The sequence below is a fragment of the Rattus norvegicus genome, chromosome 8 (genome assembly GCF_036323735.1).
Source record: "Rattus norvegicus strain BN/NHsdMcwi chromosome 8, GRCr8, whole genome shotgun sequence".
Taxonomy (NCBI): domain Eukaryota; kingdom Metazoa; phylum Chordata; class Mammalia; order Rodentia; family Muridae; genus Rattus; species Rattus norvegicus.
This window is the reverse complement of record NC_086026.1, coordinates 106,409,162-106,530,080: the sequence shown is the minus strand read 5'-3', so window position 1 is coordinate 106,530,080 and position 120,919 is coordinate 106,409,162. Positions and strand designations below refer to the sequence as shown.

At 47.8% G+C, this 120,919-nt stretch overlaps 2 protein-coding genes and 1 long non-coding RNA gene across 3 annotated transcripts; 1 reads left to right on the top strand and 2 right to left on the bottom strand.

The window, feature by feature from the left end:
- Positions 1–3,499: 3,499 nt before the first annotated feature.
- Positions 3,500–4,095, bottom strand: Bax-ps1 (BCL2 associated X, apoptosis regulator, pseudogene 1). Its single transcript, XM_063266263.1, has 2 exons — positions 3,967–4,095; positions 3,500–3,871 (listed from the first exon to the last, which is right to left on the bottom strand). The coding sequence occupies exons 1-2, from the start codon at positions 4,056–4,058 to the stop codon at positions 3,547–3,549; spliced, it is 417 nt and encodes a 138-aa protein (XP_063122333.1). The 5' UTR covers positions 4,059–4,095; the 3' UTR covers positions 3,500–3,546.
- A 34,039-nt stretch (positions 4,096–38,134) lies between these two features.
- Positions 38,135–40,301, bottom strand: LOC134480089 (uncharacterized). Its single transcript, XR_010054248.1, has 3 exons — positions 39,728–40,301; positions 39,194–39,629; positions 38,135–38,452 (listed from the first exon to the last, which is right to left on the bottom strand). It is a non-coding gene; the product is annotated as an uncharacterized LOC134480089 (long non-coding RNA).
- A 508-nt stretch (positions 40,302–40,809) lies between these two features.
- On the top strand, positions 40,810–114,042 carry Spsb4 (splA/ryanodine receptor domain and SOCS box containing 4). Its single transcript, NM_001106849.2, has 3 exons — positions 40,810–41,364; positions 61,250–62,096; positions 112,670–114,042. The coding sequence occupies exons 2-3, from the start codon at positions 61,403–61,405 to the stop codon at positions 112,795–112,797; spliced, it is 822 nt and encodes a 273-aa protein (NP_001100319.1). The 5' UTR covers positions 40,810–41,364; positions 61,250–61,402; the 3' UTR covers positions 112,798–114,042.
- The last annotated feature ends 6,877 nt before the right edge of the window (positions 114,043–120,919 follow it).

The window sequence follows — 120,919 nt, the reverse complement described above, 5'->3', positions numbered from 1 at the left end:
TGTCTTCCATTTTGAGACACTGATATTGTAGGGAGCACAGGCTAGCTCTTGTGTAGAATGACCCACATGTATAGTCTTATTTTGTCCGTATGCTTACATTGACGTTCCAAAGGGAAGAGATACCTCAGGGACAGTATCGTGTTCTTACAGGGTATTTTTAATTTCTAATTTTATTTATCATTTTCACGTGTGCATCTACATGCATATGATGTATGCACGAGCATGTGTGCCACGGCACGCATGTGTGAAGGTCAGACAATGACTTTCCGTTCTCTTTATCTACTATGGGCCCCAAGAATTCAAGTCAGGTTGTCAGAGGTTTTGGGAAGGGCTTTACCCTCTAAGATGTCTGGATGGTATTATTGTAAGGTATGTAAAGAGTTGGTAATTCCTGAAGCAATTAGAAAATAAATACCAGGGCATCTTAGGTTATGAATTTGATGAAAGATGATTCAGAGAAAGCCATTTAGCCTGTACTGGTTGGTTTTATGTGTCAACTTGACCCAAGCTAGAGTTATCGCAGAAAAAGGAGCCTCCCTTGAGGAAATGCCTCCATGAGATCCATCTGTAAAGCATTTTCTCAATTAGTGATCAAGGGGTGGGGGGCTTGTGGGTGGTGCCGACCCTAGGCTGGTGGTCTTGGGTTTTATAAGAAAGCAAGCTGAGCAAGCCAGGGGAGCAAGCCAGTAAGTAACATCCCTCCATGGCCTCTGCATCAGCTCCTGCTTCCTGACCTGCTTGAGTTCCAGTCCTGACTTCCTTTGGTGATAAACAGCAATGTGGAAGTGTAAGCTGAATAAACCCTTTCTTCCCCAACTTGCTTCTTGGTCCTGATGTTTTGTACAGGAATAGTAAAGACCAATTAAATGTAATTTGAATAAAAATGTTTGCCACTAGGTATTTACCCAGTAATACCATTCCATTAGGCTGGTCTGGTATCTCATGCCTGTAACCCCAACACTTATAAAAAAAATTGTCACGGGGTTGGGGATTTAGCTCAGTGGTAGAGCGCTTGCCTAGGAAGCGCAAGGCCCTGGGTTCAGTCCCCAGCTCCAAAAAAAAGAACCAAAAAAAAAATTGTCACAAGTTTGAGTCACAAAAGAAACCAATGAGCAAGACCCCACCCTATTAGTACTGTTGAATATATCCAGACATCGGTGGCATATTCGTTAGTTTATGAATGAAAGCTCTAATTTAGCTAGAATGAGATTGTAGTGTTGGAAATAGCAGCCAAGTATCCCCAGATTTCCCATCTCTCAGAAAAGGGGTCTACAAAACACCAACACTGTATCTTTAAAAGCAATTTAATTCTTATCTAATTGCCACTCAGACAAGTACCCGCTTCATCTCCCTCTTTCCTGGGATGGGATTTCACACCGGCTTGAGCAGCATTAGCCGAATACGGTGCCATGTCACTCAGGAAGCCAAGGATTTCAAGTAATATCATGTTTATTGGTGCAATTTCCTCTTTGTTCCCTGGAGGTTTCAGTTGCAAGCAGGTGAGACAGACGAGAAGAGGCCAGGCCTTCGGTAGCCATCCCAGCCCTTCCCTTCCCCATCACTCCCTGAGACTGTGGTCACAGCCTGGGGAAGCATAGAACACAGTCATCATTTTCTTGTTTATCCCCTTTTTATGATCAGCAAGTATCTGCTAATTAGAGCTGTCCATGAAGGGCTGGCCGCCGGCATTTGGAACTTCCGTTCCAGAACTCTGAGGTGCATATGGTGAAAGGCCACTGAACTGTGTTCATACTATACCCAGGAGAGCCAGCACACCATTTTGTGCTCCTGGAGTTCTGTACTTAGGAAATGAGACAGATGCCAAGGACAGGAAGTCTGGCCCATGGTGCCCAGCACCATATACTCAACAAGGCAGTGAACTCTGTGCCCCCATGTAAAATGTAGAAGGGGATCAAGACATTCAAACAACCATCAACCAATTGATATCTTAGATCATATGATTTTCCAGTTCCAACAGCTCTGCTTCAAACTTGAGGTTATTTTCTGTTTTCCCAACTATAAAACTAGATGATGAGAACCACAGGACTGCTCAGAGCATAAAGCTTGATAACACTATGCAAAGGCTTGATGCACAAAGGGAAAACCAGAGTACAGCATCCTTCATGGTCCCAAGTGGAGGAGAGCACTTGATAACAGCTCCCTTCAAACCCAAACGATCTGTGCTCAGAGAAACTTCTGACCTCAGCCGTTCTTGTTTTGAGAAACAAAATACAACCAGCTTTGGAAAGGGAATAATGGGGGGGGGGGACAGCATTTTTCTTGATTAGAAAATGAAAATTAAATATGAAAACAATGAGAAACTATTTAAGTCAGTTAATTGCATATTCATTTGGCATCTATGGACAAGGGGAGCAAAACCACAATGTATAGTAAGTTCACCTGTCAAAAGTTCTGCATGGCCAAGGCCCTGTTGAAAGATAAGGATGACCTGGGAAGGTGGGGCACACCTTGAATTCTCCAGCACTCTAGCATTGGCTGTGTGTCTCGGGATAAAACCGACATGGAGTTAGTAATTATGGTCTTCATTCTGTGCTAGATCTTTTAGAGATCTGGGGTTTAACTTGTTAAGCAGCTCAAAACACAACTGTTCAAGCACCAGCAAGTTCCCGGCGTCCCCTTCCTCATCTGACAAATGGAGATGCAAGGATGACAGACCCTAGAGCCACGGCTGGGATCCACGTGGCAAGGCATCTGGAAGGAGAAGGCACACCTCTTGTTGTGAGCTTGCTCTACAGGCTTCGGAGATGTGTGACTTCCGAGAGCTGCGGTCCATCAAGGCCATGTCAGTGCTCACCTGCCTCTTACCCGGCGCGAGTTCTCAGTATCCCACCAGAACCCACCTCAGCGGGCAACTCTCTGTTCTCTATATAAATAAACTCTGTTTTGTTTCCGTGACGTGTTTTCTAAAGATGTATCCGTAGCATAAATCACTGCAGTTGGTCTTTTAGACTGAAAGTTTACTGAGGTGCATTTGTGTCGATACGAGTTCTGTACCTGAGTGGAAAAGAACTCACTCCTCCACGGGCTGAGTTTGCCTGAGTCTTGGCATCTGACTGCTGTACTCTGGCAGCTGGTCCAGTTGTCCCCAAACATTCATATACTGAAGTACATATTACTGTGAATTCTGATACTCTCCGGGGAAAAAAAGACTCCACCATTTTGGGCCAAATTTGAAGCAAGCCTTAAGGCACCCTACTTTCCCATGAGGCTTTGCTATTTTCCAATAACTACAACTTCCAGCATTCCAGGAGTTACCTGGTCCTTGGGCAGATGGAGTTTACAGGTTAAATTTGGGCGTTACATTACTACAAATGGCTCTTTTCTATTTCTCCCATATGGTACAATTATAGTTTTGTTTTGTGTTTTTCAAAACCTGAGGTTTATTGGCGCCTCCCCCAGGCCACCATTCCCACCCCTCCCAATAATTACAAAAGTAAGAAAAATGCCTTTCCCCTTCCCCCCCTTCATCCCAGGAAAATGTCATAATTTATGAAGAAAAGACACAGTCCAAGGCAGCAGGAGGCCTCAGCCCATCTTCTTCCAGATGGTGAGTGAGACGGTGAGGACTCCAGCCACAAAGATGGTCACTGTCTGCCATGTGGGGGTCCCGAAGTAGGAGAGGAGGCCATTCCAGCCACCCTGGTCTTGGGTCCAGACAAGCAGCTGCTCCTGGAGGAAGTCCGGTGTCCAGCCCGTGATGGTTCTGACCAGTTCGGGCACTTTAGTGCACAGGGCGGTGAGCACCTGTTTGCTAGCGAAGTAGAAAAAGACGACCACCCGGCCCCAGTTGAAGCTGCCATCTGCAAACATGTCAGCTGCCACACGGGGGGAGGGGGAGGTTTCCGGAAGTCTGTTTCCACGACATTCGTTCAGTTTCTTGGTGGATGCATCCTGGGGCGGCTACTCCAAGGTCAGCTCAGGTGTCTCCCCAGCCATCCTCCCTGCTGGATCCCCTGAAGCAAAAAGGCCCCTGTCTTCATGATCTGTTCAGAGCTGGTGGGCCCGCCGCCTCCGAGCTGCTCCCGGGACCCGTCCATCACTGCCGCTGCCTATCGCCCGGTGCGTCCCGGCGGCTGCGGCTACAATTATAGTATTACAGATGTACCTTGACTTAAAAAATATCATGACCTGGGGCTGGGGATTTAGCTCAGTGGTAGAGCGCTTACCTAGGAAGCGCAAGGCCCTGGGTTCGGTCCCCAGCTCCGAAAAAAAGAACCAAAAAAAAAAAAAAATATATATATATATATATATATATATATATATATATATATATATATATATATATATATATATATCATGACCTAAGATTTCCTTGTTGTTAGTTTTGAGACAAGGTCTGCTGGGTAACACATTTGGTCTAGAACTTAGTATGTGGTTTAGTTGACCTCAAGTCACTATGTAGCCCATGACATCTTCAAACTGTGGTCCTCTTGGTTCAGTCTCCTAGGTGCTAGGACTCCTGATGAGACTTGAGATTTTTGACAATGGTGTACAAGCCACACCTTTTCAATAGAAACAGCCCTGCAGATTTTGCCTTTTGGGTTCTCTCCACGGCTAGGCAGTAAGTGGTGTGAAGGTGTGGTATGGCAGTGCTGGAACCATCAGGGAGCTGAGCCCACAGCCAGCCTCCCATCATGAGAGTAAACTTCTCTGGAGTGTGCTGGGGGGCGTTGATGACTGAAACAATGGGTGTGTTAATGTATTTTCTGCTTATGGAATTGTCTATGTATGGTGGGCTTTTTAGGATATAACCCCATTTTAAGTTGAGGGGCATCCGCATGTAGATTTGGGTATACAGTGTGCGATTTTGAGAACCCTACAAAATATTTTTCGTGAAAGGGGAGGTTTTATATCAGGAAGACTTAAGACCTCGGAAGTTCTAGATTCTCTACTGCTCCTGCTTTTCCTTTCTCCCCCCATCTCTACCCCAGACAGACTTCCCAGGTTGGCCTGAAACTCTATGTAGCCCAGGATGATCTTGAACTTCCGAACTTCCTCCATCCATCTCTGAAGCTCTTGGATTACAGGCATGCATCACCATGCCTGCTTTATGTGGTGCTGGGGATCAAACCAGAGAGCTTCATGCAAAGCTAGGAAGCAATCTGTCTGCTGAGAGTGTCCCCAGCCCTCCTGCTCCTGCTGCTTACCTCCCTGCAACCAAGTACCCCAATAAGTAGTTTAAACAAGACAGAGGTCTGTTTCTCTTTCTCATAAATGAAATCTAAGGAAAAGTGATTGCAGCTGGCATGGCAGTCCCGGCAGTCACCAGAGACCCAGGCTCCTTCTATGCCTCTGTTCCCTTATCTTTAATGTCAAGCTTTCATTTTCAAAACTGAGTTCATGATGACACTGGGCCTCAGGTCGTCACAATCACAGACTAGGCAGGAAGCTCGGAAAGGCAGGGGGGCAATAGGGTAGCTTGCAGCTGTCTGTCCCTTGCTAAGGACCTTACCCAGAAGCCCCATCCAACAGCTGCTGTTCATCCCTTTGCCGCACCTACTGTTAAGGGAGGCTGGGAGAAGCCATCTCTCAGCTGAAGTGCTTTTGTTCTATGGGATGAAATCAGGAGCGATTAAGAAAGGGAAAAGGGACATTGGCGTGGCATTTAGTGATCTCAGTGACCTGCTCAGAGTGTTGATAATGGAGAAATACCTTCCTCCCCAGACTCAGAGAGCTGATGACCTTTCAAAGAACAAAACCTATGTCATTCAAGAGACACCCAGTCTAATTGCGGCCCCTCCACCCACTGTGTGCTGACCCGAGCCAAATGACAGCCTCTGTGCTATCCTTTCCTTATCTGTACACGAAAGACAGAAATAGAACCGACCCTCTGGAGTCACCATGAACTTTAAAGATGAGCCCTGCCAAAGCCCTGAGTAGATTCACCTCCTCCTGCCCCGTTCCACACTTAACAATAAGCGGCGCCGGGCCCTCGGTAAGGAGGAAGCCGGGTGCACGGTTCCACACACAGTTCAGTGAGAAGAGGAAGCGAGTCTCAAGGAAAACACCCGCCTCACACCTGTCGGTTCTTGGCCCCCAGCTCTGAGGGAAGGATGCGGAGACAGCTGGGTTTGGTTTTCCTGGGCTGTTCTCCTCGATCCTTTCCGGCAGGGGCAGCCAGAGGCCAAACTCTTGAACATAGTCTAGTCCCTTGCAGCATCTGCCTCCCGTACACAAAGTAAAGCTCTGAGTGGGGATCCTGTGAGCTTTTCATTCCCTTCTCGTCCACACCACATGCTTTTTAAAGGACTTCTCTCCCTCAAGCACCGTTTACATCCAGAGAAACCAGGTCTCCTGGGAAACATGGCTGATTCCCGGGCCAGGACAGGACCTTCTATATACAAGATAAGTTTGGGATAGCTCACATCCAGAGAGCACAGAAAACCAGAGCCAGTAGACTGGACATAAAGCCCAACTAGAAAGCCAACACTTCTGATGGCCAAAGACAAGGTGGCTTCTGCATCAAAAAACAATAATGATCAAAATATAAGGGGACATATGGTTTTCAAACACTTTTATTTTTTAGCTTGCCTTGTGTGCAGTGTATGCATGTCATGTGTGTATATGGGTTCATACATGTGTATCGGGAGACCAGAAGCCAGCATCAGGTATCTTTCTCTGTTGCTTTCCACCTTACTTTTCTCTCTTTTTTTCTTTATTATTATTTGTCTTTTACTTATTCACTCTACATCCCGCTCACTCCCCACCTCCCAGTCACCCCCTCCCACAATCCTTCCCCTATCCCCTCTTCTTCTCTAAGCCAGGTATCCCCCTACCCTGGTACATCAAGTCTCTGTGAGGCTAGGCACATCCTCTCCCACAGAGGCCAGACAAGACAGTCCAGCTAGAATAACACATCCCACATATAGGCAACAGCTTTTGGGATAGCCTCCGCTCCAGTTGTTCAGGACCCACATGAAGACCAAGCTGTGTATCTGCCACACATGTGTGGGGAGACCTAGGCCTAGCCTGCGTTTGTTCTTTAGTTAGTGGTTCAGTCTCTGAGAGCCCTAAAATTGGGAAAGGATCTTCACCAGCGCTGTATCTGACAGAGGACTAATAGCCAAAATTTATAAAGATCTCCACCTTACTTTTTTGAGGTGGAGTCTTTCACTAAAAACCCAGAGTTCACTGATTCAGCCAGATTGTCTAGCCACAAGCCCAGAGATGCCCCTGTCTGCTTCCCCCACGTGGAGATTCCAGGTGCACGCTGATGAATGTGACTTGTCATGGGTGCTGAAGACTTGAACTTAAGTCCTCATGGCTGTTCAGGAAGCATTTTACTTACTGAGCTGTCCCCTCTGACTTCACTCGGTAGACTATATTCCAAAGTAATCAAGTAATTGGTGGCTATTTTACCATAGCTAATAAACGGTTGAGTCAGAACCCCCTGGGTCCCCACTTTTTGCAAGTCCTAAGGCCATCATGTATCTGAGCCACAGCCATTCATGGTCTGAATCAATGATGCGAATGGCGAGGTCATCAAGCGATGGACAAACCCAGATGATTGAAGCCTTGAGCTTTGATCAGTCTTAACGCTGGAAAAGCACACTGCTGTGGTGCCACATGCTTCTAGGTGAGAGGTCACAGAAATTACCCAACAGCCTGGGGAAATAGTCCTCCAAAAAAGTCCTTTAACCTGACGGAAACCGAGCCTCCCGGTCATCCCTCCACTTTACAGGTGTGAACAAGCATATTAGAAAACAGTGGGGGGGGGGGTTGGGGATTTAGCTCAGTGGTAGAGTGCTTGCCTAGCAAGCGCAAGGCCCTGGGTTTGGTCCCCAGCTCTGAAAAAAAAAAAACAACAAAAAAACCCCCAAAAACAGTGTGGGGCCACACAGTCCTTCAGGTCCTGGGGGCTGGAGCCTCTGCAGGAGAAATGAATCTGTTCCTTCAGTCTATAGATAGGATGGGGTACAATGTAGGAGAGGGTATGGGTGCAGATTCAGATGACTGTGCGAGACGACAAAGACAGGTAAGCCTTATGCAAGAGGATTCTGATTCAGAAAAGCCAACAGCAGAAAGACACTTAAGACAAAGCGGGGAATGTGAAGATGGAGAAGGCAGTAGAAGGCTTTGATCGCCATAACTGGGGGTCCAATAATGATATTTTCTCATGTTCTTCTTAATTTTTAAATAGAGCTTTATCTGAGTTCTACTATGTTATCGAGACCTTCACACAAATGGTGTATCTATACCGCCACCCCCCACCCTGAAATCCTTTGCGTGTCCCCTCCCTTCAACTCCAAATTCATGTTATCTTCTTTATTATGATTATGAACATACTCCCTGCTCATACATTTAGTGTTGCTCATATCCACATGTCCAGGGCTGGCAACGGTGGGAAGCTGCCTGCATGTACTCCTGTGCTTGAGCCCCTCCAAGGCCCTCCTGGGCTTAATGGTCAAGGGCTGTGATTGAAGAATATGATTCCCTCTCACCTGACTTGAAGTTACAAAGAACAGAAGGAGGCTCGGGAAAATAATGGCAAATGGTAGAAAAAGAGAGCCAATGAATTTATCCCAAACTGGATTACGGAAAGGTTCCACATGCAACTGATACATTGATTTCTCCGCCCTAATCTCTGAGGTTATTCATCAGGAAGCCCACTATCCCTCTGTCTTTTTTTTCTTTCAAAAGGGGGGCTCCCCTCTTCCAATATGATCAGTCCCAGAATCCCCTTTTCCTTGTCTGACTTACGTCAAACCATACCTCTGAGCCTATCTCTGTGATCCAGGAATTGAATGCTGTGAGGGGCAGCTTGGTCAGTCTTCTATCTCTAGTGCTACACAGCTTTCCCTAAACCACAGCAGGCTGAGTGGGGCAGGTAATAGCTCGCTATTGCTACCAAAGGGGAGGGACTTGATCCTCGACAAAGAAGACACATGATGTCCCTCTGTCACTTCACCATGACCTGTCTTCCACTTCCTCATCTGTAAATGAAGTTTCTGTGGCCTACCTGAAGTCTCAGTGGGATTTATCAAGTTCCTGTCACTCAAACCTGGGATGAAGGGAGCTGTTCCTCCATTCTCTCTGGTGGGCTTACATCCCTACCCTTTTGTGGGCATGGACCTTAGACCTTCAGAGTCCCCTAAAGCCTGCATATATGTGTATTATAACAGTCATGGTATGTCACCATCTTCTCCCCACACTGGTGTCAGGTAGCCCAGAATTGGTAATAATAATTATAATAATCAAACAATTAGGAGGCTAATGTATTCTGCTACATGGAAATTTCATAGGCCACCATAAGGTGTTTATAGAATGCAGTGGGCCTAGCAGGTTAACTGTGTTTGATCCAAGTGTGCTTGGACAAAGCTCTTTCCAAAATAGTTTTTTAATTATGTAAAAAGTATTTCAGGGCTGGAGAGATGGCTCAGCGGTTAATCTGACTGCTCTTCCAAAGGTCCTGAGTTCAATTCCCAGTAACTGCATGGTGGCTCATCTGTAATGGGATCTGATGCCCTCTCCTGATCTGTCTGAAGAAGTTACAGTGTACATAAACTAAACAAATCTTTTAAACATTTTTTCTATTATTATGTGACTGGGTTTAGTAGTCTGGCATCTGGCTTAACTTGTCCCCACTTTTTTTTTTAAAGATTTATTTATTTAATGTATATATGAGTACACTGTAGCTGTCTTCAGACACACCAGAAGAGGGTATCAGATCTCATCACAGATGGTTGTGAGCCACCATGTGGTTGCTGGAAATCGAACTCAGGACCTCTGGACGAGCAGTCGGTGCTCTTAACCACTGAGCCATCTCTCCAGCCCCTTGTCCCCACTTTTGATACCACAGGGTAAGATACGTTTTGCATTAAGCCGTTCTTCATATTTTCAGTATATACAAGATGCCATGAGCTTAGCACTCACCATCTAGAATAGTCTGGTAAAGTATATCCAGCATGTGGGGTTTGAGAAGCAGACCTGGGTTAAATCCTGAGTCTGCTGAGCATTCCTGTGAGCCCATTTCCACGTCTATAAACAGGTCGGGGCGGGAGTAGATTTGGCTATGGCATTTAAATGAAGAAATTGGATTTTTCCATCAATGACCATTTCCCCTTCCTTCTGTGTACCATTGCTTCCAGGACACCATGTGCCTCTGTGGGCAGTGAAGCAGGGCTCCCCGTGGGAATTGAGCTATGTGACTTGCCTCCTTTGTGTGTGTTCGTTTTGTTCACCATCTGTCTGGTGAGCCAAGGCCAGCTGCCGTATGAGCTTAGCCTGCTCCACCTCTGCCAGCCTGGAGGCCGTGCGGGGCCTCCTTAAAACAGTGTCCAGGATGCTTCTGCTTCGTATGTGCCTGTGGGCCTCTCTCACTCAGAGCCAAGCCCAGATGGGCCCGCTTGGAAAGGGATATGGGAGAGAGAAGGATAGGGTTTGCCACAGTGGCCTGGACTTGTCCTTCCTCGCTGTTGAGCTCAGGCCTTAACAGTGTTTGTTCACAGGCTGGTTCTGACCATATTCGGGGACTGACCAGACAGAGTTGTGCGTGTGTGTGTGTGTGTGTGTGTGTGTGTGTGTGTGTGTGTGTGTGTGTGTGTGTGTCCATGCTTCATATTCAGCTCCTTCTGTCTCCTTTCAGCTGGGCATCAATTATACTTCGTGATTAGGGGTCTTCATTAAGGAAGTTCCTTGACTCTTGCAGGGTTAGGCTCTCTGTACAGGGAGAATTTGTGAAATGGGGTGTGTGGTGATGTTCAGGAACAAGGAAAATGGAGGAACAGAAATGGAGACAAATGAGAGAAAGTGATGGCTTTAAATATTGCAAGCGGCAGTTTTCCATGTGTATTTATGCATATATGCCTTTGAACACTGAGACTTTACAGTTTCGAGTCCAAATGAGTGAAGAAAGACACACAAGAAATCATTAAACAAATTTGCCTTCACCAAGAATGAGTGCTTTTCATCAAATGAGCGCTTTGTAGATTTCTGCAGACGTCATACGTTTGATTGTCATTGGCAGCCCTGTGAGGCAGACAGCTTCATCCACAGCAAAGCACAGGAAATGGGAACTCAGAGAAGGCCAGAGAATTTCCCACAAGCACACAGGTGGCAGGAGGCAGATGCTGATACAGGCCCAGGCTTGTCTGGCTCCAGAGCCTCAGCTCACCTCGCAGGTACCAGTCTCCTGACAGACGACGTGCAGCATGGTGGGTGCCAGTGCTGCCATTGCTTGCTCTTGGATAGGCTGTGTGACTCAGTGTGGCAGCCATGGACTTCGGTCTTCTTCCCTGAAAAGTGGGCCTTCCACCCATTCTGTCAGTCCAGGTGAGCTGGACATTCCCAATGTAAATGCTTCTCCTTCCCCTCCTGTGCTGGGGCTGCTCAGGGATCTCCTGATGGAGAAGGGACAGCTCTGGCCAGAGAGCTGTAGGCCAACTGTGATGGCCCCAGAAGAGAAAAACAAGCCACAGAAAAGAGGAGAAAATGAAGGCAAAGAGGTGAAAGAGGAATGATTGGAGCCCAGGAGACAGAGGCACACACATACACACATATACATGCACACAAACACACACATATACACATATATACACATGCATATACATGCATACACATATACATACATGCATATACATACACACAAACACACATGTATATGTATACACACAAATGCATACACACATACACACATATATATGCACATACATATACACACATATACATGCACACATATACATGTATACAAACATATATATACACACACAAACATATATATACACACAAACATATACATACATACATGCACACAGTCTGACTACACTTACGAGTATCTCTAGTGAGGTGCGGAATGGGTATACAAAAACTGAGCTCTGCTCTTCCCCTTCTCTGGAGGGATCCTTCAGTCTCCCATCAGTGTTGTGAGTGGATTTATAATGTCTTAGTAGGTACCATTTATCAGGTGGAGAATTTTGCTTTTGTTTCCTTTTATTCTTGTTTCTTTCTGAGAGGTTTTCAAAAATCATAAGTGGGAAGTGAATTTTATTAAATGTTTTTCCTTGATAGTCAGAGTTCTTTTTTACTGTGTTGGTATTCTGAGTTACATTGGATGATTTCTAAATCTTGATGTTGACCCAATTTTGCATTTCTGGCATAAATCATTTTGTTGTTGTTAGATTCTCCTGAGACAGTACTTCACTATGTAGCCCTATCTGCCTTCTCACTTAGAGATCCACCTGCCTCTGCCTCCCAGGTGCTATCCTTGGCATAAATCTTGATCTTATAGTATTACTACTTTTTAAAATACACTTTCAAATTAAGTTTGCTAATTAAAAAGATTATTTTCATGTTAAATACATGAATGCTTTGCCTGTGTGTGTGTCTGTGCACCACGTGACACAGAGGCTAGAACAGGGTATCAGAACCCCTGGAGCTGGAGTTACAGATGATTGAGTCCTCGTGTGGGTGCTGGGAACAAAACCTGCATCCTCTACAAGAGGAACAAATGCTCGCAACTGATGAGCCACCCCTACAGCCCTTAATTCGCTGACTTTGAAAAGGATATTTGCATCTGTGTCCACAACTGTCTGTTTTTCTTTTCTTACGGTGTCTCTGGCTTTCAGAGTAAATTGGGAGGTCTTCCTTCTATTTCCTATTTTCCGGAGGAGTCTATGTAGACCAGGCACTATTTTCTCCATAAAGGTTTAGGGAAACACAAGTACAACCATCTGGGACTGGAAACTCTTTGTGGAAATATTTTTAACTCAGAATTTAAAGTTTCTCCCAGACAGTATCTCAGGATGTCTGCTTCCTACTGACAGGGTTGTGCTCACTGGTTATCTTTCAAGGCATCTTCCCATTTCTTCTGCATTATCGAAAGCACGAAGCTGTCCATAAAGCTGTGCACAGGGCCACGTGATAACCTTTCACCACTGCGGTTACCTGAGAAGAGCACTTGGAAGGAGGGGAGATTCATTTTGGCTCACGGTTTCAAAGCCTGCAGCCCCGGTTTCTGTCTTCACTGTTTTTCGAGCCGCGGGGATTGTGGGATATTTCATATTGTTAGAAGGCTATGGTGGAATAGGGGTCTCATAACAACTAAACACAGACAGACAGATGGGCCCAGGGCAGGATATGTCAGTCACACACACACACACACACACACACACACACACACACACACACACACACACACACACAACTAGGCTCCACCTCCCCAAAATTCCAGCTCCTTTCTTAATAGCTCTGCAAGTAGGGGCCAAGCTTTCACCATGAGTCTGTAGGGGTGTTGTGTAACTGTTTTCCCCAAATTAAACATTCTCTCCCAGAGGGAGACTCAGGAGGTTCAGCAAGATAACACAACGTACAAGCCTCGGAAGCTATCAGCTTCACAAGTTGCTTATGTTACAGCTGCTGCAGAGAGAAGCTGGGTGCAGTTGTTCAGGGAGCATGAGGGATGTTATCTACATCATCAGCCATGCTGGGTGGACCTCTCTGTGATGCAGCTACTGGTGACCTCGAGTCCTGTAAACAGCCCCTCGCTATTGTCCTGTATGGAACCCCAAGAAGCTACTGGGACACTGTGCAAGATTAGGGTTCTTTCATGTGTCCGTTGTGGGTTCTTTATCTGGGGTTGATAGCCCTCTGTCCTTGCAGGAAAACACACACACACATTTCATGTTCAGAACATAACAGTGGGATAAAAACGTTTTCTGTTATCATCCTTAAAATGCTTATAGGTCTTATTAATTAACATTTATTCATTTGTTAATGACAGTGAATCTTTCTTGATTAGTTTGGCCAGAATTTAAACAATTTTATTTCTCCTTTTAAGATAACACTAGCATTTAACTGATCTACATACTTACTTTTGTTTCCATGTTCACTTATTTGTGGTACTCTATTTCTTATTTTTATTTTTAGGCTTGCAGTTGAGTTTATCGTTGACCTGGTATCTTGACCACTGAGCTATCTCTCCACCCACTATGTTACCTTTCTTATCATTCCATTTTAATTTTTTAGGAGACTGTCTCTTTAATTTGTGAGTTAGTAAGAGGTTTGTTGAGTAATTTCCAAATAGTACACGCCCCGGGCAACCTTCAGTTCATGATTTCTGGTTTAATATTCTCTCTCTCTCTCTCTCTCTCTCTCTCTGATTTGAATTTGTATCCTGTAGCTTCTTTTAAACAAGATTGGATTAATCTCATGACTCAGTGTATGGCCTACTTTCATTTTCATGTCATTTAGGAAGAGTGTATATTGCTCTTTGGAGGGAGAGTGTGAGTAGGTTGATCCGTGTGGTTTTGATGCGTTTAAGTTTACTGTATGCTCATCATGTGCTCTGTCTTGGTGAACATACTCTGTAAACTTGGAAAGCATGCATTGGACCGGTGACCTTGCTCCGTGGGTAACGGCAGCTGCTGCTAAGCCTGTGACCTAAATCCAATCCCCAGAGCGCGCACGTGCACATGTGCATTGAACACACCACAATGGATGAATAAATGTAAAAAAATTAAAAGGAAAAACATATTCTGCAGGCTGCTCTACAGCTGTCGCCAGATCAACATTGCTAATAGTGAGGACGAGGTCCTCGTTTTCTTTTCCTCAGAAGTTAAATTCCAGACTTGATGAAGTCATTTTTGTCCCAATCATCTTATAAGCCTCCTGGTTCTGACCCAGATCACCAATCCCCCTGGTCTTGCTCCAACAAGACCATACATCATCAGGAACTCTTTAATTAAAAAAAAAAAAAAAAGAGGTGGTGCTGAAATCTCAAATTGTGTCCTTAAAACAGTTGATACTTTCTCTTCATTCATAGTTTTGCTCCATAATTTTTAAAGCCATGCCATGAAGCACATGCTTATTGACTACTGGAATGCCTAACTGGTTAACTTAACCTCGTATATATATATATATGTATATGTATATGTATGTATATGTGTATGTGTATGTGTATATATGTATATGTATGTCTTCAGACACACCAGAAGAGGGCACCAGATCCCATTACAGATAGTTGTGAGCCACCATGTGGTTGCTGGGAATTGAATGAACTCAGGACCTCTGGAAGAGCAGTCAGTGCTCTTAACCACTGAGCCATCTCTCCAGCCCCCAGAACTCCCCCTTTATAATCATCAGGTCACCGTTATTTACCTCCTCACTGTCACTGAGATGGACACGGTGGTTTGATGATATGTGCTATTTGCCTGCTATAGTTTAAAATTTGTCTTTATTCCTATTTATGTCTATATGAAGGACTTGCCCTTGAAAGTTAGGAAAGGATATCAGATCTCCTGAACCCAGTGTCACGAGGCGGCTGACGACGTGGGTGCTGGGAACCAAACCTGGGCCCTGTGCAGGAACAGCAATTGCTCTTAACTGCTGAGTCATCCTCCCCAGCCTCCACAGCTTCATCTTCCTCTGACTCCTGGTTCTCAGTTAAATTATTGTGATTTAATTCAAAGAGTGCTCGTTGGCCTCTCCTGTTTCACCCCACAGAGACGGCTGCTGTGGAGGTTTCCTGGGTATAACTGTAGAACTATTTCACAAACACCAGCACACGGAGCTGCTTTTTAAAACAAAACTGTCCAGTGTGGGAAAAGGGTTTGGGATTCCACACGCAGTGTTTAGTTTCGTTTCTGTCATTTGATATGCATGCTGACTTCTACATCACGGTGGTTAGCGAGACACCACGTTCTCTACCTGACACACAGCACTCCAATACAGGGATTGCCAGGACCACCTTAACACATTTCCTATGAAGGAGTTGTCAATGTTTCATTTATTTTTTTGTTGTTACAATCCACCGTAGGATGACAAACATCTCTTATAAAGACGTGTTCGAGCACCTGCATGAGTACACACAGAGGATAAGTTCATTTTGGTAGAATCTCCCAGTGAGAAATGTCAACATTTAAAACTTTGATAGGCATCGTCCAGTTGCCTCCACGACACGCCCATGCGTGGTCTTTTCAGCAGGAGCTCTTCGGGGGCAGCTGTTGTCGGGAGTCCATGAGCTCAGTCACTGAACAGTACTAGCTTTCCCCTCACACAGAACCCGAGCATCTGAGATCAATAAATGCGTAATTAAGTGTCTCTACACCAGGCTACTTCAATGTCCTTAGTCATAGAAAATTTATTATATTAAGAAACAATTTGTTTGGTTATATTTTGTTCATTGTATGAGAATTCACCAGTGCATATGGCTGCTCAGAAGTGGCCCATCATAAATCAAGCAGACTATTATAAATTAAATAGCTTATGATAAATTAAATAGCCTATCATGAGAATTACTGACTGCCATTTCTAAGAGCGAAACTGGAAAAACCCTTTCAATATTTCAATATCAGCAAAAATTATACTGACTATGAATAGATATATATATATTTTATAGCCTATAGGAGCTTCATTTCCAAATGTAAGGAGGCCTGGGTCTCAGAAGGTCTTAGGATAGCCTTCAGTGTACCAGCCATGTAGGAAGTGGTTGTGCTCTTTAGATTCTCATCATGGTGCATATTCTCTACGTTTAAACCTATGCCTGTACGGTAGGCAAAGGCTTTGCCTTGTTCTTAGTTTCATATTTAACTATGAGGGCAATTGAGTACTTCTGTGTTACTAACACACCGTGTTTCTCTATTGTGAGTGGAATTTGTGACTCGATGTTGATCATTTTGTTGACCGATGAGGACTTTGGTGTGATAAATAGTACAGTCCTCCATCACGTGGAGTCACAAATATGTCCCTCCAATTTCTTTGTTTTCAGCCTTCCAGAGTTTTACACACTTTTTCTAATTTAAAATTTCCTTCGTGGCATCCTAAGAGAAGTCAAGAACAAAACAGAAGTTGTGGACGCTTCCAGCAAGGATGTGATGTGGTCTGGTGTAAGCTTTAAATATGGAGCCCACCTCTCGGGAGGCAAAGACGTGATGGCGGAGAGCATCCGTCACCATGCCAGGTTCCCAGGGCCATACCTGTTCTGGATCTGCAACTAGGATGATAGCAAGTGTGGCTTCACTAATAGCATGCGCTCATCGGCTGGTGTTCTACAGTAAGAAAGAGTGCAGTGGAGGTTATGTGCACATGAAGTGCCTGCAGAGGTCTGAGACGTTGGGTCCCCTGGAGCAAAAGTTGCAGGAGTTGTGAGCTACCTGACGTGGGTCCTGGATACCAAACTTGGCTCTTCTGGAGGAGCAGTGGACTCCCCTAACCACCGAGCCATCTCTCCAGCCCCTACAGGGGAATTCTTAATGAGCTCAGACGGCTTTAATCCATTATTTCACATACTGCAGTGCTCCTTGCCTTCAGGGGTCCCCTTTGGCATATGGCACGCATGTTGCTAATATTTCCTGACAACATTGGTGTTCAGTGTTATCTTGCATCTGCCTGGTCCCCATCCTTGAGGCAGCCACTTCTGAAGTCCCAGGTTCCTCAGAGTAGAGAAGAATGGCTTTTAGAAACCAGGAGTCCCGCACTGGCTAGTGCTCATTACCACCAGGACATCAGTTGTTTGGGGGCCCTTCTGCTGGACAAATTCAGAAACACTGCTGTCCACACTCCCACGACACACCCTTGGGTCTGGTTGCTTTGTCCAGTCACAGTTATGTCTCTCTCGACCACAGGGACAGCTGCTTACCAACCTTGTAAGATTCCTTAAGTTGGTAGGAAAAGACCATAAAGTAGGTAGAAAAAAGATTTTAATGAGCTCGCCATGGATCTTCTAGGAACCGCCCTTAAAGACTTCAATTTTTGCTCAGAAAGATTCACAATGGAAACTGGAAGTAGGTTCGCTGCCCAATAGAAATGAATATATGGATACAAAGAACATGATGGCCAGAGACAGCAAACCTGACAGCACCGAGAATCTCTGTAATGCGTTATTTCTTATAGACTTTGCTTTGGCCGAAGAGTGCAGGGATGACAAGACTAGACAATGTGTATGGTACAGAGAACATAAACACCTCGTGGTCACTGCTGGATATGCCAGTATCGGTGTACAGCCTGATCCCGAGCAGAGTGGCTGAGACGACATTAAACATCAGCCTGTGCTTTGTTAGAACCATCCTGCCTTGCAAAAAGCACGACCAGGGTGCAATGAGAGAGACAAACAGAGGGAAAAAAGCAGTGGAAAGATTCCCACTCCCATTGCATAAGGGCTTTCCCACAGAGGTCTCCATGTTCCAAGCTGTTATTTAGGATGGACTCTGGTCCAAGGCAGCCTGGTTCCATGTATACGATGCAGCTATTCCACATGCTTTACAGGAGGACCCTGAGCCACTAAGATGATCAAACATTGGGCTAGACAGTGTAAAAGCAGAAAGTACTACAGACAGCCTCTTCCACTGCATAGGGTCAGCAGGTACAGATGCCCGCAGGCAAGCAAAGTAACAAAACCAAGAGGAACGCGTGTTTCCACGTATGGATAGAGGGACCTAAGGAACAGGACCGAGGATCAGAGTGGCGTTTGTGGCCATCCAAATCTAGAGACTTTAGTTCACATGTGTACATGCCAGTGGGTGCCGGCAGCCTTTAGCTGATGTGAGGAGTCTTATCTGCTCCGGGCAACACAGAGTCATAGTGAATACTGAGAGGGTGAAATACATCCAGGTTTTTACTGTATTTTTTTCAAGTAGAAAAGTTCTCTCTGTGCCTCTCTGTCTCTGTCCGTCTCTCTGTCTGTCTCTGTCTCTGTCTCTGTCTTTCTCTCAGACACACACACATTCTCTCTCTCTGTCTCTCTGTCTGTCTGTCTGTCTCTCTCTCTCTCTCTCTTCTCTCTCTCTCTCATCAGTGAAGAAACTGCACCTACCATGGCTCTTAGTTAAAATGGTTCATACTGTCTTGCGTTCTCACTTCAGAAGAGTGGAAAGACCAGCCTTCAGCCACAGGGTTTGGTTGTGAGCACTCACTCACGGGTGAGCCTTCTTTTAGCTTCTTTTCCTCCCTGGAGTTTGCTATTTGTTCGGGTAAAACATTCTTTAAATATTTGGGTTCTTGTCCGTAAGCCAGCAGGTGTAGAGGCTGCCAACGGTTCCAGTATTCAAGTATATGACAGGCTCTGCTCACTTCCCTCAAGAGGATATCTAAGGCGGAGGCCTAAGAAAGCCTGAGTAAGAAGTAGACACTCTGAGGATTCTGTGTTAACACTCTAGAATGTTCCCGGTATTTTTTAAAAGGCATATTTGAAGTTGGGTATTGTAGGATACCTCCATAATGCTAGCACTGGGGAGGCTGGGTAAAAGGCTCACTACAAGTTTACTGTATTATATATATTGTATATATAGTATTACATAAAAATATAGTCGGGGCTGGGGATTTAGCTTGGGGCTGGGGATTTAGCTCAGTGGTAGAGCGCTTACCTAGGAAGCGCAAGGCCCTGGGTTCGGTCCCCAGCTCCGAAAAAAAAAAAAAGAACCAAAAAAGAAATATAGTCATACAATGCTTTATTGCATGGGTGTGTTTCTGTTTATTCAACCAAAGTCTTAGCATTTTTGTAGTGTCTCAAAGTTCACAGTAACAAAGCCTGCCACAGCAATGATCTTGTACAGATACATCTTCATATCAGTAGGGGATACATTATCTCTGGGGTAAGTTTTTATTATATATGAATACACTGGAGCTGTCTTCAGACACACCAGAAGAGGGTGCCAGCTCCCATTACAGATGGTTGTGAGCCACCATGTGGTTGCTGGGAATTGAACTCAGGACCTCTGGAAGAGCAGTCAGTGCTCTTAACCACTGAGTCATCTCTCCAGCCCTGGAGTAAGTTTTTAAAAAATGATTATCTGCTTTGAAGGGTGAGTGCTTATGTAATTTTGTCACATGTTGTAAAATTCTCAATATTGCCATTGTTTGCTATAGTGGTATCCCAGCCAGCAATGTCTGAGACAGATGGCAATACCCCTTGACCTCAGAATCCTATTTAAAATAAACACACCAAGCTTTCTTCATAGCCAAATTCTGTCAGTGTATGGGCAGGACAGTCTCTCGACTTAGGACTTAAGAAAATTGAGAATTAAGTCAGGGTGGTAATTTATCCATTCATGAAGTATCGTTATGTTGAGTCGGGAAGTTTGTATTTTATTCAGTAAGAAGCCAGTCAAGGAGGTTTATGGCTTGTTTGACTTTTGATCATGGTCATAACTAGGAACCTTCTGGCAGCACCCAGCAGACCAGCTTCCTGTTAATGGCTGAGGCAGAAAAGTGGAGGAATTGCCCCTCGTGTTATGAGAACTCACAGTAACAGAAATATCAACTACAGCAGCACGGCTTTGCTTCGTTCTCGCTCGGTGGTTCAGCACTTCAGTGGAAGGCTCAGCCACGCTGGTCTCCTCACAGCCAAACCACCGCAACTCCCAAAGCAGGGCCTCCCCTAGCTACCAGGAACCCGTCCCATGCTCCAGCTACCCAGCAGCTCACTCCCAACCACTTTTAGAATTTTGTTTCGGGCTGGAGAGATGGCTCAGAGGTTAAGAGCACTGTCTGCTCCTCCAGAGGTCCTGAGTTCAATTCCCAGCAACCACATGGTGGCTCACAACCATCTGTAATCAGGTCTGGTGCCCTCTTCTGGCCTGCAGGCGTACATGCAGGGCAGAAAGCTGTATGATGTATACACAATAAATAAATAAAGTTTAAAAAAAAAACTTAGAATTTTGTTTCAATATTGCCTTCTGCAGGACCCCCCAGTATTTACAGTCTCCCTCACTTTCCTCTGTCCTTATAATGCCTGCCACCCTCTCATGATTTCCCCTTATGTTGTGCTGAGTGTCTAACTCTCCCTCCCAGTGTCTAAACTCTATAAAATTGAAAGCCACTGATGTCCCTTGACATTGTCCTTACTGTCACAAGAAGTTCTGAGCATGTGTGGAGGCAACATAGCCATGCTTGACTTTGGTCCAGCGCGATGAGGGTACTAAATCGGCATCTCCGAGTTCCCCAGGCTTGTCTTCATAGTTGAGAGAGGTCTGTGACTTCAGTCACACTATTGCAAGGAAAAGTCTCACACTGGAATGACATGAATCAGTGGAGTTTTCCTCTCTCCAGTCTGTCATGAGAGAAAAATCTTCCTTGGGAGGCTCCAGGAGAATTCTTTTCAACTGCACTGATCAATTTTCCTACCATTTGTCTGCTCCTAGATCAATCCCTGAGTGAAGAGAGATGTGGTCAGGGATGGCCAATGCCTATCAGGAATCATCTCCTGAGCCTTAGTAGATCACTACTGAACACTGATTGTTCTATTAATGTAAGAGATGGGGGAGGCTCTTTGGTGGCTAGCCAGGAGTACTTGACACTCTACACAGGATAGTATTTAAAGAACACTTGAGGAAGGATTGAGGAAGGAGGGAGGAGATAGAGAGAAGACAAGGAGAAGACAGGGACAGGGAGAAGGACCTTTCAAGGTTCAGGGGAAATATCTGGCCCAGGAGAGCCAACCTCAGACATGTACCAGCTAAGTCCTTTCTGAATCTTGTAAACTCACCCACTCCAGTTTCATAGATAATGTGCTTCAAATGCACATCTTTGAGTATTTGAAGAGCACTGGATGTGTGGCCGTGGACAGATTTTTCACTTCTCGGAGCCTCACATGAGCCACAGTGATGCCAGGAAAGACCTTATGAACCTGTCTATGTGTTGCTCAAATGATTCTTCCAAATTTACCACGAATGAGTGGTTTTGGCCAATACAGCATGTGTTTCCTTAACTGACACACATCCGAAGATCCCTTTAAGAGATGACATTGCACAGGTTTTACCTTAGGTCACCTTGGTTTTTTTGTTTGTTTGTTTGTTTTGTTTGTTGTTTTGTATGTTTTGTTTTAGAGAGAATGGATGATAAAGTCAAGGACATAAAAGATAATTCAATGAAATAGACAAAATGCTTGACTGCCTTACAGGTAATAGTGAGCAAAAAGAGGTCACGGTTAGCAATAGATCAGATAGTGTAGTGTGGGTGACTCTTGGTAGGCGGGTGGAACACATTCCCTGTTATGCCTCACGTTCTCAACACAAGCCTCCCTCACTGACGGCCTGGCCTAACTTCTTCCCATCAAAGCAGTGTTATCAGGATATAACAGCTGCAGCCAAGCCTTTTAGAGTCAGCTATATTCTGAACTGAAATCCAAATTCAGTTCCTGTTTCTTTGTGATGCTCTTAAATGTGAGAAAGACACTCTGACTCCCGAAGACAAAGCATGCCTTGGAGGATCGGTAGATGGTGAAAGCCAGGCCCACAGGCGCCATTAGCGTGACTCCCTTCTCCCCTTGTGACTTCATGGGTTTCCCAACCAAACCCAGTCTGCCTATGTATTTCTTCACCCCACGGTGACCTCAGCCTAATATCCCATCAGCCAGCCGAGGATTACATCAGCAGAGAACAGGAGCCAAGAAGAACTATACTTTTTCCCAACTTCATGCTCAGCATACTCTTTAGGACTCAAGGAACATTGAACCACCTGCTTCCCTTGTCATAAAGAAGAATTAATATGTATTTTTTAGACACCCACCCAGTTCGAAGTCTCCTTATTGGGTTCTGGTGAGGGATATTTGAAAAAAAGGATGAATATCTTTGGTTCTTGCTTTCCAAGAACTAAAAATGCCCTCCATCACAAGGCCAAGCCAACGAACTGTGTTAAGTTCCAGCGCTGCCATGCACGATCCTGAGCCCTTAAACAACTACTTCGCGTCTCTCTCCAAGCCTATGCAGAAATAGAACCACTGGTACACTGGTACCCCTGCCATCATGAGTTTTAAATTGCTACTCATGTTAGAGACCTGGCACAGAGCAAACACTTGGAAAATCTGAGTCTCTTCATCATCAAGCCACACGGCAGTTAAATAATATAACAGGAGACCTATTACAAGACAGCCTATAATTCCCTGCCAAATGAAATACCATCCAAAACAAGGTTCTTAGAATTTAGTGTAGGGCAGAGCCATTCACACTGGAGGAGGTGGAGGGATTACGGACGACAGAGGACGTGCCTGGCACTCTCCTGGGATGGGCTGATTTTCTCAGGTGTAGCACAAGAGCCTTGGCCGCAAGCCCTTTCCCTACGCCCATGATAAGGAGTAAAGCTTCAGGCTTCAGGATGAAAGTGTCACAGTGAAAACGGAATAGCATAGCTCTGTCTTCACGCCATGCTAAGACTACAGACGCTGTCTTCCTCAAGCAGTGTTCCCATCGCCCACCTGTCTGGGTGGCCTTTCAGCCCATTGAAGGAGAATCATCTTCTCACGGATGCAGAGCTCCGCAGAGACCCCTTTGCAACAACAGGCCTGGCACAGACTTGACTCATGCTTGGGATTAAGGGAAGCCTAACGCACAAAGCTGTGCCTGCCCCGGTACTCATAACGAAGGACTGCGATTTCCAAGAATGTGGAGAGAAACCTACTCATAGAGGCATCTGTCAACGGCTATCATTAGTTGTGATAGATGATACTAGTCACCCAAGTCTTTTGTGTGTACGTCCTTTTTCTGCCAGGACTCTTTCCGGGTGGAGTACAGCAGATTCTCCAGATTTGCTTGACTATGTGTAACCTACTTTGGAGTGTGGCATATGAGAAGATGCAACAAATGCCCCACCAGGGCAAAAACATTACGTGAATTTTCATGGCTTATTTTGCTTCACGCCCTGTCTTGTACCACAGGAACAGTGTATTTTGGATGAGACTACTATCAGCTTGAATCCTAGAATGAGAAATCTTGGCGCTTGGGGAAAACAATATAGAGGTTTACAGAGTTTGGCAGACCAGTAGGCTGGCACATGCAGCAACTAGGAATATTTGTTATGTAAGCCCTGGGACGCGGAGGTTGTCTGTTACCACAGCAAAAGCTGTCTAATACATCGCCAACATTCATCAAACGTTTGCCCAGTCTTGGGACCATCCCAAGCTTTCTACGGATGTTCTGCGATTTGTTCTCTTCACATTAGTCATGAAAGTTGTGTTTTAGCCAGTCTTCTCCATGGTAATCAACTGAAAGTACTCAGGCTGTGTGGTGCAAAAGGAAGTCCAAAACAAAGGCTTCTGTCTCCAACCAAAATAGAGTAGTAGAATCTGGATGTGCCCCCACTATGGGAAAAAAAAACCATTGGAAAGTCAGTAAAATACATGAAGTCCTTGGGCTATTAGACAATTAGTGGTAAGACAGATCTCTGAGGTGCAAAATAACCATGGTGAGTCCTACACTGACACAGCCGCTGTGAAGAGAGCATCTTCCAGTCATAGGGGAAGCCAGATGAAGCTCAGCTATGTCCTTGACTTGAGAAGACAGAACAGAGAGCAAGAAGGCCACAGTGATTTCATTTGCTAAGGAGAATACCAGGAAGGAAAAAGCCACTCAGAGGGCCGTGGGGATTTACAAGGGGCCTCCAGGAGGATTCAACTGAGTATAGACCAGCAGTACCAAAGGCCTGGAGAGTAGTGACCAAGAACCTCAGATCAGTCTGGAAGTCAAATAGGACTAAAGACAGAAAAGCTCTTACCAATGGAGATGGGTCTTGGGTAAAATGAGTAATCAAGAAATCTTCTCAGTGGAAAAAAAAACATGTATACATAGCCCCAAATGAAGAGAAAGTACAACCACTTGAGCTGATTTCCAAATGACATGGAGAGTAGAACTGGCAGATAATGAAATCAAACATTATAAAACAAAACCTACTACGACTATACACCAGGCACTCAAGAAACTAGAGGGGAAACTGAGTACATGTTAAATAAAGAGTTACTAGATGTAATAATGACCTAAGTTGTTTTGAGCCAAGACCATGAGATAAAAAACACAGTAGGCAGGATTGATGACAGATTGGACTTGCAGAAGGAAGACGTGAACTTGAAGACACAGACAGAAACAACAGAAAATGCAGTACTCACAGAAAAGGATGAAAAGGGACAGATTAACAGCTGTGAGCAGCTTCGGGCAGCCTACGAGGGTAAGCAGAGTCCTTTGAAATTAATAGAGTAGACGGAAAAATTCAGAAAAAACTACGTCCTCCACAAAAATTTCCATGGGAGCCAGGCATGGTGGCACACACTTTTAATCCCAGCAGAGGCAGAGGCAGGTAGATCTTCGTGGGTTTGAGGCCAGCCTGGTCTACATAGCGAGTTCCAGAGCAGCCAGGGATACAGTAGAACCCTGTCTAAAAAAGGAAGAGGAAGAGGAGAAGGGGGAGGGAAAGAAGGAGGGGGAGGGAAAGGAGGAGGAGGAAGAGGAGGAAGAGGGCAGCAGCAGGAGGAGGAGGAAGAGGAGGGGAAAATTCCCATTGAAATAAAAACTGTTTTCCCGGAGAGCCAAAATGCTCAATGAAACCCAAGAAAAAGAACACATACACGAGACACATTGCACATATCTGAGACACATTGCACATACATGAGACATGTTGCATGTACATGAGACACATTAAAGCCACTGTGAGTAGAATCAATGATGAAGAAAATATACATCTGGGGTCGGGGCCAGGAGAAGTGGGCCTGTTGTTAAGAGCATTTGCTGCATTGGAAGATCAGGGTTTATTTCCCAGCACCCACATGGCAGCTCACAACTGTCAAACTCCAGTTCCAGGGGATCCAATGCCCTCTTCCAGACTTGGGAACCAGGCCAGACAAATATAGTTCACAGGCATATATTCAGGTAAAACACTCGTAAAGATAAATAGAACAGTTAAAAAATCGAATGCCAATCCTGGCGATGCATGCGGGTGTCAACACTTAGGAAGAGCTGGAAGCAGGAGACGGGTCATCCTCGGCTAAGTAGCAAATCTAAGGACATCCTGGACTACACGAAACTGTCTCAAAGAGTGATAGAGGAAGTTGAGGAAAGGGGAATATTACAAAGAACAAATGTATAGACACTAAACCAATAGCAAGATGGGACATTAAACCCTATAATTGATAAGCTCCCTAACTGCAATCATCTAAAAACCATTGACAAAGCAGATACGACGCAACAGTAAAAAACAAGTCATATCTATAAGCTATTAAATTAAACTTATTTTAAATATAAGAAGCCATTTAAATCCCCAGTCAATATATTGGGAAAGATGTGCCATGTTAATCTAATTTCAAAAATGACCTAGAGTGGATATATTAATATTAAACTGAGTCGATTTCAGAGTGATGAGTAATATCTGGCAGAAGAGGATCACATTTTAAAGGCACGTGTTGGGGTTTGAATAAAATGGTCCCCAAAGGCCCATAGGGAGTGGCACTATTAGGAGGTGTAGCCTTGTTGGAGTAGGTGTGGCATCGTTGGAGGAGGTGTGTCACTGGGGGTGAGCTTTGAGATCTCAGAAACTCAGCTAGGCTTAGTAGCTCACTGTCTCTCCCTGCTGCCTGCGGATCCAGAGGTAGCACTCTCAGTCCCCTCCCTAGCACCAATCTCCCCGCATGGGGATGCTTCCCGCTATGATGACAATGGACTAAGCCTCTGAAATGTTTTCCTTTATAAAGAGTTGCCTTGGTCATGGTGTCTCGTCACAGTAATAAAATCCTAACACAGAACACAACATACCGAGAGTGTATGCCCCTAAGACTGCTGCCAGGAGATAGGGACAAACTGCTAGTCTCAGACTTCAGCATCTCTCCGTAATGGACGAGCAGCTGACAGTGGGGGCTCTGAAGGGCTGGGCCACAGCCCATTGCCAAAGCAAACAGCGGAGGACACCATCTTTTCGGGTGCTCCCAAACATTCACAAAGGTCAACTACATTCTGAGGCAAAAAGCAAACTCAGGTCAATTCTTGTCAATGAAGAAAGTCTTCTGACTACAACAAAGTTAAATTAGAAAGACGTTGGAGCGATCTCTGGAAAAAAATCTCCCAAAACAACCCAACAGCGAGGAGCCGAAAGATACATTTGTTAAGATCGGAATATTTTCAATGCAAGAAAAATGAAAACACAACATAAAATTTGTGGGATGCAGCTAACATCACACTTAGAGGGAAATCTGTCTAGCTAAGTGCCTGTATTAGACAAGAAAAAGTCTCAAGTCAGTGATCTCTGCTTCAAAGTTAATGAAATAGAAACCAGGAAAATAGAAAACACATCGTAGCAAAAACTGATTCTTTGAAAAGGTCAATAAAACTGATGAGCTTTTAATGAGACTGGAGGTGGGGGAGAAGGGGGAAAGAACTGGAGAGGAGGAGGGATAGGGAGGAAGGGTAGGAGAGGGTTGGGGAGGAGGGATGGGAGAGGAGGAGGAATGTGGGAGGAGGGGTGGGGAGGAGAAGGAATGGGGAGGGGGAGAAAGAGAAGACAGCAGCAACCTTGAGGAGGGAGTCAAATTACCAAAACCAGAAATGAGAGAAATGTCATTGCTACTGATACCACATTGATTAAAAAAGATAATAAGGGAATCCTAAGCCTGGCTTGATGTTAATATTTTTTACAATTACATGAAATGGGGCAATTTCTTGAAAAGTATAAATGACCCCAGTTTGCCCCCAAAACAAATGGAAACTAGAATAGCTATATATCTTTAAAAAATAATTACGGGTTGGGGATTTAGCTCAGTGGTAGAGCACTTGCCTAGGAAGCGCAAGGCCCTGGGTTCGGTCCCCAGCTCCGAAAAAAAGAACCAAAAAAAAAAAAAAATTACTTTCTATTTTAAAAGAAAGAAGGTCCTGCAGTGCCAGGGAAGAGACAGTGATCCCTAAAAAAACAGACAGGTGAGGGCTGGGGATTTAGCTCAGTGGTAGAGCGCTTGCCTAGCAAGCGCAAGGCCCTGGGTTCTGTCCCCAGCTCTGAAAAAAAGAAAAAAAAAAAATAGGTTGAACCAGAAAAAACAGACAGGAGCCGATCTGAAGCAACTCACAGCAGGGTCTTTATTCTATTCAAGCTAATTCGCCTCCCATCCCCAACATATTGCCATCAAGCAGGATGGTTTTGATGGTGGACAAGCCCCAAATGTCTATGGGGCAAGGCTTTACAGTAAACAGCAAGCAGGGTGTGAGTGTGCAAGCATCTGATTGGAGAGCTACTGTGGCCTTTAACATAATTGGCTTGTGCTGGGGGTCATAGCATAAACTTAACTTCTGTTCTCCTCTGCACTGGTGGTCTTTAGGCAGGGGAAGGCTTGTAACGTAGGGGTGCAGGTTTGTTGGGGGATAGGCCTAGAGACTAGAGCTAGGCTAAGGTCTTGTTGGGGGGCAACTTGGAAACTAATGACAGGTACCAGCCTGTTAGTTTAAACTGAGGTCGGGTTCTCTAAAATGGAGTCTGAAGTTAAAAGATTTGACCTCTCAGTCCCAAGGTCAAATGATTTCACTAGTAAATCCTATGAAACGTTTTCTTTTCTGGCCATAGTTTCATTATGAAGCCATGATCATGATAGCCTAGAACTGGCTGTGCAGACTAGGCTGGTCTCTTGAACTTGTAGAGGTCGGCAGGCCTTGGCCTCCTGAGTGCCAGAGTTCAAGGAGTGTGCCACCATGCCCAGCCATGGAACGGAACATTTAAGGAGCAAGTAACATCAATTCTAGGCGAACTTTCCCAAACAATAAAAGAAATGTTCATTCTTTAAAATCATATTGGGCTGGGGCTATCTCTGGACAAGATGTTACCAGAAAAGCACAGTTTAAACCAACAAATAAAACCTCGTGAGCATAAAGACTGAACCCAACAGCACAGTAAATGAACTCCATAATTGTATATACATACATATAAATGGACAATAATAACACAGGAGACGTCAGGAATCCGAGAGGGAATGTGCCCGGGGAGCAGAGGAAACATTGAATGGGGAGCTGAGAGGAAGAGACGAAAACGATGTCAATACGCTACTCCTGCATGAAAATTCTCAAATAAATAAATAAGTAAGTAAATAAATAAATATAACAAAAAAAAAAACCAAAAAAACAAAAACCCAAAAAGACACCGTGGCTATGTGGGATTTATAGCAGGAATTGGAGACTCCTTCCACATTCAAAACTCAATCAGTGTGATTCACTCTGCGGTGAGCAGACTCAGAAAGAAAGGAAATTGGGAAAATCATGGACTGCTTGAGAAAGCTGGAGGGACAGATGAGGGAGGGGAGACAGAAACAGCCATTCAGAGCACAGAACCAGAGACTAACTTGTTAAAGAGCCTTGCCCCTGGTCGTGGAAGGCAGATATCGCTGCTAAAGGAAGTGGCCATTGCCAAGACTACCAATCCATCAGAATGGGCTCCTTCAAATCCTGGGTTCTTAGGATAGCTAGTTCTAGCCTGAAAGACCCAAAAGGGAAGTTCTGGCTGGTCAGGCTGAAGAAGGCTGAAGTGTGTGGGACCAGCAGGGAAGCCTACAAGTCCAGGAAGGTAGCTGCCATAGTTAGGGTTTCAATTGCTGTGAAGAGACACCATGTGGCAACTAGTATAAAGGACAATGTTTATTCGTGGTTGGCTTATAGTTTCAGAGATTTGTCCCATTATCACCATGGTAGAAACATGGCGGCACGCAGGCAGACATGGTACTGGACAGGCAGCTGAGAGTTCTACATCTTGATCCTCAGATAACAGAAGGAGACTATGTGCTATACTGGACATAGCTTGAGCATGTAAGACCTCAAAACCCACCTCCACAGTGACACATTTTCTCCAAGACCAAATCTATTCCAACAAGGCCACACCTCCTAAGAGTACCTTCACTTCTTCTGGTTAAGCATTCAAACATGAGTCTATGGAGGTCATTCCTATTCAAACCACCACAGTGGTTCAGTTGCTCTGTGGGCAAAAGTGACAAATGTCACAGGGAAGAAACATCTCTTAGTTTCATTCTATGGCTTTGGAAGCTTAACTTCCTGGCTTTTGCTAACATGCAAGATCACAGCTTGAAGAAGAAACACTAGGCAAGCTGTTATTTATGTACATTACCTTTAATCCCCACAACTCCATGCAGTGGATACCATTACCTGTGTTATGTAAAAGAAAAATGAAGGTGATAATAAATTTAGAGCTAGATATCCTGTGCCACCCTCTCTGACCTCTCATACCACATCCCCAGGCCTCTATGCATGTGAGTGCTGTCTTGTACATATACACATTTGGCACACATCCTGCACCAAGTTCATGGATGAACTTGGATGCCTCTGCCATGAACCCCACCCGTCTTTCTTTTGGTAGACCCACTCAGGCATTTCCAAAGTCCTTCTTAGATGCCGAGACCCGTGGACCTTTCATGAACTCTCTTTGGATTGCCTCAAGGCAATCTCTTCCTACCTGGGAGATTGTGTAATGCAACGGACCAGAATCAACCTTCCCATTTTGGCATGGAGGAATGGGGTAATAGCAACGGAAGATCCAACAAGAAGACTGAAACCAAGCAGGGAAAAATGCCAACTCTCTTAGTTCTATGTCCAGTGTCTAGGGCTCCTGGTGCAATCCTACGGGATTAATAGGCTTGGCTAGCTCCAATCTTCCAGCTCAGCTGCCTATGGTACACATAGCCTCTCTTGGCTGGGTTTCTTAGGAGTGATTTCACAGTCCTGGCATCAATATCTTGGGGGTGTCTACTGTTAGTTTAGGCTTTATCTTATCAGCTTCATATGTAATATCCCAGGGCCTCATCAAAAGGACTGCAACCCTGCCACGAATTCCTTGGCTTGCCCAGCTTCTAGGGATGTTGACGCAAGTTTCCATAATCTTTTCCTTCTTTTCTTTCTTTCTTTTCTTTTTTTTTTTTTTTTTGGTTCATTTTTCCAGAGCTGGGGACCGAACCCAGGGCCTTGCGCTTCCCAGGCAAGCGCTCTACCACTAAGCTAAATCCCCAACCCCCAATCTTTTCCTTTTTTCATCCTTCTAAAGCCAGTACCACTTGAACAACACTGCTAAGTGCTTCCGGTAGCTTAAAATATGGACCATGGGTGCAACAGCCTCTGGTCTTCCCCGGGGTATTGCTTTCTAGTAAGGAAATCAATCTAGGGCATTCTCAGCTTCTGCTTTCAAATGATCCTGCATTTTCCCAAGTTTGAGATCTCAAGGTGGGGCCTTGCCCTTGGCGCACCTTTTCTGCTGTCCCTAAAACAAGACATCCCCAGTTGTTTTCAACTCTCTGCTCTTTCTCAAACCAACATAAGAGCGGTGAGCACTTGCCAGCCTGAAAGCCCGCCATCCTTCCTTGTAGGCCAAACACAACAGGCCTTCACTTTTAGGTTCACTCTTAGTCACAACTCAGGACACTGGTAAGATGGAAACCAGAGTCTTAGCAAAATATAACTCACATGGCTTCTAGACCAAGTCTAGATTGAGACCTTGTTCCCCTCAGAAACCTCACGTTCAATTTTTTTTCTTCACCGTAGTTTTCCAGACGCCCACCTAAATGACCTAGTGACCTTTGTTTACAGCATTGTTATGCCACTGTTAGATTCCTGCAGGACGGCCTACAGGACGGCCATCCTACAGGACGGCCCCTTAAATCCAAAGGGAAACAATACCTTCGGCAAATCCCTCAACCTGATCACGTTCAGCAAGCCCCTTGCCAACAGTAAGCAGTACACTCTGAGCTTCCTTTTCAGATTAATGAGCCCTAGCTACAAGGAAGAAACACAGAAGAGCAAAAGTGGTAAAAAGACTCTGAGGGGAAGACCAGCTGCCTGGAAGAAGCAGAAACCAGCCAAGTGACTGAGCCACTTGTAAAGGACACTCTCCAGCCTATTCTGCCTGCAGGATGTGCTGTGAGCTCCAGGTTATCAGGTTTTGAGCTGTCACCATGCTGAGGTGGACTTTGGTGATGCGGCTGTCTTTAAGTCATTTCTGCTCCTGCAACCCCTCACCCATACCCCTCTAAGTAACTCTAACAAAACTCATAGTTTCACCAAGCTCGACTTCTATGGGGTCCTGAAGGACCCTAGGGGCTATCACCAGCCTTACACCCACCGCCTTAGGTTAAGATTAGGCCAAGTACCAGCTTCCTGCCTCCGGTCAAGGCAAGGTCGAGTTCCATTCTCCACCCACAGCTTTTGGGAGGATCAGGGACATTCTTGAAAAACTGCTGAGTGTACTGACTGATAGTCATCTGACCCTCTGGTCCCAGATAGAGTTTGAACACATGTCACATGCTTGCTAGCCAATAGATATAAAGGTCAATGTGCTTAGCCAGTAAGTTTGAACTGTAACCTTGCTGATGTAACCTGTGCCCGTAAAAAGTACAAAACTGCTTGTAATAGCCAGTCGGGGTCACCTTCTAGTCACTCGCCACGAGGGACTGATTGAGGGTCGACCTAAAAATAAACCTCTTGCACTTGCATCGAACTCTGGTCTCATGTCTTACTTGGAGGGTCTTCCCAAGACTCACTTTGAGACTTAAAACTCTCTGGGGTAAGTAGATGTGTGTGTGTGTGTGTGTGTGTGTGTGTGTGTGTGTGTGTGTGTGTGTGTGTGTTGTATCTCTCCAGGAAAGAAAAAAATGTCACACAATAAACATTCTTGATTTTTGTAATCCAAAGTTCCAACTCTTTCACATTCCTCCTAAAAACAAGTTCCCAAGGCTTAAGAAGCATCATGCCTCACAACCGTCTGTGATGGGATCCAATGCTCTCTTCTGGTGTGTCTGAAGACAGCCACAGTGTACTCACATACATAAAATAAATATAAAAAGTAAAGAAACATGATCGCTTTTATCACCACCCCACTTCCTCACTTTCTGCCTTAGTTACTCTTCCTGCTTATGTGTAACACATCAAGCAACGAGCAACTGCAGGAAGGAAGGGCTTGATTGGCTCACAGTTTAAAGACACAGTCCATCCCTACAGAGCATAAGGCATCTGCAGTTCAGGAGGCAGAGAACCATACATGCTGGGTGCTCAGCTTGCGTTCAGGACCACAGTCAGGGTCAGGGAGGATGGGAGATGGTTAATTCTTTTTTTTTTTTTTTTTTTTTTTCTATTTTTCAGAGCTGGGGACTGAACCCAGGGCCTTGCGCTTGCTAGGCAAGCGCTCTACCACTGAGCTAAATCCCCAACCCCAAGATGGTTAATTCTTAAGTAAGTATATAGTTAAGGAAAGTGGTCCGGGATTGAATCCTGGTTGGTTGGTTGGTTGGTTGGTTGGTTGGTTGGTTGGTTGGTTTCCTTATCTAAAGGAATCCCTCTTTTGGAAGGCTCATTCTTTTCCTTACCCCAGGGTAACTTCATGATAATTCCAAAAGTCCCCTCCCTTGTCTTATCTGTTTTCTGCTGTTATTTAAAGCAACTCCACCCACAAAGTGCGTCCTGCAATGCGGACCCAATTCAAGGAGGACAAGAGATCTCACTATAAAAAAATCTGAAGGGCCAAACTTGGAAGGAAGATGACAAATGGTGCTTTAGCCCTCATCTCCCATCCTGTGCTCAGTGTGTGTGTGTGTGTGTGTGTGTGTGTGTGTGTGTGTGTGTGTGTGTGTGTGTGTGGTGTTGTTGTTGTTGTTGTTGCTATTGTTGTTGTTGTTATTGTTGTTGCAATGAATTTTAGCCATCCACTATGGACTGCAACCTTGTTTTATAATTCTTTACCTGCTTCTTGTGTTTATAGTGGGCCCCTCCCCCATCAGTCCAATCGTGAGACTCTCTCACAGGCATACCTACAGATTTGTCTTCCAGGTAAATTTAGAGCCTTTTAATTGACTATCAGTAATAACATCAAAATCACCAACGAACAAAAGGACCACACCGCGATGGGACATCTCCAGCTCTCCTGATGTGTGTTGAGCTCACAAATGTTCAAGTTTAAATAAGGGTTGTGGTAGTCTGAATGAGAATAGCCCTCACAGGCTTGTATATTAGAATGCTTGTCCCTAGTTTGTGGAATTGTTTGGAAAGGATTAGTGAAAGGGTAATACAAATCCCATTTGTCTCCATTTTGAGGACCAGGCCTGATTTCACAAAAGCCTGTAAAGCACCAGCTTCAGGAATAGGCCATAAGTCCAGAAACTAAGTTATAAGACACCAGTTTCAGGAACAGACCATAAAATCCAGAACGAGATCATAAAACCCTCTCCCAAAGAACAGCCTGGGGATAATTACAAAAATGGGGAAATGTCTTATCTCAGAGTGGGCCATCTGTGCTGGGCAACCCGTTTCATCACATGATTGAACATTCATGACATAGGAATATAGATCACTGATCACCTGGGACCCCCTAGCACCCACCAACGCAATTTTAATCACCTAATCCTTCTAGAGAGTTCCCCATTCCCTAAAAGAAGTCCTGCATGCCTTTGGGGTCACCATTTCAAAGAATGGTTGACCCCCGCATGCTGGTTGTTTCTGCAGGATAAAGGCTGTTTGTATCGCACACGACCTGAGTCTAGGGTCTTCCTTCAGTGAGTTTCAGACTCTTACACGAGGAAGTGTGGCCTTGTTGAGGGAGTTGTGGTCACTGGGGCTGGAGACTGAGATTTTCAAAGCCAGTCTCATAGCTTTCCCAGTTTCCTCTTCCTCCTCTACACCTCATGCTTACTTTTATTTTTTTAAAGATTTATTTATTTATTATATATAAGTACACTGTAGCTGTCTTCAGACACACCAGAAAAGGGCATCAGATCCCATTACAGATGGTTGTGAGCCACCATGTGGTTGCTGGGATTTGAACTCAGGACCTCTGGAAGAGCAGTCAGTGTTCTTAACCACTGAGCCATCTCTCCTGCCCCACCTCATGCTTACTGATGAAAACTCTGCAGTATCACGCCTGACTGCCTGCTGCCTTCCCCTGATCATGATGGTCAATGGACTGATTCTCTGAAACTATAACTTTGCAAAACCCACAAATCCCTGAGCCCCAAAACCCACCAATTCCTAAAACTTCACCGATCCCTGAGCACAAAAATCCCCTAATCCCTGAGCTCTAAACTCCACCAATCCCTGTGTTTGGCCTGAAATTTCACCAATCCCCACTCAAGAAATCTCCACCCTGGAAAGCTCCTCCCCCAACAAACCCTACACAAGCTTTGTCTCCAGCTCAGTTCCCTGCTCCCGAGCAGAGGCAGCTACACTCTGAGTCTCTCCCAATGCATCTTATGTGTGAGGTTTGTTGTGTGGTGTGACTTTGTGGTACTCCTTGGCTCCCAACTGCCAGAATATCTTTCTCTTGGGAGCTGTTAACACTTGCATTGGGGAAGACCTTCCCCCTCAGAACTGTAACACCTCCTTTGAAGAAGCCTCCCCCCAACCCTCAGAACTATAACACTTTTATTGGGGAAATTTTTTTCCCTCAGACTGTTTTGTCATGGCAGTAGCAAAGCACTTACCACAAAGGACATTGTATAATGATCTGATGGTGGTGACATACCATGAACCACAGACAATGGTTAATCCAACTCTGGTTATCTGGTAGCTCACCGAAGAAAGAAACAAGAGAAGAGTGAAGCTGGACAAGGGAGCTTGCCTTTTTCTTCTTCTACCCACTGTCTTTAGCTGCCTCTGTCTGATCATTCATCCTTAAAAACCTCCTTGGTTATCTACTTCGTACCAGGCTTTAAGCGAATGTCAGAAGCACTGGGGTGAATCAGATGGTTCTAAAGCTTCACTGTCCTAACGGTACGACATAAATATTTACAAATATTCCAGCTGATTTGACTTTTTGTTTTGTTTTGTTTTAAAGAAGGGAGCCACTACCAGTTGCAAGAAATCCCAGAGGATTCGCAAGACATCATAACCAAGTGCTGTGGGATTTTCAAAGAAGAGCCAGGGTGACTAAGAGAAAAATATAGACCGTTGTACCTTTCGAGATTAACAAGAAAATGTAGGCTCGTTAGAAAAGCTATGAAGAGGGGTAAGAAACTTTGCCCTTGAAGTGCTCCTATCTTGGAGTGGGGGACAGGAAAAGCAGGGTCAAGGGTGGGAAAGACAGAAGACACACCGTGCAGAACATCTGTCAAGCCTGGGGTAAAGAAAGCTTCCCGAAAATGTGGTACACACAGGCTGAAATACAAGCTAGAGGTTCCTGGGGCAAATCAGCTTCAGGGAAAAGAGTTGGCAGGTGTCAAACCTAGTGTTGGGGAGAATGAGCTGGACACACTTCAGGGGTTCTGCGGCTGATTATGTCCTGCCCCAGGGCCAGATGGAAAGAGGTAAAATAAGAGGTGAATGGGCAGACCCAGACCCCACTAAGAAGTGTAAAAACCACCCAGTGAGTCATGGTAGTAGCCTTGAAGGATGTGTCGGATTAGTTTTCTTTTTCTGAAGACCTTCCAGACATCTGGTAGAGATGATGGCACCCAGGCTGACGAGAACAAGATCTAAATGTTGACACCCCCTCTCAGCCCGCCCTGAGTCATACTGTGCTGTAGGTCAGGTTGTGCAGTCTATTCCTGTTGAAGACAGGCAGCCCCAAATGCCCTTTCTCCTACCCTGCCACAAACCTCCTTCCAGCAAACTCTGCACTCTAAAATGCCACAGGACTCACGGATTTTCCTCAGCTGCCATAAAACCATGCTAAGTGCTTCTGCAAGACCAAGGAAACCATGTTGAATGTGTGATACCAAGGAAGACTCCAGAGTTTGACAGCTGACACCTAGGCAGTAGACAGCAAACCAAGACCTGAAGAAGCAGAGGCTGAAGAAGGCCAGTTCATGGTTCTCATGTGTCCACTTATCGCACTGTGCTGCATAAATCTGTGTGGATGAAACACCTAAAAGAGAGATTTAGACACAATCTTAAAGACCTTTGTGATGGTTTGTATATGCTTGGCCCGGGGAGTGGCACGATTAGGAGGTGCGACCTGGTTGGAGTAGATGTATCACTGTGGGTATGGGGTTAAGATCCTCACCGTAGCTGCTTGGAAGTCAGTCTTCCACTAGCAGCCTTCAAATGAAGATGAAGAACTCTCAGCTCCTCCTGTACCATGACTGCCTGGATGCTTCCTTGTTCAAGCCTTGATGATACTGGACTGAACCTCTGAACCTGTAAGCCAGCCCCAATTAAATGTTGCCCTTTATAAGACTTGCCTTGGTCATGGTGTCTGTTCACAGCAGTAAAACCCTAACTAAGACAACCTTCTACTTCAGGCATGAATCTTCCTTATTCCAAAATTCTAATGTTGTAGATTTTGGTCTCCTGATAAGCAGCATAAGAAAAAGACCGAATATCAACTTTGTGATATGCTACGACATAAAAACCACTCTCAGAAGAATATATTCTTTCCCATTGTGGTGGTTTGATTGAAAATGGTCCCAATAGGTTCATAGGGAGTGGCACTATTAGGAGATAAGGCCTTGTTGGAGTAGGTGTGGCTTTGTTGGAGGAAGTGGATTGCTAAGGGGTGGGCTTTGAGGTCTCAGATGCTCAAGCCAGGTCTAGTGTGCCGTTCACCTCCCACTGTCTGCTGATCTGCATGTAGCTGTCTCTCCAAATCATGTGGACCTGCATGTTGCCATGTTTCCCGCCATGACAATAATGGACTGAACTGTAAGCAAGCTGTAGTTAAATATTTCCCTTGATAAGAGTTGTTCTAGCATGGCATCTCTTCATAGTAATAGACATCAAATTAAGACACCCTGTTTTTCAAATGAGGAGGCTAAAAGCACACATGTCTAAACTGAGATTTTTAAACCTATAGCCAAGCAACAGCTATATGTCCATAAAATAGTGTGTGTTCTTTGGAGTGAGACCATACTGAGTTTATCAAGGATTTACTTTAGATCCACTCCTTGGCAGTTAAGAATATCTTGTATTAGTTATATGATGCTGATTAGCAAACAATCCCAAGATTCATAATTGTTTTCTCAGCATTTCCAGTCAAGAATCAGTGTGGCTTAGTTTGTGCCTCTGATTCAGTTGTCTTGAGTATAGTCAAGGCACCGAAAGGACCTCAGCCAGATAGGAAGGCTCAGTCAAGGAGGGATGTGCTACCTAGTTCAGTCCCATGGTGGCAGACCTCAGTCCCTCACCAAGTTTCCCCACACTACCTGGCTTCCTTTGTGGGGGCAAAAGCCAAAAGAGCAAAAGAGATGACATGTGCCCAGAGTTGCTGGCCTTTTCCTTATCCAATCGCAGAAGGAACAGCGTGTCTGTCCTACCGTGTTCTATTTGTGAACATCGAGACAGGGAGTCCAGCCTGCACTTCAGTGAAAGGAAGTCAGAATGTGGCAATCCAGGGACAAGGGTTATCAGAGATCAGTTTATAGGCTTCCAACTTCAGTTTAAAGATCAGGTTATCCAGGCTATTCCTCAAGTGGCAATTGTTTCTTCCTGTGTGGTTGTTTCCTCTGAATTGAAACATGCTCTCAGAGCGGGAGGAGAGAGGTTTACTAAGACTTTTTATTTTTTTAAACTAATACTCAGGAAGCTAATAAAACATAGAAGGCTTTCATAGAAGCTCATGAAAGTTACAAGATTCACAAGGCTCCTTCTCAAGCTTGTAAAAGCTGGGGTGTGGCGACTCCTCTGATTGCTAGCTGTGCAGGCACACAGATCAACTTGCCGTCCATGCTGGGGTGGGCTTTTTAGTGATGACTTTGTGCCTCCGACGCCAGTAAGTAACACCAATACATTTACTGGATCACCAAAGTAGGCTTGGGTGGGATAATTTCCCTGATCTGCCGTGGATACCTTATCTGGAATGAACAGACATTTGTCCACATTTCAAACATGGAGACATATCACACGCTATTCAGGGGGTGGAGGACTTGGGGAACTTTAGTGATACTTAGGGGTACTGTTGTACACATTTCTTGATACCTAAGGCAAGTCACATTTGTAAAGGCCTGTGGAGTGAACCTATCTGGCACACAGGTGTGTGTTTGGGGAAGTAGTTTCTCAAATTGTTGCGCCTGATCCTTCCTTGCCTTGTTCTTAAGCTATTGTGAGGTCCTTCCAGAAAGAAAGAAGAAATGCCCGTTGGCAGTTGTATTGGGATCCAGGTGGAGAAACCATCAGCTGCAGAGTCTTGGGTATTTATTTTAAGGTTTATTTTAAGTGTATGAGTGTTTTGCCTGCATGAATGTACGTGCACCATATACATGTCCGGGGCCAATGGACGTCAGAAGAAGGAGTCTGATCCCCTGGAACTGATTGATATTCTGGATAACTGTGAACTACCATGTGAGTGCTGGGAACTGAACCCTGGTCCTCTGCAGGAGCAGAAAGTACTGTTTGTTTGTTTGTTTGTTTGTTTGTTTGTTTGTTTGAGACAGGTTTTCTCTGGGTAGCCACGGCTGTATTGGAACTCACTCTGTAGACTAGGCTGGCCTTGAACTCAGAGATCTGACTGCCACTGCCTTCTGAGGGCTGGGGTTTAAAGGCGTGCATCACCACTACCCAGTTGAACTGAAAGTACTCTTAACCATCTGAGTCACCTCTCCAGTCCTTGCAAAGTCTTGCTTAAGTTCCCCTTTGCTCTGAGTTTTCCTCCGTCCTCATTTCTTGCTGTCCAGCTCTGTCAGCACCACAGCCGAGGTCAGAGCACGTACTCCAGAAGCGTCCTGAGGAGGGAGGGGACTCGAGGGGAACAAGGAAATATGTGCATGGGTCACATCACATTCTTTTAACTGTGCAGTCCCAAGGACAGAGACACACAGGTACAAAGAGACAGACATGCAGACACAGATGAAGTAGCACAAATCGCGAGCGCTGTAAATACTTGCTCAGGATACCCCTTTGCCACACCACTGAGCTGTCCTAATTGGCAAAGCATCGTTTACGTCTTGGACTTCTGAGGCAGCTTCCAAGCTGTCCTGTGCTATTCATCCATCTATCCACACCGCCACCGGATTATCTTTCTGGACAGCAAATCTGTGAAGGTCAAGAGGCCTGCCAAACTGATCTTGGGGAAAAGCCAAGCCTTTGGAGGCTCTCCAAGACCCTAAGTACCCACTCTCGTTTCATCTTACCTCTTGTTTTGACTCCAGTCGTACCACAGGCTGTTACCATGAGACTATGATGCCTCTGCGTCTAGCAGCTACTTCATGCAGACACTTCCAAATCGCCCTCCACAGTCTGGGAGAGGAACTCCGGAACCTGGGTCAACACATTTCCCTCACAGGGTTGAATTACAGGTGCTTGTCTTCTGTGTCCATGAAAAAAAAAAAGGACATTTTCTGAGAAGTGAGGTCAGTTAAGACTATGGAATGGACCTAATGTCAACTCTGGCATCGAAAGCAAGATGCACTGACCTGGAAACTTCGTTTTCCCCAAGGAAGCCTAAGTGGAGAGATACAGAGCATCCCTCGCTCTGGCCACACCCTCTTATCTCTATGTTCTGGCTAACGAGGGAGCCGCCCACCATCAGCGCCAGTAGCCCTCTGAGCAATGAATCTTCTCTCTGGCCTCAGGTGGGCGGGGAAAGGCACTGTGGAGCAGGTGCTGCGTGAAATTGGATTCTGAAAGATGAGTTGGAGTCTGGTCTCAGAAATAAAGTGCGGACATGTGTGTGCCTAAGGCAAGGGGTTATATTAAAGCATTCTCTTTCCCAGTCGCTGTTTCCCGCAGGCCTTGAATACAGGCACCAAAGCTATCTGGCAACCGTGATGTCTGCTCTCTTCATCCCCGCCCCCAGGGACACCCACCATGGCTCTCCAGGCACGCTTGAATGAATGGGGGAGGACCCGTGCGCATGAATGAGCGCGTGTGTGAGCGAGTGTCTAGGCCAGCCAGCCGGCAGATGAGTGAATGGCGTCCGCGCCACTTCGGCCCAGGGGCCCGGGCGCGGGTTCCACTTCCCTTTCCCGCCAGCTGGTGGCCTCCTGAAGGTGGCAGAGCCGAGAGCCGCCCGAGCTGGGACGGCCCGGGCGCGGGATGGTGGGGGAAGGGGCGTTCCCGGCGGCCGCGCCTTCCGCGGCTATTGGATTAGTGGCCTTCAGGGATGAGCTCAGCCGGATCGGCTTTCAGCTGCAGCCTCCGGGCCGGCCGGGAAGGCGGGGAGCGAGCGGCCGTGTAGGAGGTGGGGGAGGCGGCGGCTGCAGCATCCAGAGCTGGCCCTGGCGGTCGGCGCGCCCCGCGCACAAAGGCGCCCAGCCCCTGGGGAAGGCAATGAGCGCACAGCAGCCCGGGCCCTGGCCACCGCTGCAGCCCTCCAGGCGTGTGCTCGGTGCTCTGGGGAAGAAACCGGGTGCTCCGGGGACGAGCGGCCGAGGTGAGGCCCGAGTGCCCTGAGTGCGAGATTCGTCGCCCTCCAGGTCAGGCGCCAAGCTTTAGGGCCACCAGGGCAAGGGCTTCCGCGCCCCTCTGAGATCAGCGTAGTCGGGCACTTCACCACTCGGGACTGGACCTCGGCGGCCACTCGCCTCTCCTGAGCGTCAACTTCTCCAAGAACGTCCCTAACTCCAGGGCACCCTGCGGAGAGAGAGGGCGCTGCCGCCGGGTACAACTGAGAGGACGCGTCGCTGACTGAGAAGCAGCAGCCAGCATCCGCGGGGTCGCTCGGGCGCCCCTGAGTGGGCGGCAGTGGCAGCAGACCTCTCTCCCGGGAGTCCCGGACCTGCCAGCGCTGGGGATTCCTCCCAGGCGGGCGCTCGTCTTCTCTTTTATGGTAAGTGCTCTCCAGCTCCTGCTAAGGGGTGATCACACGCCGGTACGGGTCACACCGGTGCTCTTGGGGACTCAATGGTCCGGGTCGGTGGAAATGTCTCCGCGAATTGTGGCAATCCTAGCTGGTTGGTTTGCGCCTAGCTTCGGGCGTTGCACTGAGCCCAGCCTCTGGTACTGTAGGTTTGAAATCGCTGCTCTCGGTGTAGTGGAGACCACACACACACACACACACACACACACACACACACACACACACTGAGCGCAGACTCACCGGATTATGTTCCGGTCGTACATCCGTCACTCTCCGGGGTGACCTTAGGCCAGGCACCGCAACCTCGGTTTCCTCATCCGTAGGATGGGGATGATAATTGAATCCTTTATACTAGAGTGTTGGAGGGAACTGCTGGGTTGGTGCGGAGACCTGCGCCTGGCATTCAGAAAGCACTTAGGCACTAACTAGCGTTAATCTTAGCTTTTTGAGTCTAAGCACATCACCCAGTTTCCCAGAGCTGCCTCATCTGTGTGGCGAGGACAGTAATTTCTAGGGGTCTGCTGGTCTGTGGCTTTTGGAGCGTTGGGAGTAAAGCGCCGAGCAATCAGCAGGCGCTGGTGATGATTGTTATGGTTCACCTCCGACGCTGGAGTAGGGAAGACTGATTGCCCAGTCCGGGAGCCGCTCGCGGACGGTCCCCAGCCTGGCTGCGGGACAAACTTGGAAAGAATGGGTGGCTCAGGGGCTCTGGGAAACAGGAAGGAAGCCAAAGCCCTAAGTGCGGCAAATAAGTCCACTTCTGTTGAGCCGGGAAAAACAAGGGACCCCAAACCCCTGGCTGGAAAGGCCCAGGAAGTGTGATTCCCACCGCCCGGTGGCCAAGCGAGGGCTGCTGAGTCAAGAAGAGAGAAGAGGGCACGTTTGTGTGGCTCTCTCTCTGGAACTTTCAGTCCTGCAGTTCCGGGCTTGGATTCGAATTCGGCTTTCAGCACTATCCCGCGGTGTGACCTTGAGCAGTTCTTCTAAGGTCTGCTGCTCTTCTGTGCTTCCCCTCCCCCTCCCCCTTCTTCCCCCTCTCCTCGCTCCTCTCCCTCCCCCTACTCCGCGATTTGGGTGTGAACGCCTCTTATCCTTCCATTCATCTGTCTCAAACAGTTTAGAGTCTATCTAGATCTAGAAGAGATGCCACGGATTATGGGAAGGTTCACTCTCCCACTGTGCCCTGTGGAAAGCGACTAGCGCCTGAGGCTTCAGATCTGTTTCCTCGCTTTGACACCTCGGTCTTTAAACTACAAGTTTCTATTACTCAGGATGATGGAGGATCCTTCAAACTCTCCCCTCCGCTAGCTCTCCCAAACCATTCAATATTGGTTTAGGGTTTATTGGTTTAAACCCTCCTTGTAGAACAGCAAAATGTCACAAGTGTGGTATAGACATCCTTTACACGGGCAGCCGCAGTTTTTGAGACACACGCACGCACACACCCTGATTCCATGTTTCAGATTTCCACAGCAAAGGTGGTAAAGAGAATTTAAGCCACTTTTGGCAAGCTGCGACCAAAATAGACTCACCAGCCATGCCATGCAAATATCTCTTCAGTTTTCATTTCTCTTCGATTTTAAAGAATCAGTGCCATAGCAATACAATCTGCAAGGAAAAAAAAAACTTGCCAGAAGCAGTCAGGTAAATCTGGGGGGGGATGCTGCCATGGTTTCATAGCTTCCAATTTGGAACAGATTGGGGGGGGGGGTGCCGGGAGTGGAACCCAGGACTTTGTGCATGCTAGACAGGCACTCCACCCCCGAGCTCTAGCCTCAGTCTAAACTGTGTAAAGAATCAAGACAAGGAGGAGCCCCTAAGGACAAAGACTACAGACAATTCACACAGAGAGAGTGGAACAGAGATAACACGAAAACCTAGTGCCTTACCACACTCAATAAGAAAAATGTGTGTTGAAGCCGTAAGTAAGATTCCATTTTTCAGACATCAGATCAGCAATAGTAATAGCCAGTTCACCAGCAAGGAGCGCTTATCCTCAAAACTGTAAATAGACCAAATTCCTCTCTAGCTAGAACTTCCTCAAGACCTCTAGGAGTAAAGGCAGGGTATGCCCTCTAGGCCTGGCTACCACCGATACCATCTTCTCTGTCACTTTTCCCTTCCCCACCCCTGAAACCCTGGCCTAAGATCTTGGTTTTGCTCCAACACTCCAGGGCTTGTTCCTTTCCTGATTTCCACTCCTACCCCCAGTTGGTTATAGGACGGCAGCCTTGTCATCCTTCAGGGATGTCCCAGGATGTGGCTAGGCTCAGGCCCCAGGCAAGGTCTTTGCCCTTTGAGGGAAAGGCCCAGTGCAGCACCCCATGCCCCGGTTTGTTAATTTTTTGCTAAGCCAACTGGCTCACTGCCACACATCGGTGCTCCTGAGAGGGCCCTCCTCTGTTGGCACGGTAACAAAAGATCTCCAGGAGCTCCCTAGATAGAACAAGAAACTGGATGTGGAAAATCAGGAGGTTCGAGGGACTTAGCTGGCTAGGTCCATTAGAAGTCTTTCCTGGTAATCATTTTTTTTTAAAGTACTTATGTGTGCACTTAACTTGTGTGAACACGATCACTCATACTTGGCAAAAAGATCAATAAGAAAAAATTAAAAATCTAGCAGCGCATTTAAATAAAACATGGCCCCTCCGTGAGGGGCTGGCTTTCTTTCCTGCTGCTGCTCAGACAGACCCAGGGATCTGCTCAGAAGCTGCAGAACGCAGCAGTGTGGCCCATCCTTTGGGAAAGACCCCAGCTGAGCCGTCGTAAACTTTGTGGAGTGTTGATTGCTCAGGATTCTTGCTTCACACGTTGAATTTGGAACTTAATCCATGCTTCAAATGTGCACTTCAGTTGTGGGGGGAAAAAAAACACTTGATGGTAAAAACACAAATTATTCAGTCCAACAAGCATTTTTTTTTTGAGATGGCTCTCAACTTGCAGCCCATGCTGAACTAGAACTCACAGTGTAGCCCAGGCTGGCCCTAAACTCTGAATCCTCCAGGCCCTCTTCCCAAGTGTTAGGATTGGAGTACCTGGTTCTGGCAAATACCTTGCTGCAGACAGGTAGTGTGTACATGGCTTAGAAGATGGGGGCAATTAGCTGGGCACTGGCTCGCCTTCTAGGAATAGCACATGATGCAGGGGGTGTCAGCGGGACTAGACGTTTAGGATAACATCTTGGGATGGAGAGATGGAGGAGGATGCTGTGGTGGGCACAGGAGTGAGGGAATGTAGGCAGTGAAGGTCAGCAGGTTCCAGATGCTTGTGGTAGGAAGCGGTACGCTGACTTGAGAGTTTGGCATCCTGGTTAGAGAAAGGCTACAAGGAGAGGTTGACTGTGACACCCTTGGGTGTCAGCTCAAAGGGTGCATGCTTGAATGAGCAGGTGACAGGCGGCTTGATGGGGTTTAGCCTTTTGGTGGCAAGGCGGGGTGGGTTAGAGAATCACAGGCCCTCACTCAGAGCCTGCTTTAGTAATCCTGTCAGGTAGTGGTTCTCAACCTTCCTAATTCTGCTTTAGGATCTTAAATACAGCTCCTCGTATTGTGGTGACTTCCAACCATACAGTTATTTGAGTTGCTACCTCATTACTGTAATTTTTCGACTGTTATGAATCATAATGATATCTGATAGGAAGGATTGAGAGGTCATGATGCACAGGTTGAGAACCACCGTGCTAAGGTGTAAACCGAGAGGAAGTAAAAAAGTTATTGGTTCGGAGCCATAGATGGGAACCTGGGTTATGGGCAATGGAAGAAGCAGAGCCCATCCCCAAGACACACGATTCTCAAGTTCTAGTGGACCCCAGATGTGCCAATGTGCAGCACTGAGAAGGTAGACAAGAGCTCAGGAGGAAGCTCAGGATGGAAAGGAAACACTACAAAGTCATTTAAGGAGCATCTAGAGTGACCAGAGTCTACTTGAGGGAGGGCAGGCCGGACTGGAGACGTCCTTAGAGCGCTGGAAGGGCAAATTTTAAGAAAGGATACACAGAGAGGAAGAGGCAGAGCCCAGGCAGAGCTGCCTTGTGGGGCTGTACTTGTAGTGCCGGCAGGAAAGTTGGTGTAGACACTCCACTTCCCGAGTGCAGAGTGGCGCCCGCAGCGTCTATCTGGGTTGTGATCTGGAGAACTGAGTTTATGGTGAGCCACAATCTCTGCCTTTTCCAGACATGAGTGAGCTTGGCCCAGTTCGCTGGCCTATAAAGACATCCCACTGTGAGCCACGGTCTGTAAATGAGGGAGTGATTGAGCCCTCAGGATGAAAACACTTCTCCTCGAATGTGGGGCCCCCTCCCCACTCTGCCTGCATCTTCCTTTCTTCTCTTCCCTCTTTCCAAATCTAGTATTCAACACACACCCGCAAAGATGCCTCAAGTTTACCAGAGGTGTTCATGAGTCCCCATTGCAGTCCTCTGGATTAGCCATGTGCTTTTCTTCCAGGAAACCTGTTTTCAAACAAGCCGTTACATCCAGGGAGTTACACTCATCTTGGGAGATAAAGGACAGATTGGACATGCAGACTAGTGGGTTCTTTTAGTAGACATTTTCTTCGAGGGTCTCACTGGCAGTACCCTCCTCAGATTGTTTTGCCATACTTTTTTGCCTCAGCTTGAACCAATGCTGGGCCTCACAGGGGACAGCTATCCTACAAAGAAACAAGCCACAGGCACCTGGGGCAACCACACCTTGACCAGGACTGCTCCTTGCCCCACTGGATCTCTGCTATGTCTCTTTCAAATGACCTTGGAGAGCATGCAGGCCTGGTTACCACCCAGCAAGCCTCCTCCCTCCCAGCTCCTGTTCTTGCTGGCTGACAGCTGAGCTTTTATCCCAGGAGCCTTGGACTCTGTGTGGGAGGAGGATTCCCATGGAAACCCCAGGAGGAGACAAGGCCGGGGAAGCCTCATTGATTGAGCTCTAGGAAGATGGGACCGGCAGGAGGCAGGAGTGGGCCCCATCTGGGCTGGACAGATGGTTGCTTTTATGAGTGCTGGGCGAGAAAGGCCGACCTAGCCAGTTGTAGCCTGAGCTCTCTGTGGGCATTATGGGAAAAATCTAATGGACATCTATGATTAAAGCCCTGGGGGTTCCATAGTTTATTCGCTGTTGGTTGTTTCATTCTGAGTGATCATCTTTTAATGAAATACCCATCTGATTTAGTGTTCTTAGCAAGAAAAGCTTCCAAATGATCCATCGGCTTCCAGACCAGGCAGTCAGGTCTCATTCACCCTGAGGTGGCATCTGGAAGAACCAGAGATAGCATGGGACTTTACTCATGAATTCATACTGCAGTTCCCAAGACCTTCACCCACCATTGTCTCTCTATCAGGCCCTAGGGATGAGGTCCTGGGAATTCAACCAGGGAAGCTCAGCTCCTGTTCTGCAGGAGTCCCCAGTCTGGCTCTTCATGATAGGTGCTGTGGGGAGGACAAGCACAGGCCTCTGAGACTTTGGAGCCAGGCAGGGGAGGTGTTTGATGTCCAAGCCAAGTGGAATTACACAGATAGCACATGCGGGAAGGTGTGCAGGGACAGGAGGGGGAGGGCGGCCAGTGGCAGCCCATTGGGGAGATAGAGAGGAGGTTCACTGAGGGTAGTGACCTGAGGAAGCATTGTTGAACATCCTGGGAGGGTTAGAGTTTGGCTCAGAAGTGAACCTGGCACACGCATTTGATACCAGCACTTGGAAGGCAGAGGCAAGCAGATCTCTGAGTTTGAAGCCAGCTTGGTCTATGGAGTGATTTTTCAGGACAGCCAGGTTTATACCAAAACACCATGTTTTGAAAACCCAAGGGTTGGAGAGAGATGGCTCAGTGGTTAAGAACACTGACTGCTCTTCCAGAGGTCCTAAGTTCAAATCTCAGCAACCACCTGGTGGCTCACAACCATCGGTCATGAGACCTGATGCCCTCTTCTGGTGTGTCTGAAGACAGCTACAGTGTATGAATATATTAAATAAATAAAATCTTTTTTTTAAAAAAGGAAAACCAAAAACCGAAACAACAACAACAAAACCCAAACAAACAAATCCTTAGGTGGGTGCAAGCAGAGAGCATGGTCTGGCCAGGTTTGTGTTCTTATAAAAGGACCTTCCCATCCCCTAAGGGAAATTCACTGGTGTCAAACCCCTTGCCTTTTGCAGTCCTTGTCATCATTCACAGCTATCGCCAGTTCTGACCCCTCTGCGGTACACTTCCCTAGAGGGGAGTAATTGGATTTCATACTTTTCCTGTAGTTGTGGATTCCCAGTGGGGACATCATTACCGATAGTTTAAAAAGGTAGGAAACTTGCCCTGGTCCCTGACCCCAGCAAGGCTAAACCCTGAGGCCACACTGAAGGAAGGCACGTCACTCAGCCATCACCAAATGTCTACAGACATCAGGCCGGTGGCAGACAGACCCCCCCTCCCCTGTTGAGCCCAGTCAGCCAGACCTCTGAGACTGCCTGACTGTGGACTGTGTGCTCAAATCTGCAAAGAAAGCACTGAGGCTTTTTAAACTGCGGTGACACTGTTTTATGCTGCCTCCTTGCCCTGCTGAGTAGTCCCAGGAAGGGCCACCAACCATTGGAGTTTCTGCCCTCCTGTTCGGTGGTGATTGAAGCCTCAGAACAAAGTGGGTGCTTCAGGATAATGTCATTTAGCATCCCCATCGGAGCATGGCGTGAACATCCAGTTTGGTTTGGGAAGTGGATTTGGAACTCTTTGGTGTGTGACTGCTGCTTTTTGGGTTTATTCCCATCTGGAAGTTAGATTCCATTGTGCGTCCTTGTGTGCCTGGCCATGTGCCTCACGCTGCAGTAGAAATAAGAGAAGAAATGTGGCTAGTTAGAGGGAGGGAGGGGGTAGGGACTAAGGCTGGTAGTGTCATTGCTGTGTCCTTAGCTCTCACCCACGTATTTTGGTTGGCACACAACGGGCATTTCCTAAGTGTTTGTTGAATGAATAAATGAGGCAGAGGTGGTGCAGAGCAGTCCGAGTGGAAGAGACCAGCAAGTTAGTCAACGGCCAGCGGCTGGGAGCATGGCATGTGCAGTGCTCTGTGTTCTCCCTGCCTCACAAAAGTTCTGGTTCCTTCCTTTCTCTGAAAGAGCCCGCTGAGAGCCTCCCTGAGCTGGGTGCCTCCTTTCTACAGCCTACCTGTATGCTTGCCTTATGTGCAGTCCTTGTGGGCATTCCTGAAGACAGGAAGTACTTTCTGGGGGGGCACACGGAAGTGTAGAGTTTTTGGGGTAGGAGGCCTCAGCAAAGAGCTGGTGATCAGGTCCAGAAAGATGTCCCTCCTGACTACTCTGGGGTGCACTGAAGTTGGGAGTAGGCCTCTAGAGATTCAGGGGACCAGGGCAGGTTTCCTGAAAGAGGTGGAAGAAGTCGCCACCCAAGGGACCCTGCCTCCAAACACCCCCACACGGTGAGCTCTAGACTTTCAGCACAGATATTCACTCTGTGCTACAGTAATGGCAGAAGATACACCTACCTCAAAGGGATGTCCTTCCCTGGATGCCCAGTGAGAATGCTACTGATAACCACTCCACCTATTGTGAAGGCAGGAAAGGCAAGGAGGTAATCGACAGCACCTTAGTGCTGAGTCTCGGGAACTAAGTCCTCACCCAGGGCCCAGCAGACCAACCTCTCCCCCTGGCTTGTGTGATGTAGTACCGATGCTGGTTTTCTTTAGTGTCTCAGCAGTAACGCACATTCAGACCCTGCACTGGAGCAGTGAAAGGACAGAGTATTTATATGCCCACCTTGTCACATGCCAAACATCCTGAACGCCCTTCAGGAGCCCTTCCTGCCTCTTACAGGGATAAAGACTGGGAGGAAGACTGTCAGGATGACCCAGCATGAGACAATCAAGAGTTGGTCAGGATCTGCCCCAGGCAATCCCCAAACCACAGCACCTGCAAAGTTGCCCTGCTGTGTAAATGGATAAAGTAGGTAGTGTGGGGAAGGGGAGCTGTGCAGAGTGGTGACAATGCCCTGGAGGGACCTGTTCTAAACACTATGGAGGGAGATGTGAGAGTTCAGGATTGCCCATCCAGCCACCCTCAGTCTGCTATTTAGCTAGTTGTGCGACTGGATCACATTATGCAGTGTCTCTGAAGCTGTGTCTTGAATGAAGGATCATGCAGTCTGCCTCAAAGTGCCTGGGGGAGAGCTGGCAGGTTGACTGGCATCTTGAGCATCCTGGGTCTTTTGCTGCATTCATAGGCTTTACCTTCCTGGCTTCATTCAGTGGCTTCTCAGGGTCTCATTGTGGGGACTCTGATCCTGCTACTCATTGCCTGGTTTCGGTGGCTCTCTGGGGTCATGCAGCAAGCTTTTGTGACCCACTTAACCTGTCTTTCATGCCTGGAATCTAGTACCTCCTAGGCATTGTTGCCAGCTTGAGAAAAGGCCTTGGACACAGCTGTAGTGGCCTCTGTCTGCCATGGTGGTTGGGTCTGGAATGGCTTTCCTAGTGCTGATATTTGAAGTTAGTGATGGAGAAGCTAGAGAGACCAGAATCGGAAGAGCCTTTGAGTTTAGGACAGGACCAGCTCTGCCATCCTTGAGGACAGCACCCTCCCCACTTCTGTTTCCTAGATATGACAGGAGCATAAGGTATCTTCTCATGAATGGCAAAAATGCCGGGTTGTAGCTCTCCTGCCTCCCAGCTTACACCCTTGGGCAGTCTATATAGACTCACAGGTGTGTCCTGAACCCATGTCCGGTTCAGCAATTGTTTCCCCTATCCAGGTGCTGTGCTTCATACACAAACATCTGTGTATCTTTTCCAACATGATTGAGGCTCAAGGGCTGGGTGAGATCAATAGGAAGAGCAGGAGGACAGAACCAAGCCATCTTCTAAAACTGTACTAGGACATCAACTTTTGCTACTTTGGGGTCACAGCCTTTATCCCACCCTCCCTTCTTGAACTCTTCCCTCCACAGTAATAGCAGCGTAACACACAGGCCACTCTGCTCCTTGTTTGTTAGATTTAGTCAGCCTCTTGAGTCTTCCATTATCAGTACATTCTCTACCTCATAGTTTTCTGTAAAATGTATATTGGGTACATTTTCTTTTCAGTGCTCTGATAGAATACTTGACAAGAAGAAACTTAGAGTTTATGTGAGGTTATAGTTCAAGAGGACATAGTATATGGCGGTGGGAAAGAATAGGTTGCAGGAGTGGAAAGGGACTGGTTACTATGTATCAGCAGGGGCAGGAAGCAGAGACAACAGAGAGACATCAAGGAAAGAGCAAGGAACACATCAGATCCTGGAGCTCCATATCCAGCACCTGGGACTCGTGATAGAATCGTCTGGGCTCCAAAGAGCTTAGGTAGCCCAGCCCTCCAGATCTTCCACCTTCAAGACATATAGCCTCTGTCTTAGGCTATTTCTAGTCTATACATATAGCTTTCCTCAGTACACGTCCTATAGTTTTGATATGTCTAGCATCCTAATTTCTCCATTGCAGCATAGATTTTCACCTTCAAAGCTTCATAGCAATGGCCTCCTCTCAGGGCCTCTTTGTGGGAACTCTGACCTTGCCATGCATTGCCTGGTTTCATTGGCTCTCTAGAATGACGGAGGAAGCCTCTATCATCTTTAATGTCTATAAAACTAGTACCAATACTTCCAAGCCTGCTTACCTTGGTCGCAGCTGCAGTGTTCTCTGTAATGTTTTGTTGTTAGTTCTGAAATTTCTTTTCTAAGAAGTTGTTTTGGATCAATCACTTTACATGCTTTCTTGGTTCAGGTTCTCTCCTTTCAATTAAAGTCAGGGTGTTTGATGAGTGGTGTCTTGTCTGCATGGACCTTTTCTATTGTCCTAGTATAGAGCAGGAGATTTCTCTCTAATGGTGAGTCATAAACAATTAGAGACTCTTCTTCTGTATCTTCCTGGTCTGCAACTTTAAACTTACTCATTGTCTTAGTTTCTTTTCTATTGCAATGACCAAACACCATGACCGAAGCAACTTATAAGAGAAAGTATTTAATGTGGGGGTTCGTGTTGCAGTTTATTGAAAAAGGGCATGACCATTCCCGCTCATCACCACTCACACTGGGCCCCTGGTACTCTCAGAACTAGCATTAGTTCTGGCACCGTAGGAACATATAGAACTAACCTTCATTTATCTCAGCAGTGGCTGGCTTCAGTGAGGCACCATGCCATGCTAGCCTAGCTATCTTCTGGCCCCAACAATCTCTCCGCTCCCATTGCTAGCCACCCTGGCCAGCCCTGGCCAGTGGGGAACTCTGGTTCCAGCTACCCAGAAATATCAAGACTCGACAAACTGTAACCCAACAACTAGATTTATATGTCAAATACACCATGTACAATACATCCACACAATAAACTTACAATCAGTTGATAAGGATATAATCTGCCCACCTAGATAAGATAGATTTGTCTACAGAAATCCATCCCAGCTACCTTGGCAATTCAGGACCACCGGGTCTGGGTCATCCTCAGTCTCCATTTTTGATTCTCCCTCCTTCTCCTTCTCTCCCCGCCTACAAAAACTTTGTCCCCACCTTATCCTTTTACTGTCCAATCATGACCTTAATTTAATTTGTGCCAGCCCTCACCTGATAATAACATCAACCCATAGGTTCATGGTTCTAGGTTAGAGCCCATGCTAACTATGTCAGGGAACATAGCAACAAGCAGGCAGGCAGGCAGGCAGGCAGGCAGGCAGGCATGGCACTGGAGTAGTAGATGAAAGCTTACATCTGATCCATAAGCAGCAGGCAGAGGGTAGGGGAGACTGGGAATGGCGTGGGCCTTTGAAACCTTAAAGCCCTCCCCCAGTGACACACCTCCTCTAACAAGGCCACACTTCCTAATCCTTCCTAAAGAGTTCCACCAACTGGGAGGCAAAGCATTCCCATATATGGGCCTGTGGGAGCCATTCTCATTCAAACCAGCATACTCATTTACTTTCTTGCCAAATTACACATTTAAAAAGTATCTTTCTGCCCCATTATTGCTGATTTTCACTGTAGACCTGGGTAAGACAGGTTGGTAGTGATGGTTCCAGAACCCAAATGTTACCTCTGTTAAACATGTTAGTTTGTTACTTTTCAATTCAGCCAAAGTTCAATTTGGCTCAGAGTCCAAAAGGATACACTCCGTCACTCCGTCACCGCGGAGAAGGCATGGTGGCGGAACAGGAAGCCAGCAGGTAACACTGCATCTGCAGTCAGGAAGGAGAGTGACTAGGAAGAGGAACCAGACTGTAAAACCTCAAGACCCACCCCCCATTTCCTCCAAAGGGTTCTTCCTCCTAAAGATTCCACAGCCTTCCCAAACAGTGCTACCACCTGGGGACCAAGCATTCACACACATGACCTACGGGGGAACCTATGGGGGACGGTTCACATTCAAACCACAGCACAAAAGTTGATCATTACTATAATCAGTCTCCTATTTGCCTTCCCTCAACATTTTACTGTTGAAACAAGGCCGAGTATGCACAGTATGTAAAATGTTATGCACAACTGAGAATGCAGGTAAGTAAATGGGGAAAGTGGAATTGCTAGATTAAGTACATTTCTCATTTTGAAAGATGGAGTTAATTTACTGAGTTAATCAGAATACATTCACTTACATTCAGTTTCATGATGTTCAAGGCTGGCAGCTTTTCTATACCTTCTGGAAAAAACAAAACAACAAACAACAAAAACAAAAAACCACTCAACTTTTAGATCTTTATTGACCTGAAAGACAAAGAGAAAAGAAAAGAAAAGAAAAGAAAAGAAAAAAGAAAAGAAAAGAAAAGAAAGGAGTATTCCACTGAAGTTACAAGTTGTTTCTTCTCCACCATGTCTTTCACAAAGACATTTCTATTTGTTTATTTTTAGTTAGAATTCAGAATAGTATGTTTCATAAACATCTTCATACATATGTATCTTTGTATGTTTCTCCTAGTTCCCTCCCTCCTACACTCCCCCACTCCCCCAACCCCGCCACTGATCCATTCTGGTCTCAGACCTGCTTCTGGTTTCAGATCAGTTTGTGTCATGAACATTCGTGTGTGTGTGTGTGTGTGTGTGTGTGTGTGTGTGCGCGCTCGAGTATGAAGGAAAAAGCGGGAGGGTGGGGGAGAGGAACATATAGAGAAGACTCATTTATTGGCCCCACATACATACCCCTCCTCTACAGTTAACTCTTATACTAATATTACATATTTGTGACAATTAACCATTCGATGTTGCTACATTATTGTTCAACTGTTTTTGCCTACAGTCCCTTTTTTTGTTCCAGTGTCTCAGCCAGGGAACCCATGTTCTCTGTGGTCCTTATGCCTCCTTGGGTTCCTTTGAACTGTCACAGTCTCTTGACCCTTTCTTGTTGTTAGTGACCTTGACAGTCGGAGGGAGTGCTGTTGGGTATTTCTGGGCCTCCAACCTCCCAACTGTTTTTTGCTCCGTTATCCTTATGATTAGAATGTGCTTCTGTGTCTAGGGAAGAGGGAACCACAGAGAAAGTGCCACTTCACTATGTACATCGAGGCCACTGTGGTAGGCGTGTGTAATAGGTCATAATGGTTGCTAGAAAGTGTGGCATGATTAAGTTGGGTTAGTTATCTGTTACTGCCTTACTTCTAATTTTGTGACAGCTAGTCACCCTCTTCACAAAAAAGAACCAGTGCTTGGATTTTTCTTTTATTTATGCTGTTTTTCTACCTAATTGTGCTTAGTTTATGAATTTTCATTTTAAGAAGTTGATCAATGTGGGGTCCAGTGAGATGGCTCATCCAGGAGGTAGAGGTACATTGCCACCATGCCTGATGACCCGAGTCCAATCCCGGGGTCCATGTGGTACAAGGAGAGAATTGATCCCCTTAAGTTGCCCTCTGATCTCTACATGTGCACCTTGGTGTGCACGCCCCTCACCCCAAAATAAAGGAGCAAATGTTTAGAAATATTGTCAACGTGAGCACATTACCTATGGTTTCCTCTCAGCCCGCAGATTTAATACGTGGACTTTTGTTACTTTCTCGATATCAGGGATCTGTCTGCAGACATTTAAAATCCGAATTGTTTAAAGAAAATGTAAAGACTGCTCAGTGATCAGATTTCGTGATGTCTGTTTTAGTGATTTGCCCCCTCCTCCCCCATTGCCAGCTCCTGTGTTATATTCACTCTTTACTTGTAGCCTAATATGCAGGGAAGGTTCTTGATGGTTCCGTGAACGCCAGAAAGAACAACCGCGTTTTTGCCGCTGAGGCGCAGGCCCCGGAACGCACACCGGTTGAATCTAGCATATTCATTGCGTGCACATTGCCTTTTCATCGTCTGCGTTCTACTCGGTTAGCTGATCCCGGCGTGAGCGGGAGTTGAGACTTACAGTCACCTGTCCCGCAGCCCCTCCAGCTTTCGCCCTGAATTATGGGCTCCATCGGACGCGTTTGATCTTCAGCCGTGGACCACGGTTTTTATTACTGCCAAGTACTCTCCTTCGCTTCATTCAAGATTTCGGCCTTGAAATCCGCTTTGCTCGCCACACGCTAAGGTTCTTAGGTGTGAATTTGCACTCGGCTTTGGCTATGTGTCTCTGTCCTTCATTGTTCCCCGGCGCTGGCTCACTTTGCTTTGGGCCGGCCCTCGTGTGGTTGGGAATTTTGTCTTGTTCCCGGTTTTTAGTCTTTGCTTACAAGCACATTGTTATGGCTACTACTGCAGTCTCTGTTTTACTATCCTGTCTTAGGTCTTAACGTCTTCTTGCTCCAATCGCTTCTTAAAACAAAGCCCTCGGGGACCGGGTCTGTTTTACTTTGTGCTGCCTTCCTTCTGACAGTTTAGAAGGTTTGTGTTTTATTGTTAGCTGTGGAAGTTATCTTTAGAATAACTATGTAGAATGAATTTAATCTTTTGTTTAGACTGTCTGCCTTCTAAAATGAGTAACTGCAAAGATAGTTTGCCGATTCCATCGCGGTTTCTATCTGCCTCACGGCAGCTGTTTTAAACGGCAGCTTTTCTTGATTTGCCCTTTTTCCTTCTTCTTTCTCCTTTGTTTCTCTGACAGCATCTTAAACTTTTAAAAATGGCATTTACTTACTTTGTGTTTGTGGGGTGGGCGGAAGGGTGAGTGCGGGGTGCCGGAGGGGTGTGGTGCGCGTGTAGAGGTCAGAGAACAACTTGGGAATTGGTTCCCTCCTTCCACCTCATGCATCTTGGGATCAAACTCAGGTCTGCAGACCAGCACCTGACTAGCTGAGCTGTCCCCTCAGCCTTGCAGCAGCAGCACCTTAACTCCAGTCAGTAATGGTTCCTTCTGATAGGTGCGTAGTCTCAGATCAGGATTTTGCAGACAGTATGTGCGAGGGGTGCTGGAAATCACGCAAGGAGCACAGGGTCGCTCTGTGGCTCACGGAACGAGTTTCCGGGGCCATGATTTCTTTTAGCAGTTGCTTCTTTTCAGTCAACAGAGAGCTGTGGCTGTAGGCTTCTCTCGGCTGTGTGCTTTCCCCCTTCCTAGCCTCCTGGACACTCGGCTGCCTGTGAAGAGGGCCGGTTTTGCTTTCCTATTACCCTGCCTTCGAATTCCCTGAGAAGCCAAAGGCAGGTCCTGACTCCAGGCTGCGTATCCTCTTCCCAATGCCCTTGACTAGACCATTGGACCTTCCTTCAGGAATCCCAGCTGCTGGCCTGCTCTGCAGGCTTTCCCCAAGCCCTGACCTGTGAGGTGCCTTCTGGAGGTGTTTTTTGGACTGGCTTTGATCTTTGCTGCTCTGGGCTGCCTCTGGCTGTGTTTGGCAGCCTTCCCCCATAAGCTGTGGTTTGGGTTACAAATGTGTCCAGTTTTGCTGAAGAGGGCGCTTGCATTTCTAGTTCTCTTTCTCCTTGATTTTTTGGGTGATTTTCAAGTAAAAACTTTATTCTGCCACTTTTAAACTGTCTAATGTGGGTTTTTTGTTTTGTTTTGTTTTTTTGTTTTTTTTGTTTGTTTGTTTTTTTGTGATCTAATATTCTCTCAGATCAAACATCATCCAGAACATTCCAGCTGAAACAGAGTCTTGACAACAGAAAGTGGAGAACAGGGGAGTTGAGGACTGGAGGGCAAAGAAGAATGTATCCATGCTGTGTGTCAGCGGGGGTCCTTCCTTGCCTTTTAGACTTTGGTTGGGGTGTACTCCTGTCAGGGTGGTGTATTGCTAGACTTTCCTGTCTGACAAAACACCTGAGAAAACAACCCAAGGAGAGAAGGATTTGTTTTGGCTCATAGTCTCGGAGTTTCAGTTCATGGTGGCAGAGAGGATGTGCCCGAGGAGGGCCAATCAGAACTGAGGCCAGAGGCACGTGGAGAATGCCTGCAGTAGCACCGGATATGCACCTGACAATCTCCCTGGCTTTCCTCAATCCAATTAAATGGGTACTCAAGATTATCATGGGGCTGGGGAGATGGTTCAGGTAGTGTTTGCAGTGCAAATAAGGACCTGGGCTTGATCCCCTGAAGCTACGTTGGAAAAAGCCATGGTTTGCACTTCTAATGCCCGCCCTGGAAAGGTGAAAATAGATGATGGATGCCTGGGGTTTTGCTGGTCAGCTAGCTTAGCCTAATCAGTGAGTTCCAGGTCAGTGAGAGGCCCTTATTAAAAAGAAAAAGGCAGACAGCATCTGAGGAGCATAGTCCAGGTTGACCTCTGGCTTACTTACACACATAGATGCACCTGTACCTGCGCACGGACCCGAAAGAGTTAATTTAACTATCAAAACTTCACCTCTTACCAATAATATGGCAAGCCACAACATTTCACCTCTGGTGCCCAAAAGGTTCAGCTCTCTCTTGTAATGTCTTAAAATGTGTAGAGTCCATCTTGTGTATCCCCAAAGTCCCCGCAGTGGCTTCACTGTTTAAATCCAAATTATTCTCTGAATAATTATTCTCCATCCTCACATTCGGACCAGAGCCTCGGCAAAATCAGAAACAAGTCACATACTTCGAAGATAAGATGAGACTAAACATCCCCCATTTCAACAGACGGCGTGGGGGGAGTAGAAAGAATGGAGGAACCAAATCGAGACTGAAACCTCTTAGGGCAAACACGGGGCACAAGGCGTCGGCTCTGAAAGGCCCCAGCAGCCTTGGTCCTCTGTCCTTGTAGCCTGCAGATCACCTGGCCTCTCTGTTGCAGGCATCTTGCCTTCCTGTCGTCTTTGACTTCACCTTCCCAGTTTTACGCATCACCCGTTGGGAGGAATCACTTGGCTTCTCCTGGGATTCCCTTGCCTGCAGGGAAACCACATCTGTCGCAGGCTGTCTGGCCACCTAGGCCTTCCTTTGTAATCTAGGTTTAAGCCTTCGTGATGCAATAGTTCTTGTGTTCCTCATGCCAGCAAAACCAGCATAATGGATAATGCTGGCATTTGCCACCTCCTTCAGCAATGGCTGAGCATCTTGGACCGTGGATGAAATGGTTCCTGAGTGCTTTGATGGTTGAAAGCAAGGACTATTTCCTGGGTACCTGATGCAGGCAGGGTATCCTGGAGTTATCCTCTTGGGGCAGAGTCTTTCAAACAAATGAAAACCTTCACACTCTTGAGTCAATACCCGGGATACTCTTGAAGCGTCTCTTCTGTCGTGCTGATATCCTTCTGTGATGACTCTAATCTGACGCTTCTCACCTTGGGTGGTGGTCGAATGACCCTTTCGCAGAGGCCGTATATCTGATATCCTGCATATCAGATATTTACAGTATGATTCATAACGGTAGCAAAGTTACAGTTATGGAGTAGCAGTGATAATAATTTTATGGTTGGGCGTCAGCACCACATGAGGAGCTGTATTAAAAGGTGGCAGCCTTAGGAAGGTTGGGAACCACTGCTCTAATGTCTTTAGAGGCCCTACTTTTTTTTTTTTTTTTTGTTCTTTTTTTTTTCGGAGCTGGGGACCGAACCCAGGGCCTTGCGCTTCCTAGGCAAGCGCTCTACCACTGAGCTAAGTCCCCAACCCGAGGCCCTACTTTTATTGTGTCTGTATTTGTTACTTTTCTTGTTGCTGTGGCAACCCTGACAAATGCAACTTAAGGAAGGAAAGGCTTTGGTTCAACTGGGTGGAGAAAGTCAAAGTTAGGACTGTTAGGCAGGTGGCCGCATTGCAGCCACTGTGAGAGACGGGTGAGGGATGAGTGTGACCCAGCTCATCTTCTCCTCAGTCAGCCCAGGGTCCAGCTCATGAAATAGCACTGCCCACATTTTAGAGTGAATCTTCCTACGTAGGCCAGGCCGGAAACTGCCCCCTACAGCATAAACAGAGGTTGATCTCCTAGGCAATTATAGATCTTGCTAAGTTGACAATCAGTATTAACCATAGAAGCATCTTTTAATTAATTCATTAATTAATTAACATCCCCAAATGCTGCCCACAGAGTCTCTACCCCACCCCCCTTTTCTTTGACTTTGAGAGGGTGATGCCCTCCTGGGTATCCTCCAACCCTGGCACATCAGGTCTCTACAGGATTAGGAACATCTTTTCCTACTGAGTCAGGAAAAGGCAGTCCTCTGTTACATATGTGCTGGGGGTCTTGGTTCAACCCATGTATGCTCTCTGGTTGGTGGCTCAGTCTCTGGAAGCTCCAGGGGTCTGTCCAGGTTAGTTGACACTGTTGGTCTTCCTGTTGGGTTGTTTCCCCCTTCCCGGCCTTCAGTCCTCCCCCCAACTCTTCCATAAGGGTCCCCGACCTCCGTCCAATGTTTGGCTGTAAGTATCTGCATCTGTTTCAGTCAGCTGCTGGATGGAGCCTCTCAGAGGACAGTCATGCGAGGCTTCTGTCTGTAGACACAGCAGGGTATGGTTAATAGTGTTAGGCATGGGTCTCAAGTCGGGCCGGTTACTGGTTGGCCAATCCTTCAGTCTCTGCTCCATCTCTGTCCCTGCATTCCTTTTAGGACAAATTTTGGATCACAAGTTTTGTGGGTGGGTTGATCCTTATCCTTCCATTGGGGGTTCTGCCTGGCTACAGGAGGTAACCTCTGGTACTTTCTTTTATGGACAAACCTGAAGTGTTTGAATCATCCCATTGTGTATTTTGCCCCTAGAACTCACTGTAAATATGGCTGAAAGATCCAAACACAGCCGCAGCCTGAACACTGGACCGCTCTAAGAAGCCCTCCCTCAAAATAGTTCTTTCTTTAAATTCAGCTTCTGTGAGGTCTCGGACACAGACAAATGTGTACACCTTCTTTTCCAGAAGTTAACACAAATGGCCTTGGTCCAGTTCCCATGAGACATTGCTTCTGCCTGGACTGACTGTTGGTTGGCATTCCTATGAGAATCCTAGTCTCCTGTGGTCGTCTCAGAATCACCCATTAAAGCTGTGCTTACAGCATTCTAGATTTTCTCTAGCTGGCTTCTCCGAGCTTTTCTGAATTCTCCCTCCAAATCAGTTCTGTTGTTCTATACCCTGTGGTCATGTATAGTCACGGCACCAACTGCATCAGTTCCTGGTTTATTTGGACCTTTTGTGCCGTGACAAAATGCCTGACAAAAATGACCTGAAGGAAAAAGGATTTATTTTCCTCGCAATTGCAGAGATTTCTGATCATCACAACGAAGAGAGCGTGGCCCAGCATAGTAGCCCACATCATGACAATGGTGGCCAGGGGAGTCTTGGGGAAAGAAAACATGCCTACAGTGGGAGGTCTCTCCCTCTCTGTCCTAGCAGATATACTTAGAGGTGAGCCATATTGGTCTCATAGGCGCTTCTTAAGTTGACAAGATTAGCTAACAGGAAGTCGTGGATTGGCAAGACAGCATCCTGATTCATTTGTCTTGAGGAAGTTGTTCTGAGCCAAGCAGCTCTCAGACTAAGGAAGAGGAAGGCACACACCTGTCCTCTGCCAGCAGTGGGTGTCAAATGGGGCAAGCTCAACCTCTTTCCCCCTACTGAGGGCCATCTAAGCACCCATGCTCCCTGGAGTCTGGCTGGCCTTCCGGTGGTTCCTCCCCCTCCTGGAAAACCGTCATCCTGCATTAAGGGATGCTCACTGGGATAAATGTTTTCAGTGATGTGTGTATACCCAGGGAAAGCGCTGGTGCAGCCGAGGGAAATAATTCCATGTGGGATGCCCAGAGAACAAAGCCAAGAGGACACCTGCCTCCAGCGTCCTCCATCTCAGTTTGACAGCATCTTTTCATCTTGCAGCATCATTATCTTATACCACCGGAGGGAGCTGGTTTATCCCATCTTACAGAGAAGGAGAGTGGAGTCCAAGAGAGGCCTAAAGTAACGAGGGATTTGGAACAGGGCTGTCTGGCTCCCCAGTTTGGAATGGCCAATTCTTGTTTCCCCTTTGTCATTTATTTTCCTGGGGCAGCAACACAGGAAAGGATGTTGGCATCTTTGTCCCTGGGTGACCCTGCTGGATACTTGCTCTGTGTCTTGTTTCCCAAACCTGGTTCCATTTTAAGATTTTATTTTTTTTAAAGCTCAAGGCAACTGGAGCGCCAGACCCATGAGCCACACCCTAATGCGTTTGGCATCTTGCCTCAGCACTGCCACTGCTTGGGGTCAGCTCTTTTTGTAACAGTGATTTCCAGTGGTTGCTCTGGTGCCAAGAACAGGCCGGGAGTGGAGGACCTTGGTTTGACGGCGTCTCAGTCATTTATTACCTGTGAGACTAGCTAATCACTGGCCTCTGTGAGATTTAGGTGAACGGGGAAACCTTAATCATTGAGGACAGTGCCTGCCGTATCTCATATACTTGGAAAGTACGAGATCTGAAGTATCATTAATTATTATGTGCATTAATTATCATATTTGCAAAAGGACCCTACCAAGGCCTGGGCATAAATGCAGGAATGAATAGTTGGCTGTTGATCCTTCTATCATAACCTGTGCCCTTTGCTTCCTTCTAGGAGCTTGGGCCCTTGCCACAGCCCAGCAGAGGCTGTAGAGAACAACCGTCAGAAAGTCTGGTTCCCAGCCCCAGGGTCCATCCCTGGATACCAGGAGTGGAAGCTTCTGCGAGGTAGCAGTGGCCAGCAGCGGTCCCCTCCCCATAGTGAACCATGGGTCAGAAGCTCTCTGGGAGCCTCAAGTCTGTGGAGGTGCGAGAGCCAGCGCTTCGGCCAGCCAAGCGGGAGCTCCGAGGCTTAGAGCCTGGGCGGCCAGCACGGCTAGACCAGCTGCTAGACATGCCTGCAGCGGGCTTGGCTGTACAGCTGAGACACGCGTGGAACCCTGAGGACCGATCCCTCAATGTCTTCGTAAAGGATGACGACCGCCTCACCTTCCACCGACACCCGGTAGCCCAGAGCACAGATGGCATCCGAGGCAAGGTTGGCCATGCCCGGGGTCTGCATGCATGGCAGATCCATTGGCCAGCTAGGCAGCGGGGTACCCACGCTGTGGTGGGCGTGGCCACAGCCCGTGCCCCTTTGCACTCTGTGGGTTACACCGCACTGGTAGGCAGTGACTCCGAGTCGTGGGGCTGGGACCTGGGTCGTAGCCGCCTCTACCACGACGGCAAGAACCGGCCTGGGGTGGCATACCCTGCCTTCCTGGGGCCAGATGAGGCCTTTGCTCTGCCGGATTCCTTATTGGTTGTATTGGACATGGATGAGGGCACGCTCAGCTTCATCGTGGATGGCCAGTACTTGGGCGTGGCATTCCGTGGCCTCAAGGGCAAGAAACTATACCCGGTGGTGAGTGCTGTATGGGGTCACTGCGAAGTCACCATGCGCTACATCAATGGCCTTGACCGTAAGTGTCCTAGCCTAGGTGGCAAGGGGTGCAGAGGTGTCCTGCCTGGGGAAAGCTGGGATGAGGGGAAGCAGAACAGGCAAAACAATTAACAGTTGGGAAGTCCTGGAGTTTACTGCAGGGGTGAGGGCGTGGTTTTGAATTCTGACTTCTTAGAAGGCTTGAAGTTTGGGGACTGTACCTCAATTTTCCCATCTACTAGTGGCACGGTGGTCATAATCTAACTCAGGGCACTCAGGAGGGTCACGTAGGATGTGTGTGCTTAGAACAGTAAGGGCACTTGATAATGACCGTGAGTGCTGAAGACTTTTTTTATGAAAGGACCCAACCTGGTCAGGGCTGGAGAGTGTCGCCATTGTCCCAGTCCCTGGGTGGGAGACCAGCTATCAAAGAAGATGTAGTGTTAGCAACTGTGTCATTTATTGCCACCTACTGTATGCAGGTCTGACCACCCAAATGCCAGCTCCTTCCAGAAGCTGTGAAATGAGGTAAACTGACTGTAGCTGGATGGAAGTAAAGCCCTGGGTGATAGAATCTTGCCATCTTTCCAGACAACCAGAAATCTAGATTGCAAGAGCTGTCCCAGCAGCTCTACTGTGTAGTTGAAGTCAGTCCTCTGGTGGTGTGTTGGGTTTCACCCCGGCCACATGAAGTCCTTCTTTCCTCAAAATGCATGACCTCCGAGGCAGTTTAAAAGTCACAGTAACAAACTTGCTGGAGGAGGACCGGCAGCCCCCGGGAAAGGCACGAATGACCGCATGGTCCAACTTGAATCCCAACCCGATGTCTGGCTCGCTCACTCATACATACTAGCTATTGTGGTTTGAACGGGAAACATCCCCCACGGGTTCCATGTCTGAACACTCAGTACCCAGCTGATATGGGGGGTTATAGAACCTTCAGGAAGCAGAGCCTTGTAGGGGGAAGTGGGTTATTGGCTGGATGGATCCTGAGTTCTGATAGCCTAGCTTCACCTTAGGTCAGCTTTTTCTCTGCTTTCTGACTGCAGCTATCATGTGACCGGCTGCTTCCCACTCCCACTGTTAATTATACTTACCTTAGCATGGGGACAATATCCCTCTTATCCCTTCTCAAACCCAAGCCAAGGTGAGCCCATTGTTACCGGTTCCTTTTAACTGACCAGGTGCTTTGTCACAGCAGTGAGAAAAGTCACGAATGTCCTTGTCCTCCAACCCCCATCTTCAGACTTCTCCCACACACCTTCCAACACGTACAGAGTCGAGAGTTTGGAGCCCCAATTCCAGGGTTCGTTTTAAATGGGAGATACAATTGCCAGCCAGTGTGGCTGATTCCAGACCCCTTTCTCTTTTTGAGAGAGAGAAAACAGAAACAAACAGACAGACCATAAAAAGCAAAAACAAACAAACAAAAACCAAACAAACAAGAAAAAAAAACCAACTGGAAGCGTAGAGCTCTAGAACCATAAGCACCACCACCACCCCTTCCCCCTCCGGGCCGCTTGCCTCTGAGACTGAGCATTTCCCCATGCTTCCAACTGAAGTTGAGAACCCCAGAGGAACACTCCAGAAAAAAGAAGCGGCAGGCAAGGTTCGACTCGTGTAAAATTTGTGTTTGCCTGAGCAAAATGTGCACTGACGGTTTTCAAGGGTGGCAGGCAAACACAAAAATGGCTGGAGCTCCCAACAGGAGTATAATCGGCGGCATTTTTACCAGTGCTTGTTTCTGGGGTTGTTGGTGGAATGGTGCTCCATTTTCTGTTTAACTGTTATACCCTGGAGCAGAGGAGTCTGCCCTGCAGGGTGATTCTATCATCATGGTGCCTTGTGGCAAATGTCCGAATCCTCTTAGACGTGGTGAGGCAAACAAAGGCAGCAGTGAGCACTCTGGTCCAGCCCGGAAGTCTACTGCTGGGGTTCATTCCGGCTTGCACCGTAGCTTGGGAGACTGTGTCCTGCACCTCTGTACATCCCCCACACACAGCAGTTCTGGGTCTCGGGAGAGTCACTCTAATTCCCCAAGACCCACACTATTCATCTGTAAAGTGGGACATCAGTTTCCTTTCTTAGTTTGAATGTTAGCCTCCATGTGGTGATGTGGTAGACAGGACTAAATGACATTGACAGCCAGGGCTGGGGGAAGGGGGAGGGACGCAAAAGCCTAAAGAAAGAACACTTCCTTTTGGTTATTGATCCGCTCCAATCTAACTGCTTGGTCTTCAACAACTAAGGCCCTATCATGCTGTCCCTGTGGCTGTTAGAGTCCGAGATCTCCGGCACTGCTGAAGGAGGCTGGGTGGGAAAGGCAGTTGTGTTTGATGCGTTTCGACCTCATGGGTGGGTCCTGTGGATGGTTTCTTCCTCCTCGAATGGATTGGCTGGGCTTGGCAGAATCTGGAGCAGGATTCAGGAGGTGGAGGAGAGTGGGAGTAGTGACTGTGTTAGTGGAGTAAGATGTCACAATGCAAGCCTGTGGCATCTCCTATTTGATGACAGGGTCAGTTTGTCTGATCTGGTGCTGGGCTGCTCTCCAGACAAGAGTGGTATCATGTAGGGTAGGCAGAGGTACGATGGCAGAGAGGGGTAGCTCAGCTTGGGACCAGCTCTGACTACGGTAGGACGTAGCCATACAGGACATAGAGGACTGGGTGGTGATTGCAAAAGGGCTATGCAGTATATGTAGAGGGTGACCTGAGACAAATTCCACTGTGGATTCCAGGGAGGGAAATAACTTGGCCCTGGAAAGTCCCTGGGTAGGATATACAGCCCAAGGTGAAGATCTGTGGGTTGAAAGAATTCTGAGCCTTTGTTGATTGTGGACATGATAACCTGACTGGGGTTAAGGAATTGGATTGTAAGCATCATCAGGAATTAAAAAATGGCCCCATGGGGTTATGTCCCTAAAAGGTCTCCTTCCTCAAAGCCTCAGTGTCCCCTCTTCAGCTTGGGGTAATCCGGCACCCCAGCATTGAGCAGATGTTCAGTAGTTAAAACCTATCCCAGTAATTACCCAGTTGAGCTGAGGGAGGTTCTCAGGGTCTTGAATAGAACAAAGAGTGGCCTTTGTACAGCGTTTTCCTTTAATGCAGTGGATGTTGTTAATAGATTACTGTTTTTCAATTTATGATTTTTTATGACTGTAAAAGCAAGCCATAAAAGGTCTTACCACACCGAACTCTGCAGCACACGCTTGATAGGACAAGAGCGTCCTGGCCAGGCAATTTCCTCTTGCAAATGCTTGATGCCCTGGTACCCCTTGTGAATGGAATTGATCTTTTGCTACACCGTGGAGTATATAGCCTAGTGTGTGGGAGTTTACAGCAAAGACCTGCAGGATGCCTAAGGGGTGTAGCTGATGAGATAAATACAGCCAATTCAGTAACGTCACCAGGCTGTGTGTCTCAGTTGTCTAGGGCCAGCCTAATATTAGCAATAACAATAGCTATTATATATGTTTAAATGTTTATTTAATTTAAATATATATAATATTCAAGTATATTTATATTTATATAAGTATATTTATATTTATAGTATTAATAATACTAGTTAGAAATACCTCATTATTCTGGGCTCTTTTCTAATCCCTTTATAAAATTAATCATCAGACTTAAAAGAGCTTAAGCATGTTGCTCAAAGTCTCACAACTCATTGCCGAGGAGCCTGGATGCAGGCTGAGACGAATCGTACGAGATGCTTGTGGGGAGCCTAGCAAAGAAGGCAGCGGAAGACAGCTCAGGGGAGTCGGGGCCACCTGACTGTGTGGCCCTCTGGTGAACTTAGCTGAGATCCTGCCATCCTGTCTGGTGCTTTCTCTCCTTCGACTGCTTCTTTCCCAGCCTTCAAGGAACTCGGCAGAAGACGCTGGAAAGCTAGGCCGAGTGCAGAGTACAGCTCTGCCGCTGGCTGCTGGAATCAGGCACTTCTCACGGCGCAGGCCGTGTCACGGAAGCTGCCCCGTGATGCTCACCCTTGGGGTATGCCCTGGCTACTGTCTGGGATTGCTCCCTAGCCTGAAGCCTCCTCTTTCCACATGCTGGTGGCCGGTTGCTGACAGAAGAGTGTTTTACTCGGATGTTTGGTTTGTGCTGTTTCAGGGGTGTTCTGCACAGAGGGCCCCTTGATGCTCAGGACCGACGTTTGGTTGGAGGATAGGAGCTCAGGTGTGATATCCTGGGACTAGCTGGCTGTGAGGCCTCGTCCACCTGTGCCAAGCAGAAGGAGCTATATTTCCAGACACCATTCCTAGATGGTTTAATCGATCTGCCAACAAGAATTTATTGGTGCAGCGGTGCAGTGGAGGAGGCTGGCAGCTGGCCAGGGCTTCTGGTATGGAGGGGGGGGGCCAGAGAGGTTTTCCACAGGATGACTGCAAGGACACCCTCCCCTTGTCAGATGGTGTTCCTGCTCCGTGTCGAGCCTACCGCCTTCCTGCTCGACACTCACGAGTATTGTGTGGGCAGTGAGGTCCTCCCAACTTCCTTAATGACTGGATGCGGCTCCTCCAGCAAGGTCCGTGTCTGACCTCTCCATCCTCTATCAGTTGGCCATCCCAGCTCATTGCCAACCAGAGAGACCCTGTCTCTGCACCAGCGGCGAGGATCCCAGACCTCACTCAGTGGGGTCGTTCTCTTGGCTCACTCAGGCAGGGAGACCTTTGTGACAAGTGGAAAAAGTCAGGAGTGAACACATGCATGGCCCCTTTTAGTAGATAAAGATGGAGATTGGTTAACTGCTGTTCACCATGCAGAGTGCATCCAAGCACCCCCACCGCCTTCCCCGGTCCCCAGCCCCCTCCCATCCTTGTCACCAGCCACCATCAGCAGTTTCTGGTGTATCCTTCCAGAAATATTTGCGACAGGGAATTTTTAGATCACACTGTAAGCAGAGCTCTGCTTCAGGCTTCCTCCCCCACCTTAATGGATCTTGGCAATTGTTTAAGTATCGGTTACGGTAGAGTGGGCTCATTTCTTATTAACAGTTGTGTGTATTTTCATAGTATGGTTGTCTCATAATTTAATTATTCAAATCCCTATTTTGGTACAGCCAGGCAGTTTCCTGTAAGAATAAACCTTTAATCTTCATTTGAACTTCATTTATTTCCCCTTCCCACTGTTTAAGGTTCCCCAAGCCTCAGTTTTGCCATCTGTGCAGTGGGATAGTTAGAAGACTGTGCCAAGGGCTGTTGAAGTGATGCAAACATGAAGTCCAGCCCGGCACATGGGTGGCCCACTGCAGGTATCCCCATGGCAACTGCCACCACACTTTCAAATTTCCCATCATCCCACTGAGCTCATCTCAGGCACCCAGTGAGCCCTGTAGATGACTCAGTTTCCAGTTGACAGTACAGTAGAGTTGCATGGCTGTGATGCTGAGAAGGCCGTCGACATCTTTTTGCACTGAGATAACCGTAGCCGTCCAGTCCAGCCAATCCAGACGTAGGATGTACCATAAGAAGCTGGCTTCCTTGCCTACGCGGAATAGACCACGGTTTGCGTGTTTTGTGGTAGTGCTGCTGCAGAAGGAGCTGACTCTGAAATGGAGACTAATCTAGCCTTCCTGTCTACCCGTCCTAAAAGCACCCTGTGGAAAAGCACACAGTAGGTGCTCCATAGTAGGACCTGCACCTTAGTCTTCATGGTCGCACCCATGCATAGGCTACACAGTAGGTGCACAGTAAACACCCATGAAGGCATTGGCCTCTCACTGCCTGAATAGTTTTTCTTTTTTTCTTTCGCAGCAGGGACTGTGAAAGTCACAGTTGGCCAGAGAGCTGCCAGAGATCACTGCCCACCCTCTTGCAGTGTGACCCGAGCATGACCCGTCTCTTGCTTTTCATTGTGTGCTTTGCCTAGCACATCTGTCCCCACATTCAGACCAGCTGGGGGCTGTGTGATAGGCCAGGCAGCTCCATTCAGGACCCTGCCATTCAGAAACTGGACCCCTACCTTTTATTCTGCATAAAAAGGGACAGATTTTCAGCTGAGAAAGAGCCTTACACAGCTGTCACAGCCCTGCTTTGAGGGAATTGCCACATTTAATCGTCATGAACGGTCCCACACAGCCCTGTCATCACCAAGGGCTTTGACATGTAGATTCCAGTATCTGAAATCAGGGAGGGACTGATGTCACTCTAAATGTCACTCTGGGCGAGTATGAGTATAGTCTGGAGATAGAGCTGGCCTCAGGATCCCCTGGCACCCTGGGGTCTGGGTCTCTCTACCTAGCTGTCACCTGAGGAAGTCATTTTAACTCTGAGCTCAGTTTGTTCATCTGAGGAGAAATTTATTCTGCCGTGAGGTGTTGGAACCATTAATGATGTATCAAAAGTGACCTGTCTAGTTCCAGGCACACAGCAGGGACTCACAAAATAGACACAAAACTAGTTCGGCCTATTAGTGTTCCATAGATTGGAAGAGTGCTGTGTGGACAATTGCTGTTGGTAAAGTTTGGTCCACACTGAAATCAGAGGGATTTCACACAAGGGACGATGCTGGCATTTGGAGGTTTTAGGATATGCAGTGGAAGTTCCACCAGCGGGGTTCAGAGGCCATTTCATCACAGATGAGCTGGATGTGTTCGACCTTCTCCGGGAGCCATTTCAAAGGTCTCCCTGCGAGCCTTGTCAAGTGTTTCTCTGGCAGGTATAGCTCCTGGTGGTGACTTGCCTGGGGAACATGTACTCAGCAAGGGCATGCCGACAAATGGCGCCTCTCCTGCTGTGGGCCATGTGTGTACCTATCAGGAGGAGGTGATAGGCGGACAGACCAGCTACTGTTGGACATCTGTGGGGGAAAAGGGAGGAGGCATAGTGTCTCCAAGCATTAGGGTGAGAAGACGAGGGTTCCTGTAGCCACACTGTACAGGCAGTTATGGGATGATCCAGAGAGTGGGAGGACTTGCCAAGGTCGCTTACCAGTGAGCAGTGAGCCACAGTCGAAGCCCAGGCTCCAGAGCCTTTGAAGATGTTCCTGGCAAGAAACGAGAGACTGAATCACCAATGTGGTTCACGGCTCTGTACTGGGAAGTCGGTGTACTATGCAGGATATGGATATGGCAGGCTGGAATGCCAAGATCGGTGAGGACTAGAAGGACCAGGAAGGCTTTGGGGGGAAGCCTTTAGCACAGGGATTTGACGTGCGTCTCCCTTCCTGCTCTTCTGACCACAAATACACACAGGGAGAGATCTTGCTGGATTCCTGGTGAGTCTTCCAGCCAGAGATGCTGCCTAGAGCCTCTGCAGATGCTGGAGCCAGATACTTGGACATGGAACCAACATCCAAACAGTAGGGGAAAGAACCTACTGTATGGGCCACATAGGTATAGCTTTTTTGACTTCAGTGTTTCTCAGAGCCCTCACCAGGGGAGTGACTGTAGGGGTGGCATTTGTCCTGGGGGATCCTTCTACAGAACAGATTATGTGTGACCCTGTAGGTCTGTAGAAGTTCAAGATTCTGCATTTCTAAACAAACTCTGGGCTGATGACAGCGATACTGTATGTTGAAGGTATGGAAAAGAGCAGGAGTCCTCACGATCACATTGTGGCTAGGAAACCCTCACCTCCCATCTACCCCTTCCATGACAGATCCCTGGCTACTCAGGGCTCTGCTTGAGGGCTCATTGAATCTCCATGAAAGCCCCCTTGCCCATCCATGAACGTATTTTGTGCATGGGATGTTGGAGCTCAGGAGATTGAAAAGCCAGCTCAGGGAGGCTGTCTAGTACTTCCTTGGTAATTCACAGACTCGATCCCTGAGGGTCATGTCCAGTCTTCTGTGGCGACAGCTAGGCCGATGCTATAATATGCTCTGATGATACTGAGGTTGGGGTTAGTAGCCTGCACTGCCACAGTCTCCTGTGTTCTCTTAAACCAGGGCCAACCCACTCCACCCATTCTCATGCCATGGCGCTGGTGGCCAATCCGAGTAGGAGGTGCACAGAAAGCAAGGAATGAGCGAGCCTATTTACAGGGGCTGTTTCAGTAAGTGGGGAGAGCTGCAGCCTGCAAGGCTGGCAGCAGCATTTATCTGCCTTCCATTGGGGAGCCAGCTGATTCGTCCTGGCTTGTCCTTTGGTTAAGGCAAGGGGGTGGTTAGCATGAGTTACAGTCTGGCCCAGACACTAATAAGGCTGCTGTCTGAGGCCTTCCATAATTCAAGGGAAGGCTGTGCTGTGTAATGGCCTTCTTCGTCAGATCTTCCGGGACTCGGGGCCTCCTTAATGATTTATTTGCCTAGGATGAAATTAAGCCAAGGCAGTGTGAGCTTGGAAAATACTGCCTTGCTGGCTTTCCCAGTCTATCCTGTTCAGGGGCCATCTTCTATAAATAGAGCTGTGAGAACCCTGCTTTGTGACCTGCCTGCTGGGAGCCCTGACAGGCAAGGGCTGCCCTACCACGGGCCCCCTGAGACCACACCTGGCTAGCACGTGGTCCCCGTCTTCCACCAACTCAGCCTAGAACTCCACTGGGTTACAGTGGGGCATAGAGGTACTAGCAAAGACTTATCTTTGTCCCAGTTTCAATGCTTTAAAAAAAAGGCTATTTTTATGTGTGTGTTTTGCCCACACATATACACATGCATCATTTTCGTGTCTAGTGCCTCCAGAGTTCAGAGGAGTATGTCTGAGCCCATGGAACTGGCGCTGCAGAAGCCTGTGAGCTGCCATGTGGGTACTGGGACCTCTGCAAAAGTAACAAATGCTCCTAGCCTCTGAGCCATCTCTCCAGCACCCAGTACGTGCTTTTGAGTATCTCCATTTGGACCCGGCCTGAGTTTCAGTCCTTGCCCTCTGTTGATGCCTCATCCCATAGTTTCAGAGGGGTGCCCCAGAGCAGAAGCAGATTTGCTTCTGGTGTTTAGTGAGGTGGTGAGGCAGTCCTTAGCCTGAGGCTGGGGCCTTCCTAGCAGGGCTTTGTGGATGGCTGCCACCAGAAGTGAAAGGCTAGAGTCTAAGTTAGGCCATGTGCTAAGAGTCAGATGGAATGTTTGTTTTAAGGCTTGTTTGGAAATCTAGAACCCAGAAGAAGAGCCCAGTTACCTTAGCGGGGATGTGAGTGTAAGAGCATGTTAGAATTGCAGGTGCTGGTGGTGGGCACAGGATTGGAGGAGACTCTGCCATTCTATCAGTGCCTCAGCTACACATTGGCCTCAGACTCTCCCCCAAACCATCGCCAAGTTTTCGAGTGTCTCTCCTCATCGTTTTGGGTGCCACTTGGCTGCTCATTGCCCTGCCCCTTCCTTTGTATATCGAGAGCTTTAATCTGTCCTAGGTGACACCCTATTTCTCTGGTCTTGATCTTAAGTTCTTGGTCCTGGCTCAGTAGCCCTCTGGTTGTCTCCCTCTGGGAGGATCTCTCGGCTGGTCTGTCCACTGTGGACATCCTCAATTTGCGCACTTGGTACCCATGTCTCTTGGAGCAGTTGAAATACTGTGCTACATATCACCTGCTCAATCGGGAATGCCCAATGGCCCTGAAACGTTCCAAGCTTCCCAGTCAGTTTGGGTCAGAAGCCTGGCACTGGCTAGAAGCTAGCCATCCGGGATGCCCTGCTGGGAAGAGTGTGGACAGAGCAGAGCAAAGAGTGGTACCCTGAGTTTCTAGAAACAGGTGGGGGAATGTTGTCCAAGGCCTGTCTAGTTTCCAAAGCCTTTTCCTTGGCTCTGAGACCAAAGGTATGCCTTAGCAGAGTTCAACTGCTTTCCTTTCTGAAGGGAGAAGGGGTCTGGGCTACTTAAGTGAAGTGTTGGCACCACTGTTTGGAAAGGTGTCCATACCCTACCCATGTCTCCTCAGGACATTCGCAAGGCTTCTAGGTCAATGGGAGGTGTGTGGAAGCATTGCCCAAAGCCAGGTCCCCAGAGACAGTCCCATTCTTGTGTGTCCTTCTGTTCCCTCCAGGTCAGTTAGGATATTCTCAGGCCCTCAGGGTATCTGCATCTCTTTGCCATCCCATTGCCCTGTGTCCCAGCTTCTGGCCCTTGGTGGGTTTTCAGTAAGTGCTAATTGCATGAATGGCTACCTAGTTGAGAGTTGGGACAGTGGTATGAGAAGCAGCCATGACCAGATCATGGGAAAACGCTCCCTTTCCACAGCATCTGCAGGAAGCAGGAATGCGCACAGACTCCTCACCGATGCTTCCCAGTCATTGATGCCCAGTAGTCTGTGCTGGTGTTTGTACTGACACAAGCCTGAGCCAGGCGGCTGCAGTGAGGCCTGGTTTCCACCGCTGTCCAGCCTGCCCTCAAGATCAGGACGGGTTTTGTTCCTATCGTTTTTTTTTTTGTTTTTGTTTTTGTTTTTTTCTTCTTTATCAGCAGACCACTCCATGACTCTATTCTCCACTACTGGTTGTGTGTTCAGCGTTGGGAACACTGTGAGGACAGTTTGAGCAAGAAACTGACTGAACAGCACTTAAGTAAATAAACGAGCGTTTATGGTCAATCTGGATATTGAGAAGTGTAATTAAGAGAATGGAGCGAGAAGGGGTGGCTGGCAACTGTTATCTGGGAACTCCGTGGGGATAGGGACCGAGAGGAGCCCATATGATGAGGTGGAGGAGGCCAGTGAAGGTTATAGGGAGAGCAGCTCGGTGGGGATGAGCCTCTTGCCAACAGCCCTGGACACACTGGCAAGGGAGTGACATGGGACTTGGGGTCAACACTGTCTGTCCTTCTAGTCTGCTGTCTGAAGAAAGGGTATTCAGAACCTCATTTGAGGACAGGGCCGCCCTTCTCTCTTCCAGCATTTGCCTCCTGATCCTACAGAGTGGCTCATGGTAAAGCTGTTGAAGAAGCGCCTTGGTGAAAGTCCTTACCATTTTTTGTTCTACCCATAAGTTGGTTGAGAAATCAGTGCCTGGGAGACCTGTCTGGGTTATGGTGAAACTCGGAGTAGAGCTGGAACCCTGTTGGTCGTTCTTCTCATCTTGCTTCTGTTCCGAGCCACATTCAGGGTTCAGTTTGGTTTGAACAGAGTTCATTAGGTTTGCTCAGAACCATCTGGAGGTCCAGCCCACAGACGCCTCTGTGGAGTGAGGGTCTTTTATATGAGCTGATCTCTGGCTAGGTGTTTGCATTTCAGTTCCTCCCTTCCTGAGGAGTGGGCAAGTAATGCAGGGTATAAGCCAACTAGGTCTACACTGCTTCTAATTCTTTATATTTTCGGGGTGTTCCAGGGGAGGCAGTGCCAGTTCAAGGCTCTGTTAGATAGGTTCTCCCTATACTTTGTGTCTCCCAAGATGAGGAAGCCCCGCGGATAGCCTGAGTGTCTTTCACCTCAAACTACCCAGAGTGGTATGGTGGATCGAGAGCTTCTGTTTCCTTTTTGGCTGACACAGGCAACCTTCCTCAACTGCCGAAGATACTGAGCCAGAAATGGATTGTTCAGCTGTGTGAAAGGGAAGTTAAAATGCGCTCTTGCGTTGAACTAAACTTGGCGTCCCCTGAGTCTGTGCTGGATGTGAAGAGAAGTGAGGGAAGCATCCTGGATGGGGATCCAGGAGACTGGAAAGCTGATTCCAGCTAGGGCAAAGGTCTCTGTGTGCCTTGGTTTCCCCATCACGGGAAAGACATTTGGACACGATAATCCCAAGGGTCTCTACCCTTCCGTTATCTCTGCTGTTGATTGTCTGCACTGTCTGACTTGTTCAATAAATAGTTTTCAAGCCCATGCTGTGACCAGGTGGCCACAGGTGGCTTCTACAATGAAACAAAGCAGCTCTTCAGTTCCCGGACCGCCCTGCCCACATTCAGGTGTCCTCCAACCTGCACAGAGAGTAGCCACCCCATTAGACAGTGGAGCATCGGACCATTCCCACCATCCAGGAGTTGAGGCTTTCAGGACTCTGGGGACAACTGTGGGGGCTCATGGACAGAGCAAGGATATGGTTTCCCTCAGGACTACTAGGCATAGTGTGGACTTCAGATGTGCTCCTTAGGAGTTCTTTCAGAGCTTGAGAGCCAGTCAGGGAGGCTGGGAGTAAGAAGCTTGTTCAGTCAGGACAGGAAACCTTAGAAAGCCTACTAGGTAGGGAGGAGGCTGACAGGAGGAATGCCAGGAATTCCAAGGCAGCCCAGGGTGGTGAGGCCCCAGCTGCAATGTAGCGGCCACTGCCCAGAAGCCAGGATGAGTGTGTCAGCACCTAGCTCTGCCATTTCCTCAAATCCATAAGCCCACTGAGCCTCTTGGTAGGCGAGAGGTGAAGAGTAGACATGACGGGTTCTGGGGATAAAGTAAAACAAGACCAAAGAGTAATGCATACACAGGTAGGCCACCCACCGAGCAGCATACTTAGTTCTGTGATCATACATTCTGGCTCACGTGTGTGTGTGTGTGAGTGTGTGTGTGTGTGTGTGTATGTGTGTGTGTGTGTGTGTGTGTGTGGTGCGTGTCTGTGTGTCACATATACACCGATATACACTCCTCTGTGACTTTAGGGTAACACACACACACACACACACACACACACACACACACACACACAGAGGATACACAGAGGAGTGACTTTAGGGTATCTGTCCTGACTTTTTGTAGGGCCAAAGAGTATTTGGAGAAGGAGACAGTGCGTTCCTCCTTTGTCTCCTGAACACCCAGCAGCCTCTCACAGTCCATGCGGTCCCTCCATAACAGATGGCACTGTTGGCTGCTGCTCAAGGAGGTGAATATTGTCCTTATTCTTCCACTCTGACCCCTGTGGCCTTTGAGCCTCGGATTCATGCTCGATCGAGACTTGCTGAACACTTTCCTTGTCTGCGACACATTTGAGCATCTGGCCGGGTCTGGATGTCATTCTCTGAACCCCTGGCTCACCTCAGCTCTGATCCCTACCCCAACCCTTCCGTGTATAAACAAATCCAGGTCAGAGGGCAGAGGCCAGAGCTGGGCCTCGACAGCATTTCCCCCTGGGACGTCTTGGTGAATAGCAGTCTGGAATCAGGTTTCACTGTTGCCCTCTGAGGCTGAGGCAACTGCTGAAGGTGGCCGTCCTTGATTTGTTGCAGTGCTGGCTACGCCTCAGCCCTAGGCTCAGTTTATTGCTTAGGTCCAAAGCTGGTTTTCCCAGAGTCCCTGCCACTGGCAGGCAAAACACAGAGAGAGTTAAACTCTTGCCAGGGAAAATTATAGGTAAGTTAGAGTCACCAGCTCCTCCCCAACCAGTGTCTTCCACAGTATCTGTCCCTGCTTTGGCCTCAGAATGGTATTTGGGGCTTCTCCAAATTTGGCTTTAAAGCTGGGTTTAGCAACCTGTATGTCCAGAGCTAGGCTTGGGACCCTAGACCTCTCTGGACAATGGATTATTTTGCATATCCAGGGTGCTTGAAAGGTACATGGCCTCTCAAGGCTGGCTTAGAGGTTCATGAAGACCTCTGCTGTCTCCATGCTTCCTACTCTCCCGTCCCAGAAGACGAGGGGGTAGTCCTCATGGTTCCTGGGCATGTCCAGCAGGGTACATGGTAAAGACTAGAAGGCTGTAGCTAGGGGCTGAGGCCATTGCCCAAGCTCTCTGTCTTCCTCCAAGAAGACCTAGGAAGATGGGTGCTCTTGAGTGGTCTGCCTTACCAGGACCAACTTGCCTAGCTCTTTCTGCCATTACAAGAGCTTGACCTCCCAGACCTCTTCCTGCCTTGGCTTCCACACCTGCTGTTTCTCTACTCCCTGCCTGGATGTCACCCCTGGTCAAAACCACCCTCCCCCGAGGCTCTGAGATGATAGCATAACGTTTAAAATTCTCTTTCATGACCTAGTCCATACTGTCTGGCCGCTGGACCGCATTTGCAGCTGACAGAAGGGGGTTGACACTCTCCTTGTGGGACTAGGCCATAGCCAATGTCCCTTTCCGATGAGTGCCAGGACCTAGGGAAGGTCTATAGCTAGGTAGGAAATCTGGGCCAGGCATGCAGCTCTGCTGGTGCAAGCTGTAGATACTACCTGTCAAACACAGTAATCGTGGCTGAGAAGCTGAGCCACTCTGAGGAAAAAAAGATCAAGCGTCGCCATCTCAAACCCGCGTGGCTTGTCTCTCCCCAGAGGCCATACTATAGTACCCACCAAGGTAGACAGCAGACACATAGTAAATGCCTCTGCTTTTCCAGTCCCACGCTTTCTTTTACCATAGTCCGGATTGAAAACATCTAGACGCTGTGCTCAGAAGCAGGTGGCTGCTCAGCTCAGAGCTTATGTCTCCCCCACCTCCACCCCCTACAGTCCCTTTTCTCTCCCTCCCTCTCCCCTTCCAGGCTCTCTCCACACACCCCCTCATGCCGCCTAGGTGGCTGCCCCAGCCTATAAATCAAAACAGTCCCCCGGAGACCTTTGACCTAAACCAGATGGCAATCCTTTAAGCTGAGTTCAGTAGCCCACGGTGCTTGCCGCTACCCCCCTCCTTGCTTGGGGCTCTTGTAGGCAGCTGCCCTGTCAATCACTGATAGTAGCTGGGGACTGTGACCATTCTTAGGTCCTCCAAGGCTTTGTGGCTATGCTTCATTAAGTCACACAAAGATCCCCTGAGGGTTTGCAATGTGTGCTTCCTATGTCATAGTTAGCAGAGTGGCTCATTGCCCAAACTGGCATGGTCCAGGTTCAGGCCACCTTCTCTTTCTAGAAGCCCTGCTTGGCCACACACCCTCCTGCTCCCTTTGTGTGTCTTCATTTGTGCTTCATTCTTTCTATAAACATTTTCTCTCTACTTTCTGCCACAGGGCCCGGCAGTGTCCTTGTTACTAGGATTCTCACAAAAAGCTCCTCATTGGATAACCATAGGAACGGGGCTAAGGGTACCTGATGGTGACCCAGAGAACACTGAAGATGGAATACATTCTTTGTCTCCAGGGCAGTTTCCCTGAGGCTGGATGAATCTCGTTTTGTTTTGTGACAGGATGGAAACCTATATCCCAGGCAGTCCAAGCTAGCTACCCTGGAACTCTGAGCAGTCCTTCTACTTCATTCTCCCTAGGGTGTGCATAACAGGGCTGACCACCGGATCTGCAGCAGCTGGCCTAGGTGGACAAGCTGGTATTTGCAAAGGAGATGTGGCATTCTGATAGCAGGAACAGCACATGGTGGGGGGCAGGGAGGGGGAGCGGAGGCACAGGCACAGGGGAGGCAGCTTGGTGGGGTTCAGGATCACCTAGTCGGGAAACACATCCCACGGTGAGAGTTTTGAAGAGTGCCAGTGGATGTTGAGTCTGGTTGCTGGTGATCCAAACCACTAATCCGTAGGTTTAAACAAAACTGGATGTTTGCTTTTCTTTCATGGAAGAGAAGTCTGGAGGAAGGCAGTCTCAAGCACCTGCTTAGACTAACTGACTGGGAGATGGTGCTGGCGGTGTCTGTGGCTGGCCCGGGGCAGGACACTTTTGTACTTACAACCCTGAATGATGGGTTTTTCTTTAGAAGCAAAAGTTTGGTTCTGCTCAGTGAGCAGGAAAATGGAAGTGACCCCAGAGCTGAGATTTAAAACTGTGTCATCTGCTGAGAGAGTGTCAGAACTACAGCGGGGTGGGGGGTGGGGGGAGCGCAGGGAAGGGAGGAGTGGGGGGGCGGGGGAGGGAGGGGTGGGGTGGGAAATGGAGGAGTGGGGGGTGGGGCGGGGGAGGGTGCTGAATCTGCTTTCTGCTGTGGGGACAGGAGTGGCCCAGTGGTGTCCCACCTCTGCAGGCCCTCTGAACCCAAACCCCTCCCCGAGGCCTCTCTTGGAAATGGACGGGCGGGCGCTCACACTGATCTGACCTGTTGTTAGAGCTGCCTTCCAGGAAAGCTCCCATCAGGTCACTAGGGGACTCAAAAGAGCCCAGAGTGACAGGCACCACAAAAGCACACATCATGGAAAATCCTGCCACTGGGCCGTCTATGAACCCCCTTATTTATGGGGTGCTGAACCCCACGATTGATGAACCTGAACACCTGCAGACCACGCCAGGCCCCGTGTGCCCTGTGCTCTTTCCCAGGCAGACAAGCTCATGACAGAATTTAATTTATAACACAGTCACCATGAGAAGTTAACACCACCAGAGACCCAGGCGCGCGCGGAGGTCCACACCTGTTAATTCCAACCCTCGGAGACGGAGGCAGTGGGATTACCGCAGAGTTCCAGGCTGGCTTGGGTTATAGTTTAAAGTCTAAAGATGACAAAAACAACCACGAGATGTGACCAAAGTAAGGGGTGGTGAAGGGAGAAACCATAGCAAATGTTGGAAATGCATGAGCTAGTGAGAAGGTACGAATGGTTTACTGCTGGAATTTTCCATCGAATGTTTTCACCCGAAGAGGACATGGGCCTGAAGGAGAAACCCTGAGGAAGGAGGTCTATTTGACTTCAGCCAGTTTAGCCAAGGTTGTCTCTGGCAGCCTGACTTTTCCTGCTTTTTCCTCCCTTTTGTGTGTGTGTGTGTGTGTGTGTGTGTGTGTGTGTGTGTGTGCGCGCGCGCATGCGTGTGTGTGTGACTGTGCACACACACACACACATATATATGGAAGCTGAATGGCTGACCCATCTTAATGCTTTCCAAATCCATGTGTACGAAGGAATATAAAGGCAAGAACTCTGATGTCCCCAGCATGCTCAGTGTGCCCTCACCCCTGTGGCCGCAGCTCTGCTGTGCCCCCCTTCTACAGACAGTACCTAGCCAACAAGGTAAAGCCTAGATTTGTAGAAGTTAACACTCTATGTTCCCCTGACGCAGGACACAAGGGAGCTTGTACGACAGCTCTGAGGGGCATTCTATATCAGGGCTCAAAGGGAGTCTAAGGGAGGACCCGCCGCCCATTGAGGGCCCACTCATTCATCCCTCCCTTGCCTGCCTTCCTGACCGCCACAACTCGGTTTTATTTCCTACAGTTCTCTCCCAAAACTACCTTTTCCTAGATCCTCGCTGATGTAGTCCGAGCTAAGATTGGCCCGGTGGAGCAGTGTCCCATGGAGCTGCACAGAGGCAGTCCCCATACACATGCTTGGTATTCAGGGCACCCATAGGGCTGGACTCACCCATCAGCCACCTGCTTCCCTGGTGGCTGAATGAGACTCTGGAGGAGTTTGGAAGATTGGCGCTCAAGCCTTTCTGACAGCCTCAGACTCCCGTATCACAGTTGAGTCTAGTCCAGCTAGATGGTGACCCTCAAGGGGGGAAAAATCTGAGAAATCCTTTTCCCTTCTGACAGGTCAGTGTCTGTTCCCAGCATTGATCAAGTTTCCCCCACCTTTATGAAGGTCGGACAGAGCACACCACCCCTCAGCCTCCAGATATGGTCCAACCCACACGCCCAGCAAAACAGTCCAGAGGGATCCACCAACCTTAGAAAGGGGAGAAGGCCTTGGGTGGGCAGAGGTGGTGGTGCTGTCCGTCCTACCAAGTGGGGCAGAGTCGGGAGAGCCTTGGCTGGCAGGAGGATGAGGCAGCCCCAGAAAGCGGAGTCTAGGGTGGGACCTGAGTGAGTCTGAGCGGGTCTGAAGGCTCCTTTGCCTATCATTTCCTGGACCACAGCGATATCAGCCTTCCTTTTCCCAATGCTAGGAATGGTGGGATGGAACTTACATGCTAGCCAGGTAATCTGCCAATGACCCGGGCCACGGCCTCTCCAACATCCCAGCCTTGTAGTAAAGTCTCATAGTCAATATCTCAGCTGAGGCTGATGGCTGCCGGTAGCCTCGGGGTCAGGGCCCAGATGAGGGAGGGATGTGCTTGGACCACGCTCTCCCTTGTTTTCTGGGGACTTTGTCAAAAGCTCGTTATCTCTGAAAAACCAATTTTCAGGGATTTCATGGGAATCGGTCCAAAATCTGTGGGCGTTGACAGCTCTGCTGTTAATCAGCTCCTCGACCTTGGGAGAGTCCCTTCAGGGCCTGTGGTGGGATCGCTCTTCTTGCTTCTTACAAAGCAACAGGCTGGTCAGAGCATGCGCCCTGCCTGCAGGAGTGCGTGATACTGATCAAAAGCATGCGATCTGTGGCTGTGAGTGATACTGATAGAGCATGCGCCCTGCCTGCAGGAATGAGTGATACTGGTCAGAGCATGCGCCCTGTGGCTGTCTGTGAGCGATACTGGCCACTGGACCTGCCCCGAAGCCAAGTGCTTCTAATTGAAGAAGCTGAGGTGGAATTCCCATCCTACCCTGATGCCTTGCCTCTCACAGAGCGCGCGGAGGCCTTCCAGAATTTACCACCCAGCTCTGCTCCCCCAGCATCTGGTCATCTGGTTCCGTTGTGTGGTTGGGTTTTACCCGTTTTTTTTTTTTAATTTTACAAACTTTCTTATGTATTGAAAAAAATCGCAAGTAAACATCATCTACCAAAACGATTCACTTTATGTCCCCTTTCACACTGGTTTCCAATACCTATGCTCTGTCTTTGCTCGTCCCTTTACAGTTAGCCTTGCTCTCTTTCCACTTGTACTGTGCTCATGGTACATCTGTTTACGTCTCTCCAGGTAGCATTGGCTACATTCCACAAAATGAGGGAGAACAAGAGGGTGTTTTTTTTTTTTTTTCTCTTTCTGAGATTGTGTGACCTCTCTCAATATTATACATTATACGCCCATCAGTTTTTCTGCAACTTTTGTGATTTTGTTTTTCTTTAGCCCTAACTAGTACTCCACTTATATATGTGCCAATTTTTCATCAGTCATTCATCTATTGGTGAACAACTAAGTTGACCAATTCCTCGCTCCAGTAAATAAAGCAGCAGGAATCATGGGAGGGCAAACGGCTCTGTGGTAGAGTGCAGTGTTCTTGGGGTAGATGCCCAGGAGTCAAATAGCTGGGACATATCCTATTTCTAGTTTGATTTCTTTTAAATCTCCAAACTGATTTCCACAGTGATTATATTAATTTTTAACCCCCACCAACAGTGGGCTCCTTTTCCCTCCACATCCTCTCCAACGTTTGTTGTCAGACTTGTTGATGAAAGCCATCTGACTGAAGCATCTCCACGCAGTTTTCATTTGCATGTCCCCTGATGGCTAGGGATATTGAGTGCTTGTAAAAAACAGTTATTGGCCATTTGTGTTTCTTTGTTTCTGAAAACGGTATTATTTGCTTCATTTGCCCATTTGTTGACTGGCAGTTTTATTTCTTTGGTGTTTAATGTCTGCAGTTCTCTGTAAATTCTATTTACCCCTTGTCTGGTGTGTAGCTGGTAGGGATTTTCTCCCATCCTGTGGGCTGTCTGTATGCTGATAGTCTGCTGCTTTGCAAAAACTTGTTATCTTCACATGCCCCATCTGTTAATTGCTCCGGGCTGTCACTGTGCTGCTAATGTTCTTGCCTACCCCAGTATCTTGGGAGGGTAGCCCCATGTTTTCTACGACTCAGTATTTCCAGTTTCAAATTAAGGCCTTTCCCATTTTGAATGGACTTTTGCACAGGGTGAAAGATATGAATCTAATTTCATTCTTCTGTAGGTTGAAATGCCGTTTTGCAAGCACCATTGTTTTTTTTTATTTTTTTATTTTTTTATTTTTTATGCTATTTTCTTTAATTTAGAGAATACTTTATTAGTTTTTGTAATCAAACCCACGTATATAAGACCTTACATATTTAATACAGTGTGTTACCCCTGTACAAATGGAAAAAACTTAAGTTCAACATTTCTAGACCAATATGGCTGTTAATTTCTGTACAGTGCCAACTCAACACAGTAAACGGGGATACTTTTTTCGAAAGTTGACAGCACAGGTAAAGTTTCAAAAAATTCAAATTATATATCTGTATATATATATTTATATTTATATAAAAAGACCAATAATAGCAGTGTGTTATGCATCAACAGCAGCAACAGCTTTTCCAGGTTCTGCAGTCATCTGAACAAAACTGTAGAGACATCCAGCACACTCCATTAAAAAAAAAAAAAAAAGTAAAAAAACAAAACCCGAGAAAACAGCACAGTTCTGTTACTCTTGTGGTACCTGGCACCATTTTTTTTTTTTAAATTAGCTTCTCAATCATTATCTGGAAAGAAAACATTCTGAGCAACATCATTAAAAACAGCTCTGATAAAGCACGGTCACTACTACGCATCATAAAGCAGGTACAAGCTATTTTACATCCACAGAGGTATGATACAGTACTGTCGTACATCTATAATACTAGAGGATACAATTTAAAAGGCATTATTTGAGACTTCATTCTACTTTTCCAGCAGAGGGCCCAAAGGATGGTGTGACACAGCTTTGTAAAGAAACATACTCTAGACAGGATTTCCTTTCACTAGTGGCACAGTTCTAAGGATTCATTCTCTCCATGAATGTCAGCTAAAACCGTTATTAAAAAAATGAAATATCCCTAGAACAAAACCGTATAACCACCGGATTCACATGAAGATGACCTAGTGGAGACAAGCTGGACCTCACCTTACCAACAAGCTATCAAATCTGTTATGTTTAAACAGTGAGACCTCCAAGGAAGGAGATGCCAAGTAGTGCTTCAAAGCTTCGGACCACAATCAAACACAGCATCCTTTTCAACAGAAGCAGAAGCTCATCTGAATATGCTCATGGATGCTGACATCAACATTTAATCATCTCCTCACTCATCCAGGAAGAGGGGGAGATCAGTTACTACTGTACTTTATTGTGTTCAACCAAATCACCATGTTACAAAAATAGCAAGCTGCCATAATAAAAAATAAGGCTCCTCTATCCAGCACCAGATAGCATCATTTTACTTTCAAGCCTAGAAATTGCACACTTGTATATAAACCAATCGAAGATGAGGATTGAGAGTTCATCTTGGTGGATTTTTCCTTTGATGAATATGAAGTGTCCTTCCTTATCTTTTTTGATGACTTTTAATTGAAAATTGATTTTATTTGATATTAGAATGGCTACTCCAGCTTGCTTCTTCTGACCATTTGCTTGGAAAGTTGTTTTCCAGCCTTTCACTCTGAGGTAGTGTCTGTCTTTGTCTCTGAGGTGTGTTTCCTGTAGGCAGCAGAATGCAGGGTCCTCATTGCGTATCCAGTTTGTTAATCTATGTCTTTTTATTGGGGAGTTGAGGCCATTGATGTTGAGAGATATTAAGGAATAGTAATTATTGCTTCCTGTTATATTCATATTTGGATGTGAGGTTATGTTTGTGTGCTTTCATTCTCTTTGTTTTGTTGCCAAGACGATTAGTTTCTTGCTTCTTCTAGGGTATAGCTTGCCTCCTTATGTTGGGCTTTACCCTTTATTATCCTTTGTAGTGCTGGATTTGTAGAAAGATATTGTGTAAATTTGGTTTTGTCATGGAATATCTTGGTTTCTCCATCTATGTTAATTGAGAGTTTTGCAGGATACAGTAACCTGGGCTGGCATTTGTGTTCTCTTAGGGTCTGTATGACATCTGTCCAGGATCTTCTGGCCTTCATAGTTTCTGGCGAAAAGTCTGGTGTGATTCTGATAGGTCTGCCTTTATATGTTACTTGACCTTTTTCCCTTACTGCTTTTAATATTCTTTCTTTATTTTGTGCGTTTGGTGTTTTGACAATTATGTGACGGGAGGTGTTTCTTTTCTGGTCCAATCTATTTGGAGTTCTGTAGGCTTCTTGTATGCCTATGGGTATCTCTTTTTTTAGGTTAGGGAAGTTTTCTTCTATGATTTTGTTGAAGATATTTACTGGTCCTTTGAGCTGGGAGTCTTCACTCTCTTCTATACCTATTATCCTTAGGTTTGATCTTCTCATTGAGTCCTGGATTTCCTGTATGTTTTGGACCAGTAGCTTTTTCCGCTTTACATTATCTTTGACAGTTGAGTCAATGATTTCTATGGAATCTTCTGCTCCCGAGATTCTCTCTTCCATCTCTTGTATTCTGTTGGTGAAGCTTGTATCTACAGCTCCTTGTCTTTTCTTTTGATTTTCTATGTCCAGGGTTGTTTCCATGTGTTCTTTCTTGATTGCTTCTATTTCCATTTTTAATTCCTTCAACTGTTTGATTGTGTTTTCCTGGAATTCTTTCAGGGATTTTTGCGATTCCTCTCTGTAGGCTTCTACTTGTTCTCTAAGGGAGTTCTTTATGTCTTTCTTGAAGTCCTCCAGCATCATGATCAAATATGATTTTGAAACTAGATCTTGCTTTTCTGGTGTGTTTGGATATTCCGTGTTTGCTTTGGTGGGAGAATTGGGCTCTGATGATGCCATGTAGTCTTGGTTTCTGTTGCTTGGGTTCCTGCGCTTGCCTCTCGCCATCAGATTATCTCTAGTGTTACTTTGTTCTGCTATTTCTGACCGTGGCTAGACTGTCCTATAAGCCTGTGTGTCAGGAGTGCTGTAGACCTGTTTTCCTGTTTTCTTTCAGCCAGTTATGGGGACAGAGTGTTCTGCTTTCGGGCGTGTAGTTTTTCCTCTCTACAGGTCTTCAGCTGTTCCTGTGGGCCTGTGTCTTGAGTTCACCCGGCAGGTTTCTTGCAGGGGAAAAGTTGGTCCTACCTGCGGTTCCAAGGCTCAAGTTTGCTCGTGGGGTACTGCCTAAGTCCTCTCCGCGGCGGCAGCAACCGGGAAGATCTGCGCCGCTCTTTCCGGGAGCCTCCGTGCACCAGGGTTCCAGATGGCGTTTGGTGTTTTCCTCTGGCATCTGGATGTGCACAGAGTGCAGTCTCTTCTGGTTTCCCAGGCGTGTCTGCCTCTCTGAAGGTTTAGCTCTCCCTCCCACGGGATTTGGGTGCAGAGAACTGTTTATCCGGTCTGTTTCCTTCAGGTTCCGGCGGTGTCTCAGGCGCAGGGGTCCTGCCGCTCCTGGGCCCTCCCCTACGGGAACCCAGAGGCCTTATACAGTTGCCTCTTGGGCCAGGGATGTGGGCAGGGGTGGGCAGTGTTGGTGGTCTCCTCCGCTCTGCAGCCTCAGGAGTGCCCACCTGATCAGGCGGTGAGGTCTCTCTCCCACGGGGTTTGGGAGCAGAGAGCTGCTTCGGGCCGGGATCCGCGGGTCAGCACCATTGTTGAATAAGCTCCTTTCTCCAGTGTCCGTTTGTGCCTCCTTTGTTGACAGTTAAGTTGGCATAGCTTTGCTTACTATGCTATTTATGGTCCTGTATTGTGTCCCATTGGTCTATTTGTCCGCCAATGCCAGAGTGTCTTTATCACCATAGCTCTGCTGTGTAATTTGATGTCGGGCATTGTAACACCTAGGGCAGTGTTCCTACTCCTTAGGACTCTTCTGGCTACCCCTGGTCTCTTGCGATTCCACATGAATCCTTGTTTTGTCTAAATCAGTAAAAGGCAATATTGTAATTTTGATAGGTATTACATTAACTCTGTAAATTAAGACAGAATTAGTGCCTGCTTGTTCTGCAGTTATTTGCTGGGTGCTTCCTGTATAGGAAGGGCACTGAGAATGTGGACCAGCAGGGACAAACAAATCAGCCAGTCACCTGTCTTCGGGAAGCCTCTGTGTCACCTGTAGAGATAAGCAGTCGGTGTAAACCTGAAACAAAATTTTACCTAATGATAAGCCTTCTAGACAAAAGGTCAGGAGAAGGACGGAGCATTGGAGGCTGCCAGAGCTGACAGTGTAAGTGGTTAGGGAGGGCAACACTGAGAAAGGAACAGAGCGAAGAACCCAAGTCAAAGAGGAAAAGGGTCATTTGGTTTTCTCAGAAAGAGGCTGTCATGGCAGAGCTGCCAGCGTAGAGGATCTGAGGCACGTGACTAGATGTGGACGAGATGGAGTATGGTGCCAGAGAGGAGCCAGGCACAGAGATGGGAAGGTCAAGTACAGTGTCTCTGAGTAGGATTCGAGGTCTCCACACACTTTGGGGATAAGAAGTGACATAATGTGCTTTAAATTTATAGAGGTGGGGAGCAGGAAATCTGGATTTGATATGAAAATGGGGCCATTAGGATTGACCGTGAGGAGAGAAGATGACCACAAGACCTGGTGTCCAAGCAACCCACACAGTGGAGTTGCACTGGAGGACTGGGGTGAGGAGCTGGTCAGGCACACAGAAGGGTCAGGAGGTAATCAGGCATCCCAAACAGAGCAGTTTAAGCACAGGGTCTAAAGACCTTCCCAGCTCTACAGAAATCCCTAGGTAGGAGTGAAGGTGCTATAATGCTTAAAACCCAAGCCTCAGTTTCTCCTTCTGCAAAACTAGCACCCCGTCTCAGTGTCACTGTCACCCAATGCATGAGTTTTAGTGAGTGCTTGGAGCTGATTAGGAGCGGAATTACCATCTCAAAAGCACCCTGCCTCCTTTCAGTTCTCCATCTTTGAGATCCACTTACCATACTGGTAACCATCAAAATGGCTGGAGCAATAAGACTTAATGGTCTCCCACGTCAAATCAGCAAGAAAGTTAGGTTCAGAGGGGCAGAGGGAGGTGCACAGTCCCCTCTGTAATAGTATCTATCAGTGGGGGCTTCTACCGCTCTGGCCCCTGTCCTTCCTAACACTGACCGATGGCTTCATTAAAGAATAACAAGTATCCCTTAGCAGCTGAAAGGCGGATTTGAGCTTTTGGATAATTCGTTTACAGTTATGCCCAATGGCAATACCATAGGTGGCACAGGAGCTGGGGTCATTCTCCATGGCTGAGGGACTCGGTCTGAGACTCAGGGAGAAGGTGACAGCGCATCACTTGGGACTTCTGCATCACTTTCCCCTTCCAACAGAGACCGGCAGACTGTTCCACCCCACACTGCTGCTCAGTCCATGGAGCACCAAACGTTAAGTTCCATGAACTCAGGAATTCGTGATGGAGCCAGAGCTAGCTGCTTGGGGTTTGGTGAAGCCTGGGATTGCAGGAAGCTGAGCATTGGTTTTGAACTAGATGGAATTGTGTTCAGTCCTCAGCGTCCCTTGTCCCCAGTCCAGGGACCTGGTCCAAGTTATTGTATCCCTACGCACTTTGGCATCCTCTTGGGCAAGTGCCAGAGTGACACTGTGTTCTTTTGCACAGCTTGAGAACTGGAGGTGACACGTGTAAAGAAAAGTGACAGGACCTGATACACAGTGGCCATCACCAGTGCTATCAGTGTTTGCATCGGTAGCACGAGGAAGAGATTCTTCCAGGGAGAAATCAGTCTGAGTTCAGCCATAGCCTTTTTCCTTCACTCACCTGTCTTACTGTCTACCAATGACAGGTGACCAGCCAAGAAGGACTGGTCAGAACATGCTATGTGGAAGCCTTCACTAGTGACAGAGCCAGTGTCTCCTCCTACCTAAGTGTAGCTTTATGAGAAGAGGAGCAAACCAGAAGCCAGGACGTCCTGTCAATCGACACAGAGAGCTTATACCCATTTCCCCTGCCACCCAGAGCCCAAGCCACGCCTTGCTGAACCTGGGCTACACGATTGTTTCCTGGCAGCCTCTCTTTCTGGTCACAGCCCTGTTCTCTATCTTGGTTTCTTCTCTAGGCAGTAGAGGTGAGCAGGACCACCGTGGGGTGTCAGTAAAAGATACAAGCAGAACTAGCAGGCACTTGAAAGTGACCCCTGTTATCCTGGCTTGTCCAGTCTTGGCCGGAAGCTGGATGTCCTCTGTACTTCCACAGCAGTGCCCGGCAGCTGGCATGGTCACCCTTGGAGGCTGGCACTGCTGGTATCCTCTTCCTCCTTGCCTGCCATGTGCTGCCGCTATTGTTACTACCCTGCCTTGACCGTGAGCCTTGCTGAGCTGCCCCTGTGATCCCCAGCACTAGGTAAGCAGAGCAAACACATGGGAAGCTGGGAATGAATGCATCGTTGACTATGAACTTGGCTGTGTCCGTCTCTGGGCTGGCTCCCATGAGCTCCTTGGGAGAGTCATCCCTGTTCAGAGGGCAGCTGGTGAGCGGGAGGCTGCTGGAAGGCAATTCTTGAGAGGGCCTTGATGAGGACAGGTTTTAGCTTGTGCTTGCTACAAGGCCTTTTTGATTTTTAATTACCCTCGAAGGGATGTAAGGAAAGGCTTTTAGTAGAAACCATTTGATTGTACTCCAGGAAGAAACTAGTTACCTGCCAAGCTGGGGTACAGGCTAGTTGAGGGAGGCCCTTTTATCCTTGGGATCCCTGATACTGACTTTGCTGTCCCCTCCTTAGCCAGTGGCCAGACTCTAGATGGCTGTACGTCTCAGACTAGGGTTTTCCAGTTTTTCCCATATCACCAATTGTCCCTGAGAGCAGCCTTTGCTCACTGTCAGGGCTAAACATCCCCCAGATCCTTCTCCTCAGGGCATCACCCTAAGTGGTTTCTAGCCCAGGCCTTGTACTCTTTGAATGAACTAGCCTGAGAGTGTTCCTGCCTGGGCTTGTCTGTCTGTCTTTCTGCCTTCATACGAGGCCCTGTTGTTCTATAGAAAACATGGAGCTTTTGAAGGGTCTCACCTTGATCTGGGAAGACAAGGAAGTGTTTAGTCACAAGGAAGGGTTGGTATGGACCCGAGGCCTGGCCAGCTAGCATGGGATTCTATCTCCTGGGAGGTTGAACTCTACATGGTTTCTATTTGATTTTGAGGCAGGGAAAGAGTTGAAGGCAGATGGGGGACAGGGCGAGGAATTAGGTAGGTTGATCCAGGGCCAGAGCCAGGACCGAGGTATGAGATGACAGAATGAGGAATAGATCTGTTGAAGGGCAAAGCTGAGACCCTCCCAGCACCGCAGGGCACTTGTCTGGTGCTAGTCACGAGGATGCCATCAGACCTGCACTGCATCCTGGGAGGGAGTCACACTGGCATGTTCAGGAAGGGATTTCCGGGCTGCTCTGAGGGGGAAAATGTGAGGCTCTAAGCTCCTCAACAGCTGTGTCCTCTGTATTGTTTGGACCTCTGCCTGGAGTGCCATGGCTACGGCGAATACAAACGTATCGTGTCTGAGCCCGACTGGGGGCTCAGTGAACTCACGCAGGCCCGTCTGCCCACCTGCTCCCTGGCTGGCCCCCAGCTCCGCTCGAGTGCGTACCATCAACCGCTGTGTTGCTCCTGCGTCTGCTGGCTCTGTTGCCAGTTGGAACAGACCCTGGGAGGGTAGGCTGCTTGTTGGTGGTTGATGAACAGTACAGGGGGGAAGGGGGAGTGTCTCCCCCAGTTTCCCGAGAGTGGCTTGGACCTGGAATGCAAGGGAGAGTCTCTCTAGGAGGTCCAAGGAGTATAAAGGCTGGACGGTCCTAAGGGCAGAACGCCATTCTTCCATAATAAAGGAGGAACCAGGATGTGACCCTAGTGTAAACCTGGGGTCCATTTGGCTGAAAGCCAAGGGACTGCTCTAATCTACTCTCAGAGTCCAGGCCTGGAAATCCATAATAGATTTTATCCAGGGTCAGATTTCTTAGAGTTTGGAGAACACTGGGTTTCTGGCCCCTATGTTCCTATGCTCTCTGAATATTCTAGCTTGCAATGAATTCATATGTTGATGCCCTAATAGCCAGTATCTCAAAAAAATGACCTTACTTAAAAATGAAATCATTGTAGTTCTATGGTGAGTTAAGATGAGGTCACTTGGGTGGGCCTTAATCTCTCTGACTGATGTCACTAAGAGATGGGGAAACTTGGACAAACATGTAGACTGCATGTGAGCATGAAGGCGGAGGCCAGACAGACCAACACTTCATCACCTGTCACCCATTTGGGGACAGCCTAATAAGTGTGTTACAATATATAAATCTAGTCACAGTGGGTGTGAGCTCAATGGATCCAGTCATGTGGAGTCGTGCCGAACTGTCCAACACAAGCTCTTTGGGGGCAGATAATTGCATTAAATGTGTATTCATTTTAACTTTGCGACTTTCTCTCTATTGAGCCCACCAGTTCTCCCCAGGTCTCATTGTGTTCTAAGGTCCTGGGAAAGTGTCCCTTAGGGCTTGTGTCTTCGTGGGGTGTTTTGTAGCTAAAGTGGACAGCACTTTCCCCTGACTCCTGATCAGCTAACTGCACCTCACTGGTCCTTCTGTGACTGTTTCTCCCATGCTTATTTAGCCTTTTGACTTTTGTAAGTGGCTTCCCTGAAATACCATTTCTCTCTGTTCCTGCCTCCCTTGATGTCTGTGGTGGTGACAGGAGCCAGGAGCCACAGGGTTCTTTCCATGCCAGCTCTCAGTTCCTGTGTGCGTCCGTGTCCTTCTGTTCTCACATAGGCGATCACTGCAGTCAGCCTTGGCCTCTGTTGACCTGGGATCCGTCATGCAAGGGTTTCCGTTCTCATTGTTGGTGCATTCATTAAGTAGCCTGACTAAAAGGAACTGAACTGTAGACTAGACAACTACCACCTTAGATGCTCGTTGATGGCCGAGAAACTTCTGTAGATGACGTTTCTCACCAAAGGCTCAAGCTCCCTAGCTTCTTATCCTCTCTCCCCTCTGCCTTTGGGCATAGAAAACAGATTGACTTCCTCCTGTTACACGAGGGACAGTGGATTCTGCCGTTTGTCCTTAGGAGACAGACTGACTTCCCCCTGACACATGAGGGATCTGCAGGTTTACTGCACCTGAGAGGAAGGACCAGACAAGCAGCTGACACTCGACTAGTATCATAGAGAGGGTCAGTAAGCTTCCAACCAAGAGGCAACAAGATTGTGTTCTGTAGAGAGAATATCTTATGTATTGTATGGATGCATCACCTGTCAATTAAAAAGCCTATGGCCTATGGCTTAGGCAGGAACTGGAAGGCGGGACATCCGGGAGGAGAAAGAATGCTAGGATAGAGCCAGGCATGGAAAGATCTGCCCAGAAGACTAAGAAGACAAGATGGATACACAGGCAATCAGTCACATGGCAAAATACAGATTAAAATAAATGGGTTATCTTAGGCTGCAATTCTAGCCAGAGAAGAGCCTAGCTTTATGGCCAAGGTATTTGTAAATGTATTTTGAGTCTTGGGAAGATGGGGTGGGAGGAAGAACCAGACCCTAACTTCTACAAAGTCCAATAATTAAAATAATTATATGAGAAACAACAACAACAACAAAAAAAAAACCCCACGGTGCCTAAGTGATTAATGCAAAATTCAAGAAGTAAATTATTCATAAGCTTTAAATCTCATGCCATTCTGCATAACGTGATGACAACTCTCACAGTCCACTCTAGCCTACCCAGGACCTGAGGTAGCCCCTTGTCTGGTATCTCCCTGCTGCGTACCTCCCTGCCTGCTAGTCTCTCAGAAACTTAAATCATTAGGTCACCTGTTACACACCATAGTGCATGCTCAAGGAATGCTTACTTTCCAGAATAGTGGCTCCAACGTGGCAGGAAAATGATGCTAGCAATTTGGATTCCCTAAAGAGAATGTGTTAAGTAGTTCATTTGAGCAAATGGGCCCAGTTTACTAAGGGAAGGAAAACAAATGACGTAGGTGAGGTTGCTGAGGTATATGAATGAATCTGTAGGACTGTGAGAGAGAAGAAAGCACTTGCTGCGAGCATGGCTGCCTCACCTCAGACCCTAGAAGTTAGAACCACAGTGCATTGGACAGTTGGGGTGGAAAAGGTATTCATTAAATCATTGGGTTCTGTGATAGCTGATCAGAATTGCCAACTCGACAAGATTTAGAATCACCTAAAGTGGTAGAGCACTTACCTAGGAAGCGCAAGGCCCTGGGTTCGGTCCCCAGCTCCGAAAAAAAGAACCAAAAAAAAACTCTGGTCTGGTCTAGAGTAAGATTGTTCCCGGAGATGTTCAACCAAGGAAGAGATATGAGTGACATCATCCCATGGGTGGGGTCCTGTACTGAATGAAAAGGTTTAAAGACAGACATGACATTCCTCTCTCTGTGTCTCCTTTTTTGTGTCTCTGTGTGTGTCTCTGTGTCTCTCTCTATCTCTGTCTGTGTCTCTCTTTCTGTCTCCCTTCCCCCCTACCTCTTCCTCTGTCTCTATGACGACAAATATACCATGACCAACTGCCTCGAATTCCTTCCATCACAGCTAGAGCCCCACACCTTCTCACCATGTACCCTCAACTGCAAGACAGAAACAAGCCCTCCTTCCTCCACAGCAACAATGTGACTTTCCCTTCCTATTTCTCTCCTATTGTGGCTTCAGGCATGTACTGGGGGTCTTAGTACACTGATGCTAACAGTGACTGTCAGTGAATGTCCACTCCTGAGCACGTCACATAACATCACCCTTATGAAATCCTCATAATATATAAAACAGAAACAGACTCAGGGCAGATACCAAAGATGTCAGGTCATGGGAGCTGGCCTCAAGTCCATTCTTCCTCATTAGACTATTTTCTTACCAGCCCTCTTAGTTACTATTGCTAGGAAGAGTCACTATGACCAAGGCAACGTTTAAAAAGATGCATTTAATTGGAAACTGGCTTAGAGTTTCAGAGAACTAATCTATGGTCATCATGGTGGGGAGCACGACAGCTGGCAGGCATGGCACTGGAGAGGTAGCTGAGGGCTTATATCTGATTCACAAACAGCAGACCAAGTCTGGACTGGGCTTTTGAAACCTCAGAGCCCACCCCCAGTGACACACCTCCTCTAACAAAGCCAACATCCTACCCCTTCCTAAACAGTCTGCCAACTGGGAACCAAACATTCAAATATAGGAGCCCATGGGGGCTATTTTCACGTAAACTACCATGTCAGCCAATAGATGTTTACTAATTTCTGTAGAAAGGCCAAGTTTTTATTAGTGGGTCTGTCCATGTCCAGTCAGCACTCAGGAGTAAATGGCTTTAATTATTGTAATGCCATGGTTGTATGATTCAAGAGCTGGCAGGACTGTGCCCCCTCATTTCTCAGAGAATTGTTTTCTGTTCCTTCTTTTACTTCTGTTTCTTCTGAGTTTACTTTTCCAGATAAACTCGAATCAGTTATGGTTAAAGTCCTATTGGTATTCTGAGATCGCACTGTGTTTAGACATTGTTCGGGGGTGGGGGGGGGGGTAGTTGACTATCCAGTCAGTGAGCATGCCCATCCAGACATAAAATGCACCTCCTTTTTCAAGCTCTCAGTTACAGCCTTCAGTCTGTTTACATCGTTACTCCTAGGAGTATTAGGCAATCCCTGTCCTGTTTATCCCTAGGTGGTTCATCTTTGTGTTTTTATTGCGAAAGGATTCCTACTTTCTGTTATATTTCCTAAAGCGTTGTTTATCTCAGAAGGAAGCAGACCCAACCAGTCTAATGAACTGCCTCTCTCAATTCTCATTCCCTCAGTAAAGCTGTCTTGGGGCTCTCTAGGGTGGTCCAGGCATGATGTTGTATTGTCTATAGATAATGACAGTTTGTCTCCCTCCTCTTACCTAACTGCCTAGATAGACTAGAACTAGATAAAGGTAGCGTTTATGGAAATCGTCGTATTGGTCTTTGATGACCAAATAATACATCACTATTTGGTTATACTGTAATTTCAGTGCCCTGTACTTTGTACACCGAGGTCGTTACTAACTTCCCTTTTTATAAATAGTATTGTCCAGAATGCTTTTCTAGTACCTGTTCTGTCCACTGAATTCATTTCAGCATGGTAAGTTCCCTAGAAGTAAAAAATACTAAGCCAAAGACGGTGAACCGTTTTGAGATCGTCAGTACTGAACGCTACCTGATGTTCCAGAAGAGTTTTCTGTACTCTGATTTAAAGCATTCACTTCAGAGCATCTGAGGGTAGCTAGTCTGCTGCAGAAACTCAGGACTGGGGAGCATTTCCGTAGAGGGAATTTATAACCCATGAGGTTCACTTACTTGTTTTGTCGGAACAGGGTATTGTCGTGAACTTACGGTTAGTGAAGAACAAGGCCTGGCATCAGAACCCGTTCAAGTCCTGCTCCCTGGTTTTACTTGAGCTAAGGTCTAAAACACATCACCTCAGTCAGCCTCCTTCCAAGGGTCTCCTTCTGTCAGGGACAGGTATGAAGTACACAGTGGTCAGACATGTACCCAGCAATGTCTCTCTCAGATGTGCTGTCTACATGCAGTGGCTCCTGTGGCTACCTCTGAGCTGTACTCCCTCTTCATGATTTGCTGAAGATGTCTCATGAACTTAGCCACATGCTCCCAGGATGTGGAAGCTCCCTCACAACCCTCATCTGCTCTTGCTTCACAGAAGCAGAGAGGCTGTGAGTTTAATTGAAGTCCCTCTGAATTCACATGACCAGTAACCGCCCCCCCAACACACACACACACACACACACACACACACACACACACACACACACACACACTAAAAAGACCTTACTTAGAAATGAAGTCATTGTAGTTGTAGTGAATTAAGATGAGATCACTTGGGAGGACCTTAATTTCTGGACTGGTATTCTCAGGAGACAGGGAAACACACATGGGTAATGAAGACAGAGGCCAGAGACCAGGAAGTTGAATACACCAGCTACACTCAACACATACAGTTGGTGAGTGACTAGAAGCTAGGGACTAGGCACAGCCTCAGAAGATGGTGATCTTGGCCAGGCCTTGACCTTAGACTTTGGGTCTCCAGAGCTGTGACCACACATCTCTGTTGTTTAATGTTTAATGTCTCTGTGCACCAGCCTGTGACACTCTTTTGACATCATCAGGAAATCAGCCTGTGGGGTTTATATGTAATCTCTCTGAGCAAGGGGGTTAGATGAATAAGCAAGATGGCCAGAAGAGGTGAGACCCGGGGTCGGTCGGGTATAGGTGGAGAGAGAGGAGAGTGTGGACTGAGTCTCTCAAGTTCCTGGTAACCCTCCGTGTGGCTAGTGCCTAGGAGAAAGGGGAAAGAACCCTGGGTACTCATGGTACTTGGAAAGCAACCACATTGTAGTCTGCTCCTGACTACTATGGTGTAACCCCAACGGAAGTCCCTATGAAGTGGTCAGGACCCACACAGGAGCTGCTCCTCCTCCTCCTCCAAGGCCTGTACCTATAATAGCTTGCCGTAGGTCAAGGGCACCAACTTAGAGCAATACTACCCAGAAGTATATGACAGTGCAGGTGAACCTGATAGCCCAGTTCTTGTCCTTTGGAGATGGCTATATCCCCTACTGGCTGCCCCTGATATTCTATAATTCCCAGGGCCAAATAGCCCAAGGGACCACCCTTCCTTGTTTCTCCTCAGCACTCTAGACCCTTAGTCTAGGAGATTGGGGAAAATTTGACCAAGAAAATCCAAGGAACCCTGATAGCAGGACCAGAGACTGGCCTCTTGGTTTCTATGGCAACACATACACTTTTAGATTTGGGGATACCAGCCTGACCTCATTCATTCTGTAGCTGCGACAGAGGCTTAAGAGTCCAACTGTCTATCTGGGCCATGTTAGTTCTGGAACCTCAGTCAAATTCCTCAGCCATCCCAGACCCCCGTCTCAGTTCTAAAGTAGAAATAACAACTCACACCGATATAGTTCTCCTGAGGCGTAAACATCGTAACAGTCATAGACTGCCAGCACCGGGCCAGCAACCTTAGGAGGTGATCCCTACTAAGGACGCTTGGAGTAACTCACTTGCTATTTTCCCCCAAGTGATGGACATGTCAGCCCTTCCCACCATTATGAATATAAATAAAGCTATATTAAGAAAAAGCTAGACAGCTAGCCTCTTGCTGAACACAAACTGTGTCAGTAGTACACATCTTAAGTCTTAAGTCAGCCTTCATGGCCTCACACTGTTCATTTCCACTCCCTGCTGTGGCTCACTGGAGACACCTCAGGGTCTCCCTCATGCTTAGAAGGATGCTTGCCAATTCACCCCCCCCCTGAGCCCTGTGATCCATGGATACTCCTCTAGACATGTCTTGGGGCCTTGTCAGCTAGGCATTGGAGCGCCTGGGCTCTCAGGTGACTTATCTGACCGTCTAACTCCTGCTTCCTCGTGATTCATTCATTCCCTCATCAAATGGCAGGAGTTGGGCAAGGCATGTGTAGTAGTTTGAATGAAATGTCATTTGCCCTACCCCACCCCGCACCCCCACCCCAGTCCCAGGCATTCGAATACTTGGTCTTCAGTTACCGGCTCTGTTTGGAGAGGCTTAGGAGGCATGGCCTTGTTGGAGGAAGTATGGCCACTGGAGGTGGACTTTGTCCAGTATCTCTGCTTCCTGCTTGCAGTTCAGGATGTGAGCTCTGGTGGTTAAGAGCACTTGCTGCTCTTCCAGGGGTCCTGGGTTCAGTTCCCAACACCCACATGGTGACTCATGACCACCTTTCTATAAAGGGATCTGGTGCCCTCTGCTGGCATGCAGGTGTAGCTGCAGCAGAGGACTCCTATACATAAAATAATTTTTTTTTCCTCAAAATTTGTGAGCTCTAAGCTTACTGTTCAAATCGCCACACCTGCCTCCTGCCGTGCTTCCCCACCATGACGGTGATGGACTCACCCTGTCCCTCTGGGACTGTAAGCCCCAAATAAACCCTCCCTTCCCCGAGTTGTCTTGGTCACGGTGCTTTTTCATACAAACAGGAAGGTAGCTAGTACAAAGGCGTGTCTGGGTAGAAAGACCAAGGGATCAGGGTTAGGACAGAGCTTGAGAACAGGTGACAGCTTGAAGTGGCCCACACAAGTGAAAAGCACAGTCACTGCCTAACAGAGTGCGCGTCACTGAGTGTATGCTTCACGCCAGGCACCGTTGGCACCCAAGGAAGAAACTTAGCAGGGAGTTACTTCTGTGGTGGGTAGCATGTGGGAGAAATGGTGGTGGTGGTGGTGGTGGGGTGACGGGAGTCTGGTCTGTCCTGAGACACCGAGGAGGTTTAGCTAGTAAGAGACTGTTGAATGGGAGGGGGAGAGACAAGTTCTTCACAGTAGAAAGACGAGCTTTGGCAAAGGCCCTGAGGTGAGATGACAGGACTGAGGCTGTGGCGGTGGGTGGCATGCAGGGAACATGGCGGGAAGCAGTGCTTCCCAAATGCCAAAGCCAGCCTGCCAGAAGTAAAACCTTCAACTCGGAAGAGTTTTCACGAGGATACGTTAGGGGAGGAGTGGGACTGTATGCATTAATACTGCTCAGGACCAGGCACGGCACCTCTGAATGCCTGTGGTCACAGTGGCTGCCCAAGGAGAGCTCCGGTTGGCACAGCTGTTGTCCAGGTTGTCCCTGTCCACGGGACTCCAAGGTTCCCCACACCCTCCTGCCCAAAGCCCCTGTATCCTGTCAGCCTGTGCTCAGTGCCGTTGGCCCCACTCTTGGTCTAGCTCCTCAACTGTGACACAAAAGAAGGATTCCATCTTCCATCTCAGCCTCTATCAGATGTGGTCATGTCCAAAAGGAAGCCAAACCAGAAATGTCCCCAAGTGGTTGTGCATGCCTGTCCTGCGTGTTACTTAAATCTCTTTGACATCTCTGTCTTCCCATGATCAAAGACCACAACCACTGTTTGCTACAAGGTTTTAGAGTCCCCACAGGTGTCAAAGAGCATCGTCTGAAAGACAGCACGTGGCAGAGGGTACCAGCATACATGCTTTGAGCCCATCCAGTCTTAGTCCAGCCTGCTCTTCCAAAATGCAGTTAATCCTGAGCAGGATGCCACCGTGGAGGAAACCACACCCCTGGAGCAAGTCACTAAGGACAGATTTCTCTGAGCTGTTCAGGTCAGGCACGAGTGGCCATAGCGGGGCCCTAACTAAGGAAGCGTGGACACAGCTACAGATTTATTTACTCATGCCTGCTAGAGTGGCTGGGAAAGTTCGCCCGGCCTTGGAAGGAGCTTGCAGTCTACTCTGCAGTCTGTTAAGTCTTCCCAGAGGCTCTCTGAAGTTCAAGATGAGCGGCTCACGTAGATCCTTGTGGTTACCTGCCTCCTGTTTCAGTCAGAGTAGAAGCACCAAGAACATGAGAAGATGAAGCCAGAGGGGGGCCCAGCCCACCGTTGCCCCACAGTCTGACTACCTGCCTCCAGGGAGAGAGCAAGGACCTTTTAGGATAGTCGTGGGAGGCCCTCTGGAGAAGTAGGACGCAGCCCCCTCAGAAGTCACGCAGAGCAAGGCGCGGCACCAAAAGTGACCTTTTCCCCTTGTAATGCTGAGCCGTCCAAAATGGATTCAGTTATGTAGGGGGGTTGTTTTTAAGATGAGGGCACAGGCATCTTAGAAAATCCCCACCCAAAGAGATCAAGCTAAAAATACACTGGTCACTCAAGATGAGAGCTGATCAGGAAAATCCAGTGGTGGTTGAAAGGACCTTTTCTCCTGCAGCTCCAAGTAACTGTGGTGTCGGTGAAATAAATAACCCTGGCGTTAAGTAGTAAGCCTCACCCAGAAGGGAATGATTAGCTACTGAGTGAGGGGTACAGGCAGTGAGGGCCGTCGGCTTGTTGATAGAACCAGTCTCTGTGGACGCAGGGTTACGGGGTGGCCCTTGTGCAGGCAAACATGGTCCTGGGGTAAAAGATGCTCCAGGCACACCAGACAGGAGCAATGGCTAGAAGGCCAGACAGCCTTCACTTCTTGGGGGAGGGGAAGGAATAGAGTCTGGGAGGACGGAACTTGTGGGTAGATTCCATGAGGGGAGTCTGCTGGAGCCAGCCAGTGACCCGGACACTGCCACTCTGTGGACAGCTCCTGGGTGGTTCCCTCTGACTGGTCGAAGAAGCTTCTTTGAGGCCTCCCAGGCACAGCCCAAGTCTGCATGGCCCTGGTGTCTATTGCTTTTGGCAGCTGAGGGTCTGCAGGTCCGTTAGAGGTGATGGCGTGGCAAGGCTGAAACGCTGCCAGGTCCCGTGGCCCACACGCCGGTGGCCGGTGTCAGGCGGGCCATGCTGTCTGTGGACCTCACTGCCCAGCCCTGGGCAGGCTCGTGAGGCATCGTTGGTGCCTACACAGGCTGCATGGCTGGCCCAGCACAAGCGAGCCTTTGTAGCCCTGGTTTATGAAACCAGCCGCATATTTCTCCGTCGCTTTATGAGGTGCTAGCTCTCCCCATGCAAGCTGGGGAAAATAAAGCGTCACATAATTTGTATGGCTACAGTTGAGGAGGTCTGAAGTGAACCAATGCTCTCCTTGCACAAGTTCCTTGCCCCTGAAAAGGCCTTGTGGCTCTGGGGGGAGGGGCAGACTCAGGATTTCACCCCTGGAGGGGACACCACAGAGGCAGCGATGACTGGGGGCAGAACTTGAGATGTTGTTAGCATCCGTGTTGCCAAAGCCAACTTCCCCACAGGTGACGCCCTTTTACCTTTTAAGAGGTCCACAGGGAACCGGGTAGGGATGCTCCCACAAAGTTTAGCACAAGGTAGAGAGTATTCTAGAAGGGCTGTGGCACTAAAATACCTGGCAGGGAGGGCTTTGGCCTGCAATTGAAAAGGATTCGTCTCCTGAGGTGAGTCTGTGGACTGCCACAGTGAATACTGGCCTCCCAGAGAATCCTCTCATCTCCTGTCTTTACCTGTCATTTGTTGGGTGCTTCCTGTGTTACATCGAGTATTTCACTAGGCACCCACTTGCGTTAATCCATCTGAGGTTTACTGAACACTTCCCATGTTCCTCATGAGAGCCTGTGTATGGGGCCTGCCGTGCAGAGGTATGCTTTGAGCTCAGAAAAGAGCAGACACAGAGCTAGTATCTGGCAGAGCTTCCCCACTCGTTGACAGGATTAGAAAGAGGGCCACAGGGCAGGGACTGAAGATGCAGTGTGGGGCCCTGGGTTCAATCCCCAGCATGGAAATGGGAGAGGAAGGTTAGTGAAGAATCGATACGGGAATCTTGTATAAAATTCCAATTACAATTCAGTCTTTTGATACTAAAGTCATACTCAAATTGATCGTAGTTGTAGATTCTTACTACCCTTTGAGCTAAAATCAAAGTACATTTGCATGAGAGCAAATCCAAAATGTCCACTTGGATAACATTCCATGGGAGGTAACTCCTCACTGCCACCTGGTGGCATTGCTTTTGCATAGCAGGGGATGTAAGCAAAGACTGCTAGACTTCAGCCTGGGGCCAATAGAAGAAGAGACTCTAGTTTGAAGCTGGAGCCCAAAGTCCCTGTCAGTGTTGTGCCCTGGCCACAGTAGCAGAGGCAGGCAACCCCTTCAGTTTCCTAGGTGGCAGATTCTTAGTTATGCAGCTCTTTGTAGACTGATCTCTCTGGAGTCTTCCTTCAAGCTTGGAGCTCCCTTGATTTTTCATTTCCTTCCTATGTCACAGTGAACATGAAGGAAAATGTTCAGATGGGCTTTGAGGCTCAGGTGATGAAGGCTTAGAACGTTTTCACAAGTTCCTAACCCCTTCCTGAAAGTCACACTAACTCTTCCAATGAACGGTGCCCTGGGGCTGGTCCTCCTCTGCTGTCCTCTGATCCCAGACCCTTACCTCACTTTGCATCCCACGCCCATTGTGATGGTTGGTCTAGACAGTCAACCTGACCAGATGGAAAGATACCTAGAATTCACAGAGCTCTGTGAATTCCAAACAGGACTGGTAGAGCAAGTGGAAGGGAAGGCCATCTAAGCAGATCACTATTCAATAGGCCCAAGGCTAGGCTGGAACAAAAGGGGTAGAGAAAGCTAATAGACAGCCCCACCCTTCTTGAGCCATTCATTGTGTCTATTGCTGGTTCACCTCAGACTCTGGTCTTATAACACAGACACATAGGCAATGAGTATGCCCGCCTGTAGAGGGCAGAGAGGAGATGCTACCATACTAGATCAGACTCACTGTGATTGTAGAGTTCAATGTCAGGGTCTAGAGCAGCCTGGCACAGTGGGGGATGTTTCTTTCTCTTATAAGGAACAGAACACCTAACCTGGAGAGCCACGGTTAAGAAAGGAAATGGTTGTGTTTTCTTGAAGACTCGTGCTACGCTAAACCTTGTTCCGGCCCCTGTGTCTGACTTCAGTGTCTCTGCTGGTGTATTTTTTTCTCTCTGCTGTATCTCCAGATGGTTCTGGTCTCTCCTCCCTTCTGGTTCATGGAGGCGGCTTACTGAGCTTTAAGCTACCATGTTCTCAAACTACATAAAATAGCATGTCCCAAGCAAATATGGTGTTTCCATATTGACCTTAGGCCTCCTGCCCCAGAAGCCTGTTCAGCATGGTTGGGATCAAATCCCCAAACAACTCTGAGCCCTAAGGAACCTCAAGTTTGCATCAGCATTGTCCAATGTAAGTTCTATAGTGCACGCTGATTGGGTCCCTTCAGTCACATGGCCACCCTGAACCAACCCCTGTGGTCGTGGCATTGGAATGTGCTGGTTTGCTCAGCTCCATCCAGAGCTGAGAGGAAGTCGAACCCAAGTCATCCTTGAAGGCATCTGCAGGTGTTTTACTCAAAGAGAGGAAGCAGCAGGCAAAACTCACAGAAAACCATCAGTAACCGACATAAGAGTTAGCAGGATAGGAGTTTGTAAGTGGTTTACATTTTATATAAACCACAGTGAAAATCTAGGCTGTCCTTGGCAGTGTCATTCATTCATCAGGAAGGTGGCTTCTGTGGTAGAGTTCGTCTGTGTTCTGTAGCCTGCCTCCGGCTCTCCTGGCTGTCAATTTGAACAGTCTAGTTGAAGACACATCCCACTGGTATCCTCACTTAGACACCTAGGAGGGAGGGATTTCCTGAGGCTTGTGAGTTCCCCCCAGAACACCAGAACCCCATCCTAGAGCTCATGGTCATCCTTCCACTCCCTCTCTTGGTCCCCTGATGGGAAGTGAAGGTTCGTGTTCATGAATAGTGGCCTCTCCTACTGCTCTACCCCAGTGTCGAAGAGTCCAGATAGAGTGGAGTCTGCTGATTCAACCCTAGCTACTCAGGAGGCTGAGGCAAGAGGATCACATGGATCAGGGCCACCACAGATACAGACAGAGTGCCAGACTGGCCTGTATAACTTAGTGAGACCACATCTCAAAATAAAAACTAAGAAAGAAGTCTGGGGGTGTAGCTCAGAGATAGAGCACTTGCCTAGCACTGAAAGAACCATGAGTCCGATTTCCACTACTAGAAAAAGAAAAATCCCTACACAGGGTCTAGGTGACTAGGTTCTTAGAGACTCTGGGTTGAGGGACTTGTCCTAAAGGTGGGGACTACAAACGATCCGGGTCTTAGTTGAGTCACGTAACCGATTAGGTTATAGAAACCAGGAACCTCGGCTTGGTGGTTCTTTCCCAGGGATGGCTGGTTACCACAGGCAGCAAGCCAGGAGGCAGCTGAAGCGAAGACCCACCACCTTCCCATGGGCGTTCTACTAATGAATCAGCACCAGCCGGCAGACCAGTGAGAAACCCACAAGCCCACATCTACCAGGTTTAATTTCTGCTGGGGGCTGGGGGCTGGGGCCTGGATCGCTTCTTCCCCATGCTTTGCTCTGGATGTTAATAATCAACTAGCCTGGCATGCCAGTGAGGCCAGAGGTGGGGTGAGAGCAGGAGCCCTGGGGTTTGGGTGGATGATCAACCAGAGAAGCAACGGAACCAGTGAATGTGCTATCTGAACAGAGGATTGTCTCTCCAACTAGCTCTCGGTTCAAAGGCCACCAGTGCTCATACAGAGGCCCTGCCTCAAAGAGTCCCCCGCTTACTGGGGCAGCCACCAAGTTATCACTGGTCAGATGAGCACTGATAAAGGGTAGGCAGTGCGGTGGAGAGAGAATGGCCTTTTGGGCCCCCGAGAGAGAATTGCGGAGGGACCCACGGCAGGAATACTGGGAGGAGCATTGAAGAGATTGTTAGGTAGAGAAAGCCTTGAAAGGCCTGTCAGAGGAGGGGTCACGGTGTATGGAGGCACAAAAGCCTACAGAGGCTTTAAAGAGTCCCTGCCGAGTGCCAGAGATCTGAGCTAGGGTTCAGGGAAGCTGAACTCCTGATGTAACTGTAACTGGCTCTTTACTCATCAAAACCTAGGAATCTGGACCTGGGTGAGTGTGTGTGTGTGTGTGTGTGTGTGTGTGTGTGTGTGTGTGTTAATTTCTTTTTTCCTTATTTAAATGCATCCATAAGGTTTAATTTAAACATCACAATCGTAAGTCTGCCCACTCCTGTCTTCAGCCACCTCCCCAGAGGCCACTGAAGCAATTGGATTTTTGTCTCTTCCTCTCAGGTATTTTCCACAGACACAGGCAACAGAGTACCGCACACCCTGAGTTGCACACCTCGGGGATGACTCAGCAGACAGAGAATCTCTGCCTTCCCTTTGCTCGACATCTGCAACGGTTTCCATTTAGAGCCCCAGGCTATGCATCAGGACCACCCCTCAGCCTCGGTTCTGTACCGGGAAAGGCAGCTCTTACACAGTAATAGGTGCAGAGCCAAGGTCACCTGGGTGTTTGAGGACTGAGCTAGGACTCAAGCTCAGACCTCTGCCTCTTATGTCCGCTCCAGGCCTGGCAGGTTTGTTCTCCGCCTCCTTGATCACAGTGTGTCAAACCATGAGCCAGAAAGGTGAGGGGTAAGACTGCTATTTTTTTTTTTTTAAGCATTGCAGGCAATAGGCTGATGTCACAACAACCTTCAGTGTAGAATTGTGATTTCAGGCAGCCTTGGTGGTTGTTTTGTTAACAACCATTTCTCCCTCTCTCCTCCTTCCTTCTTCTTCCTCTTCTCCCCACCTCCCCAGCAGCCCTGCTTCAAGCCTCAGCTCATCTTGGTCCCCATGTCTGGTCACTATGACAACAAGGGTCTTCCGTCAGAAAGAGGCCTTCCAGGTATTTTATTTTGGGCTTCAATTAAGCTGGCTGAAGGCTACGAGCAATGCAGGGAAGTGTGTTTTACTTACGGCCTTCGAGAGAAGCCAGGTGCTATTTCTAGCTCCTTAATCGGCGTTGCTAAATGGGGTCTTAATGCTAGTTCCCATGGTATCACGAGTTTTCATCACAGTGACTCCCTCTCCAACCTCACTCTCTCATCTCCCTCCTTAATGGGAAACACCTCTCTCTCTCTCTCTCTCTCTCTCTCTCTCTCTCTCTCTCTCTCTCTCTCTCTCTCTCTCTCTCGTGCTGGCAGCTGTCAGTAGGCCCCCAGCCTTTCTGGCCTGACATTCACTGGCCCTCTGCAGCCCAGCCTTTGGGAATATTTGTTCTGCTCTATCACACATCTATCAGGAATCTGAGTTCTCAGGAGGTCTATCCAAGGGTCGAAATTCTATCTCCAGACTCCGCCATCCTCTCCAGCTGCCCCATTAAAGCCAGAGGGAGGGACGGATACATGATTGACTATATTGAAGAAACATTAGCACTTTTGTGAGTGTCTAAAATCCTCCTCAATCGTACTTCATAAGTCAAGACAGATCACTCATTAAATCAAGGCAAGTTAAATGTTTTCCTATGCCTCGAGAAACTGAGGTTGGGACCAGGAAGTCAGTAAACATCCATTGTCATGTGCTGTTGTGAAACATGTGCTGTTCAGTTCAGTCCCTACACAACTCTTCTTTAAAGGAAAGATTAAGAAAAATGCTGTGTCAGAATTTCTGACCGTAGCATCCATTGTACAGTGAGTGCTTGAGACATGGTTCTCCTTGGGCCCTAGGTGTTGTGAGGAAGGAGCGTGGACTGCACGAACTGCAGCCAAAGCACAAAGGCATGGAAATGTTTCAGTTTGCCTGTACGAAACCAAGTCAGCAGTTCTCCCTGTTTCCTGCATGTTCCGTCCTCAGGGGTTCTTTGGGGCCTCGTTAGTCCTTGAGCAAGTTTTTGGAGTGATTCACACTCCTACAGTAAACGGGGCATTTGTAAAGGTCCTTGGAAAAGACAGGGCTTTCTAAGGAAACGAGGCTGCGTGCTCGCCCTGATTACCTCTAAAGAGTCTGCAAGTCGTCAGTGCTACCTTCATTCACATCCCACACCACGGAGCTGACGAGACAGATCCAAAGTCCTGTTCCTTGGAGGACCTTAGTGTCTTTCCTCACAGTGGGAACCTAGGACTCTACTGTCCAAAGCTGCTCCCCCATTAGATGCTACACTGCTCTGGATTCTCTTTAAATGCCATTGACAAAAGGCCCTGGCCCCCTTGGTGGAAGAGGCTCGACAACATTTCCACTGGTGGGGAGCCATGGTTCAGGACATTACAGGGCATGGCCACCGGGCTAAGACTTTCTCCTGGATGGTCATCCCCAGGGACTCCTCCCAGCCCAGAGGCTCCTTGGGTGTGGAGGCAGGACAGAACCTTCCTTACCTGAAAGTGAAGATGCTGAAGTGTGTAAAGAGTAGATGAGTTGGTTTGTCACGGGTTAAAGTAGCACCTGCCACAGGAGACGTGCCACGGGAGTGGGCTGCTGTTGTTGCCCTCACTGTTGTAGTGAGTCTGTGATGCGGCTGGTACACCTATCTCCAGGACTGTAACTAAACTCTCAGATGTGTCCTCTGCCACTCTCCTGAGCATCCTGTCAGTGACCCTGCATGGGTGTGTGGGGGGGGTGCCAGATTCTGTTCCCCTCAGTCCTCTGGAGTGGTCAATCGGGGCCGTGGTACTGGATCTGGCACAGCAGTAGGAGTTTGAACCAAGTCAGGCCAGAGGATACGCTGGCAGGATTCATCCAGGGCAGCTGCTGCAGGCCCTGGGCAATGTCTAACAAGATCAACAGGATTCTCAGTCTGGGCCACTTTGGGAAACTGGTTTTGCCACCACTTAATTAGAACATATGAAAAAAAGTTAATTTTCCCTGTCAATGTCCTTCCTGCCAAATACGTTTTGGCTCATAAACCATTAATGTCTGCCACACCTTCTCTGTAGTAAAATAAGAATAAGACGTCTTGGTCCGTGGGAAAACAGATGTTGCAGGCATTTTATAGCTAATATATTAGTTTTCTCGTCATTGAGTGGTGTCTTGTAGAGTTCAGGTCCTGGAGCCCTAAAAGTCCTGTCAGCACTTACTAAGTCTAGGTAAGCCAGGAGGTCGCACAGTCTCTCTGCTGGCATTTCCTCAGGGACCTGGTAACGGGGGCTCACAGTCCTGCTTGGAACCAAACGCTGGTGCCCTAGAATGTGCTCTTTGGTTGGCCGGGCCTTGCTGCCATTCTCCACAGCTGCTTTTCAGGATATACGTAGGAGATTCCCGGTCCTGTTGGGTTGAGATTTGCAGCTTCTGGCCTGTAATGGATGTGCCACTCGGGCTTATTTTCATTCATGCATCGGGCATTAACATTTTTGAAACTTAGCTAACACAAGGCATCACGAACTGGATGTTGTCAGAAGTAGAAACAGTCAGCGCCTCTGAAGCTGCTGATCCTTATTCTGCATCGTGGTCCTGGCGCACTGCACATCCTAATGAACAGAGCTCCTTGTTTGGTCCTGAACAGACACACGCCATTTTCCTCTTCTGGAGCTATCCCTCCCCAAAAGACTGGTTCTTCCTCAGCCTAATTGAATCTTTTGGCTGAAGGCGGGGAGGGGCAGGAGAACCAGCAGACCATATTGAAGAATCCAATTTACTCATCACTTTTGCAGAACTTAAGAAAAGCAAGCTTCCCCGTTTCCTCTGGGCCCGTTTCTGAGTTCACACTCGGAAAGGTCAAGTAAACACAGTAAATCCATTAGAAAGCCTTCATATTAAGGCCCTGGGGCTTATGTTCATTAGCAAGAGGCTAACATGGTAACATTTGCTAAATGGAAGGAAGTGTGTCTGACCTTGGCTGTTTGAACACAGAAAGCTAGCAGTTGTGAGCAGCACACCCCAGGCTGCTTCAAGAAGGACGAAAGACCCTTGTCGCTGGGCCTTCAGGGGAAAATGCCTCCGGTGGGGTCTAGATCCCACTTGGAACCTAGCAAATTGGACCCATTTGCTAACTATCTGACAGTGGGCAAAATCCTTTACTCTGAGTCAGTTGCTCTCTTGCCAGCCTGAGGCTAGGCTTGCCTGGGTTAGGTCCACCTTCCGTGCTTTCAAGGGTCTCTAATGCACAACCCACTAGATGACATCACCACATGAAGCAGTGTTGAATAGACAAGGCAAGGGGGCCTCTTGAGACTAGCTAGCCACTCTTCAGGGCTGGAAGGCAGATTGCTTTTACACACACACACAGAATCTCAAGTCAGATACTGAGCACTACTCAACTGTGGCCTTGAGCTAGCTGCATGACCCCTCTCGGCCTCAGTTTCTTCATCTGTAACTGGGCCCACAGAAAGCACGGCCTCATTGGGTTGTTGTGAGAATTAAATACAATGAGGGATATAAAGCACAAAGACGTCCCGTGACCTGGGAGGTGACCTGGGAGGTGCTGTGCGAGCCTCACTATAGCTCTTTGTATTATAACTGTTGCCAGAAATTGAGTTCAAGAGCCCAGCCAACGGACTTGAGGATGTCAACAGTCGTGGGCTTCTCCAGGCGTCATCTGGCTCCTAAAACCACAGCAGGCTGGTAGATAGGGTTGGTGACTCCAGTCACAGAGCTGCTGAGTTCTGGTTCTCCCACACATTGTCCGTTCTAGCCTGCTCGGACGTGTTTAGATCAGTGTTTCTCAACCCGGGGCTCCCACCCCCTTTGTGGATGGACCGTCTTTTCCACAGGGGTGGCCTAGTAGATGTCTACAGTACAATTCATAACAGTAGCCAAGTTACTGTTAGGAAGAAGCAACGAAAATGATTTTATGGTTGGGGCCCTCACAACTGTATCGGAGGGTCACATGCAGCATTTGGAAGGATGAGAACCGCTGGTTTAGATAAACAATCTGTGGTTTTCAGCACAGGCATTACGCTACCAGACATTCCCTACCTTCTACACCAGCTGCCTCATTTTCTGCTTTGGTCCCAAGGACACTGGCTGCCCTGAAATATTAATAGCTGTCATTGATCGAGTGCCACAAAGTCCAGGACCTTCAGTAAGTACCTGGACTCTCTGCCCCTTACCTGGTCCTTCCACCGCTCCCCGTGAAGCAGGGAATTACACTGTTTTACCAAAAAAAAAAAAAAAAAAAAAAAAGGCGGCCAGTTGTTTCAGGCCTGAACTCAACTTAGGTTTGAACTCCGGGTCAGAGCCGTTCCTCCATTGTAGTAATGCCTCTCCCAGGCAGTGCCGAGCTCTGTTCTGGCAGGAGTGACTTCATTATTACTCATTAGCTAGAATTAGCTGCAATTCATCTTCTGGCCAAGCTCTTGTTTGAGTTAGAGCAGGACTCTAATTCTCTTGTACGGTTTTGCTCTCTCCTCATTGCTATTTTTAACTGAACTTCTGATAGCGACAGAGCACATCTCATACGTGCCGAGTCCCCCGGGTCGTTTCCCTCACTCAGCCGTGACCTTACTCATAACCACTGTCACTGCCAGTCCCCTGCCCTGCTCTCTTTTGTCCTAACTTCCTTATTTATTTGCTTATCAACTCGTTTGAGATTTAATGTGCATGCCCGAATTCACCACCCATACTCAGAACTCTGACAACCAAGTGCCTCTGTATCTATTTCTGTTCCTTCCTTCCCACACTCCCCTGCTGCATGGTGGTGGCTGCCTTTTCTGTTTACTCTTTCTTTGGCCCTTTCCTTACTGATTTTCAGCATCCCTGTGTACAGCTACAAGATTCTCTGTTTAGTTTGTCTGTTTGTCTCTTCCTGCATCAGGACCACTCTGGATTCATGGCTACAGCATTGACTAACCTCCCATTTAGTAGACCGGTCTGGCTGCCCCAACATGCCTCATCCTTCTAGTACGAAAACAGATGCACCCTGGGAATGGGAACCCCATTCCTGAGCCCCACCCCCACCCGTAGCACCAGCTGTCTCTGAGAGCACAGCCCCTGCCCCTTTCCCAGGGTGGGCATATTTATCTTAGTATCTGCTGGGTAGCAAATAGCCCCCAGGATGTATCAGAAGAAGAAACCTGGAGGGCAGTTTCCCTCTCCCCGTGTGATTAGGGATGTCCTTGCCCAAGGCCAGCACATCCAGCTACCCAGCAGCTCCCTGCAACAGGACCCAAGCGTAACTATTTCATCTGAGTCAAAAATCACCCCTGTATGGGTTTGTAAAATTGGCACAGTACAGTACAGCTGTTTGCCAGAAGGAAGGTAGGAAGGTTCTGCCAGACACCCCCCCTCCCCGTGTGTGTGTGTGTGTGTGTGTGTGTGTGTGTGTGTGTGTGTGTTCCTCTTCCACCTTGTTTGCAACAGATCTGACTGGCCTGTGAGTTCCCAGCCGTCTTCGTCTCCCCTTCCCACTAGGTGTGTTGGGATTATAGATGAAAGCTACCACAACCAGCGTACACAGGCTCTAAGCATCTGGCCCTAACGCTTGTGCAGTGATCACCGAGCATCAACAAAGGACAAAGTCCTGTCGTCCTGTCGTCGTTAGTATTCATTGCCTGCCCTGAAGTGCTTCAGTGCCTTTTATAGATAGGAAGGCTCACTTAAGCTGCTTCTGCCTCCCAGAACCTAGGCTTCTCCATCTTACTGACCTTGTAGTTTCCAATAAGACTAGGCAGCAGGGTTCCTGCCTGTAGGAGCCACAGTTCATCAAGGAGGAGATAACAAAAAGCGATTCGGTATGGACTCAAGAGCTGAGGGTTGGATGGGAGCCCGGGATGGGGACAACAGATTCCCTCAAACTCCTACTTAGGACAAGGTCTGCAAGTAAGGCAGAGTACTTCATGAGGTTTGTCTCAGAATTCTTGGACTTGGTCATTATGATGATGCTGGGCTTGCTGGGGGCGACATGGGGAGGACAGAAGCAAGTTGGAGCTGTTTGAGAGGGCATCATGGACACCTGAGACTGCTTGCTTCATGGTGGAATCAGGAAGAGACCAAAGGGCTCAGAGTAAACACAGAAACTGAGAACACAGGCTCATAGAAAGAGGATGACAAGGGGCTCAGGGGTGACAACCCACAGGGTTTCTCTGAAGGCCCTGGTATTTGGGCTTAAAGTATAGGGATCCACCCAGTTCTAAGGAAGGGACTGGGTACAAGCATTTGACTCTTTCAAAGAATGTGGTGATCTCTGCAGGGCACACTGGCCTGCAGAGCAATGTTTAAGGGCTGTCTGGATGCAACATGTCTGTGTGAACCCCCGGATCCTGCATCTTAAGGCCCCATGTGAAGCCCATACAGATGACTTGGCAAAGCTAATGAGGGTCCCAGCCTAGAGCCAGGGTAGAGGTCCCAGGTCACAATGGCCCTAATGTTATCAGAGTAGGAGCAAAGCAAATACTGAGTTGAGGAATGTCAACATGAACAGCAGTTGGAGAGATTCACCAAAGAATGATGATGTTGAATTAAGAATAGCAGGGCATTCCGCGGGAAGGCTAAAGCTGTATAACGTATGGGTGATATGGCTAATTTCAGACAATCATCCTTGCCTATGATGTCTCTGCAGAATTTGAGGCTGGGTGAAGTTGTGGTGGCCTTTGTATGAGGTGACACTTCTGGCGAGTCCTTTTGTGCACAGCTCTTGTTAGCAGCCACATGCACAAGGCAGCCTCCCGCTTTATTTATTTCGTTTTGTTAGGACTCGGCAAAGGGACTTCACTTAGATTCTGACAACCTTCACAGTCCTCATGTCATCCCTCCCTCCCAGGACAGAAACATCACAAAAGCAGCAGAAACACCGCCACTGATCGTTCTGATCAGAATTTAGGAGAGTAGAAGGAAACATGCACATGTTTAGAATTTCTTTCATTTCAAAAACTGGTTTTCTGTCTCTTCCCAGATATCCATGACACGTTTTGTTAGTAGAGAGATGTCAGGTTTGCTGTTGAAAGTGTCTGGCTTTGGCTGTGGACTGAGGAGAGGCTGAAGCTGGTTTACGTTTACCTCTGGTACAGGTCTCTGCACCCCAGCCCAGCTCTCTGAAGCAAGCAAAGACTATTCATCCCCCCCCACCCCAAATCCAAACCACGCTTGTCCACTTAGAGATTGCGTAGAGTCCATCATAGCCAAGATCACAGCCGGCAGGATATGGCTACCGTCCCCAAGAGCCCAGTCCTCCTCACACTTGAATAATTCTAGTGGATGGGGAGGAAGAGAAGGCTCAGCCATGAAGAGAACTCACTGTTGCTCTTCCAGAGGACTTGGTACCCACATGATGGCTCTCAACTCTCTGTAACTCTAGTTCCAGTACCTTCTTTTGGCCTCCCCAAGCACCAGGAGTGCACAGATAGACACGCAGGCAAGACACCTGTGTGTGCTGGGTATCACCTCGTTTTCTTGATGAAAAGCTAAGCAGGTAGCACCCAAGTCTTCTAAGATTGACTTTTAAGGACATCCCTCCAATGCTTTCCCATCCGCCTTCGATGGTCTAACACTCACCTCGTGACTTACACCGTGCACTCACGCATCATGGTAGGCTGGCGGCTTAGCTGCCGCGCAAACACCTAGGCCCTATGTCAGTCCCGTGAGGCGAATGGGACCGCTGTCTTCTTTATTCTCCACTGGCCTGTTTGAGCTACCAGCCCTGTTCCTGTCCTCAGCTTCCCTGCCTCCCTAATTCACGTCTATTTTCTCTGCTTGTAAGATTGCCCAGCCTCGTGTGCTTACAACACTCCTACCCATCCTTCAAAACCCTATTCAGATTTCTATCCTCGAAGCTTTCTGGCAACTGCCTACTTTCCGTCCCTGTGCTCTCAGGAATTCATTCATATATTTTTTTTTAATATTTTTTTTCTTTTTTTTTTTCGGAGCTGGGGACCAAACCCAGGGCCTTGCGCTTGCTAGGCAAGTGCTCTACCGCTGAGCTAAATCCCCAACCCCAATTCTTTCATATATTGTTAACACTTTTAAAATAAGTCACTTGCTGATGCTGGAGAGATGGTTCAGAGGGTAAGAGGCTGTTCTTCCCAAGGACTAGGGTTTAATTCCCAGCACCAACATGATAGCTTCTGTTCCAGGGAATCTGACACCCTCTTCTGGCCTCTGTAAGCACAAGGCTAACACATGATACACAGCTATACGTGTAAGCAGAACACTGTGTATGCAACATTAAAAACAAAAACAAAAACATTCATTTACTTACAAATCTTAGGTTTTGAGGAAATCCCAGACCACACGCTCACCTCCAGGGCTGACTCTGACCCTGGCTGAGTTGTCTCTGTATCCCTAGGCTTGGTTACCACAGGACCTGAAAGAGGAAAGTATTAACATGCTTATCTGTAGTGGGCCTGTGTAACTTAGTAAACCGTATCCAGAGGTGACAGTGCACCGTGATGTGCATAGGAAGGTCAGAGGGCCGCTTTGGGGAGTGGGTTCCCTCTTCCTACCGTGTTGAGTCATGGTCTCATCTGTTTCCCATGTCTACATTGGAGTGCTGGGCTTACAGATGCCTCCTAGTGCATCTGGCTTTTTAAGTGGCTTCTGGGGATCAATACCAGGTTATCAGGCGTGTATGGGGAGCACTTTTACCCCTGAGCCACCTTCCTGACCCCTGGCGGATTTTAACTTACCTCCCCGCAACCTACCCTGAACTTGAGTGCTGTAAGAAAACATATCCTTCCACTGCCCTTAATAAACACTAGATGGAAAGTGTGTGGGTTTGAAAGAATCTTAGCCTGGTGGCATCTAACCTGTCTGCTTGCTTGTGTTGGGACGGGATCTGGCTATCTTGCCCGGGCTGGCCTTGAACTTCTGAGCTCAAGTGATCCTCCTGCCTCTGCCTCCTGAGTAGCTGGGACAAATCATCCTGTTTCTAAAAGGATGCCCCTTTCAAGCCACACATTCCACTCAGCACCCACCCTGGCCGTGGATGAGTTTGCTTCCACTATTCATCTATTTACCGGTTGTTCTAAATCTTGGAGTCCGAGCAGCTGTGTCTGCCTTTCACAATCGTTGCTGAGGGCCTCTTACTGTAAGCAGGCAGGGATGGCTCTCTAGAAGCAGGGAGCACTGAGCCTGCTCAGGGGCAAGGGTAGGTGCCGGGCCAGCGGGGCAGAGTGAGGAGGTCTGGGTACTCATGTTTCACTGTCTTTGCAGCTGAGCCTCTGCCGTTGATGGACCTATGCCGGCGATCCATCCGCTCAGCCCTGGGCAGACAGCGCCTGCGGGACATCGGCTCCCTGCCCCTGCCTCAGTCTCTTAAAAACTATCTGCAGTACCAATGAGCAGTGCTGAGGACCTGCTGTCACCTGTGGTCACACAGCTCCGGAGCATTGGGATGACATCACTGATTTGCTGCCATCAACCAGGACCAGGAGGCCACCAAGGGAACCAGAGTGTAGAGACCATTTCTTCCTCCAGAGAATGAATAAAACATTCAGTAGGAGATGGCGTCCGGTTCCCCACTGCAGACGGCTCAGGAAGATTGGCCAGTGGAGAGAAAATAGGTTCTGAATAATGAACGACGAAGTCAGGCCTTCACGCTCTCCTCCCCGCCTGCCCCTGGCCAGGGCAGAGAGACCATCCTTCCATATTAAGACTCAGTACCACTTTGAGAGACGGGTCCAGGGCCCATAGCAGGGCTAAAACGCCTGGCCTTACCTCTCTGAGCTTGGCTTCCTCATCCCTTCCTGCCCTCTTGCCCCATGGATAGAGTTCTTTGGCTACCCCCCACCCCTCTATTCAGGGACACGAATCTGATGACTTGCCCCGGGGACAGAGCTTATTCTTGGCTATGTTCATTGTCAGTAGTGTTTGCATTTTGAAAGAGGAGTGTGGCAAAGGTGGCTTTCTCCCAAAGGTGCTAAGGAAGAGGGGAGCCTCGTGACACCAAGTCTGAGACACCCTGAGTACCCAGGGCTCTGGTGGCCATCATCAGGGTGAAGCCTGGCTGTCACAAAGCTTTCTCTGAGCAAATTATTTTTTCACTGCAGGAGACTTCCAGTTTGTCTCTCGTTTCCAGCGCACGTGTGTGTGTGTGTGTGTGTGTGTGTGTGTGTGTGTGTGTGTGTGTGTGTACATGTATGTGTATGTATGTGTGTGTTGGTGTGTGTATGTGTATACATGTGTGTGTATGTATATGTGTGTGTGTTGGTGTGTATATGTGTGTGTGTACGTGTGTGTGTGTACGTGTGTGTGTGTGTGTGTGTGGCGCTGTTTATTTATCAGCTGGGGCCCCGTGGGGTGGCCTTGGGACTGCAAAGTGTCTCTGCAGTCTCTGCAGGACCTGAGACCTATCCTCTCACAGAATGCTGCTGCTGCTGCTGCTGCTGCCGCTGCTGCTACTGCCACCAGCGCCACCATTTGACATCTTTCGTGTGTTCCAGATACCCTCCACCCAGACTCGGTTTTAACTGGAAATCGTCACAGAGTGGGATACAAAGCCAGACAGCAGCGCAGCCTACACTTTAATGTGAATGTGACCTACAAGCAAGGGACATTTCTAATAAAGTTTGTCATTCTGTCCTTGAGCTGTGTGTAAAGTGTTCTTTCCTTCAACCTTGCTGGTCTATCCCCAGATCCACAGACATCAAACCTGGGTGTGCTCTACACACACACACACACACACACACACACACACACACACACACACACGCTGTCCACATATGAACCCCAACCCCAGAGATGTTGTAGAGACCAGGTCTGGAAGACACTCTGTCCCCAGGTTCAAAGACTACCATACGCCCTGATGCTGTGAAGCCTTAGATGGTCAGGGTAAACCAAGACTTGGTGCTGAGACTGAATGCAGCTGGCCACTGGGGAGCACTGCCGATGGATGCAGAGCAAATGAGGCAGAGTTAGGCTGGGTCTGCTTGGACTGGTAGCGTGTTAGCAGTTAGGGACAGGAAGGGGACTGGGTCAGGACCAGTACAGGATTCACACAGAAGCAGCAGCTACCCATATACCACACCACACCAGACTCCAGGGCACTGTCAGACTGATGTCTCTGTCCTGAGTGGGGACATTTACAGTTTGTTGTAAGATCTTGAGAAGCTCAGCAGGGAGGAGGAGGGGAAGGGAAGAGAGTTTCCTGTGATTGGAAGAGTGGACATGAAACATCGTCTGCCCACCCTGAGCCTGGAGATGGGAGAGGAGAGGCGTCTCCTGACTGCAGGCTCTAGGCACCTGCCTGGCCATTGGCAGACTCAGCGGCCAACACTTTAGTTGTCCTGATTGCTAAAAGCAGCTTCCTGAAGAGGCACAAGCTTGGGCATTGGTCAGGAAACCTGGGTTGGAGTCATTTATACACAGTCACCTTGGCTAAGTCACTTTCCCCTCTGGATACTGGGAGCTGGACCAGGTAGCCAGTGACTAAGGACAATCTCTCTCCTAACCTCTAGGGTCCAAGTGTCAGCACCACTTTCTAGTTTGGAAGAAGCTCTCTTGTCTCAGCTCCTAAGCCTCATTTGTGTGGATTCTCTTATTCCAGCAATGCCTTCCCCACCCTTACTTCACCGTTTAGTGATCTAATGGGATCAGCCTTCCTTTGGACACCCTATAACCAACTACCAGTGTCGTCCTGCTCTGAACCATTAGTTCTTCATGTCCCCACCTGAGCATGTATCTCCTGGCACTGAGGTCCCTGTCCTGAGCACTTGAATTAAGTCCCATCTGCCCTGTAGCCTCATGTACCCAGCAGGCTGTGGGTCTCTGGAGGGCTGGGCCTGTGCCTGTGCCTACAACACCATTGCACATCAGACACTCAGCTCTGCAAAGGCTTGTAGAGGGGCAGGATGGGCAAGATGTCCTCCACAAACTGGGATGCCCCTAGGAAACTACAAATGTATTTAAATGGAGATGAGGTCCTCCCAGAGCTGAGAGCCTACCCCTAAGTCCTCCTGGGCCCCTTGTCCTCTAATGCTCATGCCCAAAGCATTATCCTGAAATGACGGAGATCTGGCCTAGTCCTGCCACACCTCACAGTCTAAGGTGGGATAAAGATGGCCACCAAGCAATGAAGCACCGTGGTGTTAAAAGAGGATGACAAGGTGAGGTTGTGCTAGGAATTAGGCTACAGAAAGCCACTGGGGAGGTACTCAGTCTTGACAAGGGGCTAGGTAAGTGAGAGGAGGCAAAACATTCATACACATGCTTTAAAAAAAAACTTGGAAAAATGTTGGATACAGCAGTGATGAATAGGAGACACAACCACATCCAGCTGTCTGTCCATAATCTATAATCATTGTGAACTGTCCTGCCTGTGAAGTATCCGGGTGTACTGTTCCTGCCACAGGGCTCCTGCACATCTCCCTGCCCGTGATGGCCTTAATGGGGGATGCTTGTGTTGCCCCACCCACCTCAGGCCCAGAGGAGAGCAGGACTACACTCTAGCCTACTATGCTGCAGCTGGAGGCAGGTCCCTGGCTCTAACAGGTTCCAGGCCAGCACTGTGGCCCTTGCCTGCTATCATGGCTGCTAAACAGAGGCCAGGCTAGATCAACAATCTCTACCCCCCAGTGCATTTTCTTTCAGGGAAGAAAGGTACACATATTCTGAGGGGATAACTGTCCACCCTCAGACAATCACATCCTCCTTCAACTGCACAGTTTTATCCTTCCTGTCTTCTGTGACACGTTGCTCAGGCTCCGAGCTTACAAGGAATGTCCTAAACGCAATCGCCTATGAAATTCGTACTCCAGAATCACACAATTGGGGCTTTTTTTATATAGTAAAAATATAATGTGTAGTTTTCACTTTCGTGTTGGGCCACATTCATAGCTGTCTTTGGCCACAGGCAGCCTGCAATCTAAGCTCCACTGAGGAAGCATTTGCTTTCTGTTACCTTTTACCCTTAAGGACCCTGGCTCCATGTGAATCCTGTCACATTTGCCTTCAAGTGACCCTGGACAGACCCTTTGCTTCCTTGTTCTTTTATTTTCAGTACTTTACAAGCACAATCCATATGCCAGTCTAAAATACTCAGATCTGTCATATCCTTTCCTCCCTCATAAGGAATATGCTTTATCATAGAGCCCAGAAAAGCCATTACAACTCTGGTGGTCTACCTGAGAATAGCCCCCAGAGGCTCATATATTTGAATATGTGGTTCCTGGTTGGCGGAACTGTTTGGGAAGGATTAGGAGATGGGGCATTATTAGATAAGGAATATCAGTGGGGGGGGTGGCTTTGAGCTTTCAAACGCCATTTCCCATTAGTTCTCTCTGCCCAGTGCTTGTGGATCCAGATGTGAGCTCTCAGCTGCTGTCCCAGCGCCACGCCTGTCTGTCTGCAGCTATGCTCCCTACCAAGATGGTAATGGATCCACCCTCTGGAACTGTAAGCTCCCATTAAGTGCTCTCTTCTATAAATTGGCTTCATCACGTTGCCATGGCAATAGGAAAATAAAAGACAAGCAGCACACTCGTCCTGAGGCCCCTGCCAATCCACCTGTCTCTTAACTCCTGTGAGCACACACCTGTCTGCCCTGGTAAACTGGGCATCAAATCTATCACCTTTCACGCTCAGTCACCTCACAAATGCCTGTTATTTTTTTTTATTCCGTTCCAGTCCATGACATGCACAGTGACTGGCAATAACCAAGTGCTTTTAATGGCTCATATGAACCGGTCCATCAGGGACTGATTTCACTTGTATTGCTGCAGACTGTGTTGCCCTGGGGAGTGGGGGATGGGAGGGGTAGCTTTATTAGCTTCTCTGCTTCCACAGCACTCAGACTGATATCATCTGCCCTCTCTCGTCCCACAGCTGCACAAGCCAGGCTGTGAGAAGCTCTTTTATTCCTTGTTTAAAAGCTTTCCCTGATTCAAGTAATTCAGATGTGGAGTATCCCTTGATTACCAGTTTCCGGTGCTCGGCCGTTTATTAGGACCTGTTCTGTACGCCAAGTTGAGGTTTTTCTGTGTTAAAGGTTGAACCTGAGAGATAGTTTATATTATTTATACTTTGTTCTCTCTCTCTCTCTCTCTCTCTCTCTCTCTCTCTCTCTCTCTCTCTCTCTCTCTCTCTGCCCTGCCCCATTATCTGAATCCTTCATTGGCTCCAAGATCTCAGGAAGAGGTCTTTAATACACATCTAACACGCTCTCTCTTTCCTTTGCATCCTGCTGACTGTATAAAAGGACAACCCGGAACCTCCAGCTCATCCTTGCCTGTCCCGCCTTCCCTGCCGAGTCAGAGGCTAGCGCAGAGGCTAGCATCTGCACATTGTTTGCGCTGTGGTACAGGCGAACTCTTCATGGGCAGACAGCTGAGCCTCAGTTGCGTGTCTTTTTGCACACACCAAAAGCTTCCCAGGGCCTGCTTACTGATCCTGCCCTGTGTGTACTTTTTTAAGGGATTGCAAAATAGTATCTAGACCATCAACCTTTGAGAGTGCCTCCTTATTCATGAGGCAGACCTTAGTCGTCAGTGAGGCATGCTACCCATTCTACATATAGGAAGGTGCCCACTCCAGACCCTATGACCCAGGATACTCCACTCTCAGATGGCTTTGCCATCCACCACAACAGCAAGAACCTCACCATCCCGTACCACTGTTGCTGTGATGAAACACTCTGGCCAAAAGCAACTCAGGAGCGAAAATGGCTTTTGTGCCTTACACTTCCAGGTCACAATCCATCTCGAGGAACTCAGTCAGGAACCGAAGCGAAATCCATGGCGGTATGATGTTAACTGACTCACTCACTGGCTTCCACTCAATTCATTTTCTTCCGCCATCCATGCTCACCTCCTTGGGAACGGCACCGCCCACAGTGGGCTAGGCCCTCCTACGTCAATTAGCAATCAAGACAGTGCCCCAGAGACATTACCACAGACCAGTCTGATGAGACCAATCTCATTCCCCGTTATAGGATCCTACAGCTGCTCATCCTCAACTTACCTTTGCCTCTGCTGGTCTCTGTTCAGGAACCAATTACATTATGTGACTTTTCCTGGGGAGACATGAACAAGTATCTATTCATCCTAGAGGGGGTACTGAAAATAGACCAAAGAAATTATTCCACCCCAGTCTAGCTTAGTGACCCAGTGGGTCTTTTGGAATTATTTAGAAGGTCAAGGTAAGGAGTTACTAACAAGAACACTGCAGGACGAGGAGGCAATTTTATCATTGACAATCCCTTCCCATGCGAGCTACAACTCAGGAAAGCTGCATCCACAGAACTCCTTGAAAGAACTGTGCTTAGCTTCACCAATTGGAGCGCTCCCTCTGCCCCCAGCAATTGTTTACTGCTTTTATGACCTTGCAGAGGGGCCTTGGGACTCTCGGGACTGTCTTTGCTTGTTCCATTAGCTTCTTGAGGCTTTTAAGTTTCATTAACTTCCTGAATCTTACAGAGCCTCCCTCTTCTCTCCAGTAGGAAACATTTCAATTCAGAGAAGACAGATAAACAAGCCCAAATGCAATAGGAGTTGAATGACTCTCTGCTGGTTGGTTCTGCCAGTTTCGTATAAACTAGAGGCATTTGGAAAGAGGAAACATTAGTTAAGTAGAAACCTCTATCAGACTGGCTTCTAGGCAAGTTTTTGGGGGCATTTCTTGATTAACGCCAAGCTTTGTGGGGAGTCTCCTTCCAGATCAGGTGGTCCTGAGCTGAATTAAGTCAGGCTGTGCAAGTCATGGAAAGCAAGTCAGTAAGCATCATTCCTCCACGACTTTGGCTTTGGTTCCTGCCTTGTGTTCCTGCCCTGAATCCCTCAAGGATGAGCTACTACTTTGAAGTGTCAGATAAAATAAACCCTTTCCACACCAAGTTGGGTTTGGTCATTGTATTTATTATAACGATTGAAATGAAACTTGGAAAGACTTCAATATCTCAACACCATCCAAGCAAAACGTCAATTAGCAAACATCAGTGTTGGGCTGGAGGGATGATGGCGATGGCTCGGTGGGGAAGACCACTTGCTCCAAATCGTGAGGACTGGAGCTACAAACCCAGCACCTGTGTGACAAGTTGACTGTCCTCACAAATGTCTCTAACCCTAGCTCTGGGGGGCAGGGGAAGGGTTAGGAAGAAACAGGAGGATCATCAGGGCTTGTCAAGAAAACATGAGCCCTAAGTTTCTCGAGAGACCTTGCTTCAAAGGAAAGAGGTAGAGCACATGACAAGGGTGCACTCTTTCTGCATCTGTGCATGTGCACACTCACATGCATATACACTCACACAGATACACACAATGTGCACACTCCCATGCATGTACACTCATGTACACATACAATGTACATGCTCACACGCATATACACTCATGCACACAGGCTGTGTACATGCTCACACACATATACACTCACACAGATACATACAATGTGCACGCTCACATGCATATACACACACCCAGAAATAAGTAAAATAAATCTTTAAAAATGTTACACTGCACTATATACCAGACTTAACCAACTTACAGGCTATCCCGTCCAACAACTACAGATTACAAGCTCTTTTCAGCAGACCTTGGGATACTCTTCACGGTACACCATAGTTTAGGCTGTGAAAAATTCTTAGCAAATACAGAAAGCTGAAATAATTTCTTACTTCCCATCTGATCGTAATGAGATGGAGTGAGAAATGAACAGCAGGGAAAACAGAAAAATATCTACATATGTGGGGATTGAAGAATTGACCGCAAATAATTGAAGTATTGTTAAAGAAATCCTATGATCAAATGAAAGTGTAATCAGAATCTAGGAGCTCCAGCAAAGCAAAACTAAGAGGATCGCCAGCAGCCATGAGAGCCGGCATTGTGAACATCAGAGATCTCAGATAAAGAACATAATGGCACATCTCAAAGTCTTACAAACAAGACCGAGACAAACTCTAAAGCCAGAAGGAAAGAAGTTACAAGGATCACAATGGAAAGCAATGAAATGGAAGCCTAAAGGTCAAAGGACACGATGAAGCAGAAAGACGGTGGCTTGAAAAGATAACCAAGACTAGCAAACCCTTAGCTAATCTAAGAGAGAGACAGAGAGACAGAGAGACAGAGAGAGACAGAGAGACAGAGAGACAGAGAGAGACAGAGAGACAGAGAGACAGAGAGACAGAGAGAGACAGAGAGACAGAGAGAGAGACAGAGAGACAGAGAGACAGAGAGACAGAGAGAGACAGAGAGAGACAGAGAGACAGAGAGACAGAGAGAGACAGAGAGATAGAGAGACAGAGAGACAGAGAGAGACAAAGAGACAGAGAGACAGAGAGACAGAGAGACAGAGAGAGACAGAGAGACAGAGAGACAGAGAGACAGAGAGAGACAGAGAGACAGAGAGACAGAGACAGAGAGACAGAGAGACAGAGAGAGACAGAGAGAGACAGAGAGACAGAGAGACAGAGAGACAGAGAGACAGAGAGACAGAGAGAGACAGAGAGATAGAGAGACAGAGAGACAGAGAGAGACA

What these genes read in the sequence shown, in the direction of transcription:
- Bax-ps1 (XM_063266263.1), bottom strand. Translation starts at nt 4,058, where the DNA reads ATGGACGGGTCCCGGGAGCAGCTCGGAGGCGGCGGGCCCACCAGCTCT. An exon ending in TTTTTGCTTCAGGGGATCCA is followed by an intron (nt 3,872 to 3,966) that starts GCAGGGAGGATG and finishes TCGTGGAAACAG; the next exon opens with ACTTCCGGAAACCTCCCCCT.
- Spsb4 (NM_001106849.2), top strand. Translation starts at nt 61,403, where the DNA reads ATGGGTCAGAAGCTCTCTGGGAGCCTCAAGTCTGTGGAGGTGCGAGAG. An exon ending in CTACATCAATGGCCTTGACC is followed by an intron (nt 62,097 to 112,669) that starts GTAAGTGTCCTA and finishes CTGTCTTTGCAG; the next exon opens with CTGAGCCTCTGCCGTTGATG.